This window comes from Ictalurus furcatus, chromosome 1 (genome assembly GCF_023375685.1).
Source record: "Ictalurus furcatus strain D&B chromosome 1, Billie_1.0, whole genome shotgun sequence".
Taxonomy (NCBI): domain Eukaryota; kingdom Metazoa; phylum Chordata; class Actinopteri; order Siluriformes; family Ictaluridae; genus Ictalurus; species Ictalurus furcatus.
Window position 1 is genome coordinate 31448756 of NC_071255.1, and position 144179 is coordinate 31592934.

Here is a 144179-nt window from a genome sequence, read left to right on the forward strand (position 1 = left end):
GAGCGATCGGGGAGAAGGGCCTTAGTCAGGGAGGTGACCAAAAACCCGATGGTCACTCTGACAGAACTCCAGCTTGTCTCTGTGGAGAGAGGAGAACCTTCCAGAAGAACAATCATCTCTGCAGCACTCCACCAATCAGGCCTGTATGGTAGAGTGGCCAGACGGAAGCCACTCCTCAGTAAAAGGCAAATGACAGCCTGCCTGCAGTTTGCCAAAAGGCACCTGAAGGACTCTCAGATGAAGACCAAGACAAAGATTGAACTCTTTGGCCTGAATGGCAAGCGTCATGTCTGGAGGAAACCAGGCACCACTCATCACCTGGCCAATACCATCCCTACAGTGAAGCATGGTGGTGGCAGCATCATGCTGTGGGGATTCTTTCAGCAGCAGGAACTGGGAGACTAGTCAGGATCGAGGGAAAGATGAATGCAGCAATGTACAGAGACATCCTTGATGGAAACCTGCTCCAGAGTGCTCTGGACCTCAGACTGGGGCAAAGGTTCATCTTCCAACAGGACACCGACCCTAAGCACACAGCCAAGATAACAAAGGAGTGGCTACAGGACAACTCTGTGAATGTCCTTGAGTGGCTCAGCTAACAATTCTATTGTTTGTAGAATTTTGAGGAAAATAATGAATTTAATCCATTTTGGAATAAGGCTGTAACATAACAAAATGTGGAAAAAGTTAAGTACTGTGAACACTTTCTGGATGCACTGTATGGTTAAATAATTACATTATTAGTTTTATGACATATGTTTAAGCAACTATACTATTAGATACATGCTATATAGTTAAGAACTGTATTATTAGGTGGCTGCTGCACTGAACAGCATTTGTTGTATCATCTACTTTATGGTGCTTGTGGGTTGCTTTTTACCCTTTTGCTCCGTAATGATTTATACATTATTGTTTCCTGTCCACTTATAAGTATGTCCACTGGCAATAAAGTTGAATTGAATTTAAAGTAAGTCTGAATCCCAAGGTAGGTCACTGAGTCAGAGGTTTGTTTCTGTCTCACCAAACAATGGTTGCATGTCTTAAAACCCCAATAAATCCCACTACTTTGTGCTGCTGTAAACAGTCATCACTAGTAGTGCTCACACAATAATTAGTGATTATTGCCTATTCATGTTCATTTATATGAATAACTATAAAAACTTCTGTAACACTAATCTAATTAGCCAAATTAATGCCCTGTAGGAATTTACTCAGACTGATTACCTCCTGAACAATGGTGAAATTGAAGCAGCTGTGCTTGCTGGCATTGCGGACATGGGGGTAAAATGAATACAGTGAACCAATTACCTGTGATTCAGTCATTGGCCCTCATTAACCTCAGCTGGCTGCATTTTATGGTGATGAATTTCAAACATTACGTTTACCATCTGTTGTGAATGCATTGCCTTTTTTATGTTTTTAATCATGAATGGTGACCATGTCATAGCCAAGGTTCTACTTCAGCCTTTCTGAATGGGTCAATTGGGTTCCACATAGAACCTTAACGGGATCTCCCACTCCCAGAGAACCAACTAAAACCAAAATGAATTCCTAACCCTATATAGTGCATTATATGGGGCTTGAAATAATTGCTGTACACTAGAAATGATTGATAGTTATCCCTGTAAGGGATGCTGCTTGGAACCATCTCAGAAATGCTCATATATTGTAGGGTAATACATAGAACATTTAAGGGTTCCTTCAGAGGGATGAGCTGAATGTATAATAATAATAATAATAATAATAATAATAATAATAATAATAATAACAATAATAATAATAATAAAACAAGTAAAAATCTTTGCTTATAGAGCACTTTTTATTTTAAGTTAAAAAGCACTTTTTATATAAAAGTTAAATGTCAAAATTATTTATGGTAAGGCACATTTAAGAACCAGCATGTTTAATCTAGTTAGACTCAACAAAGCAAATCCGACTTTATTCAGGCTTTATTATTTACAATTTATAACAATAAATTTATTTAAAAAAAAATTCAGATACTATTATTTGTAATAAATATCTGGGTATTAAGAGTCACTCTTAACTGTACTGAGACAAGTTTTCGTGTCATGAATTAAGCATAATTTTCTTTTTTCATTCATTATTAATGATCATTATTAGAATGATTATGCTAGTCTTACAATTCCTTCCTTATATTTTAAAACAATATGGTATGTTTTATATATATGTCCAATAAATGTCCAAGTGGATGTGCACTGGACATCACAAGACTGAGCTCAAATCCGAATTTTCTTTCTAATAAGGGCAAATGTCTTATTCCTGTCATGGCTGATCTTACACACAGCTTTCTTGTGACAGTCCATGCTGGAATATTCTGGAGCATTAAAACTACCATGACATATGTGCAGTGTGATTCATTTATCTTAATTGCTATGTCTGCTCATCATGATTGTGCTTACACAACTGTAAATAGTATATAATAATAATAATAATAATAATAATAATAATAATAATACCCCGACAGAAAATCACATCATATCACATACACTTATTTTAATAATGCTCTTTCTCTATGCAATGGAGTCTAAAGCCATACAATAAATGCAACAACTGAATTGAAACGGAAATTACATTAAAATAATAAACATGCTCATCATAAAAAATAGCTTTACAAATAGTATACATTTCTATACATGTTTTTATTCAATGGATCGTGTCCTTGGGCTGATGGCCAATTTTGATCATAGACTGTATATAATAGCATATTCTCTGAAATGTTATGTTAAAAAAAAAAGAAAAAGAAAAAGAAAAAGAAAGACTTAATATACACACATTGCCCACAATGAGAAATTACATTTTATGATGGTAATCATGTTTTTTTTTTATTATTATTATTTGTTATATCTGTTTCTTTACATTCTCCATTTCTCCATGAGTACATTATACAGAAGTCAGATGCAGGAAAAAAAGTTAGGACATTGAAGAAAAAAAAAGAAGCAGAACTTTCTAAAGCCATCAAATTTTGCCATACAAAAATAGAGTCCAGTATCAGTGTTTTGTAACTGAGACGAATCAATGAGTAACTGAGATGTGGTGTTTATCTGCAGTTTATCATCCATTAAACATGCTGTATGTAAGAATACATGTGTATAAACATATCTGAATTTTAGATATGGACTCTTCTCACACAGACATGTATGCACAAGAACGAAAGCTGCAATGCAATGTAATGGCACATAAACATACATGATAAAACACACGAATCCATATTGGTTCAAAGGATAAACATGAATCAAATACTCGTTAATTTAGTGATAATTCTCAGGACAATGTGGCCGATCTACAGACGTGACATGGCAGTACAGTGCTGAAAGTCTTTGGGCTAGTTTTCTGGACTGACTGAACTGGGATTTGTCATTTAGGCGCAGGTGCAGCACTGGATCGGGAAACCAACCAAATGTTTGGACATCATTGAATTAATGGGGTGTGAACAGTAGAACATTAAAGTAAATATTATCACCATTGCTGAAAGCTTGAGTGGGGATGGCACACCTGAGGCGGTTATTACACAGCACTGTGTGAGGCTGAAGAAAAGAACGAGAATGAGATCAGGGGCTGATGAGAAAGATGGCAAGATAGAGAAATAAAGGGAGGACGAAATGAGAGAAGGACAAAGCGGGAATTCGAGATGGAAAGAGAGAGAGATGAGTATGACTCATGGCAGACACATGGCAGTGCTTGCCGGAGGGAAGCCACAGCAGCTACAGCAGCATCTGCTTTCCTCCACTGCAGAAGGGAAAAATCCAATGAAAGAAATGCATGAGGTGATGAACGACCATAAATCTTCTTCAGTCTTAATAACAGCACTGCGTTCTCTTTAAGACTATACCCCCCCCCCCCACCACACACACACACACACACACACATTGGAGTGCCACTATATTTACATGGATTATCACAGATAAAAAAGTTGAATTCGCTTAGACATTTAATGAAAATAAAACAAGCTGGAATATTCAAGCTGGAAGATTACACATGGAGAACCAAAATTATGCATCGTATAATGCCACGACAAATCATAATACGTGTGTAAAACCACTTTAAAAAAGCATATAATCAGGTCTCAGTAGTTCATTTTTTATTTTCACTCTATACAAGCAATGTTAAGCTCCATCCTCTGAACGAATGAATATTTCAAGGTAATCAAATGAAGGCCAGTGAAATGCTGAGCGGTTGATAATGACTGGCCGTGAGAGATTTGTCCATGAGTGCTGCTTCACCTCTCACCAGGACCAATCACATGCCTGCTCTCATTGTCTCTCTAAAAGTTATCAGTTCAATTTTCCTTTTCCCTTTCTTTGAAGCTTTTCTCACAGTTTCATGTCATCCTTCCTTCCCCCCTGACACTGCAGTGACAAAGCAGCGTTGATTTCCCATTTGGCATGGCCTGGCAAAAGAAAAGATTTTTGCATACAGCATGGTTTTGTGACAAATAGAAATGTCTTGTCCTATAATACATATACTGTAAAAGATTTGATCATAAATGTTGTTACGAAGAAAGAAAAAGGTGGTAGCCTAGGTAATAAGGCAGGCTATTTTTCAACTACAGCAGGTTTTATTGACCAAACAATTAGATCTAATTAGTTTGTAATATATTCATTAAGCGAAATCTAAACTCTCCCCATCTGTCCCCATGATGGAAATTGGCTGATTCTCTTTGCCGTTCAGTATGCTTGGATTGTTTTCAGGATAAAAAACTAATATGCATTTAAATCCCATGTGCTCAGACTGAAAATATATAAATATTCATGGATGCAATCATCTTACCTTTAGTTGTCAATGTCAGACACATGGTTCTCTATCTGTAAAATAAAAAAATAGCGATTACAAAACCATCTCACTCAACATACTCTTCTCTCATGGCAAATACAAGCCGTCTGCCAGACTAAAAGGAAGTTAGACATCTCCCTTCGGTCCATTTGTCGTCTGTGATGACTGTGACCTTGACAAAGGATGATTGTCAGAAGGAACAGTCTGCTTCTGAAAAATATTATCTTCCATTAAAGCGAGAAGTGTTCATACCACTCGTGATTCATTCAGGCTGCCCTTTAAATGGGCTAATAAATATAACAGAATATGTAGCCTCACTGAACCAGAGATGAACCCTAGACGAGACAGTCATTATTCCTCTGAAGTAGGTGAGTGAATATGGGATAGACAGAGTCACGTCTCTGAGTTTCTCCGACTTCACACGGCCTGCAGTAGCTCAATTAGCCCAAATAAAGGAGCCTACGAATAACTCTATTAGTGTTTTCAAAGATAGCATCTTTAAAAGCTGTGAAATATGTGGTATATTAGACACTAAATATGTCTGCATGGCTGCTTTCATGGTTACATTATCTGCGCGTTCGCTTAGCTGCTCCCTCCCTTGCACCCTCCCTGGCTCATTTCCTCCATTTAAAAGCAGCAAATGTCTGCATCTCTGCATCAGAGCCACCCTATCTGTTTCTCCCTCGATGCAGCTGGACTGCACTTTGCACTTGCTTTTAATTACTGTGTGTGCCATGTGGCATTGATAGACGTGACACGTCTCTGACACGGCCCTCAGATCTACGGTCATGAATAATTCCACTGCATTATGTTTAATAGAGGGGAGGGGGCGCACCCTCGCTGCTGTCACCTGTGACAAGGCCTATACTATCTATCTGCCCCCCAAGGAGCTGACCGTACCAGATCAGTGCTGCCCTCTTCGTCGTAGTCATCCTCTCCGCCGTCAGTCATCTCTCCGGCCTCTGCGTCTAGCGTCCCTTCGCCTGCCTCCTCAGCCGAGTTCTCCGCCGTCTCTGACACGGACTCCTCATGTAGTGAGTCACAGTTATCCTCATATTTCCTCTGAGCCTCTGCGAGAGAGAGAATTTCAAAGACTCTTTATTACAAATTCTAAAACATTAACCAGTCAATTAACAAATAGTTAAACAAAAACAAATAGAAAAGACAAAATGATCTTAAGAGGGATGCAAAATACGAGAGAGAGAGAGAGAGAGAGAGAGAGAGAGAGGGGCATAGCATGAGAAAAAGACAAAACGACAAGAGCTGGCAGAGACACAGTGGCATGCTGGCACAAAAAGGAGATATCAATCATTCCTGGGATAAAGGACCCTATCTGCAAAACTGCTAATTAGTCTGTAGGGACACGACACATGAATCTCTGTTTTGTAGAGACTTGATAGAAAAGACCTCTGGGCAACTTTTGAAAAGTCTGATTTCTGGTGCTTGTTCTCTCTGCATCATGTGCCATATTCAGTGTGGGAATCGTAAGTTCAAAAGTTACATCAATCTACATGCACGAAAAGTTCTCCATATTCAGAGTCTACTTAAGCAGGTGCTTAACTTGAATCTCTGGGTAGCGCAATCAGATTATTAAAATGTCCCATATGCATTTCTGAAAATGCCACAAAACTTGTTTCAGGTCATTTTTTTTTCAAGTTTTTCTAAACCTGAAAAAAGGTTACAACAAAAAAAAGAAGAAAGCTAAAAACAAACAAAAAAACAAACAAACAAACAAACAAAAAAAACCAAGATGACACTTTTTCAGTTTGATCAAAGGGTCTGTTTTTTTCCAGTTGTGTCTAGACCACTGCCTTTAAAGACAAGTACATTCATTTCATGGATGGAAAATGTGCACCAATATTTCTAGTCCCCACTGCTGTCAATTGAAATTTCATATCGCATAAAAGCAAAAGGCAATAAAAATACTGTTTAGATTGATATAGCAATACACAAATGAGAAGAACGCAAAGAATAAACATCTAATAGTAGTGGTCTTATATATTAACAAATATCTTAAGGCTGATCAAATCATGATCAAGAGATGAGATGGATTACAACTTAATGTTGATCATGCAATCGCATCAAATTTCTCAATTTAACAATATGGCTTCCACTCACATTTATTAGATGTCAGCCTATAAAATAGCACATTGTATTTTTTCATGATTCTCTACATGAAGGCTATTATTTGACACCTACTGCGACAGAAAGTGTGCCGCTTAGGCAGGAATGAAAAAGCAGAAAAACTGGTCTGCGAAAACAACTATTGTTTGAATTTGTTTATTTCTCATGCTAAAGTACTATATTGAAAGCCCAGCTTAATGTACCGATGAGACACAAAATTGAGGCCATGAAATCAGAATGTGTGCATGGTGTGCTTTAACTCTGATTTGATATTTAGAATGAATAAATTCTCTAAAGGAAATGTGTCCAAGATATAATAACTCATAAATAACTCATCAAATAACTCATCTGCAGCTGAATGTAAGTCTAGGAGGAGTTCTTAATTTTATTTCATTATTAAATTAACATTTACACCAAATAATAATTAAAAAAAATCATGCATGATTAGTACAATTAGTAAATATATTGATATTATATAATGAATTTATTAATGACTTCAGATACAATTCCACAAATGTTGAGTACATGTACATTGTCCAAAATGTGTTTCAGGGTGAAATATTGTGGTTACGTCAAACTGTCAGACACTTCAGCTAGATTTAATACTGCTCCTCACTCGAAAATGGGCTTTTGAACCTTCTGACTGATGGATCTTTAGCCATTTTGCTGTTGCCGCATTTACATTGAATAATCCTTTTTCCTCCACAAGGGTCCTTCTAATAATGGTACCATTTATAGTGAGAATGTTTTTCAGTTCTCTGTGGCATCACCATTCAGAGGATTATTTAGGAAACAAAGAAAGAAGTTTCTTCTAAATTGGAGGTATTGAATGAAAAAAGGTCCAGTTACATAATATTCAGTGCCTACAAAGGTTTGGAAAAGCACCAAACGTGAATAAATGGTGACAACAGCTACCTTTTAATGTGTAATCATTAATGATTTATGAATATAAATTTGAAGTGGCTATGTTTTGTTTTGCACTGGCGCTTCAAATTACCATTAGTGCCATGGACTCTGAACAGATGTGACATTTGTTTTGAATTGGAAGCGAGTTCACTAATTAGTTCACTAATTAGACCACTGAGGGTAAATAAAATGAAGAATTCTGTGAAAACTCTCCCTTACTCACCTAATGTCTAGCTCTGTAGCTAGTCTCTGGTCTGATGAGCTGCCTTCAGCTAAATCATTTACATAAATGCTACAGTAGGTTCTGCTACAGAAACCACACTGGCTCATGTTTAGAAAACTGGAGTCTGTAAATTGTAGGCAATTCAGTGTCAATCTACAGTTTTAATTGGGTCTGCTACAGTATTTAGTATCTGGGTGGCTGTGGATCAGGTGGTAGAGCGGGTTGTCCACTAATCGTAGGGTTGGCGGTTCGATTCCTGGCCCACGTGACTCCACATGCTGAAGTGTCCTTGGGCAAGACACTGAACTCCAAGTTGCTCCCGATGGCAAGTTAGCGCCTTGCATGGCAGCTCTGCTACCATTGGTGTGAGAGTGTGTGTGTCAATGGGTGAATGTGAACCAGTGTAAAGCGCTTTGGAACTGCTAGGGTTAAAAAAAAGCGCTATATAAGTGCAGACCATTTACCATATTTTACTCAGTACTCAGTTTGATCTGCTGAAATAGGTCTGCAACTTGCCCAAAGACCACTATAATGTTTTTGTATTAATGATGTTCTATAAAATCATTTTAAAGAACCATTTCTGGCACATTTATTTTTAAGTGTATAAATCAAATTAAATTTAAGTATTTAAACAGTGTACCTCTGTCCAAGTATCCTTAAACATACCGGCATATTAGCAAAAAATTGTAAACATGCTTGCCCCATAGTGTATTTATTTACATTAACTTACACATACGGTCCACTTTAATAGGAACACCTGTACACCGGCTCATTTATACAGTTTTTTAATCATTTAATAATGTGGCAGCACAATGCATAAAATCACACAGATGCAGGTCAAAAGCTTCAGTTAATATTCACATCAAACATCAGAATGGGTGGAAAAGTGTGATCTCTGCTTTTCTTCTCACCATGGTTGTCAAAAGTAATTATGTGAGTTACTATATCTTTCCTTGCAGCTTGAGCAAATCTGGCCATTTTCCTCTGACCTCTCTCAGCAACAAGGCATTTCCACCCACAGTACTGGTGCTCACTCCACAAATATATATAGATTTTAATGTGGATTAAACTCAATATATATTTAACTAAACTGTTATTCCGTAATAAATATGGTATAAGTGGTAAGATACCTCCAAAGATGCTCTCTCTCTCTCTCTCTCTCTCTCTCTATATATATATATATGTATGTATGTATGTATGTATATGTGTATATAAATCCAGAGCATCTTTGGAAGTATCTCACCACTTATACCATATTTATTACTGAATAACACTTTGGAGGTGATTAAATATTTTTATATAAAATCCACAATTAATCCACATATATATACATGCTAAAGTCCTTTCCCTGTTCTGTCATACACTATATTCTGCTTTTGGCTCTTTATATTTTAAAAAATCCTCTTGTATCACCATGTTGTCACATAAGCACTATTATGACATAGCGCTCGAGCCTGGTACCTTCTGACCTGTCAGAAAGATTGATTGTTTGTATGTGATCTTCATTTATTCCCCTCCTCCCTGAGCAACTCCTGTTTGTCTCTGGCAGGTCCCCACCTCCCCTCCTTACCCGCCTCGGCTCTCTGCTGCTTCTCTATCTTCTCCAGACGGCCCAGGAGAGAGTCGATCTTCAGCTTGATCTGAGTCAGCTCACGCTTGATTGTCTGGAGTTGATCCGTCTTCACTGCACATACAGAGGAAATACAAGCGCCACAAAACGTATCATCTCATATCATGTGGTAGAAATCTAGTCTTATCTTCATGCATCTTTTATATATGTATATTTACTGTATATATTCATAATTTAATCCATGCTTCCTAAACAGCACACATGCAGAATCTCCCTCCACAGTGGTTTTTAATTTAGCCCTTATCTCATTTTCTTTGTAAACTCAATAGTCCTCTAGGAAGAGATTCCTCAAAGAAACAGGTCATATTTGATTAGCACATCGGTTTTTACACAATACAGAATGAGTCTGGTTGACCTTATCGATTCTGAAGAGGTAAAGACTATATAAATGTTGTTCTTGAGATCCCGCAATATTGACTGTGATTTTTATAAATCTACTCCCTGAGTGTGGCCTGAATTGAGGACTATAACCCTTTAGACACCTGGATCGATAAAAAGCCATAATTTAAAAGCGTACTGAAGAGCTAACTAAAGCAAAGAGCTAAAAGATGACTTGGTTTACATTCAGCAGTGGGAAGAAAATTGGCCAGCAGTTTTTTGTCAGTTATTGATTTCTGGGTTATGAAAGAACATGCTATGTTGTTTTATTACAGATCTTTAGACTATATCTACACTCTTAAAACAGATGTGTTAAAAATAAAACATCATGTGTTTATTTTTAACACACCTGCGTGTCTAGATTAGGACAACACATTTTGTGCTACTTTCAGCACAATCAGTGTGTTAGTACATTTAACACATGCTGTGTGTGTTGTACATTTCCACACAAAGATGTGTCAAAAAATAATACAAAATAACACAGAGATGTGTTTATACCTTTCCCCCTACAATTATTCTAAAATGCAATTTGTTTGTATGCTAAAATTCCAAAATGCTCACAAAATAAACAAACAATTACATGAAATTCAGGTGACATTTATTAAAATCATTAAAACATTTGACAGATGTAAGAATTGGAGTTGATGCATCTTCTTACTAATCTCCCTGCCATCTGGGATGACACGAGTCCCACTGCCTTCCATTTGAAAAGCTGTGAAGGAGCAAAAAGGATTTCGGTTGGTTATTAGCTACAAAATATGGACAAATGCCTTTGGGCTTTAACTGAGAAATTGTGTTACAGAATCCCAAACTGTGTCATTTTGGAAATATGACCTCCAGTCTCCTAATGAACAAAATGGCACTGTAGATTTATCAGGAAAATCTAGATAACTTTTCCAGCCTTTAGCACATCACCGCCAATTTTTTTGCACAACCTAATTAAGTCACCAACATTACAGAGATAGTGGAAAGCATTACAACCTACTGTAACCCCCATCCTCAGTGAAGAACTATTGGCCTCGACATTACTGAGCTAGCTAAGTTCCGTTAGCCACTGACTGTCTGCACCTGTTAACCAGCATTAACATTGAATACATGACGAAACACGGCCCTAACCCACCCTCATAATGCTAATTACTACAACTTGTCTTGTCCAAAACAGCTGCTAAATGTAGTTAACATTAACCCACTCTCTGTATTACATCATGGTGAACAGCTGTAATGTTACGTTATCATTAACTTTCAAAAAGGTAATGGGAATGTCTAAAATTACAGCGGCTGTATGCTAAAGTAATGTTATTAACTCAGGTGAGCATCTAGGTTAGCATCACTCATCCCTACTGTGATTGTTGACAGCATCCAACTAGCTAACCCTAACTCAGAGCCTCAGATAAGATACAGACCCAGAGAATTATAGAATAACCTCAGTCTATATTTCACAGCCAACATAAACACATGGCACTAGTAGTCTAGCACCAACACTGAGGAAGCAGCACATGATATTAAAATTAATTATCACTTGCTGAGTTACTGTTTTCCAACGAATACATTTTCGAGAACTCGGCCAGGCATTTTCAGCAGCATGAATGCTAAATAGTGATGAACTCTAACTTACCTGTGGTCATTTGGTTTCCTCGCCTCAGGACTCTAACTCTGCTGTCACAATCAAAAGTTTAAAGCAATGAACATTCACTTTGAGGCGAGTTCAGAGTTGGATGATGACGTCAGCAGAGCAGTCAACAACGTGATTGGACAATAATTTAACACATGCTGTGTTGGTCACTCGTGTGAATTCTTTTTCTTTTTTTAACACATTTTATTGGACAACACAACATGTGTTGAAATAGTAATAACACAAAATGTGTCTAGGATATTAACACATCCATTCTGAGAGTGAAGAGTATATCCTAGATATATAGTATATATAGTATAGTATAATTCTAGACTCTAGATTTTGTTACTGAGGTGATATTTAGGACAATATTGTTGCATTTCTCTGCATTTACTCTGACTTTTGCACTTATTGCCTTTGTAATGGTGCTTGGTTTTTGATCTTCTATACTTATAAGTTTTGTACTACAATAAATTATGTACTTATAATATAGTACTATAGACTCCTCTTGCATTGGTATGATGAGCCCTTATGAATCCTTACAGATTTAGTAGATCACTTCACCTTCAGCTGTTCGCATGTTTTGCAAACTGCTCTGGATAAGAGCCTCTGCCAAATGACTTGATATTAATGTTAAATGTAAATGCAAGGAAGTGTGCCATGTTTCTTCAAAGTGGCACTGTGGTATTCAGCTATAGACATTAATTCTCAAAGACTGAAGATTCATTCATGGGGAGGACTGGGAACAAAAAACAGACAAGGAATTTCAAGTGGCCCAATTTTGTCCAAAAATTCCATAAATGAAAGTGCATCAACTAGTATTAGAGCATATCGTGATACTACTGAAGAGTGTCAGTACTACTGAACTACTGAATAAAGCATTGATGATTGATTGCTAAGCAATTTTTCTGCTGCTATATACACAGGGCTGAAAATCAGATTTCCTCAGGCAGCACTGGTGCTCTCATTTCAGAAAACTACAAGCACCTTCACTAACAAAAATTCAGAAGCACCATCAAAAAGTGTCTGGAACACCAATACACAGTGTGCGTGTACTGCCTGCAATATGTGTAACCAGACACAAAGTGAAGCCATGGAGGTGCAGGGTTACACATGTAGCCTAACTAGCTAATATAAACTTTAGTTGTTCACTGCAGCATAAAAAAAAACAAACAAACAAAAAAAAAACTTGAATTAGAACATAATTTTACTTAAATTTTGTTCTATTTTTCTTTTTTTCTGTACTAATTCCCCTCTAACAGAGCTTTAGCTTAATCCCTGACCTATTTAACTAGCACGAGGATAAGTTTTTGATGGACGACTACAAAGCACATGGAACAAAGCATGGAATAACACACCTTCCCTGGACATTCCTCTATAAATATTCACCCACTGAAGTTCAAGTGGTGGACCAGATTGATATCCTTTGCTCTTATTTCCATTGGTTTCAATGAAACTACTTCATAGCACATCTATAGCAGTTCCTGAATAACTGAACTTTAAGAGGTTAATGTTTACATGGACATCAAACTCAAACCCTGCACTGATCTGATCATTTGATTTCTTAAAAACAGCCACATATCAGTCTGCTTATGCTCCAATGTTTATTTGTCATGCTTTATGGAAATATTCAAATCCTGTGGGGGTGGGGGGTCCATTTTGCATGAAAGCAGACAGTTTGCTCATTCGCTCATGTGCATCACAATTGACAAAACGGTCTAAATGTTGCATTTAAATGTTTTTATTTATTTATTTATTTATTTCATTTTGCCAGTGTAGGCTGATAAGGATTGAAGCAGCTCTCATCAGCTAAAAACAGACCTGTGTATCGGTCCACAGATGTCAGCTTAGTGTCAGTTTATATCCTCTGCAACACAGTGCACATAAGTAGCTTGGAATGAACAGATTAATAAATAGCAAAAAAAATAAATAAATGGTCATGCCTCTGCCTCCGATTACAGCTGGGGGGGATGACAGTGATCATACGTAGGAGTGCAAAGAGTGTCACTGGAACAGAGCAGAAATACGTCTTTGATGCTACATCAGTGTCAGACACGGAAATGGCCTGTGACATCCTTCAGAAGTAGTCAGTGTCATCTGGATGATCTGAGAGAGAGAAGATGCTCTACTATCAACCCAAGTCCTGTGAGACATGAGTCTGCTTGGGGACTTTCTTAGAGAAGCTTGTCACTCATAGTCACTATCCCACAGCTGTCCTACAGATCAGTACAGCATATATATTTAAACTAATCTGGGTATTACAGTTTTACAGTCTGCTCTTCAGTCTGTTCCAAGCCCTTTAATGATTTTTTTTTATCTTGAAAAAAGAGCAAATATCATTTGAGAAATGCTTTTGTCTTGTTCACATGTGAATCCCAAGCTAGTTTGCACGCGCCCCCGTTCACTAAGTACACTGTTTCAGAGGAGCAGCGATGGAGCTGAATGCACAAATAAATCTCTTATAAAATTTGCAAAGCCCAGGAATCTGTGAAGGTCCTTAATGGTTCTAACAGCACTTACTTTGGTTTCATCCATGAACACCTCGTCCTTGTTAATGTCACATGAAATCTGCAATTCATTTAGTGAGTTTTATCCTGAAGAAAGCACATAATACATGTGAAAAAGGCTTTTATTTGCCTGAAAAATAGACCAAAGCACTACACTTAAGCCATATTTAGTATTTGAAGCTTTTTAAATAGAGGAACCAAAGGACTTAATAAATGGAGGAAAGGAAGAAAGGAAAATACCTTTACTATACTTAAGTATTAGTCTGTGGCATCTATATTTTACTTGAGTGTTATTGAAATTGAATACTTGTACTCATACTTAATTGCATTTCCAAGAAAAAAAAACTCATATATTTTCTCTCTACTTTTTTATTTAGACCGTCAAAGTACTCTCTAATCAAATATCCAAGGTCTCTTTTTCTCTCATTTAGTCAGTGACTGTATGTTATACATCAATCAGATAGGCTCCCATGCATTTTATTTATATTTACATTTACATTTATATTTATTCATTTAGCAGACGCTTTTATCCAAAGCGACTTACAAATGAGAAAATACAAGCAAAGCGATATATTGAGCATAGAACAATACAAGTAGTGCTACCATACAAGATCTGTTAATTGAGTTCCAGAAGAAGCAAAGTGTGCAGAGTAGAGGTGTAAGTGCAATTTTATTTATTTATTTATTCAATTAATTTTTTTATGGGTTGGTTAGGTGTTCACGGAAGAGGCGGGTCTTTAGCTGTTTTTTGAAGATGGTGAGACATTCTGCGTTCTGGATTCAGGTTGTAAGTTCATTCTACCACTGAGGAACAGTTAGTTTGAAGGTTCCGGAAAGGGATCTTGAGCCGCGATGAGTAGGTACTACTAAGTGTCGGTCGCTAATTGCGTGAGGGAACGTAAGCCTTCAGGAGAGAGTTGAGGTAGGGGGTGCTGTTCCAGACAAGGTCTTGTAGGTGAGCATCAAGGCCTTGAATTTGATGCGGGCGGCTACAGGAAGCCAGTGGAGGGAGATAAAGAGGGGTGTGACATGGGCTCTCTTGGGCTGATTGAAGACGAGGCATGCTGCTGCATTCTGAATCATCTGAAGGGGTTTGATGGAGCTGGCTGGGAGGCCCGAAAGTAGTGAGTTGCAGTAGTCCAGTTTTGAGATAACAAGAGCCTGGACTAGTATCTGTGTAGCCTGTTCGGTGAGGTACGGTCTGATTTTCTTGATGTTGTACAGGATGAACCTACAGGACCGTGCAGTTGTTGAGATGTGGTCTGTAAAGGTCAAGCTGTCATCAAGAATCACCCCAAGGTTCCTGGCTGTCCTGATTGGCTTGAGTGTGGTTGAGCTGAGCTGAGCTGTACAGTGAGGTTGTGGTTGATTGAGGGACAGGCTGGGATGACGGAAAGCTCACATTTTGCCAGGTACCAAATATTTACCAATATTTCAGTTTACAGCATCCAGTTAAGTCAATGTAGAAAGAACTATCAATAATCATGCCTATTCAACATCTGAGGTGACCTTCTCATACTACACAATGCAGTCAGTACTACAGCTATCTGTGTGTGTTTGAAGATGGATAAGCCACCACACTGCAGTATGAGCCCTGACACCAGTCCATCACACACACACACACACACACACACACACACACACACACACACACAAACAAACAAACCCACACACATACAGACTCTATTAATTCCAGTCATTCCAATATACCAATATGTTTTGGGATTAAAAAAAAAAATAAACAAAGAAAAATATTTCTGTGAAAAGAAGTTTTCCTTAGTAAAAACGGTTAGGGATTGACTCTTTATAGCTGCTATAACATATGTAATAACAGGAAATAACTTGCCTCACAATTCCACAACAATAAAGGTAATTAGAAACATGCTGTGTTGTTCACTCATAATTAAAAGCTGTAATTGTTGCCAAAAAAGACAACCAGGACAGCCAGGAACCTTGGGGTGACTTGATCTTGAGCTTGATCTTTACAGACCACATTTCAACAACTGCACGGTCCTGTAGGTTCATTCTATACAACATCAAGAGAATCAGACTTTATCTGACCATACAGGCTACACAACTACTAGTCCAAGCTCTTGTCATATCAAAACTGGACTACTGCAACACATTATTCTCAGGCCTCCCAACCAGCTACATCAAACTCCTTCAGATGATTCAGAATGCAGCAGCACACCTTGTTTTCAACCAGCTCAAAGGAACTCATGTCACACCCCTCTTCATCTCCCTCCACTGGCTTCCTGTAGCCACAAGTATCAGATTCAAGGCCGTGATGCTCAAGTACAAGACCTTGTCTGGAACAGCACCCCCTTATCTCAGCACTCTCCTGAAGGCTTACGTTCCAGCACGCAATCTGTGATTGATTAGCGACGTTAAGTAGTGCCTACTCATCGTGGCTCAAGGTCCCTTTCCAGAACCTTCACACTATCTGTCCCTCAGTGGTGGAATGAACTTACAACCTCAATCCGGACCACAGAATCAGTCACTATCTTAAAAAAAACATTTAAAGACCCACCTCTTCTGTGAACACCTAACTAACCCCTAAAACGCCAACCCCCACATTATCCTTTGACATATTTTTTAAATAAATAAATAAATAAATAAATAAATAAATAGAAACCTTACTCTGGTTCTTACACCACTACTCTATGCACTTTGCTTTTCTAGAACTCTATTATAAATCTTGTATAGTAGCACTACTTGTATTGTTCTCCGCTTGATATATCGCTTTGCTTGAATTTTCCTCATTTGTAAGTCACTTTTATAAAGCGAATATTTTGTCTGATAAATGAATAAATGTAAGTGTAGATGTAAAATTGCTGTAATAAGCTAAATAACACACATATTTCAGGGTGGTAACAGTAACTCTGCTTCGTGTCAGGTCATATCACACCACCCCGTCATTGATTATTTCAGTAAATATATTATTTTCCCTATACATTATTACATTACCTGAGAATCAACGTGTAGCAGTAACAAACTGTATTTTATGCTACTGAGAACTTTTCCAGAGTTTTGGTGTAGTTTTGCTGAAGCTCAGCAGGCATTCAGACAGAACAGAGGACAGGAGACATCACTCTACTGTCCACACAGCATCAGGCAAGAACACGCATTTCAAATATACTACCTCATAATATGTGTGGATCCATCAAAGAATAGAAAGATGCTTTCAAGGAGATGTACTGGTGAAGGATACTGCTTTCATAAAAGGGGTTTTAGTTTTTTTTTTTTCAAAATGTGAACCTCAAAGGAAGCCACATGAGCCATTTACTACGTCTACAATATCCTTGACGCTGCTAACCAAAAAGCATTTGCCATTTTTAAAAAAATACAAGCTACAGCTTTTTGTAAAAAAACAGGTTTCCTAGTGGGGGCCAGCCAACTGTCTATACAAGCTTGAAACTTGTATTACATGTCCGACTTTTGCATAGTAATGCAGCTACAGAATCAGAAACACCGTAGCCCAAGGCATTGGAGATGCAATGTTGTATGATAAGAAAAAGAATGGTTTCTCCTGTATTCAGGAGAATTATGCCTTCAAAACAAGTGCAGATTTAGTGATAATAAGCACAGCAATCTCCCACTGTTTCTTCTCCATTTCAGTGTGGAATTTATCTCCAGAATAAGAATAATAAAAAAAAGAATCAAATGGTCCCTGCACTTAGAAGAAATTTCAGTGCTAATTTTAGATTTCTTTAATGCCCCCATGCCTACTGGAGAGTATAATCTTCAGTCTGAGACAAACTGTGAGCTCCTCTCATGGACACAGATGTGAGCTCTGGTGTGAGATAAACATAAAAGCAAAACGTGCGTGTTTTGTGCATGTAGCCATGGTTATTTTGCTTCGATACGAGCCCCAGAGAAGTCACTATCACAGAGCTCAGAGTCGAACACAAAAGTAATCTTCAGGCTTAACTTCCAGATGAAGAGAGCGCACTCCCAACCCGCTTAGCTTGTATGGGCTGGAGATGCGAATCTAAAATTGTGCAAGTGAATGTAAATTACAAGAATATGAAATGTGGCATGCTCTGCCTTCCGTGAATCACCGTCGGGAAATGCGGCACAGCCAATTCCGAATCAAAGTGACAATTTCAGCCAAGAGGCGGCTGATGACATCGACAGACATGCGTTTGCACCTTTGAGGGAAATCAATACATAACTCCAATGACATGAATACAAAAATCCATTTTCCTTCTTGGCTATTTGCATAGTAAAAAAGACAGAAAGAGAGGGAGAGAGTGTGAGAGAGAGAGAGAGAGAGAGAAAGCGAGAGAAAGACTCCCTGACCTGGACCTCCTAGCTTGTTCCACTGATAATATACTATGTAACAATAAGGAATAAACTTCACTGACTTCATATGGTGTGCAATAAAGCTGGCAGTGCTAAAGAACAGTAATTAGGTAAGTGCTAATACCGCCACAGATTGAGTCATTGCAGCATCACAAATCTACCTTGCTTTTCCTCAGAATAATAAAAATGCATGGATATTGACTCCTTTCCTCTGGTTTAGATGACCTATTTAGCAAATGTTTTCACATTTTTAATACAACTCTTGGACGTTGTCCAAGATCATGTTATTAAAGCAACGCCCAAAGGTCTTATTTCGAAAGCTGCTACTGCTGCTTAAATGAATGCTGCTTATTATGGTGGAATGGAGGTTCAAAGTCTTGAACTTGGCCTGCAAATTATGATTTTGGTCTCTGCAGCACCGAGGCTCGTTTCTGCCATCTGGACTTACGCTTGAGGCCGGAGGAAAAGGAGGAGGAGGAGGATGAGGGTGGCCTTGAGGATGAAGAAGTGGAGGTTTTGATGGAGAACGAAGTCTTTCCTCTCCGCGTCGACGGCACCACGACGCGCGAGCGTTTCAGAGGGATGACGGCCCTTGGAGGCGGGGCCACGCGTCCGTGGTAGTCAAAGAGCCTGAGCACAAAACAAAAGTGATCTTACAGCACATATGCATGGCATAGTTTAGTCATTTCCCTCTCTGACACACCCTATTCAATTCATTGAATAGTTATGGATGCCTTTATGAGCTGAACTGGCTTTGCTAAAGCTATGCAGGGATTATGCAGGATCGAGATTGGACACAGATTTGATTTTGCAGTGAAACCACATGTAGATGTCACTGAGAACTGTTTTAACCACATAAGCATTAGATGTGTGACTTGACAGTTTCTGAATACATAAGTGCTTTTGTAGATTTCACAATCAATCTTTGATGGTTCAATAGCAGAATTTTCCTGAGCAAGGCTTTTCGACCAATCTCCCGACCAATGTGACTTGAAATAAATCTTTACAGTCTTGAGAAACGTGTAGATCAGGGGTGTCCAATCTTATCCGGAAAGGGGCGGTGTGGGTGTAGGTTTCCATTCCAACCAATCAGGAGCCACACCTGATTCCATCTGTTTAATCAGTTGATCTTGGCTTTCAATAGACTCAGGTGTGGCTTCTGCTTGGTTGGAATGAAAACCTGCACCCACACCGGCCCTTTCCAGATAAGATTGGACACCCCTGGTATAGATGCACTGCGCTGTTCACATATCGTAGGTAGATCTGTATTCATGGCAGTGGTGTAGTTTTCAAGAATCTTCAAACGAAAGAGGAGAGAACAGAGACACAGGGAAATGTCAGACTGAACTATGTGCTCTACACACACACACACACACACACACACACACAGACTCACACTCACTTTTGCTTCCTCTGCACAGTGTTTCTTAGCCTGACTGACATTTAGCAAAATGTCTCCACCGATAAAGGCCGTGATCATAAGCATGGGAATAAAGAAGAAAAAAAGAAAACAACAAACCAAAACATGCCGTCTTTTAGTGTAAGGATATGCTCTATGCAGTCAATTCTAACGGATTTTTAAACAAAATTTGCTCTGATTTGATTTTTCTCCAAGGAAACAACATGTGGCTGAATGAGGCTGAAGCTAGTGGCACACTCTGTAAATGCCAAGACTAAGTGTTGTGCTGTTTTTTTCTCCTTCTTGTTCTTGACCTCAAACCTTTGTTAAAGGCCATAATCATGTAGAGAGCGATTTACATTCTGCACTGACGCATCACATCTATGGTGGAGAACCTATTAGTAGTTTTAGGTGCTAAAAACTTCAAAGTTATTATTTAAGATAAGATAAGATAAGATAAGATAAAAAAAACTTTATTGATCCCAGACTGGGGAAATTTACCAATTTAGAATTGCTTAAAAGCTGGAATGTACTAACAGGAAGGAATAGGAAAAGTGAATACATACCGATTATAGAAATCTTCACGGTAATAGTCATAGTCAAATTCATATCCACTGTAAAGACACACACATACAAAATACATCAAAATACTTCTTGCCTGCTATTTTGAAAAAAAAAAAAAAAATATATATATATATATATATATATATATATATATATATATATATATATATATATATATATATAAATTACTATTTAAAGCTATTTAGCTATATTTAAGCACTATATAACAAACCATGGCATAATACTAGCTTTTTTCCCCTTTTACCTACAGATAAAAATGTTGGTTAAAGAATAAATGGGTGTCATCCTCTGGCCAGTAATCTCATTACACAGCCACAGGATGAGACCCACAACTCCACTTACAACATTTTTACAAATTCACCACTGAGTGTTAATAAACTTTCACAGGGTATTAATCTATACATGAATTAAAAAACAATCATTATGGTATGGTTTCACTATGTAGCCTGCTAAACCAAATATCATAATTAAACAATATGACAATAATATTAATTAGTTCCAATAAACTTGACTTTACTACTTGAAGTAAAGTTTTACATCCTGCCTCCAGTCAAGCCCTGTTAATACCACACCTGTATATACAGAACTGTGGAATTTTGGCTTGCTTAAATTGAACAAATCAGATACAATTATTTTCTCTTTAAACTATGAAAAAATAAACCGCATGGAAGATGTCACACATAGTAAAAATGTATTAAATTGTGTTACTTTTTAGGGCAAAATTAACAATATGAATGTTACATGACAAAACATAGTTAGAAATATTTTAAGAGTTTGGTGGAAAAAAGTTTAAAAAGACCTTAAAATTAGACTTTTTTTTTGCTAGTTACATTTATTTATATGGATATGTACCATATTTGTATGTCCGTCCATTCATCGATCCATCCATAAAGTTTATCCCAGGAAACTATCCCAGGAAACTCGGGGACAAGATGGGGGACACCCTGGACGGGGTGCCAACCCATCACAGGGTACAGTTGCACACACATTCACACACTACGGACAATTTGGAAATGCCAATCAGCCTACAAAACGTGTCTTTTGGACTGGGGGAGGAAACTGGAGTGCCCGGAGGAAACCCCCGAAGCACGAGGAGAACAGACTCACAGGGCGGAGGCGGGGATTCGAACCCCCAACCACGGAGGTGCGAGGAAAAATTACTAAACACTAAGCCATTGTGACTTCCAATATGGTGTACGCACCATGCATATACAAAACCAATTTCATACTCCCTTCTACCAAAAAACTAACAGCTCTGTTATGCTATGAAACATTTCTATCCTGATGGGAGTGGTCTCTTCCAGGATGACTCCGCCCCCGTTCACAGGGCATGAAAACTCACTGACTGGTTTGATGAGGATGAAACTTATGCAAATTTTATGATATGGCCTTCACACTCACCAGAGCTCAATTCCACCTATGGGAGATTTTAGAGCGGTGTGTTAGATAGTGCTGTCTACCACCATCATCAAATATGATCCTGAGCTTGGGTTAATGTCTGTGCGGAGTTCCATGTGTTCCTCCCGTGTCTCTGGTGTCCTCCCATATGCCTGTAGGTGTGCTGGATACTCTAAATTTTTCATAAGTGTGAATGAGTATGTTTATAAAGAGTATTCTAGTGTGCCTGGCATAGGCTCTGAATACCCCTCAACCATGACCATGGCAGCAGTTTCACCCAAAGTAAAGTGAGCCAAGTGTTTAATTATAGTGTTTTTAAGAGAAACATTACTTGACAGAAAGGCAGTGGTGTCTTTGTGGTTAAGGTTCTGCACCAGCAGTCAGAAAGTTGTGAGTTTAAATCCAAGAACTGCCAGAAATGTATTTTCCTTAACCCTCTGTTTAGCTGAATGGCTAAATCTAATTTTGTCTCACAAGTAAGTTCCTTTGGATAAAAGTTTCTATTAAGTAAATCAATATGAATGACAGTCTCAGTGCCCAGGCTCCATGTTTTGTCACAGAGGGTTTTTTTTTTTAGTGTGTACAGATTTAACTTCTACAACATAGAAAGCATTTTCTCTCACTATAGTCTTTGATCGCTTGTACTTGGGAAAGGGCAAGCTATCTACAAAACAATTTTCCTGTGTTTACTTAAAGCTCTGCTTCTCCCCAGATGCATTAAACCATGACAAACCTGAATCCCTGGATGTCGATTGGCTTGCTGGTCATGCTCGGTGGTCAGTGTGAGAGGTGGAGACTAAGGGCTGGAGATTGACATTATATGTGAGCTATGTGGCAGAGTGGAGCTCAGATTGCTTTCCAGCCCGCTAATCCTGGCTAGTCTCTTATAGAACCAGCTCCTCAACACACACACACACACACACACACACACACACACACACTCTCTCTCTCTCTCTCTCTCTCTCTCTCTCTCTCTCTCTCTCTCTCTCCGTCCCTCCCTCTCATGCATGCATCATTATTATTCAGCCAAATTGAACTCTCCATCCTCCAAATGTTTTAATATATTTAATTGAAAAATAAAGCGATTGTGTCTAAAACGGCTCTTTGATGGTTTGTCGTTCTCCTGTTTTACAGTCCTAATTAACAGAACTACGATAATAGATATTTGGAAATGTACTGTTAAAATGCAAATCATGTCTTAATGAATTTGTCATATCAAAAACTAAATGAGAGGGAAAAAATAAATAAGAGCATAATGATAGCTAATGGAAAAGCTACTGCTACAATGAGAAGGAGAGGAAACACAAATCAGTGAAAGGGCGCAGAGAAGAGAAATAATAGCATTGCTGGATATCTGCAAATGCATGCCTCATTACTTCTATGTCCCTTTTATACATAGACAACAAACCTTTCTATCAGCTTTTTGGAAAACAAGAACTTACATTTAATCAGTGGTCTGGGTCATATTTCTGATACTGGGTCATATTTTCTTGCATTGTGACTCACCTTCTATTGTTTGACATCGATACCATACAGATTTGCACTTCCCAAATAAACAAACAAACAAAAACAGGTCATGCCGAAGTCTCACCCATGCTTCAGTGGATAATTTCACCTGGATACTGTAGGTTTGGACCTAAAAACTGTGGGTGCAATCATAAGACTGTCCTGTCCTCATCCTAGGACTCTTATTCACAATATTGTCATACTGAAAATCCTTTAAACACAATTAACCAGTCCCTCCAGGATTTAGCGATTTTGCGATCGCAGAAATTAAAGCTAAATCAAACAACCTCTACAATTTTCGCAGGAGCCTGCAATTTTTCAGAATTACAAATTGCATTTTTTTCTACATTTCTCAGATTTTCGACAGATTTGGGCCAAGACGTGCCATGTGACACCATTACAGCGCACATTCAGCCAAAGCCCTCTTTGATTCATGTGCGTCGAACATGAGTACAGCTAAAAGGTCTCATTTACTAGCAATTGCAATTTTGCCAATTTAAGTAATTTTCCACAAAAAAAAGCACTTAATACTCCTCAAGCAAATTTAGAAAAAAGCCGCAGCAAAATCAAGCATTTTTGGCTGCAACAATCACAAAAAAACTTAGCAAAATCCTGTATGAACTGAATAGCAGTATATCCATACTATCCTTAGTAGTATATAGTTACAGAAGACTAATTATTAATAATCACACTGGTGTGATTAATGTGAATAATTACACTGGTGTCACCTAGAAGAGGATGAGTGTCTTTTGAGCCTAGTTTTTCCTCAAGGTTTCTGCCTCATGTCATCTCAGGAGGTTTTTCTTTGCCATTTAAGCCTCTGGTTTTCCCATTAGGGATCTAAATTGACATATGGATTTCTGTAAACCTGTTTTGTGACAATGGCTATTGTTAAAAGTACTAGATAAATTAAATTTAAATTTAAAAAAATTAAATGAGTTGTTCTATAGAAGAAAAAAATGGTTATTTGCCTTGTACCTGCCTGCCTGAATGTACCACTATCAAAGTTTTCTGGACATCAGTTATACAATAATACAATTCCTTGATTTTCCATGAAGCAAAACAGTCTGTAACTGGCAACCTTTCTGAAGAATCCAAGTATAAGGCTGTCTATTAGTAGTTTGACATAACAACAGTGAATGCATACTGTCTTGCCCTTGTATCTGAACTTGAATCTCTACCTGTCCAACAATTTTCCTCTTCTCACGCTGATCACGGCAAAACGTTAAGCAAACGTGTTTTACGGTAATCTCTACACACAGCACCATGTCAAAATGGTACTCAAATGCAGCTTCAGCAAATGTGAGAATAGATTGCTGTAGATAATCATGCAACAAAGCAAGACAAAGACACACAGCTTCTGTATTATCTGATTCTGATGAGTAACAAAAAGTGCTGACTAGTTTTACTCCGTTAACTCTATCTGCGATGCTAATCTGTCCTTCTCACTCCTCTCACGGAGATAAATCCCAGTTTTCAAAGTTAAACATTACAGATGACATTCTATACTAATGCAGAAGACTGCGCTAGTGGATATTTGCTCAGGTAAATGACAATGGCTATTGTTAAAAATGTTATACAAAGAAAACTGAATTGAATTAATTAATCATAGCGATGTTAAATTAGGCCTAATCATACATCAGAGCTTTTTCAGGACAAATAAAGAAAAAAAAAAAGGATGCTTTAAAGCATTAATAATTGCCTTAGTAATTTCACCCATGCATTACTAAATTGAAAATGAGCTTTCAAAATACGTAGAAAGTAAAAGAAAGAAAAAAAAGGATAAAATGTGATTTATGAGGTGCTTCCAGAAGATGTAACAGCAAAAAAACACAGATAAAATTTGATTTATGAGGAGCCTGTAAAACAGGTAAAAACAAAAAACAACTGATAAAATTTGAGCTATGAGCCATCTATAAGAACAAAGAGTTGCCTTTGTGAATCTGGCTGACTGTTGAGAAATAAGCACTCACCTGTATACGGCAGAGAGGGGTCTTTTAGAGCCAGCTTTAGGCCTGTACGGTTTGGGCTCTCCAGCCATGTTGATATCTGAAGAGAAAGAGACAGAAGAGAGTTACAGCATGATTACACACTTACACCCGTCTCAAACTCGATCACTCCAATCGACAGCTTCTTGCACTGGTGCAGTGATTGCACAGCCTAGCTCTCTGAATGGCCTCTTATCTAGCAGAACTGGTAATGTAGAAAGAAACACTTTTATGATTTTCATGATGAAAACTATGGAGTCAAATTTAGGACTTTAATAGCATCAGAAAAAGTCAATAATGAAAAGACAACGCATCAGTTGCAAACATATTTAAATATCGATAAAATAATCAAGGAATTGAGAGATGTTTTCCCATAGCAGCACTTCGGTGCTCACCATTTATTTGCAATACAACTTTTTTCTTTTCAGTTTTACTTTCTTTTCCAATTCCACCTTTACTTTTGTGATTACGCCATCTTTTGCACTTCTGATTTTTTGTTTGTGTTTCACTTGTGTCCACTCTTTGACATGAGAGCGGGGAAAGAGTAGCAAGGCTCTCACAACAGTGCTGAACTGAGGCACAACACGGCACCACAGGTATGTTTACGTTAATTTGCCAGTCCCTCCAGCGTTTCGCAATTTTGCGATTGCAGAATCAAGAAAACTCCTCAATATTTGGTAGAGTTTGAGATTTCTAAAAATTACCACCGATCTGGTCCAAGGCGCTCCATGTGACATCATCACAACGTGCATTCAGCCAAAGCCCTCTTCACGTGCTTTGAACATGAGTATAGCTAAAAGGACTCATTTACCAGCAAACATCACTGTGAAAGACAATTTCGTGTCATTGCATTTTCTGCATTAAAAAAAAAAAAGCACAAAAAACTGCATCGCACATTTTTAAAAAAGCCGCAGCAAAATCAAGCATTTTTGCCCGCAACAACCACAAAAAAATCCATGAGATCCTGTATGGACTGATTTGCCATGTAGCTTGAGAATCAAACTCATTCGGTTCGTTTAGAATTACAATATTAATAGATTTACAATCTAACATTACTAGATAGTGATTACTGTGATGAGTAACGCTAATGCTAGCATTGTTCGTAACTAAGTTATGCCTTAAAGGGCAAGAGGGCATTTCCATATTACTCATTAATACCCAAGCGGTTAAACTGGGCAAGAGCACATACTGTAGGAATGGAGTTAAAGCATATTTGGTGTATGTGAACAGAAACTGAAGCTTACAAACATGTAGATTATCTCATTAAAGATTATTTATTGGCTATAAAAATTACAATATAAAGTGACTATAATTCGTTCCACACTGGCGTTTCACATTCTCACTCTGAAGTGATGAGTAAAATTAAAGAAGTACTTTCTAATCATCTTTAAACTTTCAGTTTTCACTGGAGAGTTTTTCTTTTGAACAAGCCATGTTGTCGGATTATTAACGAGCTCATATGGGATAACTTAAATGACAAATCTCTGAATATTCGGCCTTTCTCGATCTGCTAGAGAAGTTATTATGCGTCGTGTTTTATAAAAAGGAGTCTTTGTATCAGGGCCATTTTTTCATACATTAATCGGCTCTGCTACAATATATATATTTTTTAAAGTGCTTCATTTGAAATACTTCACTGGGTCCACATACAGCACGCAATCCACCAGCTGATGGGAGAAGACCATGAAGGCATTTTCCATTCCTACAAACCGCACAGTGCGGAGAAATAGGATTATGCTAAGTATGCCTATGTTACACTTTTCTAGTTCTAGTAACATTTTTTTAAATCTGGAACTAAAAAACAAACACACACACACGACATAATTTAAATGACAATAAAAGAGCAAGAGTCCTACTGTTATGTGACATTATGTCTGTTTCCACTAGCGCTGTAATTCTGTCTTAACACACGAAGCTGCTCTAAACAGCTCAGAATAACACTGTAATCCTGTTAGTCATGTTGATCTGTGCCGTGATGATTAATACCACATATTTTCACATCCAGTGAAATGGAATGTGCTGATGTGGGTGTGTAGTACATCCGACTTAATGCGATATGTTGTAAATAAGACCACACAAACAGTCTAACAAAAGTTGTGGCTAAAGTTGCACAGAAAAGTAATGAGTAGAAGTGGAAGAAAGGGTTTAACACACACGACTGCCCAGAGCTGAATCTCTGAGTACTTGTCCACTAGATTCGGTTGGCTGAAGCATCTGACTGAGGTCCAGATTTAAGCAGGTTTGACTGTGCTGTCAGAAGCAGCAGCAGTGTGTATCATGTACTAGGCTCAGCAGAGCAGAGGTATCCATCAAGGCAGAGAGCTGAGAAAGAGACACGGCAAGCGATAGAAAAAGATAGTGTCAGAGTGAGAGAGATAGAAAAAGAAAAAGCAATGAGGGAGAACCAAGACAGACAGACAGACAAGGCTGTGCAAGGCTAGGTGACGTCTCGGCACCTTACTTATACTTTAGCTAGTTCATTGCGATTGCAGTGAGCGAGAAGTTGCGGTTAGTGTGAGGAATATTTATTAATGTGCTTGCCTCGGCTCTGTCGGTTGCCTGGAGACCTGCGGTGCTGAAAGCCGAGCAGCCTGGAAGGCTATGGGCTATGGGAAGGGGAAAAAATGAAAGCTCTCCATTCACATGGGCATGAGCTCTGAGCTTGCCACAGTAAAAAAAAAAAAAAAAGAAAGCGAGAGAGAGAGAGAGAAAGAGAGAGAGAGAGAGAGAGAGAGAAAGAAAAATACACAGACAACACAGGGATAGTGCTTTAATGGATATATTGAATACACACACACACACACACACACACACACACACACACACACGTTCCTGCTCAGACCTTGGGTTGAGCTCTCTGTGGGTGAAACTAAAAAGCAGTGGATATGATTACATGTCATTATTACGACATTGTCAATCATATTTAATTATATGGTGGAACGTATCCCTAATCAAAAAATAAATGTAAGTTAAAAAAAAGGTAGACAAGTAAGCCTGTTTGTAGGAATTGTAGGAGGCAGGTTGCATTGCATAACTAATCATTATCAACTCCAGTAGCAGGTGCTTGACAGACGAATGTGGATCTGTGACTCTCCTGTGAGCTCGAAGCAGGACTGTTGCTATTCACATATCTTTTTCTGCCTGTCTTTCTTTGTGCAGAGGAAAATGGATTCCACCTCTCTTTCAACCCCTGCCAGCTTCATGTACAGCACTGGAAGGACGAGTTGTTCCGTTTTGCTAATGTCATCTAAGTCCAGCTTGTCCTGATATTAATGTTAAACTTTGCAGGAAAAAACAAAGACAAAAAAAAAAACAAATTTAAATACAACATTTCAGACACATCCATTTCAATCAGCTCCCTTTCTCTACGTGACAGGATGCACACTGATTAAACAGCGGAGGAGTAAAATATGCATACACGGCATGCATGCATAAATCGAAAGCCACCATGCTAACAAGAAACAGGCAATGAGCTCTTTTTCTGCACTGAATTTGCTATCCTTAAGAATGGAATATATAACAAGCTGTCCTTAGACACAACAAGCCAAGTGCCAGATGAATTATTAAACTGGAAGAAAGAGAAAAGTGATGAAGATTGTATTAGACAGGGAGAAAGAGTTGGCAAGAAAAGTGACAGTCTGGGGCAGGGAGCGAGAATGAGAATGAGAGAGAGGAGAGAGTGTGAGAGAGAGTACAAAGAGTGATAGAATTGAGAGCAAAAGCCTTGAGGAGATATAAGGAATCGTGTGAATGAGTGGACATAAAAGCCAGCATCACTTCAGTATGAAGTTGATGGCTGGTCAGAATGGGCGATTCTCAAGGAGTTCTCTTATCTTTCTACATTTCTCTATCTGCAATCAGACAAGGCCATATGCTCTCTCTCTCTCTCTCTCTCTCTCTCTCTCTCTCTCTCTCTCACTGTGCCACTGCTAGATCGCCATCTCCATGAATCCAATCAAAGCTGTCAGTCCACGTCTGGTGTAACACTGCTGGGCTGGAGCACTGAGATAAACCAGAACCAGAATCATTGCATCATTACAAAGCCCAAGATATGCATTGGTGATAATAGAAAGCAAAAGAGACACATGCTTACTCCTGTTTGTCTCCCTTTTTGCAGTAAAAATGTTCCTTAAAAATTCGAACAATTTGCTGATGTCATACTGTGTGTTCACTGGGCTACATACAGTAACACCTACCTAAGCCGTTCATGATAACTGACATAAACCTGCATGAACATTTATAAAGGCTTTCCTAAAAAACTGTTTATATTAATGATGATGCCAAGTTAAAATGATATCTGTGACAGTTTTCATTGAGGTACAGTTGCATCATGAAGATGCAAACATCATGTCTGCATACGTCATATCTCTACTACCCAACTAAAGAGTAGGCGAAAAGCAGTACACCAAAAGTGTTACATGTCCGAATTCTTAGTATTCGAGCGAGAAATACTCGGATGACCTACTGCTTCTGCTGAGATTCTGCAGTGTGGAGCCAATGGATACTACACTATCCCATAATGCAACGGGACTGGCACGGAAGAGCTGTCAGAATAAAAAATGTCAGAAGGCAGCATCAGCTCTTTTTAAGTTGTAGGTTTAAGTTCACGTTCAAGTGGTTTTATTGCCATTTCAACCATATACAGCTGGTACAGTAGACAGTGAAACGAAACAACGTTCCTCCAGGACCACGGTGCTACATAAAGCAATACACTAACCACATGAGACACAGAACTAAATAAGATCTACACATTTCTACATAAAGTGCATGTGCAGATGTGTGCTAACAACACAGGACAGTACAGTACTACTAAAACAGGACAATAGGCACAGTAAGTGACAGTGTAGCGCCGAACAGTACACAGTTCTAGTGTGGAAGTGTCTGATATAACAGGTAGTGCAAAAGATAGGTGCCAAGGAGTGACAATATAATTTAAAAATGGCATAAATGTAAACATAACATGCAATGACTGAGTATTCAGCAGATTAGCTTATAGCAAATATGGACACAGCAGTTATTGTGGTAGCAGCTAGGTAACGTGTAGAATAGTGACAATAAATTAAATACTATATTTTTAGTACAGTAGCAGCGAAAGTGCAACAGAGTAAAAGCAGGAATGTGCAAATATTTCAATGGGATTGGGATGGTGTTCAGTTCAGAGTGTGTGTGTGTGTGTGTGTGTGTGTGTGTGTGTGTGTGTGTGTGTGTCAGTCCAGTCTCTGAGTATTGAGGAGTCTGATGACTTGGGGGAAAAAGCTGTTACACAGTCTGGGCGTGACGGCCCGAATGCTTCGGTACCTTTTTCCAGACGGCAGGAGGGTGAAGAGGGTGAAGAGTGTGTGTGAGGGGTGTGTGGGGTCATCTACAATGCTGGTGGCTTTACGGATGCAGCATGTGGTGTAATTGACCATGATGGAGGGAAGAGAGACCCCAATAATCTTCTCAGCTGTCCTCACTATCTGCTGCAGGGTCTTGCGATCCGATAACGTGCAATTTCCGAACCAGGCAGTGATGCAGCTGCTCAGGATGCTCTCAATAGTTCCTCAGTAGAATGCTGTCAGGATGAGGGGTGTGAGATGAGCTTTTTTCAGCCTTCTCAGAAAGTAGAGATGCGGCTGGGCTTTCTTGGCTATGGAGCTGGTGTTGAGGGACCGGGTGAGGTTCTCTGTCAGGTGAACACCAAGGAATTTGGTATTCTTGACGATCTCCACGGAGGAGCCGTCGATGTTCAGCAGAGAGTGGTCGCTCCGTGCTCTCCGGAAGTCAACAACCATCTCTTTTGTTTTGTCCACGTTCTGAGACAGGTTGTTGGCTTTGCACCAGTCTGTTAGCCGCTGCACATCCTTTCTGTATGCTGACTCGTCATTCTTGCTGATGAGACCCACCATGGTCGTGTCACCGGTCATGTCAACTTGATGATGTGATTCGAGCTGTACATTGCTGCACAGTCGTGAGTCAGCAAAGTGAACAGCAGCGGACTGAGCACACAGCCCTGGGGGGCCCCCGTGCTCAGTGTAGTAGTGCTGGAGATGCTATTCCCGATCTGGACTGACTGAGGTCTCTACTTAAGGATCAGATAACCCTGTTGTTACTATGTCATGGGTAAGATTTATCATACGTTAAAAATATAATAAGTCATAGTACATATGTATATAAGTAAAGGTATATGTCAAAGATGGCACCAAATAACTGTCACACAGATGTTTGAGCTGATTTATACTTATTGTTAACTGTGTAAATACCTACACAAGATGGCCACCGTATGTATCCTGCAGTCATTTGGTGCGTTGCTTGTGCATATCCTCATAAATGAATGTGATGCGTCTGTGTGGTGCATTTTCAGCGTACATAGTGGAGGCAGTATGGCGCAATGTGACGCTGTGTCCCCAACTGGTTTTTATAAAGCTCTTAAATCTACCCAAAGGTCTGTTTTGAGTACCAGTCTTCTGGATTTTCTAGATTAATAAATATTTTTGAACATGAGGGTAAGGTGAGGTACGAGAAACGAGATGCAGATTTTTTGATACGAGATGCAGATCATGACAACAATCTCGATGAGGGCAGAAAGTCTGAAAGACAAACTGAGCTTGTCAGTGTGCTTAAAATTGCTGTGCATAAACTCAGTAAACGTTACAGCTCGACTTGGAAACCAGACAGAGATGTTTTGGTTTTGACTTTGGCACATCTATTGGACATTGCTTTTAATCCACCAGATGTACATAATAAATGCAAGCAAATATGTGAACAATGGCGCTCACTTAGCAGCTGCATGCACTCACCACATGAAGTATATTTGCAGCTTAAGAACTAGCATGATACACATAACACATCAGGACAGTTTTTGAATGCACAGAAGTCAACAAACATTTCACATTGAAAATAAAACCGCTTTGTGTTAGTCTTCCGAAAGGTCTTTCATGACAAGACAAAAAAAATCACCAAGCACAAATCACGTTTTGACAACCGTCACCCGAAACGTAGGCTACCGAAGGAAATGCAGGCCCCTTACGCATTACAGTCACATCGCATCTCAGTCACTCATCACAGAAGTGCAGCCTGACGGAATGCCATTTTAACACTCAGCCGTGTTCCTCACAAGAAGGCAGGAGAGCCGACATTCAGTTAGCCTTTTCTAACAGCCGCATGTCACTTCAACTAGTTAACACCTCAATGCATTTCAAAGGCTAAGAAAAAAAATAAAATCACCTTGGACTGCATGAGCAATATGATGAACTATAAATCTGTCTTCCTCTCTCCTCACAGCAACCTTCAGAGAGACAGGAACATGTCCTGTACACACTCACAACGCTGCCAATATGCACCCTTGCCTTGCTGATATACATCACTGTCACACTGGCCATACATCAACATAACACACTCTAACGTTCTTCCAGCGCTCACATCATGAGAAATCAGAGCGCCTGTCTAGGATTCCCTTTTGCCTTAATTAATACAACTGCACAATTAATTATGCAAACAGGAGGCAGAGGGGAGGAAAGATAGAAGCCGACCATGGAGATGTGATAGAAACAGACATACAGAAAGAGAGATAAACAGAAAGACGGATAAAATTTCTAATCCGGTTACATGAATTTCCTTGGTCTGGATAAGAACGTAACGTAACTAAATAGTAACGACAGTTATCTTTTAATGTCTAACCATTAATGACGTTTATGGCTATAAATAAAACAATATGAAGGGGTTGTTTTGTTTCTTAAGTGGTTTTCCACACTGGGCACGTTTGCTGCGGTCCGAATCTGAGTGTTCAGGCGTTGGTCTGGTTTCAGACTCAATTGATTCTATCGAACCCCGGGGCATTTGCATTCATCTTCATCATCAAAAACACAACAATAACTCGTAAACTAATAACTTGTCGTCATCGGCTAAAACACACGCGCAAGTTAGTTTATGAGTATGAGATGCGTTCACATTCTTGGGAATGGTGACACAGTTCCAGTGCAAACAAACTCAGATCACCTCCTACAGGCAGTCTTGGGTTCTCCGTGCTCTGTTTTGGAATAAACTGCCAGCGTGAAAGCCCCCATAGTAGCACGTCATGTTGCATCACTGAGGAAAGTGCTAACTACGCCTTTTCTGCATACATGAGCTCACAGACTCCCATGATTCCCATGATCCCATGAGTTTCACTCATGGCCACTGATGGCTGTGTCATCGCCGAGATTCAAACATACGAGAATGACTCTAGACAAAAGAGTGAACACGTTTCTGTTGGACCAATTGTGATCCTCTTCTACAGAATTATCTGTAAATACTTGGTTCAGTCTGCTGAAATACTTTGTCCACAGTTGATAAATCCAGCTTTGGACATGTTTACATGGCTTTTTGAAGAACCGCAAGCCAGCAGCCCACACACTGTGCTCAAGGCTGTCTGTGAAATGGCATCGTTATGCTTACTCAGTTTGACTTATTAATACATGGGTGACAATAATGAAAAAAAAAAAGATTAGCCGTAACTGTTGTCCTAACAAGCAGTGTTTTTCCCACATTCCTCAGAGACACTCTGCAGCAAATCTCAGAGGTCTGTGGATCTGGTTGAACATCCTTTCGATCCAGCAGCATCCAGAGCAGAGGACTAGGCAGACTATTCGATTACTAACATGATCTCTCACTTGAAAATTTCTAACAGTTTGTTTGGCATTTGGGGTTAGGTGTAAGGATCATGTTTGTACCTTTTCTTATGACTTTATTTGCATGCAATCAAAGGAAACCCAACACCATCGACTTGCTTGTTCACATTTGTTTGAATTTCCTAGGAGATCCGGTTGCCCATTACACTCTCCAAATATCTCTTACAAAGCTGTAAGCCATGTCCGGGCTCAATGCAATTCATAGCATATTCCAAAAATGTCAGAAAAAGGCAAGGTGTCCAAAGAAAGCACTAAACTTTTGAGTGGCATTATGATTTAAAGACCATGATATAGACAACCTAGTACAGACACTTCAGGGTAAAGAAAAGGTTATGTGTCAGTTTCCTTATGACAGATCTACACATTAATGGCAGTGTTGGCAAGTACTCATTTACATTTCTGTGTAGTATTACTGTGCATTCTGAAACACAAGCCTATCTTACACTAAACTGACACAGAGCCAAGGATCTGCAATCAGTAGTCATTTTAAAAGTCTGTATTTATGTGTAGACTACACAGAAAATGTTTTAATTTCAAATCAAGACCTTAAGGTGTTCGATGTCTAAACACTTTTAACATCCTTGTATTACACTATCAAAAAAACAAAAAGGAGATCCAACACTATTAGCGTTTGAGTAAATTTCCAATATAAACAGACCCTTCGTCCTGTCTCTGAGGAGCTCAAAAACAGCCATTTTATTCATGAACAGCTGCAAAAGAAACTACCTGTTTACTGACGTGCACGCACTGAATACAAACAAAAGCAGAGTGGCATGGGCTGGCGACTGCCTAGGGTTCGAATGGCATTTAATCACACCAAGAAATGCAGGAAGAGACGGGTAGATACGGGCAGGAATAGGCAGACACGGGCAGATACAGGCAGGTGCTAGCAAACAGAGACAAATACAAAAAGGCAAACACCAGCACTAACGGGTTCATACAGGTCAACATGGGTTTAAACATGGGTTTTACACACATAGATCAGATACAAGGAAACAGACAGTGGAATAAACCTGAGCATGAACATACAGAAGAATGAAAGGTATAAAAGGACACTAATAAAGTCCTTGAAAATACATTCACACACAAGCAAACCTGGAAAAAAATACACACACACTGAGGCTTTTACAAGGCTGTGTATTTTTAAAAAGGTTCTTTTGATCATTTTATAACGCAACACACCCATAGATAGAGATGTGAAACAAAAATCCTCCCCGTGGACATTGTTAATGCTCATTCCAATGCCTTTTGATTGCTTTGTTGTATTATGTGGTTTGAATTTTAAATACGCTGGTAACACTGACTTGAGTCTTTTAGCTGTGATATTTTTGCATGATGGTGCAGCAGGGCTAAAACGATAATTATTACAAAATTCTTGATATTGAAATTAACATTATATTATAATAGGTTACATTACATTCGGCCAATTTAGATATCAACCTCTCCCACCTTTAACTCAGAATAAAATGCTCCTCAGCCATACTAAGATGATTAATTGTTCATATTTTGAATGCTATAAATATGCTAAGCAAATAAATAAAGCATGAAATTAGTAGGATTCATAGGATTGCATTTTGTGCAGTCTTGCCATTTGAGAAGCAGAAATGAGCATGGTAATTGGTCAGACCTTATTAGGGTATAATAAGGGTTTACCTCATCCTTCCAAAATTATGGACATCATTTAATGCTTCAGAGTCAAACAAAACTGATATCTAACACCAGCCAATTAGCCAACATTACATAGCCTCACAAATATGGAGACCAATTTTATGTTCAACCCATTAACCTTCCTGATTATTACTGACTTATTCATCGTCCAGCACGTTACTCATAAATGACAGTGAAACTAACAGGAAAAGGTTTGTGTTTACGAGAGTAAAGAATTTATGTTTGAACCCAAACTCTAACTTGTCACTGTGATTAAAATGTTAAAATGCGCAGCCTGTTTTGTTTTGTCCTCTTTTTTCCTCCACTTTAGAGAGACACAGATAGACAGTTCTGCTGCAAAATCCCTGGATAGCCATGAAACCCTGCTGGATAATCCATGATCTCAGAAGCACAACTACCAAATCCTGCTGGATAAACCAGCAATCCAAAAGCCCTGTGGTCCGAGACATGGTTCACGATGCCTCACACAAAGAGATGCAATAAGTACAAAAAAAAAAGCGCTGAAAAACAGACCACAGAACAGATGAAAGGAATTGAATTGATTTAAAGCTGTACACACCTGGATTATGGATAGGCTTTGATATTTACAATTTAGCTAATGTTCGATCTGGGTATAAAAAAAAAAATCTGCTGAGAAGTGTCAGAAATGGCTCTGTGCACATGCTAAAAATAAGATGTTGCTTTCCTTATACCAAGACGGCAGAATTAGAGTGCTCTGAATACCTGGCATGAGAGATTTCCCATTCTCCCATTCTCCAAGCAATATAAGCATTTCAGAGTCTGAGTATGGCATAACAATGAGGTTATGCTCATTCATAAGAGCTGAGCTCGCTCGCTCGCTCGTTCTCTCTCTGTCTCTCTCTCTCTCTCTCTCTCTCTCTCTCACACACACACACACACACACACCTTAATCAAGAACAATGGATGCATAATCTCACTAAAAGTATTGGTCACAGGGATTCCCAGCCAGAACATTATTTCATTTTAATCAAGATTTATAATCACATGTAGCAATTTGTCCTCATTTGGGCTTATAAACTGAAAAGATTTAGGGCTTTGCAAGATTAGTCTAAATGTGCTGCTCTATATCTAAGAGGCAGAGCAACACAGGAGGAAAGCGGTGAAAAGAAAAAAACAAAACTTGTTGCTCCAAATAGGCTGCTGATCTCCACCGGGAATAGAAGAGTGCCATTTCAGAACCCTGTCCTCATTAGAGACATGAAGCAGACGAAAGTCTGGAGTCTGCATTCATTTTTTATATTTTTGGTCTCATCAATACATATGTATGAATGTGTCTTTGGTGTGTCTTGATTGGATGCAGACTTGATGATTTGCGACCTACACACACAGTGTCCCACTGATGAGCCCCAGCGAGACCTGGGAAGCCCAGGGAAAAACATTTGCTCTGACTGGATTGTTCATAAAGCATCACCACTCTTTAGAGTGCCATCCTGCAGCGATGAAGGGTGCCAGGCTAATGTAGAACCACAGACAGCTCCGAGGCCATAGCACTAAATGGGACGTGGAAGATAATATGACAGCACCTGGCACAATACAGACAACTCTGTGGGAATGAATATTAAGTTTTTATTTTTGCCAAACCAAGTCTCTCTGTGTTACTCATTTGTATTCAGAGTCTTATCTGTAAGATCTGCAATGTTAAACCTGCCTCTGGATTACATTATATTAGAAATGCATTTAAACTACCAAAAGGTACAGATTAAAACATCATGATTTATTATTCTATAAATAAATATGTAGATTAAAATGAATTTAGACCTCATTTTAATCCAAACAATGTAGTCCTTTCCAGCATTGTAATATAGTGTGGTGCAGATAGGATAAAAAAAAAAAATCCTGGTGCTAAAAAGAAAAGAAAAAAAACCTTTATTTGAAACCAGGTCAGCAACGATGGTTTTTGTTAAGATAATAAATTTAATACTCTTTTTTTAAACATACTGAAAAGTCTTCCAGCAAGCACGAGCAAGCTATGAATGATGAATTCAAGCAGGATATCTGTACAATGCATATAATCAGAAGACTATTGCTGCAAAAGAACAAATACCAACGAAATAATGCAGTTCCCTGTCTGCAAAATACTAGCACGCATCTCTGTTGGAGGTAACCCTTCATTTAAATATTTCTAACAATGCACATATTTAAACCTGACAGAATTTTTTTTTTTTTTTTTTTTTTTTTTTTTTTTTTTTTTTTTTACTCAGCAAAAAACATATGCAATAGAAGAAATAAATAGATGCACCAAACAAATAGTTTGTACCCATTTTAATATTAGAAGATTTATTTTAAAAATTATTTTTTTTAGTCTCCGTCTGGAACATATACACAAAAGGATGCTCCGTTCCTCGCACCAAATGAAAGAAGAAAGCACTGTGCATTTAGGAGTGACCTCCATTACCTCTGGTGCTGCAGATCATAAAAGTAATTTGCATGCAAATCCACACAACAACAACAACAACAACAACTTAAAATCAGATTTACGTCTCTTTCCGCCGTAAATATATTTTCTTCAGGGCATCCAGGATGATCTCGATAATGATCTATGACAGTGTTCGTAAATAGATGCATGTGTGAGAAAACTTCTTCTATGTGTGCAGAATTTCACACAGCAGCACTAAATCAAGGATCACAGAGGAGCCGAAGAGCTACACTGGTACAGGTAGAGTCAAGAATGATTTGCACTGATTTATGTGACTGATTGATCATTTGAGGACAAATAAACTTAATGATGATCACTAGGTGAGCAAGCATTTTACTGTGCAGGGATGCATGCAAGTCAGCTCAAAAATGACACCATGCATATCAGTATTAATCAATATTTTAATCTGTCATGCACTGATTCAAAATGTTGCATGCTGTCCAATCACGTGAAGAGGTAAAGCAAGGATTAGTACATTTTAATCTGAAACTGCATAACAGAAAAATCTGAGAGTTGAATGCACTCCTACAGTGTTGCATTAACACCTACGCTGTTCATACAGGTAGAAACACTATAGAGGTTTATTCCACCCTAAGTATTTCTCTCCCTATATTTATAAAAGTTCCCGGTCGCTGAATAACTTACATCGCTGATGGCGGCGCTTGCCTTTGTACATGGTCATTGTAAACGGATCCAGACTGACGGCTCGCGACTCCTCCCTCACGCGCTGTAAGTAAGTAACGGAGATTTCCAGCAGCTCAGTCTCCCCTCGAACAGATCCGCTCTTCCGAAGCCGAGACGAGACGAGCCATCTCGCCTCTGCGGACCGTACCATTGTCCCCGTCCGAATGGGGGGGGGGAGGTTTCACTGATGTGGTTTTGACTACCTCCCAAACCTCAACAACCACAACGCAGGGTGTGACAAAACATTGGATTAATCCACTAGCAATGATACTCAACTGTGAACGTCCATGAACATCCACTGATGAAGGAACAACGACGTGGTGCTGGTGTACATAGTCCCCTACGTATGGAGACTTTTGGGACACTCTGTAGAATAACAGTAAATTGTTATCTCTTCTTCTTCTTCTTCCTCTTCTTCCACTTCTTATTATTATTACTAATACTCACTCACTTTCAGCAACCACAGGTTAACATAGATACCACAGGTGTGCTATTTTGATACACTAGTTATATACTAGCCTATATAACCACCCTGCTGACAAAATAATATATAAACCATCACAGACATTCTAATGGGTTCCACTACATATACCATTACAAACCATCAGCTAACCATTGAAACCATTACCATTACTGGTCTTTAATGGTATCCGCTAGATATAATATTCCAAGATATAGAAGGGAACAAATTACCCACAGATACCATTACAGTTTCCATTAAAACCAATACAATTCCTATTATAACTATTAAAACGCCGGATAAGGGCGTTTGCCAAATGCTGGAAAGTAAAACCATTACAAATTCTGTGAGGGTTTCTATTGTTTGTTGGGTTTTTTTTCCCCCAGCAGGGTATAGTGACTAACATAGCCATGATAGAATTATAGTAAATACAAGGTGTCCCAAAAGTCTCCATAGATAGGCGAAATGAACACTTTTCACTACATCAGTGAGACGTTAGCAGTAGTCTAACGATATGATGTCACAGCATGATATTTCTCACACAGTTATAATGGTGTTTAATTTCAACCATAATGGCAAATTATATTACATTACAGATGTTGCTGTTAGCTCCTAAAAACAAAAGAGCCAGCCTTTCCCCACTCAATTGTTCAATGTCATATTAACGTGAAATCCAATGGAGAATGCTAACAAATGTGAAAAGCGGCAGGTAGTGTCACCACCTCACAGCTCCAGGGTCTGGGGTTCGATCCTGAGCTAAGATGCTAAGGTTACTGTCTCTGTGTTTCACATGTTCCCGTATTGTTCACACAGGGTTTTCTGGTTTCCTCCCACATCTCCGAAACATGCCAGTAGGTGGATTGATTACTCTAATTTGCCCCTAGGTGTAAATGAGTGTGTGTGCATGCTGCTCTGTGCTGGACTCTCATTCAGGGTGTATTCCCACCTCATGCCCAGTGTTCCAGGGATAGGCAACCCTGTTCCAGATCCACTGCAACCCTGACCATGATAAAGCAGTTATATTTTAAATTATTAATAATTTGCATGCAAATTCAAATGCAGAAACTTCTGCTGTGATCTGGGTTTCAAGGTCACATTGAGTAAAAATCCTATAAGATCCTTATCACAGAGACCGGTAAAGATAAATCTCTTATTTTGCATTCACTTCCACTGGGAGATGTGTTGCTAAGGAGACATGGGAAAGGAGGATGTGTGCTTATATGAATTGCGCTTTTGGCATCTCTTTAGGTTTGGATGACTTTCTTTTGACCAGAATTAAGAGTGAAAGCCAAGTGAATAATATTCAGTAGCACTTTGTAGGATAAGTGAATTAATTTTCTCTAAATCATACAGCTTCCTGGAAGCTCCGCTTAAAAAACACGAAATGTTTAGGGCTGCACCAGAGGTTTTTACTGGAGTGATTCTATATAGTACAAAAACTGTGAGCTAAATGATTTCTTGGAATGATAAACCACTAATTTAATGTTTGGAGTTAAAGCTCAAGCTCAAGGTTCGAGCCATGTTTTAGTGAAACCAAGGCTTTTAGTATATAATACTGCAACATCGCTTTGACAACAAATTATTATTTTCTGATAAACTGAGATGTCTACACTAAGACGGATAAATGTAAAAGGTTTTTTCCACTCTTGGTCTTCGGTCCACCATGAAAGAGCAATTTTGAAAAACTCAGCAGAAAAAGTCAGCAGAATTTGTTCATGTGTTGGTGTGGATGAGGAAACCACAGATGCTTATCATCCTGTGATAGGCTGCTGTTGACACATGATCCCAGCCCCATCACATCCAGCATACAATTAACATGGCTATGTACAATAGAAACAGATAACTTCTACATAAAAGATAAAGCAGTGGTGGACCAAATAACCAAACCCATAAAAATATATTAATATCAATATTCTTTTTTTTTTGATTGATGAAGGATGTGGATATCTGTCTGCATTGAAGTGTGAGATCCAGAACTTCCCATAACTGTTCAGTGATGTTAAATCTGAAGAACTGACTTCATCAACCTGCTTTTGAATCATTGTAGCAATATATATGAGAGTATTATCATCCTATCTATGGGAACATTATCAAGAAAGAGTGCTTACACAATAGGGTGTACCTTGTCCTGTAAAATTGCCTAATAATTTTTAGCAAAGCAATCAATGTACATAATGATTTCCACCAGATGGCTGCCAAAAACATTATGGACTGCCAACTGTAACTAACAGACATTGTGGGTTAAAAGCATCCATTGGCTTTCTCCAACATACTGCAAATCCATGTAGATGTTGACTCATCAGACTCATCATACTGCTTTATACCACAACCCAGGGTCCAGCTTTTGTACTTCTTCATGCATTGACCTTTGATACAAAAGGTCTCCAAATGGCAGCCCTGCTTTGAATTCCAGCTGTATAGGTTTTGTTGAGACTGGGTCTTACTGGTGCACATTCAATTCTATTGTTATCGTCAAGGCTGTACTTTTAAGGCATTCAGCAGCTATTATGTAAAGTGCCCATCTCTCTCTCTGTTACGGAGCTTCAACTTGTGACAGCTATTCCTCTTTGTTGATGTTGTTTGTCCTTGTTTCACATACGCTACCATTACTTTGGAGACAGTTCCCCTTGTAACATTAAATAAGTGTCCAGTTTTTGTGACTGCACTTTCGGAATCTCAAGCTCCTTTAGTTTCCTTTAAAATCTCACATGTCAAAATGCTAATTGTCAAACTGACACATGTAGTTTGTTGCCAATCAACGTAATATAATTGACTCTATGCATGGTCACTGCCGCGTTTTTTCTCCGGAAGCCATTGTTCTTTACCTAGAGCTGTCACAATCACTGGAGAAAAGATGACTTTTTACACTTGCTGTTTACAAGAACTTCCCCGGATTAACGTTATCGATGTCCGTCATATTGTGAGGCTGTCAGCTGTCACGCCGTCTGGTAAAATGGAGAAGGGCTTACAAGTTACATCAACAACTTTGATGGTGAGTTTTATAATGCTATTGTCTACTAGCAAATCTAGGTCAAAAGGATGAATAATGCTGCATGATTTTTATGCTGATTTTTAGCAATAATATACATATATATATATATATATATATATATATATATATATATATATATATATATATATATATATATAAATTTATTTTTATCTATATAAGATATATTATTTTATACTATTGCAACAGCAATAGAGCTCTTGGTGATCTACGTTTGTTTACATCTGTCATGTGGCTGTGATAGGATTGACTTCACATGATAGTCAGAATGTAAGTGATCTTTAGTCGTTTGGTGTATGATTCCCTTGTCATGTAGCATAATCCACCTTAAAACTCTGTTTCAAACAGTTCAGACTCTATTGTCAGGAGTTATGTTAAAATCCTAACGTCAAATACTGTGAATCCACTTATTGTTTCTTTATCCAGGGGAAAAGTGTGAAAAATCAGCACAGAGTTAAACCTCTGGGAAGCCTCATAATATGGGACAAAGCAAACACCCACACGTCGGATGTATTTAAACTTTCTGGAACTCATCACTAATTAAATTTTGTATTATATTAGTGTGATATATTTAATATGTGATATTATAACAATAAAATGTGTAAATATTATTTTATATGAATCGTTAATTGACAAAAGATGGCGGCTGGTTCAGATTCAGCCACTTACGCTGTGGCTGAATACAGACCGGAAGCTTCTTTGCACCCTCAGATTTCACCGGAAATATGTAGGCTACGTGCCGTAGCTGTGTTTGTAATTGTGATTTAGTCTCTTCCAACTTAGGGTCCTTTTTGTGGTGTTTCTGTTGTCTTGTCCACTCCTTGTACTTCGTATTTGCCAATTTATGCCTGATTTCTGCATGCTTAATACAGTGTCCAACTGTATAACGATATACTTTAAAGCTTACTGGCATAAACTTCACTGCCATGCACTACATCAAACTGATTGGTGTAAATTTCTCGTTTCAACTGAGACATTTCACAAGGTCCTGAATGATTATTAATGTTAGTATATATTTTAGTATGTACTAGGGGTATAACACAATAACACTATCATTGGCTGATTAGTACTCTAAATATCCATATCTGTAACTGTCTCTGTATATCTAACTCTGTAATCTGTATAGATTTAAACACTGGAAGACACTGGAAATAAAAACAGAGGTAGCATTGTCCTGTCAGCACGCGGTGTGATTTGTGGCTCTCACAGATTAGTTCCTCAACCTCAGCTACATCACTCCAGTTCTCAATTAAAAATGTGCACAGGACTGTTCTACTCACACAATTATTATTTTCATTTGTACCTGCTCTTGATATTTTCTAATTAATTTAATTGGTATATTTTGGTTATTTCCCAAAATATTAACAACGATTAGCCTAATTCAAACTAAGAATGAATGAATGAGTAGCACTGCTCATTCATAATTTACATTTACAGCATTTGGTAGATGTACTTATCCAGAGCAATTTACATTCATCTCAGTTATACAACTCAGCAGTTGAGGGTTAAGGGCCCAGCAGTGGCTGTGAGGGGATTTGAACTCATGACCACCCAATTAGAAGTCTAACATTTTAGCCACTAAGCTCCACTGCCCATATAACAAAGAAAATCATAATAATGAACATGGCTTTTTTTTTGTCCCCCGTGCTTCATATCTGCCCGCTCACTCATGCCTGCATGAAAGTAAAACCTACCACATTTTGTTGCATTGCATAGGATCCCAATTACACACCTTTAATCTCAACCAGATGTCCTGTGAACCTTTCCAGCAAGTTACATCTCTACTACTGTATGCACAGATTGTTTCACGACTATTGAAGTACGCTACATAAAATAAAGTTGTGTTATCTATCGCAAAAAATGAATTGCGATGAAATGATTACAAAAAAGCCCTCTTCTCCATCCACATAATATGAAATAGCTTTTATTAGCTTTACATCCACCTGCACTATGGTGAAGAGCAATACTGCGCTCTTAGTGCTTCTTTTTATAGCTAAATCACTGTAATAGGACATTTAATAACCAATTTACATTTCAACTGCAAGCGTTTCACATCAATTTCAGCACAGAGAGGCATATTAATCCACAGAACAAGACCTAAAAGACAGATAGTCTGTTTCACCATAAGTGGATATGCTACACTTACTTGCTATTTTTTGAGTAATGAATTTTGTAAACACATTCATCAGTGTTTTATCTTCTAAAGCAAAAGTCGTTGTGTGAAACAGAATACATATTGAGATTCTCTGGCACAGACTTTGTTTACACACAAACTAGAGCTGCAATGAACAGCTGGGACTATCACAAAGATTTAGCATCTGTCCCAAATGTTATAATTGATGACTAGGTTGCGTTCTTGCTAAAACGTCAGCCATTTCAAACAGTGTCTTAAATGCTAGAACGCGCAGACTAACAATCGGAGCTGTGATTTTTGGAGAGTGCATGTAAAATAGCCTTTAAAATACATTTAAATAACCTTTAAAATGCATAGACTGTTGTTTCTGTGTTTTAGAGCAGTGAACAGGGGCGCAGCTAGGGTTTCTGGGCCCCGAGACTAATTTGTACTCCGGGCCCCAAGCCAACACCACCCAATTATCTTTTCTTATTGCCACGTGTAAAAACAATCATTATCAATAAGCATAACAATTATTGCATATTCAATAAGAGACTATAAATAACTATATTTGAACAGTTTATTAAATTAACAGAAATTATGTATTTATAACTATAAATAAATAACTATATATACAGTACAAGTAATTAACACCATTGTACTCTCTCTCTCTCATAAACTGACACTATAGAAACTATAAGCTGTCGACTTGTAATTTCTTATTCTACACGTACCAAGAACAATGAACTTTACTATTATTATTATTATTATTCATTGAATGAATGATACGTTTCACACACAAGCAGCTCCAGAACGAAATGTGGAAATTAGCTAAAACAGTGTCAGGATCACTGAATCAGTGTGTTGAACTCGAAAATCAAATCGGTTCTATTCGTGAATGAATCATTCAGACTCGTTTTATCAAAGGGATTCTCCAACTCATTGAAATGAACTGACTCAAACAAACAATTCAGTCATCATTACAACAACACTTCTCTCAAAAAATTACAAGGGACAATCAAAGCGGATTTATTTGATTACACTGAATTTCGATTCCTCACAGAAAGCTGATGCAAGGCTTCAGAAAGCTTGAATATATACAACACTGGACTAGTTTTATTGTCGCTTGGTGCTTTTCCGTCCTTTTTGAAGCTCAGTGCTCCATTGCTCAGTTGCGTGGAAAAACATACATTCTTGGAAATATTGTGTTCCAACTTCCAAGGATAAACATCAGGTGGAGTAAATGATAGAATTTCTATTTGATGATAATTATAACAGCTTCAAACGGCCTAGCTTCAGAATCATAGCACAAGACTGGGAACATAAATCACCTTTAAAAAAACAACTGGGTGACTAGCTGTCTTCCCCATCTTGCTCTCTCCTCTTTTTCATGTTTTTCTTTCTTCTTTTGGTATCCCAATTTTGTCTGCTCCATCTCCTGCCATCTACCTGATGTGTGTAACGACTCACAACTGTGAAGCACCGTGTTTCTGAATAATCCACAAACATCTTAAGGGGACACACACCTGCACTTGGCACAGTCTGAGGGGATTCATTATAGCGTGCTTCTTAATAGATTATTGTGCAAAGAGGCCATTTAAACACCAATATCATACATTAAAGTATGGGGTTCTGCTGGGCCCCCTGTCTGACCAGGGCTCTTAGAATCATCCTAATCTTTCCCCCCGTTATGGCACCCCTGGGTTGCCCTATTTTCCCATACTATTTTTTATTAGTAGCTAGTAAATCTTTACACTGTACATTGCTCCCAAATTAAAGGTATTGAGATAGGAGATCTCACTTTAACTATTAGACAACTTGCCGATGAGACTTGTTTATTTCTGAAGAACAAAGCTCAAGTCCCCGTTATTCTGGAGGCACTTAAACTGTTCTCTGATGCCTCCGGTCTATCAGTGAATCAATCTAAGAATGCAATTATGGCGGTTCAAAAATTAGATGATTCATGTATATCTGGAATACAGGTTAAACAGGTAGTTAGATACTTGGGTATAGTAATTAGCAAATCAGCTTCAGAGAGAATTATAAAAATAAAATTACAAAAAAAAAGAAAAGAAATATTTTAACTGTTGGCTCCAAAGAAATTGATCTATTCAAGGTCATGTATTGTATTATTATGATTATCCCTTTATGTAGACTCTAATACGTGTAGCCACAATTGACAAAATTTTTAAATTTTTTCTGGAGAGGCAAGACAGAGCATGCTTTAGTTTTTAACACTATTAATAATATCTTTAAAATGAACTGGATCAAGCACTGTCTTTATGAGAATAATTTCCTATGGTTCTTTATTCCCAATCTAATCTTTTAAAATATGTGATGGTCTTAGGGTTAAGTTGTTAAGTTGTCTAACTTTCACAAACAAGCTTTAGATGTGTGGAAATTAGACTACAAACACAATTTTTCTCCCCACTCCTGTGTTATTTGGAGTAATCTATCTATCTATCTATCTATCTATCTATCTATATATATATATTTTTTAAGGGAGCGATTGGTTTAACAAAGGTTCCATTTTTTGTTACAGATTTAATAAATCATTCAGGTGACCTATATAATTACACTGAATTTGTTAATAATTCTGGGATAAATGTATCTGCAAAAGAATAAGAAAACTGCTTCGTTGTATTTCCGCCGAAACTACTTCACCTTGTTAAAAATGAAAAGATGTATAATCTTGTAATTGGTTCTCTACCAGATCTCACTGTTGGGGGCCTTTCAATCAGGCATAAAAAAAAAATTAATAACCTTTATATTAGAAAAATCTTAACCAAAGAAAAAAGCGTTTCACCTAAGGCAGTGGTGAAGTGGAAACAGGATTATCCTTCCTTTTTATTCAGAATCTGTGGTCTGATATAAATAAATATGTAATTCCTAATAAAGTCAAAGAAACTCACTTTAAAATAATAAATAGGTATTATCCATGTAATTATTTTATTAGTAAGTTTAAAGAAGGGTTTTTGCCATTATGCTGTTTTTGTAAAGATGTATCAGAAACAATCTTACATTTATTTTTTATTTGTTATTATACCAAACTATTCTGGTCCCAAGTTTCTTTTGTTCACTATAACTGATATAATGGTTTTGTTTACAGAGTGTGATACCGGTTAATCGGAAACGAACAATATCATTAAAATCCTTATTTTATTTGGGAAATATCATATACATAAATCAAAATATATGTTAACTGTACCAAATGGCAGACTAACGACTCTCTAATTTCAATACAGAACAATCGCAAAGCTGTTAAAAAGGATATTTGATGTATTAAGATGTATGATTGATTTTTGATATAATATGAAGAATTTTGATTTTTTTTTTTTACTGTCTTACAGATTCAAGTGTTTTTATAGGACTTTGTATTTCCCTACTGTTATTTCATAAAAAAAATATAAATACACTATGCGTGCCACTTGGAAAAGATTCGTTGTGTAAGACTGCCCCCTAGTGGACTGATCTGAGCAATACAGACAACTATCCAAGAACTGTGAATGTGTAATCGGTCTGCTCATCATGGCCACAAGCTTTTTATAATCAAGCTGAGAACATTAATACAGTCTCCGTTCAAGACAAAGTGATATGAACATTCCAAATCCTGACTCATCCAGAGCTTTTGCAAATAACACACTCGCCAAGGCACTTAAGCATGGCGTGTGGTTTAATGCTGTTTCATTATCTTTATTGATTTGCTAACAGCAGGCTGTCTTTGCAGGCTTTATTGTACACAGTCATCAGGCATCACTGGTTTGGATCAATATGAAGAAGGTCAGTGGATGACAATGCAATGCAGATAACTCTTCAGGATCTCCAATTGCTATTCTACATGTCCAGTTCCAAAAAAGTTGGGACGCTGTGGAAAATGTAAATAGAACATATTTACAATAGAACATAGAAAACACATCAAATGTTTAAACTGAGTAAATGTACCATTTTATGAAAAAGATAAGGTCATTTTGAATTTGATGGCTGCAACATGTATCAAAAAAGTTGGGACGGGGGCAACAAAAGGCTGGAAAAGTACTTGTTACTAAAAAGAAATAGCTGGAGGTTAATTGGTAACAGGTCAGTAACATGATTGGGTATAAAAAGAGTATCTTAGAGAGGCAGAGTCTTTCAGAAGTAAAGATGGGCAGAGATTCACCAATCTGCGAAAACTGCATCTACAATTTGTGGAACAATTTCAGAATAATGTTCCTCAACATAAAATTGCAAAGACTATGAATATCATCATCTACAGTACATATTATCATCAAAAGATTCAGAGAATCTGGAGAAATATCTGTGTGTGCAAGGGACAAGGGTGAAAATCAATATTGCATGTCCGTGATCTTCGAGCCCTCAGGCAGCACTGCATTAAAAACAGGCGTGGTTCTGTAATGGAAATCACTGCATGGGCTCAGAAACACCTCCAGAACCTGCTGTCTGTGAACACAGTTCGCTGTGCCATCCACAAATACTGGTTAAAGCTCTGTCATGCAAAGAAGAAGCTATATGTGAACATGATCCGAAACGCCGCTGTGTTCTCTGGGCCAAAGCTCATTTAAAATGGACTGAGGCAAAGTGGAAAGTGGTCAGACGAATCGGCACCATCAATGCTAAAAGGTATAAACAGGTTTTAGAGCAACATATGCTTCCATCCAGATTCCATCCCATCTTTACTTCTGAGAAACTCTGCCTCTCCATGGCTGCATTTACACTACATGGTTTGAGTGACCCAATTCAGATTTTTTCCTCCCATGTGGCACAAATCGGATATGACCCATGAATGTGTAAGCAGGAAAAAAGCACATGGATTCCAATATTCTCAGATCTGTTTCAGGCCTCATTCCTATGTGGAAATAAATCTGATATGAATCGGATATGTGCATTTGCGTCTGCAGTGTAAGCGGAGGGATCGGATATTCCCCTGTCAATGCGAGTCGTACATCATTGAAAAAGCGACGTTGGCAAATGACATCAACTCAGGTGGACTGGACACCAACAACTCTCAACAAAGGGTCTCTTCTGTTTAGCTCTGCCTTAAGAGGCCGGTGTTTTGCTTACCTTGAAATATGGTGCGGAAAGCAAAAGATTGTATTATAATTTCGTCTGCGTCCATTGCAAATTTCTCTGTTTTTACTTCCTTTTCGGCCTAAGCTTCCAGACACGTCTACCTCTACACGTCACAAAGTGTATAGTGTAAAAGCAGACATCGGATATGGGTCACTTTTAAAAGAAGATGTAAACGGGTCGTCAAAAAACCTGGATACAGTCAACAAATCGGAATTGGGCATCAAAACCTGCAGTGTAAATGCAGCCTAAGATACTATTTTCATACCCAATCCTGTTGCCAATTAACCTCCAGCGGTTTCTTTTTAGTAACACATACTTTTCCAGCCTTTTGTTGCCCCTGTCCCAACTTTTTTGAGACGTGTTGCGGCTATCAAATTTAAAATTACTTAATTTTCTACTTAAAATGGTACATTTTCTCAGTTTAAACATTTGATATGTTTTCCATGTTCTACTGTGAATAACCTATGGGTTTATGAGATTTACAAATCATTGTGTTCTGTTTTTATTTACATTTATTTACATTTTTTATCATTTCTATGCTGATGACACCCATCTCTATTTGACCTTCTAGCCTGATGACCCTTCTGTCTCTACACAAATCACTGCTTGCCTGTCTGACACCTCAAACTGGACGAGGGAACGCTACCTTATGCTCAACTTGGCAAAAACTGATCTTCTCATCATCCCTGCCTGCCCCTCAATAAACCACAACCTCACCGTACAGCTCGGCTCAACTACACTCAAGCCAACCAGGACAGCCAGGAACCTTGGGGTACTTTTGATAACAGCTTGACTTTCACAGACCACATTTCAACAACTACACAATCCTGTAGTTTCATTCTGTACAACATCAAGAATATCAAACCCTATCTCACTGAACAGGCTACACAACTACTAGTCCAGGCTCTTGCCATCTCAAAACTGGACTACTGCTACTCACTACTCTCGGACCTCCCAGCCAGCTCCATCAAAGCTCTCCAGTTGATTCAGAATGCAGCAGCATGCCTCGTCTTCAACCAGCTGAAAAGAACGAATGTCACACCCCTCTTCATCTCACTCCACTGGCTTCCTGTAGCCGCCTGTATCAAATTCAAGGCCTTGATGCTCACCTACAAGACTTTGTCTGGAACAGCACCCCCTTATCTCAACACTCTCCTTGAGGCTTACATTCCCTCACACAATCTGCGATCGATTAGCGACCGACGCTTAGTAGTGATTACTCTGTGTGGCTCAAGGTCCCTTTACAGAACCTTCACACTAACTGTCCCTCAGTGGTGGAATGAACTTCCAACCTCAATCCAGACCGCAGAATCTGTCACTATTTTCAAAAAACAGCTAAAGACCCACCTCTTCTGTGAGCATTTAACTAACCCCTAACCTGCCACCCCCACATTATTAATAAATAAATAAATAAATAAATAAATAATTACACTCTACTCCTTACACCTCGACTCTTCACACTTTGCTTCACTAGAACTCAGTTATAAATCTCGTACAGTAGCACTACTTGTATCGTTTTCCGCTTGACATATCGCTTTGCTTGTATTTCTTCATTTGTAAGTCGCTTTGGATAAAAGTGTTTATATATAAAAATACATAAATGTTATTGACATTTTACACAGCATTGCAGCTTTTTTGGAATTGGGTTTGTATATTATCTTCAATTCAGTTCAAATGTATCTGGATGTAGATTTCTGTCCCTGAGCAAGCCAGAGGTCACAGAGGCAAGAAAAAAACTCTCTGAGATGACCCGAGGAAGAAACCTTAAGAAGAACCATACTCAAAAGGAACCCATCCTCTTCTCTGTGACACTGGAGAGTGCGATTATAAATAAATTAGGTTCCGTATAAGCACCATGGACTTCCATTTTCTGTACTGCTTATCCTGGACAGGGTCGTGGGGTGTCTGGAGCCTATCCCATGGAACTCAGGACACCGGGCAGGGGACACCCTGGATGGGATGCCAACCCCTCACAGAGCACAGTCACACACACACCCACACACCTACTCACACACAACAAATGATTTGGAAATACCAAATCAGCCTACAGTGCATATCTTTGGACTGGGGGAGGAAACCTGGGTACCTCGAAGAAACCCCTGAAGCACGTGGAGAACATGCAAACTTCGTGAACACAGCGGGGAGGTGGGAATCGAATCCCCAACCCCAAATGTACTAACAACTAAGCTACTGTGCCCCCCATGTTCTTACATACTGTGTTACATACTGTATACAGTATGCTCTTACATTATAACAGTTCTTAGGTCCACTACACTACACTATCCAGGTAAGATCATCCACTCAAGAAAAAGTGCACTGCTTTTTGGAATATCCAAGTGGGGCCGTCCACAACAGCAGTGATGCTATCTTATCTTTTAAACTTGCTCAAACGTTTTACTTTATACGCAAATAAAGAAAATACAAAAAGTGATTTAAAAAATGAATGTAGCATCCAGATTACATTCAGTGCATGCAGATCCTCTAAATTTCTCCTTTTCACTCCCTGTAGTTACACACACATGCGTGCACACACACGCACACACACGCACGCACGCACACACACACACTCACACACGCACGCACGCACGCACACACAAACACACTCATTCTCACACAAGGGCAGCAGAGTGAAATGGAAAAACACTATAAAAATATTCACATTTTTGCAGAATGCTATTCAAATAGTCATTAGAGTCTGACTAATCTAATTCAGCGGCGGCTCCATCGCTCTCACACTCGCTCACCCACACACCCAGCAGTAATACAGATGAACCGTCCCCCTCCCTCCCAAAACACACACTGCATGGCTCCAAATAATAATGGGACTTCAAATGGCAAAAGCATGGCCCATGCAATCCTATTTTGAGAGGCGGAGACATTTTTTTTTATTTCTCTACTCATCTGTTGAGGAAGTAAATTGCCTTCAGCTCTCCTCTCAAACACCCCCCTACTATTAGTTCTTCACCCCCACCAAGATGTGCTTTCATCAAGTAATATGACTCATAATGAAGAGACTATTATCCTCGAGTGCTTGGCGCGGGTTTGATGATATCCGGCGTGCTGGCAGCGGGACTGGGATCAATACAGCGTGCCTGATGGATGGCGTAGAGTGGCACTGAGACTGGCAGCCTCTTGTCTGTATGAGGAGATTGGCATAAGACTTGTAATATTCTGCAATAAAAATAACCCTGAACACAAGCAGGAAAATGAAACATTGTGTACGTATTTAGCTATCACCTAGAATGTAATAGTTTTCAAACAGATTAAGAATCTTATGAGGATTACGGTTACTCTGTATGGATTGTACGGATTAATGCTGTGCTATTAATGGGCTACTGCAGAGTTCAAATCGGGTTTGGATGATAGAACAAAAGCTCAGTATGTCATTTGTGGTACATTAATCACAGCATCCATCCATCTTAGTGGCTTAATTACACCTAATTATGAGAAGAGTGCAAAAGCGTATGCACTACAGAAGTAACCCGAATATAAATGCATTATTTGGAATGAACAGATAGTGTCTTCTCAAATACAGATAGAAATAGGAGATGCGCTTTTCTACTTTTTCTATTTTTTTTTTTTTTGAAAGTTGCCAGTATTCAGAAATCCATGGAACAAAGCAAGACAATGTTCATTAATATGAACGCGAATGATGCATTTACAAGGTCCACTCATCCTTACTGCCTGGTCAGGGTCGTGGTGGTTTAGATTAGGCTACTGGATTTATATTTATTTATTTATTTAAATGTTTTTTTAAAGACCTATGTAAAATAATAAGGTTATAAAACAGTCTTGGACACTTCTACACTCCTGGGCAAAAAAAAAAGGGGGGGGGGGGGTTGGGGGGTAAGCAGAAAATGGCAAAATATTAAGCTTTTAAAGGTCTTAACAACAAATCATTAGTCAGAAAATTAGCGTGACTTAAATAAATGTACTCCTGAGACCTCCTGTGCCATCTACATTAGCTGCAATGAACTGTTCGGGGAAACGCCAGAAACAGGGAGGTTCGCATATATAGTCTTCTTGTATACAAAGTTGAAATCATGATAATGATTAAAATATTAGATGTAAAATTCAAACACATGTATGGGTGTACAAAAATGAAAATAAAGCAAAGAAGAAAAGAAAATTCAAAAATAAATAAATAAATAAATAAATAAATAAATAAATAAATAAATAAACTGCCCACAAGTTTACCCACAAGACTTGAACATTTACAGAAATCAAAGGGAAAAGCTGTAACATTCCAAATTACTATTGCTAATTTTCTGACCAATGATTCGTTGTTAAGACTATTAAAAGCTTGATATTTGCCTTTTTTTTTTTTTTTTTGGCCCAGGAGTGTATATTTAAGAAAGAAAAGAAAAAAAGGGGGGGGGGGGGCTTCCAGGTTAGACCATGCCCATTTCAGATTTTAAATCCAAATACAGCTAAAAATATATAAAGCACTGCGCAAATACAAATACAAGCATTGTGTTACAATCCTAGTATTCACAGTGGTGCATATTATAGAACCAAGCAAAACCAAACCTGATCAGATGGTGCACAAATGTACATGCTATAAATGTGCATGCCTGTACAAAGGGGTGAAAAACAGTAAAAGAATACAGGGAATGCAAGAAAATCAAGATTGAAAGAGAGAGTGGGCGCTATATAAAAAAAAGTCCTGATAATAACACAGACAGAGAAACATTCACACAAAAGACATGCAGTAAAAGCTCGTTTCACTCGGCTGAGCTTAGCAGGGCCTCGGTCCTAATGCATTTCAAGCCTGTATGAGTCACATGCTGAGGCGATGCGTGTCAGAGCTAATGGAGAGCGGCTCGGAGGTCAGCTCAAAGAATGCAGCAGGTGTTTGTGGTGGCAGGTGAAAGCTGGCTCCTGTCTTTTGATGGGAACCTCCACAGAGCTGCTCCAGGTCACCATGGCCTGAGTGGACTAATTGAAAAAGATGTCATAAATTCAGAGGGTCTACGCCTGAACACCTTCTCAAAGCCTGGAGAAAAGGCGATGCTAGCTGTGTAGTGATTTGCGTTATAGAATTCTCTGGAAGATAATTCCAAGGAGAAAACCTGTCTTTAATCTAGATGGTTATTTCACTTAGTATCAAAAGCTTCACATATCGATATGTCCAAAACGATCACGCCAAACACAGTGCCAAATCCTGTCCAGGTTGTTAACTTAGTATTTTGTCATACTAGTTTTACATTTTGTATGTAGTCATTATCTATATGTACACTATTAGAAATAAAGGTACCAAATTGTACTTTTCCTTGCTCCTGGAGTGGTACGATCAAGGGTACATCTTTTGTGGCTTTCAGTATGTATGTAATGTACACAGTAAATTCCCTAGTGTTGAATTAATACCCAGAGTGTTCATTTCTCACCATAGAAACACTTTAGAGTGTAAATTCAACACTCTTAGTGTCAAATCAACACTATGGATTTTACTGTGTGCATAATAGGGCCTTAAGGACCATAGATGTATCTTTAAAGCTTAATCAACGTTAATCTTTCAAAATATCGAATGATTTAAATGACTTCTTCCAGCTTATGAGATTTACAAGTGCCTACTGACTAGTCTTAGTTATCTAATCGGTATGTTTTGGGAAAGTTTCCGGCTCGACCAAATCGACCAACCTTGAAGAGCTGTGTGTGTGTGTGTGTGTGGGCACTCTTTGGGCACAGGATGTTCGGAGGTGAACAGAGGAGGTGAACAGAGGCCCTCTGATGAGACAACTGGACGTCCAGATAATCGATGACGAAATTCTTCTGACTCACAGCCCATATGTGGAAATTTCCAAAGTTTATCTATGCCTTAACCAATCAGAATCATTCAACCTGACGTAATGTCTAGCTTAGTGATTGTGTGAAAGTATAATTGTGGCTGTAATGAGTGTGTACACAGAGTGGCCTACGAATTCCTTGCTGAGTGTTGAAGCTGACTTCTGCTGATGAGACTCCAAACTATTCTTCAGTAAGATTTTCTTCAATTGATGCATCTCTTGACTCCTGGTCTTCATTCATCCTATCTAGTCCTTGGGTCTTTAACTATAAAATTCCCCTACAGTACATTCCCAGATTAAAGATACATATTAAAGCAAGGGTGTCCAAACTTTCTTCAAAGGAGGCCAGATTAGACCACATCAAAATACCAGAGGGCTGCTCACCAAAATCCAATTTAAGAATTATGCAAAATACTAAATATTTACACACATCTCTGCCCTCTCATCCTCTCATGCATTTTTTTGCAATGCCCATGAATTGTTTCATAATGTCTTCTGATATTAAATTCCTTAATTACCACAACAGTCTCTTGACATACGCATTTGTTATGGCTCATGATGAAAAAGCATTCTTGTTTCCAGGTCTTTTGAAATTGCCCCCTCACTGTAAACTTTGCTCTTTTTGTCTGCAGCCATGACTAAAAATCATTCAGTATACTGATTTGCTGGTAGTCAGAGAAATAAAGGAGAAAAAAAATCTCATCACTCTCGAATCCTAATCAAGTTCTAAATTGGTGTCCTAAAATACTTTATAACTGACAAGTTAATATTAGTGTCAGTTTGCCCATGGGTGAAAATAGAACTGTCCACACACATAACAGCTTATTAGCACCCCAACACACACACACAAAAAAAAACATACATGTGGAAAGTTAGTCAAGGAAAGCTAACAGTAAACAGGCTCAGATGACATCAGCACTATCATTTATTTTAAATTCTTTATCTCAATGTACTGCTTAGCAAAATAAGTATGACACAATTCGGTAGTTTAACAACATTAACTCTGATAATGTTAGCTAGCTAACTAGTTATTTCAACTAATATGTATCTAACCTCTCCAACAGAAGCTAACATAGACCAAGTTTAAACCAGTAGCCAGGTTTGCTAGCAAGCTAGCTAAAAGTAGACCAATTATTAGACTGGTAATTAAAACCAGCTTATTGCGTCTTGCCACAACAGCTAAAAAAGGTATCCTACTGGTGCAGATAAATTCAGTTCCCAAACAATAAACATTTTTATTCCCTGCTGAAACAACAACAACAACAACAACAACAGATACCCTCATAGGATTTGTAATGGCTTTAATGGTTAATGGGAGCTGTAATGGTCCCTGGGGGTCTCTACTAGTAATTTGGTGCCTTCTGTTGGTGGCATGTTATGTCTAGTGGATACCATGAAGGACCAATATTGGTAGTGGTTTCATTGGATAGCTGATGGTTTATAATGGTATTTGGAGTGGAAACCATGAGAACTTCTGTGATGGTTTTTAAGCAAGGTTGTCAACCTGGTGAAAATAACTTCTCTTTTGAATTTATTGTAGTAGGCTGTATGAGTTTGGTTGGCATGGTTATGAGAGAGGTGGTTTTGCTGGCTCACAGCTCCAGTGTCCGCAGTTCAATCCTGAGTTTGGGTTACCATGTATGAGGAGTTCTCCATGTTCTTCGTGTGTCCAAATTCTCCTGTTTCCGCAAACCTCCAAAAAAACATACCAGTTGGTATATTGGCTCTCGTTGTGAATGAGAGTGTGAATGTGTGTGCATGATGCCCTGCAATGGACCAGTGATGGTCCAGGGTGTATTCCCGCTCACGCCTAGTGTTCCCAGGATAGACTCCGGATCCAAAGTAGCCGTGATCAAGATAAAGCAGTTAATGTGAATGAAGCAACGAATTAATAAATCAGTTTGAGGAAAGATATTTATGTAGCCTATTTACATATATCAGAGCAAAATTCAGTAAAGTTATTCAGGTCCTAGTCACAAATGTCTCAAAAAAAGCCTCAGGTCATAGATAATGGGTCTAATCAAGTTACAGCACAATCATTTAATAATCTGTTTGTTAGGTTTGTGTTTATCTAAACAGAGACTAATGTGATGTCATACTCATAATATTCCAGATTTCAACCAAATCTCATAACATCGGTGTACAAAACTGAGCTGTTGTATCGTCAACAACCACAGGATGGCACTCAAAGCCAACATAAAATTACAGGCTGTTTCTTGATCCGCACATTGATGTTAATGCCACTGATAATATCAGCGAAGACATTCAGAAATGGCCACATCACAATTTCACAATGCAATTAATATTTATTACACCACTACTTTAGGTTATAACAAGAGGCCATCATCCTATTTGGAGCCTAAATTCCAGCTGACAGCAGTTTTCAAACTGCTCCGAATGCAGACGGCCTCATTTTCTCCGGGGATATGAGGTGCATAAATACAGCAGGAGCCCATTAATAACACTGTCACACAGGTGGCCAGTGAGACAAGGCGAAGCACAGACAGCCTTTGTGTGTGTGAGAGCACTCACGCCTCACCCATTTCACTACATTTCAGCTTTGTAACAGAATAATGAAAAGATTATGATGGTTCTCTGTTTGCTGATACACACAGGGTGTGCCGACATGACAGCAGAAAGCAGCAGAGTTCACCAAGGTGAAAGCGGTCACTACTAAGTGTGGCTTTTCACTTTACAAGTCGGGTGAGCTGAGCTCCATTTTCAGCAAATCATTCCTCCACTAGTGACTGTCAGCTCACTTTCACCTCTCAGCCTCCACTCTTTTTCAGAAGGATGGCTGGTCTCGGCGCCAGATGGAGGTGAGGGAGGTTGATGGCCTGGTTGTGCCAGCTTTAGGTGGAATTCCCACACAGTCAATGTGTGAGTGAGCAGTCGTGGAGAGATGAACTGCTAATGCTCCACATTTCCTTTCATCTGCTCCTGTTGACCTTTAGAAGCCCAAGAGCCTACAGGCTTATACACAACCCAGCTCTGAAATCTGCCATCAGGGCTCAGTGCTTTCTCCAAACAAAAGCAAAAACTATGATGAGAGCAACATTATCCAAAAATGAATGAAGCAAAAGTAACAATAAAACAAACTTAATCTAACGATTAAAAGCATCGCGTAAAACTCAACATTTATGCATATTGAATCTTATTTTGCTAAGACTTTACTTACCAGCAGTGTTCCTAGGGCTGCAGGAGACCTACTGTAAATATGTCCTGACAACTGACAAACATATAATAACATTTATAAAAGACTATTATAACAGACATCAGCTGTCATGATGACTTCTTTACTCGCTTTTTTTTTTTTGTCAAATACTGAGTGAACTGACAGACTTTTGGTGTCATACAGTTGTGTTAGATTTTCCCAGTCTGACATTATATCATGACGACTATCTTTGTACCTCAATGTACTTCTGGCATGTCGGTGAAAAATAAAAAAAATAAATAAAAAAAAAGTTAATGGAACGAACTTTCAAACGTCAGAAACAAACTGACTCGAATTTTGGGTCTGAGAAAATACATCAAGTACAATAATATACAGCACTTGTGCCAGATTCCATTAAAAAAAAAATCCTATATCAGGAAATCATGATTGGCTCCAGATCCACAGCAATCCTGACCAAGATGAGGCGGTTACTGAAGATGAATGAATTTTAGAAAAAGCAAAATAGGGATCCTGAGTGGTGCAACAGAAAATAGTTCCCCCTATCTTCAGTTCACAAGTTCCAATCCGGACAAAACAAAAATGAAACTCATTTTATTTAAAAATATACATAGCTCTGTCATTACGGTGTCTTGGCTTTTCCATAAGCATACATAAAAGTATAAGTTTAAATATAAAATGCACTTGTGTCAGAGAAAATATGTTCTGTTGTTACAGTATAATGATTGTAATTGTCAAAACCTTCACTACAGGTTAAGACATATTTTGAAGAAATAAGAGATCCAGTGAGAGCTCCATTTGTTGTATCGTCTTCTTAGTTCTCTCAGTTCTCCTCCAACAGTCTGTATGTCTGTGAAAATGTAACTCCTGAATGAGGTCAATTATCCTAGATTGTGACTTGTATGAGAATTAACACCAAAAGGTTACCAAAAGACAACACCTATAAGAGACCAAAATTCTTTGAAGACTTTAATTTTCTGTTCCTTTATTGTTCTTCAATTTTACTCTTACTGAGTAATGGTTATGCGTATAATACCTACAAAGCACAGATTTCTGTACTGTACCTTGGCAAAGCAATGTTCTTAAAGCCTGGTTTAAATTTGATTTATGACTTTGTGTGAATATGAAGAAGCAGCTGCATTGTTTACATGCTCACCTGCATACTTTATGCACATCTGGGCAATTAAAAGCAACATCCACTAGATGGCATGTCAGAGCCAAAACATCCCTGCCCATCAGGTTTCCAGGTTGAACATTATAACGCTTAGTGATTTCATACAGACTGACATACGCACAGCGGCGTTACACACATTGACAAGATGTCTCTCTTAAAACTTTCTGGCGTCATTGTGATTGTATTGTCATGATTTAAAATTTTTAATTATACTATACGGACAAAGGTATGCAGACACCTGATCAGTCAATCACATATGTGCTTGATGAACATCTCATGTAAGATTTAGGTCCCCCTTTGCTGCTATAAGAACAGCCTCCACTCTTCTGGGAAGGTTGTCCTCTAGATTTTGTGGCTGTCGGGACTTGTGTTCATTCCAAATGTGTTCAGTGGGGATGAGGTCAGTACAGTACACTCAAGTTCTTCCAGTCCAACCTTGGCAAACCATGTCTTCATGGAGCTCGCTTTTTGCACAGTGACACTGTCATGCTGAAACAGGTTTGGGCCTCTTAGTTCCTCTTAGGGAAATTGTAATGCTACAGCATACAAAGACGTTCTATACAATTGTCTGCTTCCAACTTTGTTTGAGAAATATCACGAGTATGGGTGTGATGGTCAATCTTTGGCCATATTGTGTATTTACTAACCTGAAAGATCTAGAAGACGTAAATTTTTGAGTCAGATGTGGTCACATGGTGCTAAACCGCCCCTACTATTTACATTAGTAATGCACCATGTGGATGCATAGCGTTAATTTCTGAGGACATGCACGAGCATGTGTATACATATAAGTAGTTAAAAACAAGTATAATCCAGGCTTTACCAATTAGTATGTCTCCTATGTGCACAATTTCACTGTAGGTGTATGAACTGTGTTATAAAGGGTGCATATTTTTGTTGGTAAATCCATTCAGGAGATACTGCAGAGCATCTTTTGGAAATGCTCACCAGAAATTCACTGACCTACAAAGTCAAACTTTTCATGTCATGTAAGTCAGTCAGGAAAGTTTCACAGCATGATCGTATGCCAACAAAAGTCAATGTCTTATGTTGATTTGATGAAAGTAGTCTATTGCGCAGCTGATGCCTGTCAAAACATGCCTTTGTACATGTTAACATATATTAATGTCAGCTGTCATAAAGGACTTCTGTACGTGTCATGTAGCCCTATAAACACCACCCTAAAGTAATGTGTCACCCAATATATTTAAGGGTGCTGATTTCCAATTCATGGTTACTTAATTTGCAGGAGGCACATTATTGCCCCTAATTAATGGGATGTCGTTGGAGTAGTGTGTAGGAGGCAACATTTTTCCACCACACTGAGAATCAGAGTGGCGTGCCGAGACTTCCACGGGTCAGGATAATTACAGCTGCCACACAGATGCAAATCATGTCCAGTTGTGTAACGCTGAATGGCGTGTTTGTCTTGCAGCAGAGGATTAAACAGGCAACAGGGCACAAGCATGGCATGAATAAGAGCGTGTCGATCAGGAGAGCTAAAGGTCAGGCTTTCCATCAAGGACACCTGAATCCACTCCATAAAGTTGTGTGTGCATGCGGGACCTGTGAAAAGGTCATGCAGCATTCCTTTCCCGCAGCTTTATGTGTGGTGCTGTCACTGCTCACTGATTCAGTGACTTCTCCATCAAATTTCAGTGTAAACACTAGCTTCTGTTCCAGACTACCTCTACCCTGAACCAGGTACCATCACCTCACCAGTGTTTGGCCTTAAATCCGTATAAATAACAATATTGGCTTTAATGCGCTTCAGTCTTCCTTTACTTGTCTGCTCTAAGGAACCACCCAGGTGTTTTATATTAACCCCACATGTCTTAAAGATACACACAGAGACTTTTAAACCCACAGTGCAAGCCCTTTAAACAGTTCGTGGACCACCAGAGTGTGCTGGACTCTGGCTGAATAGAATTCTAATGAGCACTTTATAAAAGCAGATTGGCTTGTTTCTGCTGCGTGGACACACTCCTCACTGCATGGGTCTCCAGTGCACGCTGTTTTTATGAGCTGCTCAGAATAAACGCCAGGTGCAATCACAGCTACACTCAGCCACATCTCTGATATGGGAGATAAAGATTCAGCAGTGATAAAGAGGAGCTCAAACCTGCTGAAAGTAGGTGGAGGTGCAGGCAGATAAGCACATCAGTTCCATTAAATTATGATGAGACCAAACCTCATTTCAACAACCTCTTCTCATGCTTACAAGAAAGATAACAGTAACAGAGGTGTAATATCATGAGTGGTGGTTTAAAGGGCTCACACTAGGTAAGTGAAGGGCCACATTAATAAGACCTCATTTAGATTCACCAGAGGCAGGAAGTAATGTGCTATATATATTCTGTTATATTAAATTGCGCTGGTTAATGGTCATCTGATCAAATGCACCACTAAAATAAACATGCTCATGTAGAAATTTGTGTTATGTAACTTAATTACAGTAATAATAACTATTAATGACAATAGTGTGCTTTATTTATATAGCAGTTTGAGGCCAAAATCTCAGTTTGCTTCAAATGGTATCTTTGAATCAAGGTACAACAATTAGATAAGTGACTCTAAGTCTATGCTAATTTCTTGTAGAGCGGGTTTTACACTAATCGTAGGGTTGGCGGTTCAATTCCTGGTCCCCGTGACTCCAGATGCAGAAGTGTCCTTGGGCAAGACACTGAACACCAAGCTGCTCCTGATGGCAAGTTAGTGCCTTGCATTGCAGCTCTGCTACCATTGGTGTGTGAGTGAATGGGTGAATAAGAACCAGTGTAAAGCGCTTTGAAGAACTGCTAAGGATAAAACAATAAAATAAAATTCACAAATTTTCCCCTGTCAGCATGTGGCGTGGTTCTGGCTGTGACTTTCATGTCATTTTATTTCCAGTGCTTTTGTTTACATTACCATGTACTTTTGTTTCTGTTCTAGTCATCTCCACACTTGGATGTGTTATCATATTGTGACCACCTGTTCTGTGTTTGGACCTTATTTAGTTTGTCTATTTATACCTAGCTGTTTCTTTGTCTCATTGCGAAGGCTTATCATGTATTTATTATCCAATTCTTGTTCCGAGATTGTATATCATTGTTCCTCCTGTTTTGACCCTCACCTGCTTTCCCTGTTTTACGATATATATATATATATAGATAGATAGATAGATAGATAGATAGATAGATAAACTTCTGAGCTGTGTAGCATTTTCTCTGTTTTCTGGAACACGATTTCAGATTTCCATTTTGCATTAGCTGAGCTACGACTGATCCTCAGGACTAACAGTAGGCCTGTCTCAGATGAGCAAATTTTTTGTGATGGGCTGTGCTGCTTCCAGAGATCAGCAAGATATGCCAGAGTTAAATCATTAAACATAATGAGCAGGGCTTTGCAGAACTTAATAGCTAGCCAGTAGTTTGTATAAGAGTAGTATAATGTGCTGACATATTTCCTGTCCAGAAAAGAGCTGAAGCTGAGCCAACAGAGCAGCGGGCCAGCAACACATCGCAGCAGAAGTTACGGAAGCAGGTATAAGTTCGTCAGCATCATGCACAGTTTGCATATTTCTTATGCTACAAATTGCACATTTCTTAAGTGATAATTTGTTTGCTTTATTTATCAATTGATAAATAAAACAATTTATGGTCACACCAACATCCTTAGTGTGTTTAATATGTATACTGACAGCTTCCCTATCATCTTCATCCTCAACTTCAGTAGCCAAAGTACAAATCTTTGAGAAAACTAAACTGTAAATCTTACTTCCCAGACAGCCCCCCCCCCAGATGCACCGTGTTTGCAATTGGAACGTTTAGCATTCGCTCGCTGTAACGGACAATGACATTTAGAAAAATGCCAATTATACTGGACTTTTTACTTCACAAGCCATCATTTGAAACTATAACCCACAGGGCTCAATGGTTACAGCTCCGGGTTACTGATCAGAAGGTCGGAGATTCAAGCCCCAGCACAGCCAAGCTGCCACTGTTGGGCTAAGATAAGATTGGACACCCTCTAGGATAAACCCTCTTTGCTCAAGGGGTGCTGTATCATGGCTGACCCTGTGCTCTGACCCCAGCTTCCTAACAAACTGGGATATGCGAAGAAAAGAATTTCACTGTGTTGTAATGTACAGTATACAGTATGTGACAAAAATAAAGGCTGCTTCTTCTTTAGCTGGAGTGCTGCCTTGTCTTACTTCTTTTATTCATTCATCTTCAGTAACCACTTTACGGTCAGGGTCATATTGGATCCGAAGTCTATCCTGGGAACAGTGGGTGTGACGTGGAAATACACCCTGGATGGGACATTACATTGCAGGGCTGCCTTACTTTAGTGAAATATATTTTTCTACAAATGCACTGTCTATGTTGCTGGTAAATGGTTCTCAAATGGTGATATATTGCAAAACACATAATGTCTACTGTAATGGATGCAGGGTCTGAAAGAATCAGGCCAAACACAGTTAGATAGCTTAGCTATTAACTTGGGTCTAGATTTGGCACTAGTCATTTTAGCAGTTACTACAGCATGTTTTTCCCTGCAGTTAGCCAGAGGATGTCATTGTAGCCAAAGCACCAGGTCAGTGACTAAATATAAAGAGAGCCCAATACAAGTAGATGACTTTTAGAATAAACAACCATTCTTCTTTAATATCTTTATTTTTATAATACCATAAAGAGAGCCCAATACAGCGCATGACTTTTACAATAAACAACCATTCTTCTTTTATATCTTTATTTTTATAATACCATATTGAGAGGTACAATGTCTGTTGCATTCGGCTGCTCGCCTTAAAAGAAAGAAATCATTTTATTAATTCACATTTTCTTATAATAGCAAGTTCTGTTGTCAGCAGATAACTGGCTGCATTGTAGCTGCCACAAATGCCTGCTTTTATCTGGACACTGAGCTGCTGCGGCTGTTCGGATTAAAACCATCACCTTTCTCCGGATTCACTTTATTCCATGCACACTCACATGTATATGTATGTACACACACACACACACACACACACATACACGCACACACACACACACACACACAAAGAGAAATGTTTACTCAAGACTTCTCTGGCTCAAGACCTCTCAGGCATGTCTAGGCAGCACTACAAATGGAGAAAATACACAGAACAAAACAAATGCTGAGTTCCTGCCACCTCATTTTAATTGAAATAAGGAACGCTGTGCCTCGTAACAAATGTGCTCTGTTGTGACTAACATCCTCGCAGTGTTTGCACACCTTACTGAGCGATGCCTGGTCTCAAATACACACACAGCTCAGAGTATTAAAGCCTCAGTAACAATATCATCTCTTAATATAACATAGATCCTGAGGATTACATCCCAACCGTCCCCCAATGTCCCCAACACACAAACATACTATTGTTGTAGCATAATGATGACAAAAGAAATAAAACGAGTACATTTCTAGCAAGTTATCCCATTCAAGTTATTACGGCCTGTCAGTATTTCACACGTTTACAGCAATCTTTGTCATAACTAGCCAAGTACATTAAGATGGATGGAAAGTTAGCTATCTAGCTAGCATCTGAACTCCAGTGGCAACTGAAGATGCAGGGCTTGGTGCACATGGTCATAGTCAAGGAGCAAATAAATCATTCCAATATTTTTGTACTTTGTATCCAAAATCTAACCTTATTAACTGTAATCTCACTAATACTAATCCTACCATCCTACCACAAAAACTTATACCCACAGGGCGGCTGTGGTTCAGTTGGTAGAGCGGGTTGTCCAATAATCGTAGGGTTGGTGGTTTGATTCCCGGCCCACATGACTCCACATGCTGAAGTGTCCTTGGGCAAGACACTGAACCCCAAGGTGCTCCCAATGGCAAGTTAGTGCCTTGCATGGCAGCTCTGCTACCATTGGTGTGTGAGTGTGTGTGTGTGAATGGTTGAATGAGACACAGTGTAAAGCGCTTTGGATACAAGCTCTATATAAGTGCAGACCTTAGTACCCCTTTGTGTCTTCACTACACCCAAACATAACCCCAATTCTAACCTCTGACATCTGACACTACACCTAACTTTAACCCTGACCCTAACCGTAACCACAGTGCACCTCATCCTAACCCCTAACTTTTACCTCAACTCAACCTTGGCCCACCTACCTCTAACTCCTCACCCAGTACACCTAACCCAAGTACTAACCCAGGTTAGTACTCACTAACCTGAACAAGACATAACCTTAACACTAACCCCTAAACTTCACCTCACTACACTGCAACATAACCCTATCTGTAGCCTCAGTACTTAAAGTAGTCACTGTCTTCATGATGTTGGAACTGTAAGGTATTCCACTCACCAGTTGATTCCCACAAAGGGTTAAATAAACCCAGTATATGCATCCAAACATTTTCCTAAGAGGAGAGGAGGGGCTGTGTTTCAGACCACATTGTGTTAGAATTGAGCTGGAATTGGATAAAACCCAAAATCATCCCTACGCTCACAGTAGATGCTAATTCATTCAATCACTGTGTAGGTAAGGGTGATTCAAAGGCTGTTGCCAACCAACAGAGGCCTGGGAGTAAACAGCTGATGGCTTGTGTGTGCCAAGCTCGTCTCTCCGGCACCCCTCACATCGGCAGCACCGCCTGGGCAAAGTGAGATGGATTATCCACACGCTTTCTGGCAGGACAAACACACTAATTCTGTGATTAGATATTTGAGTCTATTCAGTGGGAAATGCTAAGCAGTAAATCAGCCTCCCAGCCAGGGACAGAGTTAACATTTGCACGCCTGCCTCAAAAAAGCTGTTGTGTGTAGTGTGATGTCCAGCACTTTAATACTCTGAAATCTGCATAGAAATGTGATTGGAGCTTTGTCATGATTAACCGAGTGAATTTAGCACTGGCATGTGAGCGTGTTTGTCTTTATTACAGGATTGGGATGTGGAACCAGACAGCACTAGTGAAATGTGTGATGCATTTGGTGTGTGGATGTGAATGCTGGGCATGTCCTGATTATTATACTATTTACTATGATATACAACACACACTTCAGTGTATTCTCAATAGCCCTGCTTTTGGCAGGCAGCTTTTTTTTCAGAAATATTTCTCATACTCCTCAGAGACTGTCCCATTTGGAAGGACAGCTGTCTTCCAAGGTATTGTATTTCAGCCAACTTTGCTGCCAGGATTGTCTGTATTGCTCTTGACAATCATATAAATTTGTTATGGGAAAGTTATCAGACAAAAGTTCAATGAAAGTTTGAAGAACTTGGCTGTTGTCATGTCACCCAAAATGTGTGGCGGATTGTATTAATCTTTCTCATGGTGCAATTATAACAATTTCTCAAGATGTATAAAAAATGTATAGTTTTGCTAAATTCAGAGTGTTACTGAAGATACATTTCTCTTTTGCATGCATCTTAATCATGAAGTAAAGTAGCATTTTAAACTCTGGTTACCCACAAAAGTGATAAGGGAGAAAATTGCATTTGAAGATTGTGCTCTGACTGTGGCACAGGAGCATCACAGACATTTGGACAGCCGGCATCTAATTACAAACTGAATTTTCTTGACTTTCAACTTGTGATGAAATCACACCGTGTTCCGGTTGAAGCGACACAATCCGATTTTCCGAGATCTGTTTTTTTCAGTACTGTGTGGACACAAAAGTTCAAACCTTTCAATTTTAACTTGAGCCACTTGTGTATGTGGTCTTAGATCGGATACTGTACATATCTGATACGTGGCCAGGGTTCGAATCCCGCCTCTGCCCTGTATGTGTGGAGCTTGCATGTTCTTCCTGTGCTTCGGCGGTTTCTTCCGGGTACTCCGGTTTCCTCCCCCAGTCCAAAAACATGCATTGTAGGCTGACTGGCATTTCCAAATTGTCCGTAGTGTGTGAATGGGTATGAGAATTTGAGTGTGACTGTGCCGTGAGATGGGTTGGTACCCCATCCAGGGAGTTCCCCGAGTTCCCTGGGATAGGCACCAGGCTCCTCACGACCCTGTGTAAGATAACTGGTATGGAAAATACATGGAGGGACTGTCAAAGTCTTCATTTGGTGTCATCAGCTTGGAAAAAAAACAATGCAGGACAGCAACAGCAGTGACTATATCCAGTTGAAGGATGGGGAAATTGGTGATTTACTTGATATTTGGGGAATGGATTCAAATAAAAACTGAAAGGAACCAACCCGAAACAGAGCAATTGCACAAGAAATGGTTGTGCGCATGCGGGGTGTTTTGCCACTTGTGGTTACAAATGTGAACCATCGAGACAGTCGCATCACTCTAGCTATCTAAACATAAGCACATAAGCCTTACTGTAGGTCTACATTTCACCGTCATTACGTTACAGCACAAAAAATGGACCACAAATCGAAATATGGCACATCAGTTCTGTAGGCATGAGCACCATAATCCCATAATAAACATAACTACCATCATATCAAATGCAGTGACAAAGCTCATCACACAAAGATAACTTCATTAAATTATTACTCAGACAACATATCAACAAATGCCCAAAATATGCAAATGAACAAAAAGGTACAACACAAACAGTTGTATTGCTATAAACATGTTTGATCTTGGTCATTGTATATTTTATGATATAACTGACGAGCAGTCATTAGAATCATTAGATATGAAAATTCAGATTTTAATTATACTAAACATGGATATGAATCATGTTTTCATGAATTTGAATAAAATTCAAATCTGAAACACTTAACGTTTTCATCCCAGTAGTACTGTATGTGGTGAAAATGTATCCATTACACCGCTTATAAATCTGCCTATGAGTATTATTATTGATTTTATTCACATACCAGTAAAAAAAAAAAAAAACAAGTTTACAAACACTCTTAAGAACACTTATAGATCAAAACACTGCAAAACAGATTAAAATACAGTGAGCACAAAAGCAAAGCAAAAAAAAAAAAACTTGCATTGTTTTATAAATGTGTTTTCAGAGTGCATAGTTCTCAGGACACCAAGGCACTGGTGACTCCACCCCCTTCAACTGGATTTTAGGGACCACCAACAATTGATATAACACCACAGAGGGAAAAAAAAAGGATGAATAAAAGCATGTTAAAATCAATTCAAAAAGGTATGTGTAGCCAGTGAAGGGATTTAAGTGCCTGTGTGATGTGATGCTTCATTCCTGTGCCTGTCAGGACTCTGGCAGCTGCATTGTGAACGTGTTGTAAATTAGTAATAGAGCTCTTGTGTAGTCCTGATAAGAGAGCGTTGGGGTAATCCAGTCTACAAGTTTCTCACTATCTGAAGCCGAGAGAATGTCATGGACCTTACAGATACTGAGGCACTGACAGGAGTTCTGGAAAACCAAACTGAAAAATGTAATGAACAATATTTAAATTAAGATATCTATTTAAATGAACGGATATCACCTTCTGAGAAATAGGTGTTAGAAAAACGGTCTGTAATTACTGAGCACTGAGAAGTCGTGATTTCTTTTCCTCAGGAGACGCCGACAATATTGAGACTAAGTGGAGAAATAGTGTAATGATAGATTATATATTCAGGATATCACCTGATAATGAGCTGGAAATGTGCTTTAAGATAGAGGGTCAAAAGGACAGCCGGAACTTTTCTGGTCTGATATGACTTCCGCAAGTATTTTAAAAGTTGATATAGTGGCTAGTAATAATTACTAATAAAGCCATGGTGACACTTGGAGAGGTGATTCTATGGATATTAGGGACCCCAGGCAGGAAAACGCAGGGGGTCTTCAAGCATACTACATACATAATTAGACAAACCATCGCAAAGGCTCCAACAAAACACATCTGGTACACACATGTTGACTTTTATTCTCTGTATATACTTTAAGCGATAAAACTATTAAGATAATCTGAGATGACAAATTCTGCTTGCTTGTCAAAATGATGTTACTTAGCCAATACTGCACAAGCAATAGTGCTGTTATACCGAATATGCACCACAGGCACGAGGCCACAGGGTGCGCACCGTAGCTAATCACAGCTATGCTGATATTCAGTATAACCGCAAGATAGAGTATGATATTTCTTTTATACAGTTCATAAAACAAGAAATTAATATCAAGTAAGTGACATTTTGGACAGAATACAGCCAAATGTTCTGTCTATTTTTGCTCCATTAGCAGAAATAGATCCCGAAGAAGCCACTCTCACGTTATAGCACGTCAGTTAGCTCGCTAGCTAACTCGCATTGATTTGTACATCCCCGTTAAAGGTGCTTCCAGTAAAATTGGCGTCCCTTCTTCCTTTTTATCTCCAACTGACGAGCTTTCATATTTTAAGCTAAAAGTTATACTACTGAAAACTATAGTTTGCCATGTCCTCTGATGATGTTGCTACTCTGTAACAGGTTTGAACTAGGAAGTGGACTTGCAGTGAACACAGGCGAGCAGAGTGATATGCACAGTGAAACGTCCCAGAGCGGTTATAGGAATTATAGGCACTCTTGGAGCAAATTAGTGGACCAGAACGAACTGTTGTATAAATTACTTAATGGCTTAGCCTACAGTTGTCATCCTTAATTATTTCATAATTGGATTATTTTCACCACTTATCACAGTTCTGCTTTCTCTGTTCCTCTTTTTCTTGTTTTCTCTCTCTTTATTAGCTTCCAAACTCTCTTCATTTTGAAAAAGCATACCAAGTCAAAATAAAATTGCACAAGTCCCACATGCTTGCCTGATGGGGCTAGTGAGATGAAATTTGACATTTTGATGGACTTAATGTCAGCCTCAACTTGGGCCCCCAAGCAATTGCCTGCCTTGCCTATCCTGTAGCTATGCCTCCGGACACTTTTGTACTTTTTTTTCCAAACTGCTGAGTACATACAAGAGGTATCTATTCTCTCACAGACTCAGAGTTTCTAAGGTGGTGGTTTATACCTACAACATAGACTAACAAATTAATCAACTCAGAAGAGAAGCAAGGAAACCCAGTGAAAAATGTTGGGGTTATGCATGTAACCCTGTTCCCTGAGAAGGGAACGAGACGTTGCATTTAGCATAACAGTATGGGAAGTGCCTTGCCCGCGTGACCGGTATCTGAAGCTTGTGTAAAATCATGTCTCTACTTATAGGCCTGCCATGATCAGGTGACGTGGCAATTAAGCACGTCACATGATATATATATGGCACCTGTGAACCAGGCCGCCAGCCTCTATTATCTGAAGTGAAGACACAATTCACAGGCCTGCCCTGGTATGACAGAGCTATGCAACGTCTCATTCCCTTCTCAGGGAACAGGGTTACATAACAGTATGGGAACGGGAATACCCACTCCGTCATACTGAGGGTACAGCCTGTTCAAAAAAACACAAGCCTGAGGGTCACTGCAAGACACTCGTGCCTGGGGTGGAATGAATATCCAGGCTGTATTAACGAATGAATATGTGTGGCATAGACCATCCTGCAGCAGCACACACATCCTGCAAGGATACCCCTTTGGACAAAGCCTTCGAGGAGGCGACCGTCCTAGTGGAATGAGCTCTTATGCCCAGAGGCGTGGCGAGACCGTGCGCCTCGTAAGCCATAGAGATTGCTTCCACTATCCAATTAGAGATGCACTGCTTTGACACAGCATCACCTTTACTGTCGCCGCCAAAGCAGACCAGCAGCTGCTCCGACTTACGCCAATGGCCAGAGCAGTGGACGTAAGTACAGAGAGCCCTTACTGGACACAGCAGGTGCATCCTCTCTTGTTCCAGTGTGAGGAACAGAGGAGGGCAGAAAGCCTATAACACCACAGGGTGGGCAGCCGATGTAGGCACTTTAGGAATATAATCTGGCCTAGGATACAGGAAGGCCTTGGCTAATCCAGGGGCAAAGTCAAGGCAGGAAGGGGCAACAGAGAGAGCTTGTAGATCTCCCACTCGCTTGAGAGATGTCAGGGCCAGTAGAAGAGCTACTCTTAGACTCAGAAGCTTCTCAGAGGCTGACTCTAATGGCTCAAATGGGGCCCCTGACAGACCTTCCAAGACCACAGAAAGGTCCCAGGAAGGTATGTGCGACCTGCAGATGGGCCTCAGCCATCTGACACCACACATGAACCTCGAAGTTAGAGGATGTTGCCCCACAGATGCTCCATCAACCGGGGCGTGACAGGCCGAAACAGCGGCCACGTAACCTTGAGTGTAGAAGGAGCCAACCCTGCTGAGAAATGTTCTTGTAAGAACTCCAGGACTGTAGCTATTGCGCAGTTCACTGGGTCTAGCTGACGTTCCTCACACCACAAGACAAAAAGCCTCCACTTGAGCGCATATAATTTCCTTGTGGATGGTGCTCTAGCATTTAACATGGTCTCTACAACCTCAGTTGTGAGACCAGAATCTATGAGCTGGTTCCCCTCAGGGGCCAGAACCAAAGTTTCCATAGTTCTGGCCGAGGGTGATAAATCAGCCCTCCGGCTTGAGACAGTAGATCCCTACGGATGGGAATCTCCCGAGGAGTACCGTCGAGCAGGGAAATTATCTCCGAGAACCATATTCGAGCTGGCCAATAAGATGCTACTAGCAGCAGACGTAGACGGTCTTGGTGAACTCTCGCTAGAACTTTTGGGAGCAGAGCAATCGGGGGAAAAGCACATAGACGTGACCTTGGCCACGTGTGCACCATGGCGTCCAGCTCCAATGGTGCGGGAGGAGTGAGGGCGAACCACAGCAGGCAGTGTGTTGTCTCCTCGGAGGCGAACACATCCACTTCCGCTTGTCCGAACCTCCGCCATATGGACTCCACCACTTGTGGATGGAGCCTCCAACCCCTGGGCCTTAGCCCCTGCCTCGACAGGATGTCTGCCCTTACATTCCGGCTGCCCGGAATGTACATTGCACTCGCTCACAAGAACGTTCCCTCTGCCCAGAGAAGGATTAGTTGCGCCTGCCTGAACGGGGGCATGAACGTAACCCTCCCTGGTGGTTGATATATGAGACGTCCGCTGTGTTGCCTTACACAACTAGCACATGGTGATCTCTCAACTGAGGAAGAAAGAATTTCAGTGCTAGGAATACGGCCCGCATCTCTAGGTGATTTATATGCCACTCCAGATGAGGGCCGCTCCAAAGACCGTGAGCTGGACAGCCATTTAATACTGCACCCCAGCCCGTGAGGGACGCGTCTGTCATTACCGTCTTGCGGTAAGGAGACACCCCTAGAGTGTAACCCGAGGCTAGAAACTGCGGGCACCTCCAAATACTCAGAGCACGTAGGCATTGCCACGTGACACTGACTACTCTCAGATGAAAGTCACTCCTCGGATGAAACCCCCGACTTTTCAGCCACCACTGAAACGGTCTCATGTGCAATAGGCCCAACGGTATGACCTTGGCTGCTGCTGCCATAAGGCCCAACAGTCTCTCGTAGAGACTGGAGGGGATGCCCAGACCTAGCTTTATCTTGCTCAAAGTTGATAAGATCGATCCTACGCGTGTTGGGAATAGAAACGCCCTCATCGTAGTAGAATCCCATATAACCCCTAGAAAAGTTGTCCTCTGCACTGGAGAAAGCATACTTTTCTTGAGGTTCAACCAGAGCCCCAAGCTCCTCATGTGGGCGAGAACAACATCTTGATGTTGAACCGCCTGTTCCCTGGATCGTGCTAGAATTAACTAGTCGTCTGGGTAGTTTAGTACACGGATGCCCTGGAGTCGCAAGGAAGCCAGAACAGCATCCATGCACTTTGTGAAGGTGCGAGGGGATAAAGCTAGCCCGGAGGGAAGAACCCGAAATTGGTATGTGTTGTCTCCAAACGCAAACCTCAGGAACTTCCTGTGGCTGGGCGATATTCCTATGTGGAAATATGCATCTTTCAGATCTATCGTCACAAACCAGTCCTCGAACTGAATCTGTGGCACGATAAGTTTGAGTGTCAGCATCTTGAACCTGTATGTCCGAAGAGTATGGTTAAGATGAAGCAGATCTAAAATTGGCCGCATACTCCATCTTTTTTGCGGACCAGGAAATAACGGCTGTAAAAACCTCCCTCCCTTAGGGAACGGGGTACATGTTCTTTGGACCCTTTGTCCAAAAGGGAACTTACTTCCTGCGCTAACGTCGGGCTTTGTTCTGTGCTGACAAGTGTGGTGAGCACACCTCTGAACCGGGGGGGGGGGGGTCGGTCGAGCTATAAACTGGACACGGGAACCCTTTTCTACGATAGACAGAACCCATGGAGCCACATTTGGCAGTAGTTTCCACGCTGCCCAATGGTCTTTTAGTGACGTTAACTATTCCACATTCTATTGGAGGGAAAGCATCAGATTTTCGTTGTCCTGTGACAGCTCGCTGACCAGAGAACACTGAAAACTTGGGGACCGCCTTGGCTAGGGGAGGCCCTACAGTAGCACTGGGGGCTACCTGCCCTAACAACCGCATGTCCCCTGATACGTCCCTCCGCGGCCCCTCAGGACCGCACTTCTTTGCCTGCTTGGCCTTAATGACCATTCTCAGATCAGGCCTAGTAGCAGACCGCGACTGTGGCTGCCCGGTTATCCTGGCTGTCTGCGGGGCTTGGCGGGCTGCCATACTCACCTTCTGGGTCTCCCTCGCACTAGTGCTGGCTCGAGCTCGAGACAACAGGGAAGGAACTGGCTTTTTTGAATGCCGCCATATGTCAAGCTCACTCAGCAGGTTTGCTTGGTAGGCCTGCAACACTGTCGTCTGCAGTGACCCACAAGCAAGACTACTACTGCACAGGCTTGCCCACCAATGCCACGGTGGCCTTACACGGTGGTTTGGATGGCAAAGCCGGCCCCCCTAATTACCTGCCATCGATGGAGAGAGGCAGCTCACAAGCGCCTCCTCCACCTTCAGCATAGCTAAATAGCCATGCCATTCATTCCCCACAATGGCCGAATAATCCAACATCGTGGGGTTATAAATATGGTTTATGCATGGTTTTCCCCCCAGAAGCCTGATATTTTGTCATGCACTTCTGGAAGAAAGGGGAGTTTCTGGGGTGTGAGGGATTTACTTTCACTGGGGAGAAAAAGGCTCAACCAGCCTTAGTAATCACTTCAAGCAGCTCTTTATATGCTGCTATCAGTTTTTAGCACATCCTTCTGGCTCCTCGGAGTCAGAGAGGAATTATTACTATTATTTTTGTGTGTGTGTTTTCTTTTTTTCCCCTTTTTGCTTTCCATAGCGGAAGGAAGAGTCGCGACGTGAGCTCCAAAATCCAGCGGAGAGCTGAACCCGGAAGACAGAGCGAGAGATAGAGCAGCGCTCGTCTCCGGCTACTCTGCCGGATCCATAAGAGATCCCACGAACCTGAGATGGCTAGCTGCCTCGGCAGCAGCCGACCCAGATCCGCAAGGCTCTGAAACCCAACTCGCTTCGGCTTCCGAGAAGAGTGTGAGTCGTGAGCCGAGCTACTTAATGTAGGCATTACCATGCGCAGCCTCTCGAGGCTGCCATTGAGTGCTACACTCCTAAACACTTCCCACAGAAGTGTGTGATGTAACGGGAGCAAGGCGTAACACACTTTCTCAATTGTTTCTCGCTCATTACTTCCCTCTCTTTTCTTTTTTTCTAAAAAAAGGATAGAAAAGTTTAGAGATTTTGAGAAAATATTGAGTAGAACTGAAGCGTTTTTTTGTCACACAAACAACAGACATGCAGTCTCGCTGAAGATAATAAGGCTGGCGGCGCGGTTCACAGGTGCCATATATATATATCATGCGATGTGCTTAATTGCCACGTCACCTGATCGTGGCAGGCATGATTTTACACAAGCTTCAGGTACCAGTCACGCACGCAAGGCGCTTCCCATACTGTTATGCTAAATGCAACGTCAAAGTTCCCTTTGAAAGTGAACCGTTATTTCTTCCCCATTCATACTTAATGAAACTCCATCTCTTGCACTCTTATAGTTCCTTATGGGGGTAGTGGTGGCTGAATGGTTAAGGCTCTGGGTTATTGATCAGAAGGTTGGGGGTTCAAGCTGCCAAAGTTGGGCCCTTGAGCAAGACTCATAACCCTTTCTGCTTCACGGATGCTGTATCATAGCTGACCCTGAGCTCTTACCAGATAAAAAAAAGCTTCTTCTTAGTGGCTTACTTCCAGACAAACATGTTTGGATGCTATTGGCATTGATCATGCACAATTATGGAAAATGGTGAATGCAGAACCAACTTTACCACAGTAACACTAGGTCACAATTAAGGAATAAAACACTTGTGTGTGCTGTTATAGGAAAATAATCAACAGTGTGGTGGTGTGATGAAGCCTGACGCAACCCAGAGTATTTTCCTACGACAGCACATCCTGAAGTGTTTCATTCCTTTTATATTGCTAGCTAATCATTACATTTTTTATTCATTAAAGAATGTCATGGTGTACTCTTTATGCTTATAGTTAAGGTTGATGTTGTGGAATGTCTGTGAAAAAAGTTAGTTCCTGTGCTCACTTACTGTACGTTAAAGGAAAACTTAAAGCTACAGGAAAACTTTATCTCTGACAACACTGTAACTCTGACAATACACTGACACTGGAGACTCCTTCCATAAACAATGATAAACAAATGTCTCCTTATAGAAACACTAACCATCTCAACATCTCCATGTTTTTAAATCTGTTTATTATTAGGCTTAGATCATGTGCCGCATCAATCATACAAGTCCCTATAAATGAGTTGTTACTATAGAAACAATATCATATTAGAACAAGCGCATTATTATAAACCTGTGGTTTCACTTGCACCCGGCACTACCATCAGAGCTGCTGTAATAGACAATTTATTAGCACTTTTTGATTAATAGGGAATTCAACAGCGCTGTGGTATCATTTCAAATAAATAACTTTTTATAACATTTTGAGTCATTTAGTAATTATTTCTAAAATCATTCATGTCATGATTTTGAGTCAGAGTGTCATTATTTTGATATAGTAGGTCATCATTTTTGATGAACTTTCTTTTTTTTAAATTATGGCTGATAGTAAAATTAAATAATAATATTATGATTATAGTGGACAATTATATTTTTCTCCAAGTGTCAGAAATGGGCTTGGAGAAGCCAGATTGTGGAAAATGGAGGTAAAAAAAAAGATCTGTCTGAATATACTGTGTGTTGGGGAATTAATTGTATCTCAACTGCAGTCCAGGAAATCTAGGCTTGCTAAGTCTTGTTTCTTTTATTGCAACACTTTTCTCACTACTCCTGATCTTTAGAAGTTAAATCAAATTAACATGGACAGTCGAAGGAGCGGTTTATTAAAAAAATAAAAGAACTTTAGGTAATCTCTGTACTTCTTAACAAGGGTTTTTTTTTTTTTTTTTTTTTTTTTTTTAATATAATGGTGATCTATTATGTTATATATCTCCACTGCCTTTCAACTCTTCTGCAGTCTTTTAAAGCTTTATAATAGTGGGTGTATATCTCCAAGGAGCTTATACAGCCTAAGCTGGTCTGGGATTTCAGAGGAGCAACACTATGAATACATTTAATAAGTCTAGCATTATGGTTCTCATGTAGGACATCACAAGTAGAGGGTATGAAAAGGAGGAAAGGAAATAATAAGATCTAGGAGTGTCACAGCAGAATCAGCAGAAGCACATGATAGCACTTAGCAGCTGTTCCCTAATCACTCTTTGTGTTGGTACAAACTGACAATTCAAAGAGGACACAATATTGGTCAGATATGTAATATCATGGAGGAGACTTGACATCGAAGCTGCAGGGAAATGACCCGGTCTAGATTGTGGCCATGTTTATACCAGACCACAGGGGTTCAAAAGCCTTGTAAAAGCATTAGATACGAGGTGTTTGGGCTTATCTATGTGGATATTAACATCTACAATCAAGAAGAGCCAAAAGTAATAAATATCCTCAAAAGCATTCCCCCAGGCCACTGAGAAAACCTTGCTCTCCTTGCTGAATATAGAAAAATGATGTATATGATGTATAACCAGCACCGAAGCAGACTGAAGGAAATTTACCAGGTGAAATCTGCTCCAATATAGACCATCACAGCTCTTCTTATTTACTCTAAATATACCAGTGTTATTTTTTAAGTCTTTTTTAAGTCTTTAAGTTATGTGTCTTTTAGAAAACACGGCCAACATTCAGTTAACTATAAAATTATAAAGGGTTTTTGGTCAAAACCTTGACATGTGGTACAGCAGATTTAAAGATTCACACAATGTCATACATTTCACAGTGAGAAAATTGTGCTAATCAAATGTTTTCTTCCATTTTTTTTTTCATATAACCATGCTGCAATATATTGCTAATAACTTGGCATATTTTTAGAAGTGTCATGGTTCCTCACATATCAAATGTGACCACTCACAGTGCTCACTCTGTGCATGGGAATAGAGGAAGTATGGGATCCTGAGATGTGTTGATTGCTGATCCTGGCCAGACGCTCACTAATTTCCTCTATCTTATTTCTCAATGTTTGAATAAATCCTCTAAGAGTCTAAAGTTAATGGAGGATGTGACATTGCAAAGCAGATTTATGGTAGGTTTCATTTTAACACTGAGAATTTGGTGAATTTGCATTTCAACACTGTTGGGATGTATACAAGCCTTTTTAAAGAGACTTTTGTATTCCCAAAACAGATGGAAATTGTCTGTAAAATTCGCATTAGACATGGCACATGTAGAGGGGTGCCAAGCAACGTGTCGAAGCCTGCTAAAAAAGCTAATGCTCTTGGACCACTGTGCACTCTCAAAAGGGTTCCTCAAGGGTTCTTTGGAAAGTTAAGTGTTCTTATTGCCCCAGCTTATCTTCAGTGAACACTGCTTGTGAGACAGGAATACACCTTGGACTGGATGCCAGTCCATCGCAGGGCACCATGCACACACAATCACACACTTGTTCACACCTAGGGGCAATTTGGAGTAGGCAATTCACCTACTGTCATGTTTTTGGGAGGTGGAAGTAAACTGATGAACTGATGAAGAAACCCATGTGCACGTTGCGAGAACATGCAAAACTCCACGCAGACAGTAACTTGAGCTGAGGATTGAACTTAGGACCCTGGAGCTTCCTAAAGAGAAAATTCCAGAAATTTTGTGCAACTTGAAGAACTTTTTAGGGTTCTAGATTTATTTTTTCATTAAGTTGATTAGGTAAATATATATATTTAAAAAAGTTGAACAATCAAATTAATCCCTGCTTCAAAATGCCTGATTTCTGTTTACCTTCATCCTATGTTCACAATTATTAATATTAAGTCATAGCCATTCATCAACAAGTGAACTGTACTGTAAGTCGTATTTCAGGATACATAATGAGCATATGCATTTCAATATTTCAATATACATAAAAATGAATTAAAAATATTCGATTTTCTCAGGGGTAGCATTGTCCAACTGAATGTGGCAGTATCGAGACTGAGGCAGGTACTTAAGTGGATGGCATAAACCTCAAAGTCAGAAACTTTTCATTATTCTTAATTTGGTAGAGGATGGAAATCCTTCCTTCCAGTTCAGAGAGTTTCTGGATAAGCCTAAAGCTGTCACTGGAGGAGGGCGATGTTGCTGAGGGCATGTAGGCTTCGTTAAAAAAAAAAAAAAAAAAAGAGTTAAATCTAGCACAGGTTTCTGAAGTTCTTATGGTTCCAAGAGACTTTGCATATCTGTCCTACCCCCTCTGGCTCACATTGGTTCCAAACCATTTTGATCTTAAAATGCTTTGATACTCAGACTGCTCAAAGACGGTCTGGTCCCTGCTAAATTTATTGTGTCACTGCTCACGTTTGATGTTTATACATGCAACTTCTGTGGGAAAGTTTGAAATTGAACGTACGCTGCAACGAAAAAAAAACCCCCAAAACAACAAAAGAATAAAATTCAGGTTGAGTCACAAGACTGTGTGGTGTGCTTATGCTATTAAGCTTGATTGAAACGTCTCCTTTAGCCTACTCATTCTGATTGCATTTGAATTCAAGCAAATCATAAAATATGTTTTGTTTTTTGTTCCCCCCCACTGTAGACTATATCACTTAAATGCGTAGTTTGTTAGGTGATGATTTGCAGTCCGTCATGTCTTTGGGATTGTAATAGACTGTAATATATAAGCTATTCAAATGCAGGCCAACATATTTAGGCTTACATAAAGCTTCAGACAGATTGTGCCTTGATTATAAGGAGCTTTCCCTGGCATCGGTTCTGTCGTGTGTTTAAATGAAACTGTGAAAATCCCGGTGAAGGCTTTCCTCCAGCGCAGGGCGGCCCAAGGGGAACGGGTGATGAGGATGGTGTTTATTCAATAGCCACCTCAGTGATCGCACACTGATTAATGAGCACACAGACACAGGCATTCGGGATGCATCCTAATCATTCACAAGGACAATGAGTGGCACAGACAGACACAGATGAGGAGAATGAGGAATTAAACACAGCACTACCATCTAGGCAAAAGACGGTGTGCTGCGTATGTGTATAGCAGTGGAATATGGTTCAGAACTTGTGATGCAGGGCTTCAGGATTGAAAAAGTGATAGTATATAGATTATCAATGGAAGTTGATAAATTACAAATGGTTAAAGCTACTATTTAGGAATAGTAAAGGTTAGAAAAGTTGATAGAGCAAAGCAATATGGAATATGGATGATCTCTGATTTATAACTAATGCAACAGCATATGTAACTGGTTGTAGTCTGCGTTGTGTGTTTTATTTTATCCCCCCCAAAAAATAGGTGGACAGCAACTGGGTGGACTCTTCATTTATTCTGATGACACAAACAATCAGTCTCCCTGAGTGAATCGCCCTTAAACTGTGCTCTACAAAATAAACACGATGCGCAATGGTCACCATGTGCTCTCAACACATTTTAAAACAAAATACAAAAAAAATTACTCAAAAAGAAGGGTAAAACAGCAAAAATAATCACACATATAAATAAAATAACATTATACACACAAATTAAAATGGGTATATAAGTATATAAATAATGATTTAAATAAAGATGAAACAAGATTACTGAGAACTCAAAATTAAACCTACCTCTCCCATTCAATCATAATGCGAAAGGGAAAAGGAGGAGCCAAAACAGGAAAATACACAGACCAATGACATCATGATAATTAAAAGGGAAAGTACTCACACAAGTATACATTTCCTTTTGTGATTATACCCATTAAATGTATGGAATATTTTCCATACCCATTACACATAGTTATAAATAGTTATTTAATACATACATAGTTAATACTAAAAATGTGCACATTGGTATTCAGACCTCAGACATAACTTCAGACTGCTTGCAGAGTTGGGAGTTATCTTTCAGTTACATGCGATTCAGCCCTTCAACTTAAGTTGCGCAATATTGACTTAAGTGATGAGGAGTCCAGCTCCACTGTCTGACAGTTTGATGTAACCACAGAATTTTATGCTGAAACTTGTTTTGAACTCTTGATCCACACAAAAAACTATGGAATGCCATTTGTGGCCAATATAAAATACAGGGGTTTGAATCCCGCTCTGTGTGTGCGCGGAGTTTGCATGTTCTCCCTTCGGGGGTTTCCTCTGGGTACTCTGGTTTCCTCCCCCAGTCCAAAGACATGCATTGTAGGATGATTGGCATTTCCAAATTGTCCATGGTGTGTGTGAGTGTGTGTACATTTGTGCCCTGCAATGGACTGGCACTCCATCCAGGGTTTCCCCTGCCTTGTGCCTCGAGTTCCCTGGGATAGGCTACAGGCTCCCCGTGACCCTTTTGTAGGATAAGCGGTATGGAACATTGATGGATGGATAGACACTAATAATGATTTTGTAGTATTGTTCCTTTAAATAACCAATTTTATTGTGGATAAAATTATGAACAAGACTAAAAGTGAGTCATAGATGTAAAAGATGAGTGCTTGGTCAGCTTATTCATCAAACCATGGGCATGTTTTAATTACAGGAAAACACATCAACTTAACTGAAATCTTGCCATTATTTTATGAATTTGACAATTCAAAACAGGGAATGATAGGGAATAGGGAAAGCTAGACAAAAATAGCTTACATCCCACACACAGTCATTCGGAATGAACTCGGAATATAGCGCCATAATGTTAACTGAATGTTTCTATGTGCTCATATCAGATTTTTATTATTATTATTTTTTTAACAACATAATTGATTATGTTGTACTTCAGTGTTGAGAGTATCAACATTCAGGTGGTTCAGGTACTGTAATTTGAACTACAGCCAAGCAGAGGGCTTATTCAGAAGTGTGAAAATAGCAAGGCTCTAGCAGAGGAGGAACAGTGAGTCAGTGTTTTCTGACTGACAGGAGAAATTTACTTTAGTTGCTTCTTTAACTGAAACACAATGTACAAAGCAGTTATTATTGCCTTAAAGGGTTAATCTATGCTTACAATTCATTCAAAACTTACATAGTCTAAAAGAATAAGCAAAACATAAATAGCGCTAATGCAGGGTGTAATATACTGACTGTATAACAGGATATGGCAGTACATTATAGATTACTAAAGGCATTGCTTTCTAATTTATAGCAGAGTTGCTGCCTCTTCAGGCCAGCTTTGACTGCACGACATGCCGGTGATGATAGTAAATTGTGTCATAACTCAACCTACTTTCATTCATTCCTCTGTGAGTATGCATGCGTTTTCTCCACAGCATTCTAGTCGTGCCTTTAAATATAATGCAGTCTGAATTTTTCAGACCCATCCACTTAATAAAGTTTAGAAATTACAAATTTGATTTACAAAATGTGCTAGAGCAAAGGAACACTGGTTATGGAAAATCTTTGAAAGTATAAGTGATAGAAACATTACTTGAAGGATATTATATTCTTCACGCTCACTTTAGTTACTGCAAAGGCACAAAAAACCCATTGAGACATGCTAGTGTTAATTCTTGGGTGATTTAGGTGCAGAAGTCTGAAAAGGGTCTTTTTGGAGTCTTTATCACTTACACAATATGAAAAAAAAATGTTTGTGTGTTCCAGATATTGTAACAAAAAAAAAAAAGACTTTATACAGTGACACAAAAATTGGCCTCATTAATACAACTTTTATTGTTTATTAAAAAAAAAACAAAGATTCATTCATTCATTTTAAGTAACTGCAGGGGTACAGTGGATCCAGATCTTATCCCAGGAATACTGCACACAAGGTGGGAATATACTTAGTAATATAATATAGAATATGTATGGGATGCCAGTACATCTCAGGGCACCACATTCATGGACAATTGTAATAGCCAGTACAGCTAGAGTGGAAGGACACAAGAGAACCCAGAGGAAATCCAAGCAGACAGAGGGAGAACATGCAGCGGTGTTGGGGGCAGTGGTGACTTGGCGGTTAAGGCTCTGGGTTACTGATCATGAGGATAGGGGTTCAAGCCCCAGCACTGCTAAGCTACCACTGTTGGGATCTTGAGAAAGCCCCTTAACTCTCTCTGCTCCAGGGGTGCTACATCATGGCTGACCCCATGCTCCAACCCCAACCTCCTGACATGCTGGGGTATGTGAAGAAAAGAGTTTTACTGTGCATAAGTATATGTGATCAATAAAGACTCATTATCATTATGCACAATTCTGCACAGAGAAAATCTTGAGACCAGGATCAGGAACCTTGGAGCAGTGAGGCAACAACTGTACCCATTGCACCAATTAGATAAGTAAGTCATAAAATTTTATTCAATTACATTACATTTCATTTCATTCTGTGTATTCTGTTTGTCATGAAAGACATTGTCACAAAGCATCTTTAAGGAAACCAAATTTAGATTTTATGCCCAGGCCAGAGGTGATGAGTAAGAAGACATGAGGAAGAAATCTTGAGAGGAACCAGATTCAAAATGGAACCCATCCTCTTCTCTAAACAGACATTCTGGATCACATGGGACTGATGTTTATCCCAAGGCTGTATAGCAAAATGGAAGAATGACGTGACCTTAGAGCATTGAACAGGAGGTCAAACCTTCTTCCACGATTTGAATAGAAGTAGGCTGTGCAATATGAGCTTTTCAAATATGTCATTTGTTAGGTGATGATTTGCTCTCCTCGAAATGATTACAGACTAATCCAGTGGCATTATGGCCTTGGTTGAAGGTACGTGGAGCATTTCTCTACTGAGAGAGCAGATTAATGACCTGACCTTTCATTTCTGTGGAACACAACGTGAGTGGAGGAAATGGAGGGGAAACAGAGAGTTGATAGTAGAAAAGAGTAGGATCAAATGAAGAAAAAAAAAGGAAATACAGAATTGTTTGGAACAGGATGGGGAGTGCAAAGAGTCAGGTCACCTTATATTTGAGAGAGAAAAGAGCAAGGAAGAACCATGCGGAGGAGGCAGTGATTAATCCCTCTACTGGCTCCTCTGGTCTGATGTTAGTGTAGCTGTTTTCAGGGCTGTGATTGTTTTTTGATCTGTGATTACACCAACCATGCATCACATTCCTCCAAAATGATGATTGATTGCCGCATTGCAACCAGAGTAATCCACTTAGCATGGGATTTTAATCTAAATCACTATTATTTATGCACCTAATTTCACTCCACATCATTCAGAGAAAGCCATGGGTAATCCATCTATTCTTTTTTTTATGCTAATGCAACAGACTCTGGCCAGATATTGCATTCTTCATAAATAACTCGTGGATATGTGTAAATGTTCTAACCACGCATGCAGACACAACTCTAAGCAGAACATGAATTGGAATAATCTAGCTGGTACTGCAGGTGAAGCATGTGAGAGAAAGCCCCCGACATACAGTTCAATGCAGTGCTTCATTATGTCACTGGGTTACTGTAGCTTCATTGACTCTAGTGACCTATTAGCAACACGAAACATCCATTCTAATTACAGCAGGGCTGCAGAAACAGGCTGGGATGTGGCTTGGGTATATATAATGTTAGCCCTGATGATCCTCTGCAGAGGCTTTGTATCCTGGAGCCACGCTAACAGCCTCCTAGCAGTATGTCTCTCTGGAGATGTCGTTAGCACTCAGAGCTTGACTGTAGCTGCAGGCGTACGGCTCTTTGTAGTTAGCTAGCCAGCATAGCACGGCATGTTATCCCACTCCTATCTTCACCATTAGTCCCCAGGAAATGTGTACTCAGTCTTTTTCTGTCAATCAAACTCTTGCGCTGGCCCCTGGGCACAGATGAAGGTCTTCAACACCTCATCCATCAGCATGCAGTTCAGCCAGATTTCAAAGCTAAGAGTCAGACAAGACGCACTCCTCTGCCACAGACAACACCGGGGCAATCGCTTGGGCATAAAGAAATTGTTAAACTTCTAGAACAAATGATTTGCTGGTATATTCTCACATGACGCGAAGCCAAGTGGAAAAATACAAACAACTGTAAGTCATGATGTAATAACTTAAATGTGTTAAAAAAAAACAGGCTAATTTCTTTGTTTTTAATCATATTTCATAGCAGCAGTGCATGTTATCATCCATCCATCCATTTTCTGTACCGCTTATCCTACACATCTCAGGGGACTCAGGGCCCAAGGCATGGGACACCCAGGACAGAGTGCCAACCCATCACAGGACACAATCGCACACTACAGATGCCAATCAGCCTACAACGCATGTCTCTGGACTTGGGGAGGAAACTGGAGTACCTGGAGGAAGCCCCTGAAGCACAGGGAGAACATGCAAACTCCGCACATGCAGGGTGGAGGTGGCAATCAAACCCCCAACCCTGGAGGTGAGAGGCAAACATGCTAACCAGTAAGTAACTGTGCCACCTGTCCTCATTCATTCATTCATTCATTTATTTAGTAATTGTTTCATCCTGGTCAGAGTTATGGTGGTCCTAGAGCCAATCTCTGTAACACTGGGCACCAGTATAGGATGCCAATCCTTTGCAGGACACCATGCACATATACGTTCTCACACTGGTTCAACTGAGCATAGCCAATCCACGTAGCAGCAAGGAGGACGTCTGTATAGTCAGTAACCCGAGCTCAGGATTGAACCAGGGACCCTGGAGCTGTGAGACTGCACCACTACTTTAAATTCAGCACTCTGAAAATTTCAAGTAATCCAAAACAAACTCTTGTTTGCTGCAAGAAGCAGCATTTATTGTCAAACTTTCCATAAAGACAAGACACTCTTGAGTCTTATGAGAGGGAAGCAAGTAGATAATGTTGGTTTGGCATTAGAGTTACATTTGCTTTGATACTTTCTTGAAGGTTAAGGGGCAAGATTGCAATCCATTGCAGCTTAGAAGTGCTGGGATCTGAACTTAGAACCTTATGCTCTATAGTACAAAGCCTTAACCACTGAGCCACCACTTCCCTCATGATACACCACCTCTGGAGCAAAGAGGTGATAAGGGCCTTGCTCAAGGGTGTAACAGTAGTAGCTTGGACGTGCCAACTCTCAACTTTCTGACCAGTAGCGTTTAACAACTGAGCCCTCATACTGTACAGACGGACACAATTTTAATATTTGGATGCTGATAATAGGGAAATTTGGCCAAAAGCACAAACCTCACTGAATTATTCAGTGATTATTTCTGCACTGAAGCAAGAGTGGACAATGATCTGTCGCGGAAAGAGCAATGATGAGGCTCGTGTTCGTCAACTGAGATGACTCACATTTACCTCAGGAGTCAGAAGGTAAAGGAGTCTGAGACAGAAGAGACTGATTGTGGATGATGTTGTGACCGTGTTTTTCAATATAAACTTAGAATATTTTATTACGTGTCACTGCTGTTGAGGTTCCATAAGTAGATTAGGAGGTAGGATGTGCGTTCGCTTGATATAGCCTGTCATCACAGGATAATATTAAATCAGGTTAAGGTAATTCCAACTGAGATAATATTATGATGACAACAGAGTAGTTTAGACTCCAAATCTATTTTATAATGTAAATAGGATGAATTATAATGACGTATAAAGGACACTTGCCGTTTTTGTAGGCTCTTATTATTAAACACAGAATGATTTGCTGAATAAAGTCTTAGACATAGTATTAATGGTCATATTTATTATATTTTATATCTTGTTTATTACATATTAAAGTAAAATGTAAGTTAAATAAAACAAAGCAGTTGCTTTTAGACATTCAGTGTATTGGTGTCTTTTAATAAACCTTTAAATGCAATTTTCTCCCTTTTCACTTTAAAGGTGTAGTAGTCATTTTTTGGTACTTGTAATTGTGTGTGTGTGTGTGTGTGTTGGTTGTGGGGGGGGGGGTTAATTGTTTAAGCCATGGCCTTAGCACAAGTGTATTATGTAGCTGAGAAATCTGTGTGCTCTAACAGCCTGGTTGCTTGTGTTTACATGGGCCTCTTTTTACACACTAAAAAAAGTTAATTCCATTTACATAATTCAAATGTGTACATTGGTTCCAAGTGACTTAAGTGAGTAACATTAACACACATTGTTGAAGTACATCCAACATGAATTGATCATGTATTTCCAAAGCCCAAATTATAACCAAACTCCATGCTCTCATGCAAACCGTGGTTTAAACATAAGACACTGGTGTTCTGCAACAGTTATGCTATTCTACCGCATATGTTTTAATCATTAATTTAATACTACAGTTATAGTTCTCATCAGTGGCAACATGCTAGCAAGAATTCATAATGTAATGGGTTTACATTAATACTACATGAATACATGATCATGCTCATGTGACATAATTCAATCTAGTATTTAGAAACTTGTATAAGTTATGTTTAAATTGACAGAATATTACGATAAACGTTTTTATGTATAATGTTTTTTTCTTACATCTGACTGACCACATTAAATTTTTTTTTGGCAGTGACATGCACTACTGTGGCTCAGGTGGTAGAGCGGGTTGTCCACTAATCATAGGGTTGGCAGTTCGATCCCTGGCCCATGTGACTCCACGTGCCGAAGTGTCCTTGGGCAAGACACTGAACCCCAAGTTGCTCCTGATCTACTACCATTGGTGTGTGAGTGTGTGTGTGAATGTGTGAATGGGTGAATGAGACACAGTGTCAAGTGCTTTGGATAAAAGCGCTATATAAGTACGCCATTTTACAATTTACTGCCCCTTTACCCTACCCCATCTCAGTCTGTTCAGAGAGAGAGAGAGAGAAAAAACATGGCCCAAACAGGTAAAACAGTCATTAGAAATCAGTAAAACCCAGTAAAACATTGGCAGCATTTTTCCACGATGGAGTAAATTATAATACTGGTGAAGGGGATGATGCTGGATGTTGCTCCTGCACATGTATGTACACGCTATCTGCATAAAGCTTTGAACCGTTTGAATGGCAGCTTTACATAATGAATCAATTAGATATGTTTTCATCACTTAACTAACTAGCTAACAAAAGATGATACAGCTTATAAACTCATGTGAGCTCGTTACACTGAAAAACAGGACAGTGAATGCTCTCTTGACCATTCTCATTAACCAGTATTATAGTCAAATTGTGCATGTGTCTGATTAGCTCAGTCAGTAGAGCATGAGGGCAGTGGTAGCTCGTGGTTAAGAGTTTGGACTTCTGATCAGAAGTTCAAATCCCAGCTGCCACTGTTGGACTGTTTGAGCAAGGCCCTTAACCCTCAACTATTCAGATATATAAATGAGATAAATGTAAGTCGCTCTGGATAAGGGCGTCTGCCAAATGACGTACATGTAAATGAGCCTCTTAATCCTGACTAATCTTGCCTAGTGCACCTTTAAGGAATACCCAGACTTGCGAAAAAATGCTATAACTTTACTTGTGGTTGAGATACATTTAAAAAACAAACAAATTTCAGTCCAGGAAAGTCTGTAGCTGTTACAAGAACTATTTACATTATATAAATAAACAGTATATACAGTACACTCTGAAACTATTGGAAAAGCAAGGCCAATTCATTTGTTTTTGCTGAAGACTGGAGACATTTGGGTTTGAGATCAAAAAATGGATATGAGATGAGAGTTGTCATGATGTTTTGCGTCATGAGCAGATCTTTTCTTTCTCTACACTTTGGCCTTTCGATTACATTGGTAGAGGTTAATCTTGGGTCCAGAACTTTTGTGGCTCATCTCTGTAGTTATTTGTGAATTCCAATCTGGCTATCTGATTCTTACTACTGTTAACTGATTTGCATCTTGTGGTATGGCCTCTATATTTCTACTCTCAAAGTCTTCTTTGAACAGTGGATTGTGATACCTTCACTCCTTCACGGTGGAGGTTTTTGGTGATGTCACGGACTGTTGATTTTTGTTTTTTCTTCACAGATCTCACAATGTTTCTGTCATCAGCTGTTGTTGTTTTCCTTGGCTGACCCAGTCGGTGTCTGTTGCTCCACTGGTTTCTTTCTTTTTCAGGACATTGCAATTTGTTGTAGTGGTGATTGTATTTAGGCTTTTATTAACATAAAAGTTGTGTTAATTTGTGAAAATGATCTTGATGGACAAAACATGTTAGTATTGCAAACTTTTGTTGATCACGGAGCTTATTTTTTGCAACAATCCAAAAGCCTATGGGAAAAATCCCATTGGGTTTTTGTCGAGGGAACCGGTGTGATGCTAACTTCCGAGTTCCGGTACAAAATGACGTCATCCCTGCGTATCTCTATTGGGTGATTTGGCTGCGTCTCTCCTCCTCTAAACACTGTTATTGCCTTTTCTGCATACGCCTGAATTGTTTTCATTTGGTTACATATTGTTGTATTGGATTGCATATTTTCATTTGGTTGATGGCATTTTTATTTTTACTTATTTTTTATTTATATTTTGCTTCTACAAGATGATGCACATTAAGGACCAGTCTAATTTTGATGAAAATATTTGTACATTAGCAGGAATCTAGCACAACATGGAGGTGGTCTTTTTATTTAAATGTGAAAGTACAATAAAGATATGTTGTCCTTAATATCAATAAATAATCATGATCTCAATATTGATCAAAATAATCATGATTATCATGTAGGCCATAATCGTGCAGCACTAACATAGACACACATCTTCTTCCAGGTTGATTCATAACATTTCATAACAGACTGGAACTTCTTAATTATTGACCTGATGGTGGAAATGGGGATTTTCAATGCTTGTGCTATTTTCTTATAGCTACTTCCCATTTTGTGAAGATCAACAACCTTTTGCCACAGCAAGGGTACCAATATTAGTGGAGGGCACTGTATTTATTATTTAAACAACCAATGTAACAGGACACAACTGGGTAAAAAGAAACACCTCTCAGTCCTATATTTTTGCTCTCCTACAAATTGAGTGATCTGATACAAAATGTGCCATATTCTGTCATTTAAACCATTTACATATAAATCACAGGAAATAAAAGCTGAAATTCTAATGATCTCATATTCATCTTTTCATCTCAAACCCAACTGTTTTCAGACTACAGTAAAAAGACAAACAGAGAATCAATGTTGATTTTTGGACAGCTTCATTTCCACACTGCTGGGGCTTAGATTTAATGTCAGTCCATCCATCCCCTCAAAACTTCCGTGAAGTTTTGTAAGCATATTCATGCTCCTCAGAGGATGAATCCTGTTCATTTTGTAATCTCATGACCCTTCTCTACAGTTTGATTTATTTATCATCATTGAATTAACATTATTTGAGGGTGCAAACCTGATGAAAAATCACTGTTACATTTCAAATTTCAACATTGATTCAGTGATAGTTTCGTTGATGCATTAACATCGATTCAGTGTTGGTCTGCTACAGTATCTTGCCATTCCAAAAGTTTTGGAGGGGACTGTATATACACTAATCCCGTAATATTTATATCCACTAAACCATATGAATTTGTCACAACACTTTGCAAATTAGTAGGCCAATTATCTATGAGTGCAACTTTGTCACAACTAATCAGTGTTAGAACAGACCAATATGCAAAGTATGCATGAAATGGAAATTAGGTCGCAGTGTTTGATGAATAATAGATGCTATCTAACAAATATTCATTTGCTGACTTTGGCCAGCTGTCAAGTCCACTCCCAAGGATGAGGCTAGTCTTCCTGTCTTTATACATTCCTCTAAGGGATGGGAATGAGGAGGATGACCGTGTCTCTGCCCCGTCCTTGCACAGTTACACTATACATACAGTATATGTGTAGGGCACTGGCACTGGTGAGGGTCTCAGTGGTATCCTCCATACAGTAAGGGGTTCTAGTTGTGACTGTCTTTAATAAATGTATTTAAATTTACTTCATTGTATATTAAGAATCAAAACTCAGGGTTTAAACTGGAGCTTAAGATCAGATACTAGATGAGTAAATTTGCACACCATGAACAAATTAGACAGGTGTTTTATATTTTGTGGTCTCCTGTGAGAAATATGATGTGATCTCCATGTTCCCAAAATAAAAATAAAACCTCCATTGCTCTTGAATGCAGATATCGTAAAATTTTCTGTCAGCAAATTTGTGATTATAACATGGCTCAGAGGAATAAGCAAAGTTCACTATTTAAAATAACAAACATGCTGTCTCAGGCTGCATATGCTTGCGTATTATATTTTTATGCTGATTTAGAAAGTTTATAGAGAAGATCACTGCATTAGATCACATTTATTAATTATACAGCTCTTACAAATCATCCGTCTTGATCCTTCTCTCAGTGGAAACAGCTCGTGTGGTGTAAGGCCCCTCATTTATGGCATGGCATAAACAAATGAATCTTTGGTGTCATACTGGGCCATTTATGAATAAATGAGTGGACGTTGCATATCTATTCCACAGTTATAATAGACAAACTTGCAAAGTCCACATAAGTTGGAAATTAGGTCTCTGTTTGATTAATAATAGATGCTTTGTAATGAGTTTTGCTTGGTGCTGACTCCAGAGGAGGAATCTGGTCTTCCTTCATCTCTACACTCCTCTGAAGTGAGGTCTGGAGGAAGATGGCCACGTACCAGCCCAGTCCTGGCACTCTCGTACTGGACATATGTGTGTAAAGGCACGGCACTGGGGTAACACATGGAGAGGTGCAGCTCAGGGCACGGCTCCTAGTGAAAGCATATTCATACACACTGAGGAGCCAAGGGAAGGTGTCCTTTGTCCATATCATCAAGCTTCAAAGGCAGAATGTAAACAGTAGGGAGTCTGTATAACCAGAGGCTAAAATAGCCCCATACTGGGACGCAATCCTACATGCACATGGTGGCCAAGGACAAGGAAATGCTGCAAAACCACTTATTATGCTTAATAATGTCTTAAATTTTCCTCATTAAAATATTAGATTAAAAATATGTGCTATGATTGTACTCAAAACCTTAGCTATTTGTTTTTATATTTTTAAAAAATGGTATAATAATACAGCTTCATTACAGTACTATACCTGGAATTCATACTTGTAAGTCAGTTCACCACTGTCATAAGATAAACCATCATTTATCTCATTCTTCGTCACATAAGATTTGAATACACCAGCTACTCATGACACGGAGTGTGTTTCCCTGAGCAAAGTAATCTGTTAATTGTAAATTTTGGCATTGAAGTTACATGCATTTAAGTAATATGGTAAGCTGTTAAAGCAGCACTGGTTATTAAATAGGTGAAAAAAGCGCAGCAGGTAGTGTTACTGCCTCACAGCTCTAGAGTCCCTAGTTATATCCTGATAGAGTGTGTGAAGTTTCACAAGCTCTCCCCGTGCCTGTGTTGGTTTCCTTAGAACTTGCGAAAACATGTCAGGTTTTTGATTAGGATTGCTACAAGTAGTGAAGCTGAAGTGAAGATCCTTTGCAAATAACTTGGTAATAGCATGCTTCTTAAATTATTTTATATAATATACTGTATAACAACTAACCACTAACTCCTTCAAACAGAATTTTTTAATAACCAATAATTTAAAGAGAGGATTCTATTAACTTTTTTAGAACCTCTTTTCAGCTGGAAACTGGTACATGGATGTTTATATACAGAAAGTTGCAGAGAACCAGATTCAAGACTCTGAAGCTTGTGGACAGAAGAGTACAAAAAAGATATTGATGCCGGATATCTGATATCTAATTATGTTTAATGGCATACATCTACTGGTCTAAAATCCTGGCATCTTTATGAGTATTCTTTATTTCTTGATCATCATTGTATGTTGGAATGACCAATCTGAAATCTGATAATAATTGCATATAAACACATTTACTGTATGAACATTTCTGAAAAATGGAACCAATAGAAATGGTCAACTTTATGTGAATTTTCACAGTCTTAAATGTAGAAAAAGAGAACCCTATTAAACAAATCAGTCAAAAATATTATACTTGGTCATTTATTTTTTTGAAGAAAATGATCCAATATTACATATCTGTAAGTAGCAAAAGTATGTGAACCTTTCCTTTCAGTATCTGGTGTGACCCCCTTTTGTAGCAGTAACTGCAACTAAACGTTTCCGGTAACTGTTGATCGGTACTGAGCAATAGGCTAAAATTCCTCCAAGCTGATGTGCAGGACTGAACAGCTTCAACTCTGGGATGTTGGTGGGTTTCCTTACATGAACTGCTTGTTTCAGGTCTTTCCACAACATTTTTGTTGAATTAAGGTCAGGACTTTGACTTGACCATTCCAAAACATTAACTTTATTCTTCTTTAACAATTCTTTGGTAATGTAGAACTTGTGTGCTTAAGGTCATTGTCTTGCTGCATGACTTGCTGAATCTCTTGAGATTCAGATCACGAACAGATTTCCTGACATTTTCCTTCAGAATTCGCTGGCGTAATTCAGAATTCATTGTTCCATCAGTGATGGCAAGCCGTCCCGGCCCAGACGCAGGCCCAAACCAAAATTCTACCACCACCATATTTCACAGATGGGTTAAAGTTCTTATGCTGGAATGCAGTATTTCCTTTCTCCAAACTAACCCTCCTTATTTAAACCAAAAATTCTGTTTTGGTCTCATCCATCCATAAAACATTTTTCCAATAGCCTTCTGGTTTATCCACATGATTTTTAGCAAACTACAGATGGGGAGCAATGTTCTTTTTGGAAAGCAGTGGCTTTCTCCTTGCAAGCCTGCCATGCATACCATTGCTGTTTAGTGATCTCCTGATGGTGGAACATTAACATTAGCCAATGTGAGAGGAGCCTTTAGTTGCTTAGAAGTTACCCTGGGTTCCTTTGTGACCTCATGGACTATTACACATCTTGCTCTTGGAGAGATCTTTATTGGTCAATCACTCCTGGGGAGGGTAACAATGGTCTTGAATTTCCTCAATTTGTACACAATGTCTTACTTTGGATTGATGGACACCAAACTCTTTAGAGGTTTTGTAACCTTTTCCAGCCTGATGAGCATCAACAACTCTTTTTTTGAGGTCCTCAGAAATCTCCTTTGTTTGTGCCATGATACACTTCCACAAACGTGTTGTGATGATCAGACTCTGATAGAGCCCTGATCTTTAAATAAAAAAGGGCACTCACTCACACCTGATTGTCATCCCATCGTTTGAAAACACCTGACTCTAATTTCACCTTCAAATTAACTGCTAATCCTAGAGGTTCACATACTTTTGCCACTCACAGAAATGTAATGTCGGAGCATTTATCGTAATAAATAAATGACCAAGTATAATATTTTTGTCTCATTTATTTAACTGGGTTCTCTTTTTCTACAACCCTGATTCCAAAAAGTTGGAAAATTTTCCATACAAACAGTATGGAAAATGCAAAAAAACAAAAAAAACAAAACAAAAAAAAAAACAGACAAATAGAGACATTTGAAAATTCAGTATAGTACACGGTGAACTGAAAACACATTATTACCACATTATTTGAAGTTTTACTTTGTGAATGTAATTTATTTTTGAAAATATACACTCATTTAAAAACCTGATGACTGCAACACACTCCAAAAAAATTGGAACAGTCGACTGTTTAGCACTGTGTGACATCACCTTTTCTTTTAGTAACACTTATTAAATGTTTTGGCACTGAAGTCACCAGTTGGTTAAGTTTAGCAAGCAGAAATTTCAGAAACTAGTTTGGCAGAATATGGTTTGGCATTGTCCTGCTCTGGATGGCAGCATATGTTGCTCCAAAATGAATACATATCCTTCAGCATTAATGATGCCCTCACAGATGTGCAAGTTACCCATGCCATGGGCACTGACACGCCCCCATACCATGACAGACACTGGCTTTTGGACCTGATGCTAATAACAGCAGAATTGGGGTTGTACTTTTAGGACTTCTGTGAAAATCTGATGATGTCTTAGGTCATATTTATGCAGATATATAGAAAATTCACAAACTTTCAAGCACCACTGTACTTGTCAAACCTGCTATATCCAAGAGTCCTACTCAAACATCAACAGTGCAGTTGCATGTAATACATTCACCCGAGGAGAGCTGAAATGACTTTGATAATACAATCTAATCTAAGGGAAAGAGGAAAGTAAAGCCATTTAGCATCTCTGCCTATTTTGTTGACAGTAGTCTTCCCTGGTGCTTAATTACAAAATTCAATATCACAGTAAAGTAGTTTTAGGATGAGCGGCTTCTCTTCTCTCTCTCTCTCTCTCTCTCTCTCTCTCTCTCTCTCTCATTCTCTCTCTCTCTCTCTCTCTCTCTCTCTCTCTCATTGGTGTAACAGAGGTGAGATTATACACCATTACCTTGAGTGAAACAGGGGAACTTTAATACCCGTGTGCATCTCCTGCCAGCGCCTCTAGCTTTACAGATGTAATGAGATTTGGCATTGAGCTGTGAGAGTCATTAAAAAAATCCATCTGATTCCAGTGCTCACTGCATATAGTCATCGCCCCTCTGCCCAGTCGAAAGTGTAAGCTCCTTAACTTTTACACACTTTCTGTTTACACTGTGCTCCTCCTTTTTTGGCTGACTTAGTTACATAAACAGCTGGAGAGACCTACTCACCAAATGATCATTCCCCTAATGGATTTAAACTGTTGAGTGGTTGCCATTAAACATTTCTATCAACATATGAAGAGCTTTTCAGCGTTGCTCTTTAGCACTTGTACTCTTTGGATGTTGCAAACCTAGGTCAAAAGGTATATCGGCACATCGAAATTCCCAAAATTCACAAAAAGTTGTTTCAATCAACAATTCAGCATTACAGTACAAATGTTACTTTGTGTTACATACTTTGTAAACTGTAAACAAACACTCACCAAAAAACATGGAAACTACTTGTTTTTGACTGGGGAAATGTAAAAAAAAAATTACGTGTCACTAATACCATGTGACAGGATTTTTTTTTCATTTGCCTGTCTTACAACAAAACAAAACAAAACAAATCAGCAGAACAAGAAAGAAGGTAGCAGAGTTTCATTCTGAAAATACCATGATATCTGTATTTAACAGGAAACAATGGCACTTTAAAAGGGCAGGTTTCACATGATCGAATACTAAATTTTTTCCCCTTAACTGTGAATATAACCTCGGGGGTTCTTTAGTTGTCCCTCAGGGGGATCAGTTGAAGGTTGTATATAGAATCCAACAATAAAATGTTTCCCTATCAGATATGGTTCTAATAGATCAAGAAGGCAAGAGGTTTTCCAAGAGTGTATCAGGAATCAGAAGAAGTTGGCCAACATTAATTAATCACCTGTCGATTCTCTCCACTGTGTTTTAGTTATCTTTATCAGTAGGAGAAAACTCTGGGAAGCCAAAGAAAAGAAAACTTTCTCACAGTTTTTCGAAATACATTCTAGAGTGAAGCGGGTAACATTACTGACTCACACTTACAGGGTTCTTGATTCGATTCTGAGTAAGTTCTACGCATGCCTGTGTGGGTTTCCTCTGGGTTCTCTGGTTTCCTCCGACCTACATGCATGTAGGTGGATTGGCTCTGCTATATTGCCCCTAGGTGTTAATAAGTGAGAGAATGTGTATGTGTGTGTGTGTGTGTGTGTGTGTGTGTGTGGCCCTACAATGAACTGGCATCTCCTCACGGGTGTATTCCCACCTCACTCCCAGCATTCCTGACATTCATCACAACCCTGACTAGGATGACTGAAAGATGAGTAAAATTCTATATGGAAGCATATACAACACCATATAGTTCAAGTGTTAAATATTCAAACTGAATATTTAACTCCTTGTAGCTTGCATCATGCATGCAAAATGGAAAAAAAAAAAAGATGATGGAAGGTGATGATTTCTGATGGTTTTTACATCCTGCCTGTATTTAAATCTGTGCCAGGGATAATTCTGGAAAGGTCTCCCTCAGTGAGATGCAGACAAATGCCACAGCCTTTTCTCTTTCCTGTCTGACACGGCAGATCTGACAATGGTAGAGATTTCTGTCTCGCTTCATGGAAAGCAGGGTGACACACTAAGCCTCCAGTGTTTCACCATGCTGCCAGAAATTTGCACCGCGGACCTCAAAGTCCAAACTCATTATGTGCAGTGTTGCCTCTCACCTGGGGCGATGAGGGGCCCGTCTGCTGTACACGAGCTCCAACTCCCCAAAGCTTTCAGCCAAACACTCCCAAAAGTGCACGCACGCACGCACACATGCACGCATGCATACACGCACACACACACACACACACACACTTAATAGGGCATGGATTTCAGACAGATCTAATAAACTCACTATGGAGACAAGAGATGTATTTTATATAAGGGAAATGTGTTTAAATCTTAATGACCATGATACTGGAATCTTTCGTTTATCATGTTGCATTACTCTTGGGCTACAGCTAATAATTATTTTGATAATTAATTAATCTATAAATTATTAATTCATTAGTTGGAATTTTCTAGAAATATCACCAAACACCGAAACTATTTATTTGAAAACATTTCTATATTAATGCAGCATTTTAATTAACTAACACTACTGGAGAACTCAATTAAATATCAGGTCACTAACATCAATACATTCATGACATTTATCAGCTAATCTATCATAGCATAAGAATATTATCAAGTGCAATCAAATCAGACACCCAAACTAATGCAAGGTCACAGTATTACATTCCCCCCCCCCCCCCAGTTCTTTTTTCTTTCTTTTTTTGGTGTAACTATTGTAAGTAATAGACTTGAATTTCAAACCCTGATTTGTTCAATTATGACCATTCAAATTTAAAATGAAGTCCGACATCCACTGGCTACCTCATTAATTGAAACACTTCTGCTGCTTGCTGTCTTTGCATATGATTGCACTTGATCATATATGTTATTGTTTCTATAGCAACAGCTCATACAGCTCATACATGGAACTTCTATGATGGATGCGACACATAATGTACAGTGAGAGTATTAATAAACTGATTTTTTATTAATAAACTGATGTGTTGTTTAACAAAGAAAACTATATAATTGGTGACCTGGTCACGTTTTTGTCACTTTAGGACATGTTGAAGCAACTTAAGGAGTCTCTGTTGTCAGCAGTTTATAACAGTCATGGTGCTTTGCGCACACACACAGAGACAGAGACAGAGAGAGAGAGAGAGAGAGAGAGAGAGAGGCTGATGTGGGAATAATTGTTTATTGTTGCGTTAATGTAAGTGAAAAAATGAACTAACTTGTCTTATGGACATTATATCGAACTATAAACTGTTAAAATGTGTGATATACAGTATTGTGCAAAAGTTTTAGCCACTCTTGTTTTTTTTAGTACAAACTTTATTATAGATTTTTATTTTATGACTTCTACATTACTGAGTCAGTACAAAAACATTTTAGATTCCCAAACAGTTTTCCAAATGTTACAGAAAATTGTCTGTATGTCAGTAAAGAATGTAGCATATTACATAAAACACCACTTTTCAGACAAAAACACAATGAAGGCTGCTGGATATTGCTGCAAAAATAAGAAGCGAGTGCGACAGTCAAACTTTCCAGAAGAACCGTGTCTGGTTCTGCAAGATGCTCAATAACACTTACAGCTCATTTCTTATAAAACTGCACAAACTGTACCCGAGAGTACTAATTTCCTTTTTATAAAGCAAAGGGTCGTCATACCAAATATTGACTTTGTTTCATTTATTACTGTTTCTGCTCTTTACAGTATTTTGAAGGCATCTTTGCTTTAAAGCAGTTCTCTTGAACAGTACTGTATCATTCTTTAATAAATTATTAAACATTGTAATCATTGGCAAATTACTGCAGTATAACCAGAATAGCACACCACCCCGGTGGTGTGTGTTACTCCTAACTTATTAAATTAAATTGTTGTAGCCGTAGTATACTCATAAAAGAACTGAATTCTTTCATGTGAGATACAATCCCAATTCTGAAAAAGTTGGGATTGTATGGAAAATGCAAAAAAAACAAACAAAAAGAGTCATTTGAACATTCAATTCACCCTGTACTGTATTGAAAACATATTATTAACACGTTATTTGATGTTTTACTTTGTGAATTTAATTTATTTTGGAAAATATACACTCATTTCAAATCTGATGACTGCAACACACTCCAAAAAAGTTTGACAGTTGACTGTTTACCACTGTGTAACATCAGCTTTTCTTTTAATAACACTTATTAAGCGTTTGGACGCTGAGTGAAGACACCAGTTGGTTAAGTTTAGCAAGCGTAATTTTTCCCCATTCATCCATTACGCATTTCTTCAGCTGTGCAACTGTACATGGTCTTCGTTGCCTTATTTTGCGCTTCATAATCCGCCACACATTCTCAATCGGAGACAGGTCAGGACTGCAGGAAGGCCATGCTCACACCCGCACTTTCTGCTTACACACCCATGTGCTTGTAATCCGGGCAGAATGTGGTTTGGCGTTGTCCTGCTCTGGATGGCAGCATATGTTGCTCCAAAATGTGTACATGTCTTTCTGTATTAATGATGCCCTCACAGATGTGCAAGTTATCCATGCCATGGGCACTAACACGCCTTCATACCATGACAGACGCTGGCTTTTGGACCTGACGCTGATAACAGCTTGGTTCTTTTCCTCTTTGGCCCGGAGAAAATGACGGTTGTTTTCTCCAAAAACTATTTGAAATGTTGACTCGTTAGACCACAAAACACGATTCCACTGTGTTACTGTCCATCTCAGTTGAGACAGAGCCCAGAGAAGTCGGGGACACTTCTGGACATTGTTGATGTATGGCTTCTGCTTTGCATAGTAAAGCCTTAACTTACATCTGTGGATGCAGCAGCGAATGGTGTTGACTAACAAAGTTTTACCAAAGTATTCCCGAGCCCATGTCAGGATATCCATTACAGATACACGCACATTCAGAAGTGGTTTTCGGCCTGGCCCTTTATGCACCGAGATTTGAATCTTTTAATTATATTGTGCACTGTAGAAGGTGAAATGCCCAAAATCCTACCGATTTGTCTTTGCAGAATGTTGTTCTCAAAGTGTTGGATTATTCGCTGACGCATCTGTTGGCAGATTGGCGAGCCTCGACCCATCCTTGTTCTTGAAGGACTAGGGCTTTTTTGGAGGCTCCTTATATACTATGATTAGACGATTGCCTCACCTGTTTCACATCACCTTCTCATTTCAACTTGCCACATCACTATTAGTCCTAAATTGCTCCTGTCCCAACTTTTTTTGGAAAGTGTTGCATGCATCAATTTCAGAATAAACGTTTACCTTCAAAAAACTATGCCACTGATTAGTGATTGACATCAAATATCTTGTCTTTATACTTTTTTTTTTTTCAAAGAACATTTACAAATCACTCCTCTTTGTTTTTATTAGCATTTTCCATACTGTCCCAACTTTTTCGGAATTGGGGTTGTATTTTTTTTTTTTTTGGAGTGTTTGAATACATTTGCATGACAAATATGCGTCATCTCTTTATTCTCATCATCATCTTCTATGTCTATAAATCATACTGTACACTGTACAATTTGCACTGTTGAGCTGGTATGTGCAACATTCTAACCACTAACACAGCCAGCTTTAAGATACTAGACTTATCCCTCAGCTCATCAAGGTCAGACAACAAGGCTATAAACTTTTATTTATATTTAATCAGGTAATAGAACGTGAACTTGTGTAGGAAAGCCAATGTTGTAATAATGTTGAGGAGCCACAGGTACTGTCAGGCTGTGAGTGCAAATTCTCTTAATTGATTCGGGTTCACAAATCACGGCCCTATCTTATAGCACGTTGGTTAGACAGGGTCATCTTAGCGAGGGCTATACTTATTATGCACAAAGACAGGTTACGGTCAAAACCTGAAAACTACAACTATGACTTGTACAGGACATAGAACTAGGAGGAAAAAGGCAAGGAGGTAGAAGAAGGAACCTACAGACACATGTACAGAAAAGCCAAGCAAACTTCTTATGTGAATTTTAAATGTGTGTTATACACGTGTCACTCATTTTTACATGTAGTACATGTTTCTCCCCCCATGATTTTAAACACATAATTCATTCATTGTGATTTTTTTTAAACGATTTTTTTCTTTTTTTCCCACAAATTTGCATGTGATATTGTCTTATAATTCATTGATGATTCATTGTTCATTGATTGATTTTCACGTAATTTTTCAAAGGATGAATTTATTTTCACGGAATTGTTTTTTTTACATGATTCATTTATTTTCTTAACATTTTCTTTTTGATTGTTTCATATGACATCTATTTTCACGCGATTTGTTTCAAATGATTTTTTCCCCCAGGATTCATTTTCCATGTGATTTTCATATGATTCGTCATTTGAACATTTTTTCAACATACAATTTTTTTTTCCAAATGATTCATGTATTGATTTATCGATTCATTTATTGTCACAAATTTTTCTTCTTTATCACACATTATTCGCACGGTGTCAGACGGTGTTCACTTGCCTTCACAGGTGCAGTTACAGTGCAATGTTTTGCCTAACACTGAACTGCACATGATCTTATGTGAAAAACATATGATTATGTGTGACATTTTCCCAGAAGTGCATGGAAACTAGGAGACTTAATTATTAGGCAGTGAGAAATGTTTGAAATTCAACTTGCAATGACAACACATGCATGCAAGATACAGAATCTCTCTCTCTCTCACACACACACACACACACACATCCTCAGGGCTGAAGGGGAACGAGGCTCGGCAAAGCGTCAAGTGTCTATCAAATGTGGCATCTGCTGCACCAGATTTCAAGCACCACATCCCTGATGCATTTAGAGCAGCTATGTGCATGTTTTATTAATTTGAAGGAATGGTAATAACAACAGCACAAAGCAAACATGTTTATCATTCACACTGGAAGAAGAACATATTTTTTCCAGGATATGAATAGTGTCAGAAATCCAAGTAATTAGGGAGTTCAGTGTATTTGGTGCTCTCCATATCACATCAGGGGACATGCAGCCACAGCCATCCGTGACCAGGAATTGGAGAGAGAATAATTGGCCGTGCTCTTCAGATGGCAGTGCTTTCTCCTCGACCTCAGTGACAATCACGCAACAGTAAGCTCATATATACAGAATAGGGAAGTTCGCACTCTTCTCCACTGTGCAATCTTCATATGAAATCACTTCACAGAGATATAGTGGCTTCACAGGCGGTAGCATGTGGCCCTTTCATACTCATAGCTACTGTATTACAGGAGACGTAACTAATAGGTGGGAATCAAACCAAAGTGTCAGACCGAAGACAAAATTCAACAAAATTCATGAAACTCAATTCACTGGAAAGGAGGAAAAGGAGTTTGCAGACAGTAGTCCTTAATTTAGTTTCACATCATGTTCATCTAGGTCAGTGGTCACCAACCCTCTTCCTTGATCTACCTCCTTGCAGGTTCATCTCCAACCCAAATCTAAACACACTTGTTTAAGGTGATCAAGAACTTCTTAAGGCTTCTAATGAATAGATGTTCATGTGGGCATGATTATGGTTGGAGCTAAAGTCTTCAGGAAGGTAGATCTCCCGGAACAGGGTTGGTGACCATTGATCTAGATGAACTTTGTCTTGTGAATTTCCAAATTCCCCAGTGCATGAGCTAAGAGAAAACAAGGTGTCGGTCTGCCTCCATTTTCTAAAATAAATAAATAAAAACGCAAAAAAATAAATAAAAGCACTGCTAATTTATGAGTATCGCCAGTGGTCAAAGTCCCCAGATTATTAATTCAAGTAAAAATATAATTAATAATCTAAATAAATCCTTTGGAGGAAAAAGGTACAGCTTCAAATTTTTCACTCAAGCTGAAGTAGAAAAGTAAAAAAAATCATTTATACATTTATACCTAAACTTACTTAAAGTATGAAAGAAAAAGTACAAGAAAGATTCACAAAAGAAAAAGATACGCCAAATCACACACTGATTTTAGTCACTGATGGTAAATTAGTGGCTCCACCAAGGATCCAAGAAATGCAGGAAAACATTAGCTAGGGCTAACTAACAACATCTTTATTACTAATCTCTCAAATGTTAGCTAGCATGATGATAACTCTGACCATAAAACTAGCTGAATGCTAATAACAACCATACTTGCGACGGTTCAGAAATGGTCCATGGCTATGTCTTTAGGATATCTTGCTTTCAGACTTGACTCAAGTCTCTACCCATTTGTACAAGTCCATCATCATGGCAAGTTTGTTTTCACATGGATGAATTCCCTCTGAACCATGGATCAGCTTGACAACTTTATACTTCTCTTCTCCTGCATGTGAAATCCTTGCTCAATGATTCTCATTAATGTTTATTTAGTTGATATTCATTTAATTAGTGTTTCTTTACTTTTGTTTGACACTGATTAACAGCTTGAGTAAAGCTGTTTGTTCAAATATACTTTGTGTGTATAGATAAAATTACATTTTTTAATTATCATCGCTTGTGTTTGTAATTATTTCTTCACTCAAATTCATCTAGAAGGTTTTCTATTTCCTCTGAAGATCAAAACAAATGTCTCCCTCTCACTTTCAGTAAGCTCTTTTATCCTGGTCAGGGTCGCGGTAGATCCAGAGCCTAGCCCAGTAACACGGGGTGTGAGGTGGGAAATACACCCTGGATAGGATGCCAGTCTATTGCAGGACAGCACTCAAATACATTCACAAACTCACTTAGACTTAGGGGGATTTACGCCGCCACGTCGGAATTACCGTAATTACTAAATGACAACCCGGATGTTCTACTCTGAGCTGTTCAGGTTCTCGGACTCGGGATTATGTGTTTTATATGCCAAAATGAATCCGTGTGAGATGTTGTTGTTGACAAAAGCGAAGTACATAATTACAGCAATAAATCACATTTTATCATCCAGAGAGAGCTGCATGTGTGAGTCTAGGAATACTGACGAGCACAATAACAAACCTACTGTCAGATTTAATGACAAGAACACAGCCTAATTTGAGTAATCAGTAGACAAAACCACAATACAACAATTAACAGTCGTTAGGCAATTCCTTATTATTAAACGTATAGTTTATTTAGCGGGAACCTTGGGGTGACTTCTGATGACAGCTTGACCTTCACAGACCACATTTCAACAACTACACAATCCTGTAGGTTCATTCTGTACAACGTCAAGAGAATCAGACCCTATCTCACTGAACAGGCTACACAACTCCTAGTCCAGGCTCTTGTCATCTCAAAACTGGACTACTGCAATGCACAACTCCTGAGTCACCCAGCCAGCTCCATCAAACCCCTCCAAATGATTCAGAATTCAGCCCAAAAGAACCCATGTCACACCCCTCTTCATCTCACGCCACTGGCATCCTGTAGCCTCCCGTATCAAATTCAAGGCCTTGATGCTCACCTACAAGACCTTGTCTGGATCAGCACTGCCTACCTCAACACTCTCCTTGAGGTTTACGTTCCCTCACGCAATCTGCGATCAGTTAATGACCGACGCTTAGTAGTGCCTACTCAGCGTGGCTCAAGGTCCCTTTCCAGAACCTTCACACTAACTGTGCCTCAATGGTGGAATGAATTTACAACCTCAATCCGGACCAAAAAATCTGTCACTATCATCAAAAAACAGCTAAACACCTAACTGACCCCTAAAATACTAACCCCCACATTATTTTAAAAATAAATAAATAAATAAATAACGTACTCTGGCTCTTGCACCTCGACTCTGCGCACTTTGCTTCTCTAGAACTCAGTTATAAATCTTGTATAGTAGCACTACTTGTATTGTTCTCTGCTTGATATATCGCTTTGCTTGTATTTCCTCATTTGTAAGTTGCTTTGGATAAAAGCGTCCGTTAAATGAATAAATGTAAATGTAGATGGTTATCCAACTCTGTGCTAGCAACATTAAACTGTATTGTACATCTTTCATTTATTTTCAGATTAATCTTGCATTATTAAGACATTAATAATAGTCAATTATATGAATTATTATGCAGAAATATTATGAGATAACTACTTGACTACGTTTTACTTCTGAAGGCGCTGCCATTTTGAGTGTTTCCACATGATGTTGCAGCAGCCAGGTGGTACAAGCTGGAGCTCTCAGAAAATTCCTAGTTTACAAGTTGCAATTAAGAGTTCTATGAGGATGTGAACGCTTTTTACAAGTTGGAATCTCGTAATTACGACGTGGCGTGAACGCAGCTTTATTTAGTCAATCTACCTACTGCTATGTTGGGGGGAGGGGGGGGGGGTGTTTGGGACAAAACTAGATAACATGCATGGACAGTAACCTGAGCTCAGGATTGAACCTGGGGTGCTGGAGCTACAGCTGTGAGGTGCCAATGCTACCTGCTGTACCACCATCCAGACAACATGCTTCTCTGCTCCTAAATGCCTGGCCTCGAGAGTGTTTGCTTTCACACAAGATTGGTTCAATCTGTATCCAAATTCACTTTTAAGTGAACCCTACTTTTAAGTGGACCAGAGATCAGACCCAGATTGGAAAATAGCTTCCCTGCTCAAACAAGTCAAACAGGCTCTCTGTAAAAATAGACTTGGATGTGGGAAAAAATTGTGTAAGAAAATGCAGGAGTATTGAATGTTGTTTAATTTAAAAAAAAAATGATCCTATCCACGTGAACACCTTTCATTGACATTATTATTAATATAGATAATTAATGCTATGCCTGTAATAGATCTAAGCTAAATCTCACACACTGACACACACACACACACACACACACACACACACACACACACACACACAGAATAAAAAGAAACCACCCATAATGCTAATGAAATTCAGTGTAATTCAGCCAACCTTTCACTCGTATCTCCCCTCATACAACAGAGGAAGGCATAATACCTGAGTCACACACAGGTTTTTTCTTTTTCTTTTTTCATGACAGAAAGACACACACACACACACACACACACACACACACACACACACACACACAAAAGTCTCTCTCTTGTATCAGCAGATGTGACTATAGAAACTGACTAGGTTGTTTGACTTTGATGGAAATGGATTCAAAAGATAAATACTTGGTACAGGCATAACAAATGAATGGACGGATAAATAAATAAATAAATAAATAAACAAATTGCGTTTTACCTTATCGTTGAGAAATGTCAGAACGTATTAATATGTAGCATCGTGCACAGTTCTCGGAGACGATTCTGGGTGACTCCAAAAGGAGAGCGCTGCACTTTATCATGCCAGTGCAGAGCCGCTGGTGATGCTATCTGCACCGCCTGACTAGATTCCATTAAACACGGCTCTGCTCTGTACATACTGGGAAGTGGGCCGATCCATGAGTATGTGCAGAGACAGAGAAAGAGACACAGGCACAGGTACATGCCTGCAGTACTGAGAGTATCCGAATCCACAATATCATTGTTCTCAGAGTAGCCTGCAGGCTCTAGGCTCGTGTTATGGGGAGATTAAGAGACGAGCCACAATCATACATCGGCCTGTGTGTGCACTTACTCTCACAGCCCTGAGACCGAGACGTGCCGAGGGCCAAACAGACTTATATCTCCTGCAGTCTTGTCTGATTACAGGAAAATTTACCATTATACCCTCCATCTGCCATCTGCCACAAGCTATCTACTGTCTGCTTCATATCTGTACATAATAGTTCACTTAGTTCTGCGTTTGGATTAGACCTTAAGTGCATACCTTGGGTCCAGAGTGACCTGTGATTTCATTTCCTTCCATCTACCTTGACTTTTTTTCCAGTTACCTCAGCTTTGCGGTTTTCCTCAACTTTGTTTTTAAAATGTGCTTATATACTGCCCAAAAATGAACCAAAAAAGTAATCTGATTATAATTCCTTGAGCATGTGAAATACATTTGAGCATGTGAAATAAGTGATGTATGACTATGTATGATTAGTAGACATTCAATTCAATTTCAATAAAATTTTATTTGCATAGCGCGTTTAACAATGGACATTGTCTCAGAACAGCTTTTCAGAAATATATAAACACAGGATACAGATTTTAAGTGTGTGAATTTATCCCTATATACATACATACATACATACATACATACATACATAAAGTGCATCCGGAAAGTATTCCCAGCGGTTCACTTTTTCCACATTTTGTTATGTTACAGCCTTATTCCAAAATGGATTCAATTCATTATTTTGCTCAAAATTCTACAAACAATACCCCATAATGACAATGTGAAAGAAGTTTGTTTGAAATCTTTGCAAGTTTATTAAAAATAAAAAAACAAAAAAGCACATGTACATAAGTATTCACAACCTTTGCCATGACACTCAAAATTGAGCTCAGGTGCATCCTTTTTCCACTGATCATCCTTGAGATGTATCTATAACTTGATTGGAGTCCACCTGTGGTAAATTCAGTTGATTGGACATGATTTGGAAAGGCACACACCTGTCTATGTAAGGTCCCACAGTTAACAATGCATGTCAGAGCACAAACCAAGCCATGAAGTCCAAGGAATTGTCTGTAGACCTCCGAGACAGGATCGTATCGAGGCTTAAATCTGGGGAAGGGTACAGAAACACTTATGCAGCATTGAATGTCCCAATGAGCACAGTGGCCTCAATCATCTGTAAATGGAAGAAGTTTGGAACCACCTGGACTCTTCCTAGAGCTGGCCGTCCGGCCAAACTGAGCGATCGGGTGAGAAGGGCCTTAGTCAGGGAGGTGACCAAAAACCCGATGGTCACTCTGACAGAGCTCCAGCGTGTCTCTGTGGAGAGAGGAGAACCTTTCAGAAGAACAACCATCTCTGCAGAACTCCACCAATCAGGCCTGTATGGTAGAGTGGCCAGACGGAAGCCACAGCCCGCCTGGAGTTTGCCAAAAGGCACCTGAAGGACTCTCAGACCATGAGAAACTAAATTCTCTAGCCTGATGAAACAAAGATTGAACTCTTTGGCCTGAATGGCAAGCGTCATGTCTGGAGGAAACCAGGCACCACTCATCACCTGGCCAATACCATCCCTACACTGAAGCATGGTGGTGGCAGCATCATGCTGTGGGGCACAGACATCCTTGATGAAATCCTTCTCCTGAGCGCTCTGGACCTCAGACTGGGGCGAAGGTTCATCTTCCAACAGGACAACGACCCTAAGCACACAGCCAAGATAACAAAGGAGTGGCTACAGGACAACTCTGTGAATGTCCTTGAGTGGCCCAGCCAGAGCCCAGACTTGAACCCGATTGAACATCTCTGGAGAGATCTGAAAATGGCTGTGCACCGACGCTCCCCATCCAACCTGATGGAGCTTGAAAGGTCCTGCAAAGAAGAATGGGAGAAACTGCACAAAAATAGGTGTGCCAAGCTTGTACCATCATTCTCAAAAAGACGTGAGGCTGTAATTGGTGCCAAAGGTGCTTCAACAAAGTATTGAGCAAAGGCTGTGAATACTTATGTACATGTGCTTTTTCAGTTTGAACTTCCTTCATGTTGTCATTATGGGGTATTGTTTGCAGAATTTTGAGGAAAATAATGAATTTAATCCATTTTGGAATAAGGCTGTAACATAACAAAATGTGGAAAAAGTGAAGCGCTATGAATACTTTCCGGATGCACTGTGTGTATATATATATATATATATATATATATATATATATATATATATATATATATATATATATATATATATATACACACATACATATATATATTAGATATGCAACGATGTATCTGATAATCGGTACTGACCGATAAAGGCTATTTTTCCCCGCTATTGGCCGGTAGTTTAAAAACATCCGATGATCAGGGCCGATTGTATCCTGTCAATCAAAAGAGGGCGGGAAAACACATTGATTTCGTGCTGTGTGTAAAGATGATGTCTTTTTTGTGGAACGATGATAAAACTGCAGTTTGTAAGCTCTGTAAGTTCTGCACTGCTAAAACTTTACACCAGACGTTAGCAGCAGCAAAATCGAGTCTACTAACCCACCCCTCCAACCCCCTCATTTAGATTTACATCAATTAGATGTAAATCTAATTGATTTAAAACAATCAATTAGAGACAGAGTTCTTTAAGCTTTAATTCACTATATCAGAATTCCAGAGGGTTGTTAAATTATTACATTCTACAACTTGACGGTCTCGTTATGCACCAAGTTGATGGTTACTTTAAAATCCAAGCTGACGGTCTAGTTAAACACCAAGTTGCCTGTTTCTTTAAAACACTACTTGACTGTCTCGTTAAACGCCACGTTGAATGTCTCTTTAAAACCCAAGTTGATTGTCTAGTTAAACACCAAGTTGCCTGTCTCTTCAAAACCCAAGCTGATTGTCTCAATAAATACCAAGTTGCCTGTCTCTTCAAACAGTCTGGAAGATTCCCGAATTTATGTGATGATATTAGAGGCTTCTGATTGGCCAATTCATAAATATGGCCAGTCATAATTAGGAGTTAATGAGAACGGTATTTAAGGGCCTATCTTTAGAGCCAGTGTCTTTTTGCCCTTGATACCATGAAACGAATCCAAGCAACTCAGCTACGAACTCAGAAAAAAAAATGTCTACCACAATTTCCAAACAACTGAAGGTACAAAGAGAAATCTGCACAAACATTTGTAATCAAATATAAAAACCATGGGACTACACATGGGATGACACTGCATCATTCAGGAAGGAGACATAAATGAACTTAGAGTAAAACAACAAACTTTGGTCTGAAAGGTTCAACTAAACCTCAAGACAACAACAAAGGAACTGGTGAAGGAGTCAGAGGCATCAGATACAAAAAATATGTACTTAAATAGCTAACTAGCTGTGAAATGAAAACGTGTCTGGACAGCAGATTGGAGCTTTTACTTGCCTGGTGGACTAGCCAATATTTTCCTTCATCACCTCTTAACTCCTCCAACTAAGGATGTAAGGAAAAGAATGCAAATAAAAAAAAGACATAGTTAAACTGTGACTGTTAGTTTATGTATTCTCTGTATTCTACATCTATTTCCTCCTCTATTTTTGTCCTATTGTAATTCTATTTCTTTCATGTTGCCCACTTCCTGGTGCATTGTGCTGTTTTACATAGTCACCATTGCTCATTTTACATGGGGACAAAATGGTGGGAGTGTATTTAGTGCATGCGACCATGGTTTCTTCTTTTTGTCGATTTCCTTTTATTTTTCTTTGCTCTTATTTGTTCTTCAAAATGGAATAAAAGCCTATACACTGATTAAATCCATTATTCAACTAACAATCTACTGGAAACAAAAGCAGCTTGTTTCACACCGAGTGTGCTATGCTATTGGGATTACAGTATTTATCATAAGTGTTGTGCAATTTCACAAACATCTGGCATGCACTGGGTTGAAATTTGGGACAATTCTCAGTGTACAATGGGGTTGCATTAATCATTGTACTGCAGTTTAAAGCCCATCATTCTTTTGTGAGATCAACACTGAAAAGATTCATCTTCAATACATTGTATGCATGTATCAAATAATAAATATAAGCCCCTTTTAATATCTATATTAGTGGCTGTCTGTTTGGTTTAGTTAAAACTTTTTTGTGCAAATCTCCAGGAAGTATCTATTAGGTTTCGCCGATCACTGACTATAGCTTAGGAGTGACAAAGGAAGTGACTGGCTATTATACACTGTAAAACCGGATAGTTCATTTAACTCAAAAAATTTGAGGAAACTAATTGCCTCAAAATTTTTTACGTTGATAAATCAATTTCGTTAAGCCAAATACAGTTAAATATAACAAAACTTTAACTTAAACTTTGTAATTTAAATTTAATTGTTGTTATATTTAAGTGTACTTGGCTTAAAGACATTTATTTATCAACTTAAAAATTTTGAGGTAATTACTTTCCTCAATTTTTTCGAGTTAAATGAATTTATCCGGATAAATAAATGCTAGACAAGAGATAAATGCTAAACTACTCCCTCTTTTTTTTAGCCCTTCTATTATCTTTGGGGTCAGTTTGACCCATTTAACATTTCTAAATACATGATTGAATTTTTTTTTTCTTCTTATTTACTGACCTTTCCTAATTTAATGGGGGCAACTGGGTAAACATAAAATCAACATGATGACATGTTTTCAATGTCCTGTATACATTTTGTAGCACCAGTGTTCTTTGGAGTCCTTTTCACCCCAGGCTGTTCTAGCTGTATAAAACATATAAGAAATATAATTTTTTTTACACACATTTGTTTTGGTTGTTTTGGATGATACTGAGGTCACTATAATATACAATTTTACAATCTGCAAACAACTAACATAACATAACATATCCTAACATAACCATATCTGTAATATTGCGAGAACCACTGATTCACAGGACATGAGGGAGGGAAAACATATCCTACTAGAATTTTGATAGAGGAGGGTGAAATATAATTCTCTCAAGGACGTTGATAGTTCACCCAACATAGGAGAGGAGCTTGCACAGCAGCCTTCTAAACCATTTCTCTTGCTGCTCTGTGGGCCCTCTCTTTATGCTCTCTCTCTCAGTTGAAAATGACCTCTAATAAAGGTTTAGTCTCTATGAAGTTTTCTTTGACAGTGAAAAGGACATAGAGGAGAATGTGTCTGAGACAGAGGATAATGTTGAGGAGGACCCTAATTATGAGGCATCCTCCTCTGATGAGAATGAGACTCCTCCTGTTGTCTCTCAACAACAGCAGACACATTACCTTCTAAAAATGGAAATATTTATGTTCCCTCTCCCCACTTAAACGACAGAGTAGGCTCAATGCTGCTAATGTCATAACAATGGTTCCAAGCCCCACCAGATGCACTGTCAGCCATGTCCAAGACATAAAATCAGCATTTGAGCTCTTCAAAACACCATCAATCGATGGAATACTCAAGATGACAAACTTAAAGGAGAGGCACGTGTATGGGGACAACTGGAAAGATTTGGATGTGACCCACCTCATTTTGGAAGGAGTGTACAAGACAAAAGGAGAAGCAAGAGCATGCCTTTGGAATGCTGACAGTAGAAGGGCAATATTTCCAGCCACCATGTCTCTAAAGACTTTCCACATTTTCTCCCGTGTCATACACTTTGATGACAGAGAAACAAGGCAGGGCCGATGAGAGCATGGGATAAGTTGGTTCAGCGATTACACTTTCTTTACAACCCAGGCCCCCACGTCACTGTGGATGAATATCTGATTGCATTTCATTTATTGGACAATACATACCAAGCAAACCGGCCAAATACAGTATCAAAATATGGGCAGTATGTGATGCACAGTCCAGCTATGCTAGGTGTACACTGGTAAATCCCCTGGGGAAGCACCTGAAAATGATCAGGGCATGAGGGTGGTATAAGACATGGCTGAAGGACTGAATGTCCATAACATTACATGTGATCATTTTTTTCACATTGTACACTGACTTAATACCTATCCTTGATAACCGAAATTGTTCTTTGTTTCAAATGTTATAAATAACAAAAATCTGTAGTTAGAAATAATAATACAAAATCACTAAAACCCCAAAAAGATATTTCTTTCCAATTTTAGGTCAATTAGGGAGATTTTATGGTGATTTGCATATTTTTCCATAGTCGTACAAAAGGTATTCTGGATGTACTGTATATGGGGTGGGGAGTTATGTTTTATTTAAAGGGTAATTTAGGTAGTGAAAAAAGAAACAATGTACCTGACCCAAACTTGGGTAAAAATCATATTCTGGAGATTTAAATTGCTGGGGTGAAATTGACCCCAAGGATAAAAGATGTAAAATAGGAGCAAAACAGGAGGGTTAACAGCACACCTCTCTCAAGGTCACAGCTATAACATTATTGTATGAAGGACAGGCAGCTATAGCAAATGCAGATATTTGTCCAAATAGATATTCACTGACAGTCTGCCATTGACAGTCTAGATGCTCAGAGTAAACATGTCTACACAGCAAATAGTAGTGACAGATTTCAACAAAAAATTGTCGAGAACTCTGCCATGGTTCAATTGCAGTAAGAAAGTGATTTGACCCTGAATTGATCCGACTGCAGGACGTGAACAAACGTGCCAAGTATTTTGAATTATTGCAAGGAGATGCACAACTAACCAATGAGCAGAACTGTAGAGCTACAGAAACGTTCTGGATATTTGAATTGATGAACAAACCACAGGTTTGTTTAACTTCCATTTTGCTTTGTTAAACATTAAACGGGGAGTAATTGTAGGTAGGCACTAAAAGTTGTGAGTGGGGAACTTAAGCAATGTCGGAGCACGCATGCCATATGATTTGTAAGAGGAATTATTCAAGCTAATTATTTGGATTTGTCACTTTAACCTGCCATGCTTTTTTTGCATTGTATGGAGAAAAAAATAAATGTCATCCAATGAGACAATCCCATGACAGCAGCACAATGCATAAAGTTATGCAGATACAAGTCAAGAGCTTCCGTTAATGTTCACATTAAACATCAGAATGGGGGAAAAAGTGATCCCTGTAACTTTGAGTGTGGCATGGTTGTTGGTCCCAGATGGGCTTGTTTGAGTATTTATGAATCTGCTGGCTGATGTCCTCCCAAAATCTCTAGATTTTACATAGAATGCAGCAAAAAACAAAACAACAACAAAAAACATCTAGTAAACGGCAGTTCTGTGGTTGGAAATGGATTGTTGATGAGAGAAGTAAAAGAAGAATGGGCAAACTATTTAAATCTGACAGGATGTCTACATTAAATCAAATAACCACTCTTTACAACCATGGTGAGCAGAAAAGCATCTCAGAGTGCACAACATAAACCTGTGCCAAATGTAATCTTGGATTCCTTTCCTTGGCTGACAGGAGTGGAATCCTTCTTAAGGTTTGTCCTGCCATATGATTGGCTGATTGGATAATTGCATGAATGAGCAGTTTTCTAATAAAGTAGATGGTGAGTGTATATGGCTACTGTAAGATGTTGTATCTTTGTATTCTTATTTGTGTTTTAACTCATTGTGGGCTTTAAGATAAGTTCAGGTTCAGAGGTGGCGGTGGCAGTGGCTGTGGCTCAGGTGGTAGAGCGGGTTGTCCACTAATCGTAGGGTTGGCGATTCGATCCTTGGCCCACATGCCTCTACATGCCAAAGTGTCCTTGGGCAAGACACTGAACCCCAAGTTGCTCCCAATGGCAGGCTAGTGCCTTGCATGTGAGTATGGAAATTCAAGTTATTCAACTGCTATGCAAAAAAAGAACATGATTTCCTTTCCCTGTTCATGGTTTGCTGTATCTTGATTCAGATAGTAATGTTGCACAGATGGACATGACGGTCTCAGAGTCTAGCATAACAAATTAGACTAGCAGGTCTCTCAATGCCGTTTTCAAGTACAAGACACTTTCCAAAGCTGTCCTCACAGTATTCCCCAAATGTTCTTGCAGTGACAGATAACTCAACATCACACCTTTTTCAGGTCCTCATCAGAAAAAAAAACACACCACTTTTTTCCCTTTTGTAGCAAACACAAAAGTACTATCCATGCCTACAAAACACAATCAAAATCAAACGTGGCCTGCATCAAAAGCAAGCTGCAGGCTGTGAGAAACCTCTAAAAGAATTATCTGAATAAAGCACCTGGCTGAGTTGATACACACATGGTAGACACACTCACCCAGCGGTTGTCCTGCTATGATCCGGGCATTCTCGCCAGCGACGGCGGCCCGGGCGTTCCTCTCACTCATGTACTGGACGAAGGCGTAGCCCTTGTGAACGGAGCAGCCCACGATTTTGCCGTACTTGGCAAAGATGACTTCTATGTCGGCCTTCTTAACGATGGCTGTGTTGAGGTTGCCAATAAAGACTCTGGAGTTGAGGGAACGTGGGTCATTCTTGTTGGTCACGTTGCTTGTCTGACTCTTACCAGTCATCCTTTTCTGATGGCTCTTCTAAAGTGCAAACACACACACACAAACACACACACACAGAAAGGCAAATATGAAGAAAGCCAGTATTGCATGCCCAGTGTGGCCTACACTTTTGCTGTGGACAACAAAGCACAATAATTTACACAACCTTTAAATGACCTATGAATGAATTAATGAATGAATACTCCTGCAACTGCTTCTAAAAATGTGAAACCCTGTTGAAACCTTATCAGTACTGTTATAAGCTATTATAATACAATAACTAAAGATGAATGACTGCATGAATGCATGGATGAATTAATGATAACAGATACCACTTAATGATTATGTCAGCTTGCCAGATAAACCAATGATTCTGTTTAAACAACCTTAATAGGTTGTAAGTAATGACCACTAACTGTGGAAAGAAGTGCTTGTATGGTAGTTCGCTGGCTAGGTAACTCCTGTAACTCCAAAAGTTAACAAAGCCATTTTTGTTAGCTAACAAGCTAAAGCCCTTACAGTAGAAGTGACTAGTGCCTCACTTATGCCGTAGTGCTGTTGGATATATATGTGCAGGACTGGTTTCAATCCCACTCCACATGCTCACAAATGAATTATAACAAATATGTCCCACTTCAGCACAAGGTTTGACCAATCCTTCCTGCTCCCAGACATATTTTTGATTAGTTGAGCTAACTTGGTTCTGTTTCCCAAAATATAAAGATACAGTTGCAATCAAAATTATTCAACCCCCATTGCAAATCAGGTTCACTGTCAAAATATACAGACTTTCAGCTGTTTACAATGAACAAATCAAACAAAAGCAATTTAAATAGTTCACCATAACGAATGCTTCAGGTGGTTTCCCCAAATTCAACTGAAAATGCAACTTATAATGACTTCTCCAGTTTCAATATTATTCAATATAATGAATAGAATCCCTCACAACAGCACAAATATGCACAACAGGTGTTGTTTCAAGCAGACCTGAAGCAACTAATCAAGGGCTTCATTAGTTGCAAAAGGTGTGCTTCAGCTGGAAAACGTGAAATAATTGAACTGGCTAGGGGTAGAAAATTAATGACATACCTGGATGGGGCAGAAAGGGGAAGCGATCAATGGCTGCAGCCAGATTTCTGAGAAGGCAGGTTGTGAAAAACCCTCAAGTGACTGCAAAAGACTTGGTGGCAACAGGTGCTGAGGTTTCAGTGAGCACAGTATGGCACGTACTAAACGCAGAAGGTTTCCATGCTAGAATTCCAAGATGTACACCACTACTGACCCAAAAACATAAGAAAATTCGGCTCAAAATCATATAAATAAGCCACAGAAGTTTTGGGATTCTGTTCTGTGGAGCAATGAAACAAAACTGGGACTTTTCGGCACGATGGATCAGCTGTATTTCTGGAGGAAGAAGGATGAAGAAAGAACACTCTGTCCACAGTCAAGCATGGTGGTGGCTCGGTGATGCTCTGGGGCTGCTTTGCATTCCCTGGCACTGGAAACCTGCAGCGTGTGGAACGCAAGATGGATTCATTGAAGTATCAGGAAATCCTAGGAGAAAACTTCATGCCGTCTGTGAGGAAGCTGAAGCTTGGGAGTCATTGGACCTTCCAACAGGATATTGATCCCAAGCATACCTCAAATTCCACCAAGGCTTGGTTACAGAAGAATTCCTGGAAGATTCTACAGGGCCATCACAGTCACCTAACTTGAACCCCATAGAAAATCTCTGGTGGGATTTGAAGAAGGCGGTTGCAGCACACAAACCCAAGAATATTACTGAACTGGAGGCCATTGCTCATGAGGAATGGGCTAAGATTCCTCAGGAACGCTGCCAGAAACTCTGCATCTCGTTTGCAGCAGGTCATAACAGCAAAAAAGTACTCTACTAAGTACTAAAAATGCTTCCCATGAGGGGGTTGAATAATTTTGAAACTGGAGAAATCATTTTAAGTTGTATTTTCAGTTGAATTTGGGGAAACCACTTGAAGCATTCATTGTGTTGAACTATTTCAATTGCTTTTGTTTGATTTGTTTATTGCAAACAGCTGAAAGTCTGTCAATTTTGACAATAAACCTGATTTGCAATGGGGGTTGAATAATTTTGATTGCAACTGTAGAAGTAATTCAAACCACAGCAACTCTGACCCGAATAGACCAGGTGCTGAAGATGAATAAATAAAAGTTAATAAATATATAGGTTAATAAATATGAGTTAAGCCCAATTTATACAACAGGTAGTTCTGGTCCACTAATTTGTTGGTCGAGCAATATTGCACTTGCAATTGTGTGGTTTATACTGAACATTGGTACGGCTGTGATCAGCCAGAGGCCTTGTGCCTATGGCCAAATCACAGCCATGCCAATATTCAGTATAACTGCATTTTTGCTCATATGATACTGCTTAAGTACTCCAGATGCTGCAAGGTATCCAATATGCTCCCATGTTAACCCTTTCTCACAATACACTGGGATTCCATTGCACCGGCAAAATGGTAATCAACTTATCTGATATTTTCAATCAGTATAAACAAATTAACTATTTTAATCGCTGCAAGTCTGTTATAAGATTTGTCAGGACACTGCTGGGTTTCTGTGCATAGAGTAGCATGACTCTGGTTTAGCTGCTGGTGAGCAGGGCGATGGGAAATGTGAAGGGATGAGCCCCCTGCTGGGCAAACAATTCACAACTCTCCACAATAACATTGGTACAGAGATAAAACAGACAGCACAACTAAAGCTTTTTTGATCGTAAAACACTGTATACAACTGCCATAATAAAATTATAACATTTAAAGTAGGCTAGATAAAAAAAATTTGAAAAAAAGATTAAAGCCCTGAGTGTCTACTTTCATATGAGCCATTAACCACTATGGTGGAGTGTGACATCAGAAATAAATTCAATGCTGAACACAGGCTCCCCAAAACAGGTGCAAATTCCATTATTTGGCCTCTGGTAAAAAAGAGTTAAGTGTTTTTTTCTTCTTTTCACAAGCTTCATGTTTGACCACCTTCTCCTGCATGTATTAGAGTAAATAACACCTATTCCCATGAAATCACTAGTTCCCATGCTCATTCCCATATGTTCCCAGACCCCACGACCATTCCCATGGGATCCGAGTCCCAATGCACACTTCTTCCATGGGTAAAAGTGATATTTCAGCCTCAAAATAATTAAAAAATAAAACATGCATTACTGCTACTGTACATAATTAAATAAAGTTGATTATCCCTGTCTGGTAGTGGCAGACAGAGTTTATTACTCACTATGAGGATGACTGCTGATGCAGGACTATAAATTGAAATACTGTATGTGTATACTGTATGTGGTGATTATGATCATTTAATGCAGACTATTAATATTAGCATATATATATATATATTAGATTATCAACATGGGAAAAGTTATCTGCACACACAATGGCTCCCAGTGAGTAGGGGTTATTTGTTATTTTAAATGACTCATATTCACCTCCTATTGTACATGTCTTATGTTGTAGCACTTCCATGCATATTTTCCAAGTCACTAAGTTCACAATAATGATAGCCTTTCACTTCCTGAGTTAAATGGTGGCTTTCACAACCCACTGAGCATCCTTGTTCCTCAATTATTTTTGAAATATGAAGTCACGTGGAAAATAATTTCACCGATTATGTCAAATTTGCATTGGTTTATAGTGTATACTTTTATTTCTGAAGTCCATGGAGATTATAATCACCAAAAGTGTTTTATTTTAAATCGGGTGGTATGTTTTTCCATCAGGTGATATTTATCTCAAGTTCATTCTTATCAAATGCCAATTGCATGTTTGGCCTCATTCATATTCTCTCATATATCACTGCCACCTTTTATAGCAAAGTCACCTCATTTTAAATCAACTCTACTGCTGTCCATGACATCTGAATAACAGACAGAGACCGGTTAAAAGTCCTCAACGGAGGACAATGGAAACAGAGAGAGGGAGATACAGCGAGAGAGAGGGTGGGAGAGAGAGAGAGAGAGAGATAGAGAGAGAGAGAGAGAGAAGGCAGGAAGAAAAACTGAAAACCAGGAATAAACATAAACTCGAGTACTTTATACCTGACGGTCCTGAAGCTCAATTCTGATATTAACTGCACATTAGCTACTAGGTTTAACATTAACCAAAACCAGGAAGACACAGTTCAGTGATAAATTTAAATGAAACTTTCATATGTGGATTGTTAAAATCTCTAAACAAATAAAATTTAATTGGACTGAGTGTTATATGGTTCTAAACCTGAATACACATGAAAACAGCTGCCTCACTCCAGGAAACTTGCCCTGACAATGTACAGATTAAATAAGTACAGCCTGGAAAGAGAACCAGGTCCAGAGAGGACCGGCTGTGCACTTACTGTCAGCTGAGTGATGGAAACACTATCTAACACAAAGAAATACAGTCTACCAGAAAATAAAGTACCCTCTGAAAGTATTGGAACAGCTAGGCCACTTCTATTGTTTTCGCTATGCATTGAAGACATTTGGGTTTGAGATCAATAGATGAATATGAGACAAGAGATCAGAATTTCAGCTTTCATTTCCTCAGATTTACATCTAGATGTGTTAAACAACTTTGAACATGGCACCTTTGGTTTGAACCCACCCATTTTTTCAAGTGATCAAAAATATTGGAACACGATAGGTGTTGCCAAGGTGTGCCCTGCGGTCTGTGATCAGAGAGTTGTCTATGGGAGAATAGCCATTTTGAAGCTGAGAACAGAGGGGAAATCATTCAGAGCTGTTGTGCAAGCATCGGGTATAGCCAATACAGCAACTTGGAATGACCTGAAAAAGAAAGAAACAACTGGTGTACTAACAACCAGACATTGAACTGGTTAAACAAGGAAAACAACAGTAGATGATGACAAAAACATTGTGAGTGCTGTGAAGAAAAAATCCAAATCAGCAGTTAGTGACATCACCAACAACCTTCACAGGGCAGGGGTGAAAGTATCTCAATCCACCATTCAAAGAAGACTTCCAGTGCAGAAATATAGAGGCCATACCACAAGATGCAAACCACTCATCAGCAGTAAGATTCCGAAAGACAGACTGGAATTTGCTAAGAAACACAGAGAAATACAGAGCACAAAAGTTCTGGAACCAAGAGTAACCTGCACCAAAGTCATGTAAAGGCCAAAATGTGGAGAAAGAAAGGATCTGCTCATGATCCTAAACATACAAGCTCATCAGTTAAGGATGGTGGCGGTAGTGTCATGGCTTTGGCTTGCATGGCTGCATGGAACAGGCTCACTAATCTTTATTGTTGATGTCACTCATGATAGTACCAGCAGAATGAATTCAGTTTACAGGAACATTCTGTCTTCTAATTTACAGAGAAATGCATTCAATCTAATTGGGAGGAACTTCATAAGACCATGACCCAAAATGCACTGCCAGCACAACAAAGGACTTCATCAGGGGGAAAAAGTGGAAGGTTTTAGACTGGTCAAGTCTACTGATCACCAGACCTTAACCCAGTTGAACATGCATTTCACATCCTGAAGAGGAGACTGAAGGAAGAAATGCCTCAAAAACAAACAAAAAATGAAAGAAGCTTGAAAAAGCAACAGAAAAGAAAAATGCAACAGTTGGTGATATCAGTGGGTCACTGGCTTGATGTAGTTTTTCCAAGCAAGGGATATGCAACCAAATATTAAGTGTTCCTCTACTACCTATATTGCTCAGCTAAGGGTGGTCTGTTAACAAAGGTGCCTTGTTTTAAGTTGTTTAACACATCTAGAAGTACATCCGAGGAAACGAAAGTTGAAATTCTCATCTGTTGTTTCATATTCATCTTTTGATCTCAAACACAAACGTCTTCAAATGTATAGTGAAAACAATAACACTGACCTTGTTGTTCCAATACTTTTGAAAGCGGCTGTATGTAGCATCATACTTACATTTGGGCACAGATAAACTTCCATATATGCTGGGGAAAAACAGTGAAATCATCCTACCAGCAGGACAATGTGTGTCATCCTGTGATCTTAGGGATAACTTATTTTAAGGTGCATCTGCTGCTCTTTGCTATCATTTGCTACTTCCTGTTTACAATCTATAACTTTTAACTGGACCAAAATGGAAAAAAAAAATTCTATGTTGAAACTGAACTTTTTTTAACCCGAATACTAGTTCTACTGCTATGATACTGTATTTGACACAGTTCCAGTTTCAGGTGAAGAAGTACATAGCGGTGGAGAGCGAACTATAGAGGTGTGTGTCAAACTGTAAGCTTTCCTTTTCTGCTTTCTTACCGAGTGTTCTCAGTATGCACATACATGGCACTGTACCGAGCACAGCTGAGTGTGTAGAAACCCCTGCTACGAGCTGACAGCTAACCTTCCATTGGGTGTCATCCAAACCCACAAACACGCTCGCTAAATGAGGCTGACAGCCCGCCTGCTATTGTGGAAGAGAGGAATGCATTATATTCCTTCTCTCACAGTGTCAACGACCTGCTCTCATAAATAAATAGATAAATAAATAAATAAATAAATAAATCTCGCACTCACAGGTATACAAATACTACCCCAAACGCTAGAATATGAAAACCTGAGCATAGGTGTGAAATTATCATACATTTATGGAATTTTTGCTGTTGATCTAATGTCATTTATGTTGAAAATGCAAAACTCATTATGTCTCGAGGACATATTAAATCATTCTGGCCAGAGAGAGAAAAGATGCTTCTTATTTCCATCGCTTTCAAATGCATTAAGCTTCTTGGTGAGAATTTTAAAGTTTCCCATTTAATTTGCCTGCAAATTTAACATTTGCATCATCTAATAAAGCATGCTGTAAGTCTTTTAATGCTGGCCTGTTGCTGCAATGTCCCTGAAACGTGGAGATGACATCTATTTAGCTTTGTCACTTAATGCCTGAATAATGGATCCAATACCCAGTAAATAGGATTAGTTGCCAAGGTAACACACATTCTGTTATTGGCTGCACGCTTGCACACTCACTCACTCACAGAGACAGAAATTGAAAAATGAAATTTGCTCTGTTGTCCGTGATCTGTCCGCTCTCTCGCACTCTCTCTCTCCCTCTTTCTCTCTCTGTCTGTCTGTATGTCTGTCTGTCTCTCTCTCTCTGTTTCCATCTTTCTTTCTTCCTTTCTCTCTTTATAAGCCTTTCTATATCTCTTGACCATGTGTGAACTGCGGGGATTAATGTCTTCGGCACAAATTACTCTCATATGCTTATTACATTACAAATAACAAACACACACACACACACACACACGTTTAGCTCTGTTAGTCTTTTACTGAAGGAGGAACTGGATGTGAATTCATTAAAAATTCATTATTTTCACACTTTACTGGAATTTGCACCCAAGGCATCATTATCTCAGGGTGTGTTTTTTTTTTAAACATTAAAAAGATTTCTTTCAAACCATAGATTTCAGAATGTTATGCCACACCAACTATGCATAATTTTTTCAAAAATTGAGATGTAAGGGTACACACTGCAAAAAAAAAAGAAAGAAAAAAAAAAATAGGAAGTGAAAATATCTTCAATATTGTCAAATGTATCTAGCATTTCCGATAATATTTACTACAGTAAACCAAATATATTAATTATTAAACCTATTTCTAGACATTTTATTTACTAATTTCAAGCTTGTTATAGTCTCTACAACAAGTCGCTATAGTTGTTATAGCTCTATTGGAAGATAATTTTTCTAATTAAATGTTTACTTCTTAAAAGAAGCAACATTATTGTATCTACCAACAGAATAAGAAAATGTATGGCTGGAAATAAATAAAGGCATCCAAAACAAGAAGTATAAGCTTATATTTGATTTATTATGAGTAATCTCATTATGAGTAATCCTATAATAAAAATCATTTGATAAATTTGTCCAGAGCATGCACATCCCTTTGTTTCTTAATCCTGAAACAGGAAGTAGCACAAGTTCATCCAATCATGTTATGTAACATCCTGACACCAAGAGCAGATCACTTTCATATAATGAAAACCCCACTTGAAGCAAACCCCAGACTAATGTTCAAGTGAACCAGAGTGTCTTGTGATTAGAAAACAGCTTAAGTACTTGGGGAAATGTGCAGAACACTCAACACAAGGTCTGGAAAAAATAAGTGTGAAATCACCCTTAAAGTGATTTCTATGCATTCCTCTTTGGTAACTTCCAAGTGAACGTGTCTATAGAACACCTCACACAGAATTCTTCACTCTCACGACTCTGGTAAACTGAGAACAGCACGGTGACAGACTTGTGAGAAAGAGAGAGAGAGAGAGAGAGAAAAGAAGATGAGTATGGGAATAGAGGAGGAGTGAGAAAATGTCGTGAAAGCCGAGACTGTAATTATTACAGCTGCTCAAAAGCGTAGGCAAGACAGGAAGCAGAAAAACTCCACTGTGTTGTCTTTGTGTTCCTAAATGCATCACAATTAAGTCGCTCGATACTTAAATCGTTTTTGACATCTCTGTCATTTTAAACAGATAGTAGGCTTTTCGTTTACATTTCATTATAAACCAACATTCCTTAAAATTTATGCATTATCTTGGTCAGGGTCAAGGTGCATCCGGGAACACTGGGTGAGAGGCGGGAACATACCCTGAATGGGAAGCCAGGACATCACAGGGCATCATGCACACACTCACTGACACAGGAGGAAACCAGTGAACCCAAAGCAAACACACACAGACACAAAGAGAACACTGATAGCCGATTCTCCTCAAGCTCAGGATGGAATCGCGGACCCGGGAGGTGTGAAGTGGCAAAATCATCTTTTAATTGCTAAACAAATGTTGACAATAAATACATAAAAATACCACTACAAAATCTGTAACTAAACAAAGCCAAAACATATAAATAGGGAGCTAGTGCACCAGAGTCATTAAAACCTGATCATTGAAAATGCTATTGAATTACCTAACTTTGACACAGTCAATTATGCTTAATTAATTAAGGAAGATAAAAACGTGAATGTGAAATTAATAAAAGTTGGGACAGTATGGAAAATGCTAATAAAAACAAAGAGGAGTGATTTGTAAATGTACTTTGACTTGTTTAAGTCAAAGTACATTTACAAATCACTCCTCTTTGTTTTTATTAGCATTTTCCATACTGTCCCAACTTTTATAGAATTGGGGTTGTAGCTAAAAAAAATGTATAAAGACAAGACATTTGATGTTGTACCTAATCAACTGCATAGTTTTTTGAAGGTAAACGTTTATTTTGAAATTGATGCATGCAACACGTTCCAAAAAAGTTGGGACAGGGGCAATTTAGGACTAATAGCGATGTGACAAGTTGAAATGAGAAGGTGTTGTGAAACAAGTGAGGCAATCGTCTAATCATAGCCTCCAAAAAAGGCCTAGTCCTTCAAGGGCAAGGATGGGTCGAGACTCGCCAATCTGCGTCAGTGAATAATGCAACACTTTGAGAACAACATTCGGTAAGATTTTGGGCATTTCACCTTCTACAGTGCACAATATAATTAAAAGATTCAAGGAATCAAATCTCGGTGCATAAAGGGCAAGGCCGAAAACCACTTCTGAATGCACGCGATCTCCGATCCCTCAGACATCACTGTCTTAAAACCTGTCATAAGTCTGTAATGGAGATCCTGACATGGGCTCGGGAATACTTTGGTAAGTCAACACCATTCGCTGCTGCATCCACAGATGCAAGTTAAGGCTTTACTATGCAAAGCAGAAGCCATACATCAACACTGTCCAGAAGCGTCGCCAACTTCTCTGGGCTCGGTCTCATCTGAGATGGACAGTGGAATCGTGTTTTGTGGTCCGATGAGTCATTTCAAATAGTTTTTGGACAAAAATGCCGTTGTGTTCTCCGGGCCAACGAGGAGAAGGACCATCCAAGCTGTTATCAGCGTCAGGTCCAAAAGCCAGCGTCTGTCATGGTATGGGGGTGTGTCAGTGCCCATGGCATGGGTAACTTGCACATCTGTGAGGGCATCATTAATGCAGAAAGATATGTAAACATTTTGGAGCAACATATGCTGCCATCCAGAGCAGGACAACGCCAAACCACATTCTGCCCGGATTACAAGCGCATGGTTGTGTAAGCAGAGAGTGCGGGTGTGAGCATGGCCTTCCTGCAGTCCTGACCTGTCTCCGATTGAGAATGTGTGGTGGATTATGAAGCGCAAAATAAGGCAACGAAGACCATGTACAGTTGCACAGCTGAAGAAATGCGTAATGGATGAATGGGGAAAAATTACGCTTGCTAAACTTAACCAACTGGTGTCTTCACTCAGCGTCCAAACACTTAGTCAGTGTTATTAAAAGAAAAGGTGATGATACACAGCGGTAAACAGTCGACTGTCAAACTTTTTTGGAGTGTGTTGAAAAGAGTGTATATTTTCAAAAATAAATTAAATTCACATAATAAAACATCAAATAATATGTCAAAATATTACAGTGTGAATAGACTTTTCAAATGACTCTTTTTGTTCATTTTTTTGCATTTTCCATACTGTCCCAACTTTTTCAGAATTGGGGTTGTATTTAACTACAACTTCTACCCACAAACACACCCAGAAGGTGATCAAGGGCAAAATGGGTCTAGTTGTGGGAAAGAAAAGTCAGACCCCTTTCCACAGAATAATGACCAAACTAGATTAATCCATTGCAGGGCCTCAATATTTATACCAGTGTGCTCATTTAGGAGTACATGGGTCAACCAGCGCCTCCTCCTCCTCTCAGCTCTACCCCCGATTCGATCGAGTTTAGCAGTGTAATAAGCGGCCCGCTGTTATTTAGAGCCTCTCACTGACACACGTATTGATGGCGGTGGACACAGAGGCGAGAACATTCGCAAATCAGCGGAGATGTGTTAAATTGCCTCTCTGGTCAGATAAATCACTTTTGTCGAGAGCTCATGTGAGAGCTCCCTCGCCCTCCCTTCCTCACTCTCATCCTCCTCCTTTTCCTGGCTCAGAGCCGACTCCCTGGCACCTTGGTGTTCCACGTTAGTGTGTGTGGGGGTTGTTCTTTTTTCTTTCAAAGGAGGTGCTGAAGTTAATTGATTTCATTGCCAATGTTCCTGCTGTTGCTGCTTATTCACTTTACAGCTCTGTGTATTGAGAACAAAGTCAGCTCCCTGCTCTGTGGAGAAAAGATGATCATTCATACATTTATCCATCCATCCATCCATCCATCTTCAGTGCTTTATCCTGGTCAGGGATGGGGGAATGCTCCCTGGATGGGAGTCCACTCCAGGGCACCATTCGCACATTAATTCCCTCCTAGGGGCCAGTTAGAGTTGCCAATCCACCTATTGGGAGGTGGGAGGAAACTGGAGAACCCAGAGGAAACCGCACTGATATATTAGCTTGCATGAGAATTTCATCAATTTATGTAGTTAGGAAACTTTATTTTCTAATGATGATGTGGAAAAGTAATCTAAAAGATTTGGGGACTGATCTGATCTAAGAAGCTCATCATCTATATTCACAGAGAGGTTTGGAAGGCATTTATGAGGTTTGTTTTATTGAGATTTTTTGATGAGATATCCATCCAAGACGAGATAGGCAGGTCAAAATCTTCCACGGAAAAGAAAACCATTGTGTGTCATTAGTGATAAAAAAAAGCAATCTGATATGATCTGATCATTGAGCAAAGTAATATCTAAGAGAAACAAGAGGGGGCCAAGAATTTTAACCCTGGAGAAGTCATGTAGTAGATTGTTAGGTGATGAAACATAACATGCTACAGGGTTAGATTGACAGCTGTAAATATGATGAAAACCTGGTCAAGCATAGATTCAGTTCCAGATGATGTATTTCCACACGGGAAGAGATGTCAGAAAGGCAGTCAGAGATCTTCTGTGTATCTTCTGTGAGACTTGGGACATAGGTGGAGGAAAAGAGAAGTAAAGTGTCATCAGCATAGCAGCAGTATAGCGCCATCAGCATAGCAGTAGCAGCAGCAAAGTGTCATCAGCATAGCAGCAGTAAAATAATCCACATGAACACATGAGTGAGCTCATTGTATGTGTATATTCGGAAAACAAGACTGGGCTAAGACCCCAACCCTCTGGAACTCCTGTAGTGAGGCTGTGAGGTGATGAAACAGAACCACTACATACTACATGGTCTTGTAGATATGATGAAAACCAGATCAGAGTATAGCTCCTGATGCCCACGTCAACACGAGTGGGGATAAGGATCTTGTATTTCTCAGGATCAGTGGTGATATACAGTATCAATATGACTCTACAGTGACAGGATAATCGAATTGCACGGTCTCTCCTCTCTGCTCTACAGAACACTGCAATCCCTTACGTACCGTTTCATCTTTCTATGTGTAACACTTTGCCTTTCACAACTACTTTTTCTCCAATGACTACAACAAATCCTTGACAGGCAGCTTTCACCTAAACTGACAAGTAGATATACAGAATATTCCAGCCATAGCCAAGCTCTGAGTAAATGCTAAAACAGTGAGAGGAAGGCATGCATTTGGTGCTCTAGCATATAGCAGCACAAGGGAGATGGTTTATTTTAAATATAAAGCTCTGCAGTATTGGCAGAGTAGGTATACATCTCTAAGTATGTGTGACTTTAATGAATAGGGCCATGCTAGAGAAGAGCTTAAAAAGGCAGACATTTGGGAATTTAAAGAGCTGTGCCCACAGCTTCATTAACATAGTCTCGCCAACCCCTTCAATGCATTTCTTGCACAATTTTCACCTTTGTGAGTGTACATAGAGGCGGCGTCTGCCAGTCGAGGTGGCAATCAGCTTGTAAAGCTGTTAAATCACAACAAAGCGAGGAAGGCATGACCTTCCTACCCTCCCAGTGTCAGATGGAGAATTTTGCCTTATTAGATTACTGCTTTTAAGATGACCTTCTGGACTTTGCCCCTGCCATAAGGCATTGGCGGTCTGAAAGAATTTTTGGTTCACAACTGATAAAATGGCAGGTTTATAAATTATATTTCTAAAATATAACATTTGAATTACCCTGTCAGTCAAATTTTAAATAAAAACCACTCAAAAAATGGAGTGTGCACTAGATATGTCTTAAAATTGATATTAGACAGTATATATATATATATATATATATATATATATATAGAGAGAGAGAGAGAGAGAGAGAGAGAGAGAGAGAGAGTATTTAGTATTTAACTTGAATCCATTTCTTGAAGTTTAACCCAAAATGTTATAACTTTCTCTGGAAGTTATTGCGACCTACTACTTCATCTACATATAACAAATGGAGTAGGTTTACTTAGCAAGCTATTGTTTGTCTACTAGATTTTCTATCTATTTTATTATTTGATTTTGTTTTGTGTACTCTGGGAGCATTCAAAGTCAGGACGGCATCCAGTTATGTCTGAATTGAATGTTTGCATATCATGCCACCTCTTGAGATACCTCTATCTGGCTGATTTTGAACACCTGGTTGAGTAACAGCTAACGTATCTCAGCTGTCAGCGTCTTGGCAATGTCATGACATATTGCTGCTTTTGAAACCTGTTTCCAACCTTTACAGGAGCTTCGCTATTAAATCACTGTCTTCTAAGGGCTTCTAAGGATTTATACTCCTGTGAAGATCTGTTTTGAGATCTAGAGAAAGGGTTTATGGGTTTAACATAGCTCACAGAGGCGCACAATACATTGTGTGAATCTGTGGTGCTGTGAGCTAAGCAAATTCTGGCTAAGTAAGAAAATATATTGAAAAGGGTTATGTTGGAACAAGGTGCAAACTGGAGTTAGCACAAGAGTTAAACAGGACTGGTTGAGGACTAGTTGGTAGAAAAGGTGCATTGTCCATCCATTTCCTCTACCGCTTATCCTACAAAGGGTCACGGGGAGCCTATCCCAGGGAACTTAGGACACAAGGCGGGGGACACCCTGGATGGGGTGCCAACCCATAACAGGGCACAATCACGCACACATACAACAGACAATTTAAAGATGCCAATCAGCCTACAGTGCTTGTTTTTCGACTGGGGAGGATACTGGAGAACCTGGAGGAAACCACTGAAGCACAGGGAGAACATAACTCCAGAGGCAGGAATCGAACATGCTAACCACTAAGCCACCATAAGGTGCATTATTATATCCATTAAATACTTAAGAATATAACATTTTTAATTTAAAAAAAAAAGGCCAAAATTAACTGACAATGAGTCTTTGCACACAGATAAGGAAAACCTTTGGCAAAATCCCAAAAGTATGCAAGTAAATCTTGAAGGCAGTGTGAGATACATTTCTTTAAATTTAACTAAATAATTCACACTGAACACCTTTGGCATAAACCGGAATGCTGACTGCACCCCAGGCCTCCTCACCCAACATCAGTGCCTGGCCTTACTAATGCACTTTTCGATGAATGAACAAATCCCCACAGTCACGCTCCATAATCTAGTGGAAAGCCTTCCCAGAAGAGTGGAGGTTATTATAACAGCAAAAGGGGACTAAATCTGGAACGGGATGTTCAATAAGCACATATGGGCATGATGGTCAGGTGTCCAGATACTTTTGGCCATAGAGTGTGTGTATACATATATAAATTTGAGTCTGCACATTTGCAGAAGGCATTCATAAGTAAGGCATAAAGCATAACAGGGCATGCTGTTACAGAAAAACAATCAACTGATCAGATTTGAGAATTCAGTTGGTATAAAATGTGAAAAATGCATACATAAGACATCATTTATGAACATGCACTACACTTTATAGCAAACTTTACTATGCATTATGAATTTTTAATTGCAATGCATTATGAAGTACATCAGTGATTGTAATACAATATGCGTATTTACCACATACACATACACATATATACTAACCCTAACCACAGCACTGTTGAATTCTCAATTGTGATTGGTTGATTTTTTTTTTTTCTATAACCACATGCCCTGGTGTGTTTTATGCCTTGACAGCATGGGCATCAAGAAATAAAGGCAACTGCTTTCTGTCTTGGACAACCTACTAAATAATTAGAAATGTTCATTAGGAGCTGTTCGATGGTTACGGTCAAGAACAAGTGATTTCCTGTTGAAATACGTGCCTCCTTTTTTGTACTGCACTCATATGATGTGCGATAAGTGATACACACTTAGTGTTGATACTGAAGTGAAGAAAATGGGTCTCTGGGACTGCATATTGTGTTGAAAAATGATGCCTAAAGCATTGTTAAACGCAAGAGGCCCTAGTGGACAGCACTCTTAGCCTACCAATTCCTGATTAATGATCATGATATCCTGGGAAAGTTCCAATAATGAGAAAATTTACACTGCTGTTGAATGTGCAGAGCCTTGTGTATTCATTTAATTGCCTGTGTGTGTGTGTGTACCCTGCAAAACAGCCTTTCAGAAACAACGTTGCCTTATCTAAGATCCTCATTCGCCACCCTGGTGTATATGAACTTAGTCTCTGCCAAAAGTGGACTCCCACATCACCTAAAGCAAATTTCATTTTAGTAGAAAATTGCTTCCTCTTCATGACCACCCTCCTCTTCCAACGTCCCCATTTGTTGGCCTGCAGTAAATTGTGCACCTATTGCACTGCCTCTAGCAGTAATCCAATTAACTAGGAAGCAAATGAAGCTGTCTCTTTTGGGGGAAATCACCTGGGTTGGGGAGATGGAAACGAGGATGATAATGCCACACTTGTTGCAAAGGCACCTTTAATTTGTGAGAAAAGAAATCCCCCTTGTCCAAGGAAGACAGGAAGACACATTTGGGGTGACAGGATTTAATTGCCTGATCCAGCACCATTGTGTTTTTGTACGTTAATCTCTGTAAAACACCAATGTTGAAGACAATGACTCTCTTTCTGTGAGTAGGAAAGGATTCTGCTTCTGCTAAACGAGACACGGATCTTCACACAGCAGTGCTCCTCTAGAACATACCACGGCGAGGTGAAAAGTAGCCGAGGTTTCCACCAAGCTGAAGTGGAAAGCTAAGAACCATGGCTTGCCCCACATGGAAGATTGCCTTGGTAGGGTCCAGAGCACATCACTGAGCAGCTCTTTGACCTTAATATCTCTCCTTGCCTCTGACTTTTGTGGCCGCAGGTGCACTGACAAGTCTCCCTGGCTTTGTTCCAGTCCATTATTCAGCTCCAACATGGGAGCAGCATCACCTCTTTGCCCTTGAAAAGCCTAGATATCCTATACTGGTTATAACTCTGGTGACACACAACAGTGCATGCCAGCTGCTCCTTGCTCTATAGCAAACATACACCCAGTATCAACTAGTGTAATCTTTTCAAGGACATCATAGTTAAAAATACAATCAGCACATCCAGTGTCTAATTTTATACTACAGTACTTGAATAAAGATTGGTCAGAAAGTTGTGATTAACTTTCAGCACAGCTCTGACAGTAGGTCTGCTGTACAGTAATTCCACTAAGCGGTTTATAATATTGGGCTCATTCTAATACTTTACTGTTTCTATAGTAACAACTCATTCACAGAGTTTTGTATGGCAGTGCTCCATATAATCATGCTTAATCCTGACTGGATGTTAAAATAAACCATGTTGGCATTTTACAGATAAGAACAATAAAAAGAAAAATCATCGATATGTGAAGCTTTCTAAAAGGAGACGTTTACTTAGTATTTATGGAAGGAGGCTCCAGTGTCATTATATTTACTTAATGAAAGGGCAAAATAGAGGCTGGTGATTGAATGACTGTTCATAGCTGCTATAACATAAGTGATAAAAATGAATTAACCTGTTTTGTAGATGTTCTGCAACATTAAATGCAGCTCTCAATGGATAAAAAAGTATATGCTGTTTATTAAACAGCTGTGGTATACGAGGAATAAAACACTTCGTGATGTACTGTTTTCATTGGGCTGCAACACACCACCCCATCATTGATTATTTTCCTATAACAACACAACCCTGTCATGTTTTATTCCTTACATAACCACCACAATGGGCATGGACCACTACCACTCTTTGGCAGCACTCCCTTATTCCTGAATGGCAAGTGTGAATCCATGCTTTTATTCTGATTCAGATAATTAAAAGGCCTGACCAAAGACAATAATTACTTGAGCAGCTGAGTCAGTTCTGCTAGCCTTTGATGAATCCCTATCCCCAAATTGGCTCTTCATAAATACATCATAAACAGACCTGCTGGCCACGGCTTTATAGGTTTTTAGTGTATGGTGTCAGAGTCTGGCCCTAATAAGACACCTGACTGTGCCATGTTCCTCTCATTAAAGCAGCATCTTAAGCAAAAAGCCAATTAGGATTTTAATAGCAGGTGTATGGTGGAAAGAAAACCACTGCAAGACATTTAATGGGTTCAAATTAGAATTTGTAAACATTCACTCCCTTTGACAAAGTAAAACACAACCAGTGCCCTTCATTAACACGTATAATCCTCACTGGGGAGAAAAAAAAATGCATGTAAATAAGATTCAAACTGTGAATGGTAAAATGCACAGTAGGCTATACATGTTATTTAAAAACGTTGACCCGTTAGCAATCTTTAAAAGTGCAAAGTCAAAAAGGCTCTTTGGAAATAATTACAGATTAAGGCAAATTACTTGATCTATTTACAATTAGTAGTTAGTGGGCGTGTGCTCAGTTTGAAGGCTGAATGCAGGCCATAAACAACCAGTCACTTTACCACAACAAAACAAAAAAAAACAAACAAAAAATAGGATCGGAGTTTCTCTGTGGCAATAGTAAAGAAACGGAAAAAAAAGTAGCTTTATGTTTGAAATATCTAAATCCTAAAAAGTAAGTAAATAAGTAAGTAAGTAAGTAAATAAATAAATAAACACGTCATAAAAAGCACACGTGCAGCTGAACCGTTATGACAGCCCACTCGCCGCCTCTTAAAGCCTGCCAGCAGCCCAGGCTGACTGAGGAAAGGAACATGAATGTAATGCTCTGGTAATTGGGCAAACTGCTTTGGCAAAGGCAAATGACACACACACACAGTAATGATGGCTGTGGAAATGTAAAAATTTTTTTTAATATAAAATAAATAAATAAAGAAACAGTTGAAAGAGCTCTGAAGTGGTATATAATGCGCTCTCTTAATAAGCAGTGGCATGCACTCTCGGATTTATTTATGATTTTTTTTTTTCTTCCAATTTCTGAGGAAATGTACTCTATTTTAAACAAAATGTGCATATGTGCAGTGTATAATGGTCCAGCTCTAGGTTAAAGGAAGTGATCGTCAAAGGATTACCAGAGGACGTGCAAATAAATCACTTAAAATATGAACACGATGATAACATCCTATTAAAAATATGTTTAATATGTTTGTCTATCAAGTGCAACATGTCTGTGCTTCAGTATTCCCCTGACTCTGGATTGTGTGTGTGTGTGTGTGTTGCCAGTGCAAGGCCTTGATGAGTGTGTGACAGGAAACATGCTATGTATGGCCTACTGACTTTCCCCTGGGTGTTCAGAAACTCGTTGACCTTGAGTTACATGCTGTATTCAGAGATTAGCTCTGCAGCCTTCCTTTTCTCTCTCTCTCTCTCTCTCGGTGTGTTTTTCTACTGTGCACTTTTGCTTCAGCAGGTTTTACTGAGCAATCAGCCGAGAGCAGTGTGATTGCAGGTGATTTGTTACTGAAAATAAATCTGTGATGGTCCACAGAAGCAGTGCGAACTTAGTTTTTGTCTCCATGTGAAACTACATATTCCTATATGTACTGTTTGTGTGTATCCATATGTGTTTAGAGGGCTAGAGTGAGGCTGTAGCTCATACTGACACACTTTTCAGATGCACACACACACACCAAAGCAGCAGGATGAACTGAACACAGTGGTGGCTTTGAGTGTGCCTTTGAACTTTCCTTGAGTCTTTTCTGAGCTGGGTCATACCACTTGGTGGTTGGATGAAAGGGGAAGGTGAACCTGTATATAACATCCACATCACAGCTGCTCGCATATAAGTAGCACATGTTATATAAGGTCTAATATGAATTTAACATACAGATGTATGGGACTTTCAAATAAGCAACAAGAAGCAAAAAATATTTCTTCGTCAATTTGCAGACTTCCTTTTATATGCAGTTTGGGGAGATTTTACCTACAAGTGCAAATACAGGACAGTGTCTATGTGAATGGAATAATTCAGCACCTGCAATGTGATTTTAGCCTGAAAGTTACTTTGGGAACAGCATTTGTGTGCACAAAATAATATGAATGAAAGGTAGTAAGGAAGACCACTGATGCCATTTAAATGTAAAGAATCTGGCCACACCTCTGCTGAACCTCTGTTTGATTATCGAAAAGGTTTATGCTAATACGTTCATTACACAGGGACTTGTATGGTAGCGTGCCACATAAACAAATTAAAAGCATATGTAATTGTTGACACGATGACATATATATATATATATATATATATATATATATATATATATATATATATATATATATATAAGGGGTAAAAAACACACATCAGTCTTTTAAAAAAAAATATTATAAGCATCTCAAAATAAGAATTCTCTCATAAGACCGAATATCTCTATAAAAAAAACCCTCTAAATTATGATTAATATTAATGTGAAAGTCATAATAGTTGTTTTCACCACACATTCAGACTTCCAAAGCCAACAGCATTTAAAATGATTCTGTAAAAGATTTGCATTTACATATACCTTATCAAGAGAACACACATACACACACACGCATGCACACACTTATGTTTTCAGATTCCTATCTTGGATTAATGCACTTCTTGGTAAAGTTCAATTCAATTCAAATTTATTTGTATAGTGCTTTTTACACTGGACATTGTCTCAAAGCAGCTTTACAGAAGCATATAGACACGGTATACAGATTTTAAATGTGTGAATTTATCTCAATTGAGCGAGACGGTGGTGACGGTGGTGAGGAAAAACTCCCTAAGATGTTAAGAGGAAGAAACCTTGAGAGGAACCAGACTCAGAAAGGAACCCGTCCTCATCTGGGTAACAACGGATAGTGTGAAAGTAAAGGAAAGTTCATTATGGTTTAATATGAAGTCTGTTTGGCCTTAGAAGCAACTGTACTCCCAGCAATCTGGAATTGGAGTAGATGAGAGCTCCATCAAAGGAGGCTTCTGGGTGTTTTATTGAGTATGGTCTTAGTGTTTCTGCTGATAAAGTGCTTTATTTCATTTTCCTAAAGCTGTGAACTGTTGGGAGGACTTACTCATATATATTGAGAGTGTATCTACTATTAGCATATTCAAGTTAGCCATTACATCTTAAACATGCTCAAACTACAGTATTGTTGCTTCAGTACAGACTGGGCTTCCTGAATAAGTATCACCATCATACTTCTCCTCATGTCTATGTGGCATGTGGCTATGTATTACCTTACTCATTCACTTTGTTACTGTTGCTGTTTTTTTTGTTTGTTTGTTTTACCCCAAACACGTGCCTTACTTCAACCTCATGGATCCAATAGACATCTTACACAATGCCAAGGCTGTACTACCAGCAACCTCAACTACTCTATACTGGCTCTCTCAAAATGCCAAATAGTGGTGGCAGGTGGGCTTTGGAACTGCCAGTCTGCCATCCAAAAAGCATCTTCATCTCAGCTTTAGCTTCCCTATCGCTCTTTCCACCTCCTGGCACTGACTGAGGCCTGGAGCACTCCAGACAATTCAGTGACCATGGCTGCTTCTTCCTCTGCACATATTTTCTGTCACACTCCATGAGAAACTGGCAAGGGTGGTAGCACAGGCTTGCTTCTATCCCAGAAATGGTGCTTCACACATCTTGCACTGTCTTATGTCCTCATTTGTGAACCTCATGGTGCTTATTACCTCCTGCATTACTCTTCTTATTGTTATTAGTATTTATCATCTGCCCCTAGGATACTTCATAGAAGAGCTGGTTATCTTTTTGAGTCTTCCTTTCTGACTGACTTTTCTGACCTTTTCTGCCCACTCCTGCTTTCTCCTTCTCTATTGACCTGACCTCTGACACACAAGGGAAGAAATGATCTCTATCTGACCGTCAGCTGACCCTCCCAACTCTAAATATTAACTTAATTCTGCTCCACTTTTCTTTTATTCTCCCTGCCAGTTAACGATTCCTCATATCTCTTCCCCTCTTGCTGTACCCACCACTCCATCTCTCCTTTCTCTAGGGCAGTGGTGGTGGAACAGTTAAGGCTCCCAGCTACTGATCAGGTTGAAAGTTCAAGCCCCAGCACCACCAGGCTGCCAATGTTGGGACCTTTGCTCCAGGGTTGTTCTATCAACACCTGATAAGCTGGGATACGAAAAGAATTTCACTGTAATGTATATGTGACAAATAAAGGTTTCTACTAGCATCCTACCATATCATGACTCCTTTTCTCCTACCACTTGAATCAATCACCAGTACAGTTCTCTTTTCCCTTTCTTCCATTTACCTTCTCTGCCCTGACATTTTTCAGAGCAAGAAAATCTTCTTGTCCTGTTCCTTGGCTGTTGGGTGTACTCTGCAGCAATTGTAGAGATTTAATGGCAGCCAAGAGAAAGTGGGGGAAGTCACAACTTGCTGCTCTTCTCCTCTCATACCTCTCGTTTCTAACTGCCAAGTTACTTGTCAGTAACTACTGCCAAGAATTCCTTTTATAAGGAAAAACTGGAAACACCTGAATCTGATCCACAGAAGCTCCATAACATATTTTTGTCTTCAATTCTGAACCTAAATTACACGTACTGTAATATATCCTGATGGCACTCAGTGATCAGTCTTTCAACCCCCAAACAGTCACGTTTCAGGTCTTCTCTCAGAATGTCTGGTCGACTTCTCATCATGGATGGCAGCTCATCACCTGAAACGAAATCCCAGCAACACTGAGCTGCTGTAAATCCCTTGAGGTGCATCCCCATGGTGTTGTGATCTCTCTGGAGAGCTCTCGGAAATCACACCATCTGACAATGCACACAACCTTGGTGCGGTTCATACTGGAGGCTTAGGAGGATCTTACCATTTTTCTTCACAGAGGTCACTAAGGTGCTGGTTCAGTACATTTTCACCTCAAATATTGGACCACTGCAACTTGCTCCTGACATGTCTTCCATGTGTACCATCAGACCTCTGAAAAGGCTCCAGAATTCAGCTGCACAACTTGCTTTCAATCTTCATGTTTTCAAAGTTCTCTCACACTGCCCCATTGCTGGGTTCTCACGAGATTTAAAACCTGGATGCTTGTCTACAAACCCAAAAATGGGCCAGCCCTGACTTATCTGAAGGCACTTATCAAACCCCACAATGTACTATGCTCCCACTAGCACAACTCAACCACACCAATCATCCCTAAAAATACAAGATAGTCTGTAAAGCTGAGTTACAGTCTCTCTTTTCCAATCTCTTTTCCAAGCACTTAACTCATCAACAAATCCAGAAATAAATCCAGAAATAAATCCAGTAAGAAAGAAGCAAATACCATGTACTCTGACCTAATTGTATTAGCATGAGGATAAAAAAGCAGTTCTGTAAGTTATTTTGTATAAGGTCATCTGCTAATTGCTGTATTTACATAAACATTTTTTTAATGTTTTAAATACTATCTGACAGATCTGGTTAGTCTGTAGGTTGCTTCACCGTGTAGTTTGTAGTTTCTTGTCATATGGAACAAATAGGCAATTCATTTGAAGTTTGTTTAGCATTTGCATAGCATGTCCACTTTATAATGCACATTTTAAAATAGTTCACAGCCAGAGCAATAGCTGCATACTTTACATATACAGTCTATGAACCAGAGCCACTTGAGACAGGAAAATGCATTAGAAAAGCTGTTCAAAACAGGATTTTATCTGTAATCAACATCTTACATTCTGCTTCTGCTTTTCTGTTTATTGTTCTTGCTATTCAGAACAGACATGTCATGATTATAGGCTTGAAATACTCGACTTGAAAAATAACAGCCATGAATAAAGTTTGTCTGTCTTTCAACGAGTGAATGCATAACACTTATGCCTCCTGAGACCTTGTGCTAGAACACTCTAGTTATCTTAATGATGGATTCATAATAGTAACACAGATTTACTGATAGGTAGTAGAATTTCATTAGCCCTCTCAGGCAATCACATGCCCAGCTCCTACTGCCATAAGCTATTTACTGTAAGAATACTGTTTTTGTATTTATCTGAACTGCATCTAAATATCCTGATTGCATATCATTTTCTTTTCATTTTTCCAAAAAAAAAAGATGCAAAATTTTATCCAAATAACAACACATACACTCCTAACTGTTGTCTCTTAATGACTGACACCTGGTGTTGACTTGCTGAATTTGTACAATCCTCTACGAGTTATGCACTTTTATCCCTACTGCTTTTCATCCCTACTACACTCACAAACCATTTCAGTATAGCCATGCATTTAGGCTGCATCGATTTCTTTTCAATGCACACAAACAGACCTCTGTAAATAAATCAAAACACAGAATCCTGGAAGAGACCTCCTGTTCTGATATGCCTTTTGAATACATGCTGAGATCTCGGCTTCAAACAACAACAGGGCCTCGGGAGATGAGTGCCACTGTTTCGAAGGATTCGACACTGCTTCGGGTCCTGCAGCGTACGCCGCCCGCATCCCCTGTCCTTCACAGAGCCACTAAAGTGTTTTTTTGTTTTTTGTTTTTTTGGAGTGAAGGGACAAATGAATAGGGGGACGATCAAAGGGAGAAGACTAATTGAGATGGAGTCTGCTCCCTGCCTGCAAGGATTCTTGTGCCTCACTGAAGATATCGGGATAATTACAATTGTCAGGTTGCGGCAATCAGTCAAGCTAATGTGCAATCACAGGTTGAGACCTGACATTAAAAGTGAACTCAGGGATATTTTGTTGTCGTTAGCTCGTCCTGTAAATTCCACTGGCTTGATTTACCACTTTGTCCTCGCCGTGTCTCCTCGGCTGATTGTAATGCAGCAGTCAGTGGGTGCATTAGGCCATGTGATGGCTTGGAGTACTTTTTATCTGAAGTGTGGTCGCCAACTCCTTTGCCTCCCTGTTGCTTTCTTTTCCAGCTCTGATCTTTTGCCAGCTTATTTAATATTTATCAAAAGTTGAAAATACTCAATGCGCTAGCCCCCAATTCCCAAATCCTCAAACTGCTTTTTTGTGTAGCTCTGAGAATGCTTTTTTTTTTTTTTTCAAACGAACAGCGTTCTGATATTTCCTTGATGTTTTCTAAGCCTGCTGAGAGCTGATTGATGTCTGACTGGCTCTTGCAGAGTTTTACAGAGACAAATAATAAGCAAATCTGACAACTAGATCCAGCAAAATGCCTGCTGGAGAAACAATATATCCCCCTGTTTTAATTGGATTATCACGGGCAATATTAATGTGTACACCAAATAAAACAGGCATTGATTTACTTAGACTTGGTCTCGAATCTGATCTAAAGCTGAGTCAGCCAGCGTGATGTTGAAAATCAATTCACTGACCAGCAATAAATCTACATAATGTACCTGTTTAAAACAGGTGGGGCTCTGAAACTCAAACGGCACCTTATTCTGCAGTGCTACATAAATATACTGCAGCTGACAGATACTGTACCTGAGAACTGTGACTAAGCAGAGTGAAGCTGATTATTTCAGCAGGATGAATGGGAAAAGTTTAAGTTCAGGGAAGACCTGTGAGCCCTGGAGCTAAGGAAAGGTGAGAACTCTCAAATATGCTGCAGGAAACACCATTCTAATGCTGTATCTCTCTCACACACCCACACATACAAATAAGCTGCATCTCCAACCCCATACTAGAATACTTTTATGTAGTTCTGCATGAGACTTTTTTTGTAATACAAATAAGGTGTATGATAGTAGTGTTAATGTATACACCAATCCCTCCATGAGTTCATGATTTTGCGATCGCAGAAATGAATGCAAAATCAAGCAAACTCTGCAATATTCGCAGGAGCTTGCAATTATTCAAAATTACAGCAGATTTTCCACAGATTTGGGACAAGACGCATCATGTAACGTCATCACATTTACATTTACATTTATTTATTTAGCGGATGCTTCTATCCAAAGCGACTTAAAAATGAGGAAATACAAGCAAAGCGATATATCAAGCGGAGAACAATACAAGTAGTGCTACTGTACAAGATTTATAACAGAGTTCTAGAGAAGCAAAGTGCACAGAGTCGAGGTGGAAGAGCCAGATTAAGTTTTTGGTTTTTTTTGAATAATGTGGGGGTTGGAGTTTTAGAGGTTAGTTAAGTGCTCACGGAAGTGGTGGGTCTTTAGATGTATTTTGAAGATAGTAACAGATTCTTTGGTCTGGATTGAGGTTGGAAGTTCATTCCACCACTGACGGACAGTTAGTGTGAAAGTTCTGGAAAGGGACCTTGAGCCACACAGAGTAATCACTACTAAGCGTTGGTCGTTAACCGATCTACAGATTGCGTGAGGGAACGTAAACCTCAAGGAGAGTGTTGAAGTAGGAGGGTGCTGTTCCAGACAAGGTCTTGTATGTGAGCATCAAGGGCTTGAATTTGATGCTGGCAGCTGCAGGAAGCCAGTGAAGGGAGAAGAAGAGGGGTGTGACATGGGTTCTTTTGGGAACACATATCACAACGCATCACAACTCACATTCAGCCAAAGCCCTCTTCAATTCAAATCAGTACAGCTAAAAGGTCTCATTTACCAACAAACATCACTGCGAAAGACCGTGCAAAACAATTCCATGCAATTGTAATTTCACCAATTAAACTAGTTATCTGAAAAAAAAAAAAGAAAGCACAAAAAACTCCGCAAGATGCATCGGAAATTTTGAAAAAAGCCGAAGCACAATCGACCATTTTTGGCTGCTACAATCACACAAGAACCTCCACAAAACCCTATAGGGACTGCTATATCAATGGCACAAAACATGGTGTGAAAAATAGTGTGGCTATGCATGCTGTTCCAATATCCAAACAAATCAACGTTCATTTCTTTAAAGAACCAAGTGTGTCTCATAATAAAATACACTGACAGTCTCATAATAAAATACAATTAGATTTTGCCTAGAGATTTCCTATGTACAATTAGTGTCTTTTGTCACTTATAGAATTTATAAATATATCTTCCAGGTTTAGTGCCACAAGCACAGAGACTTTTGGATACAGCCATCATTCCAAAATCCTCAAATGAGTTTTTAAGATAAATGATTTCAAGGATTCAAGGCCAGTTCACAGGATCAAAAGCATAAATGAGAAAAAAGGCATGTAAAGAATGACATACAGTCATAAAGTTTTGAATTCAGTAACCTCAACTGTCATTGTCATTCTTATTTGTTATGGATCAAATAAGTCATACTGTATTTAGTTATTTCTTGAAGTATCCTATTTATCATGAAGTGGAGTAGCATAAATAGTCTGCATCCACAAAACCAGGTTGTAAGAAATGGGACAAGGCATTTAAGGCTGGAAAGCAAAATATTATCATGGCATTTCATTTGTGCCAAGAGGGAACACAAGTGCAATTTAGGACTGAAGAGGGTTTGCAAAATCCTGCTGAATGATTTCAAATGCAACACTCCATGATGTGTCACTCTATCGATATCCGAGCAGATGCTTTCATTTCTGACCAAGAAAATAGCAACTGAGTGCAAATGGAAAATAACTGGCCTACACCCAGTGGAATTAGCAACACACTGGCATTATATTAGCAAACGATGCTTGTACTAGCATGCAAGTAGACTCCTTGTTGTGTTGTATTTGAGGAAAATGTTGTTAAAATGCTTTTAATATAAATAATACTACAATAGTGCTGCTCAGTTCCAGTTACAGACTAGATAATGGTATCTATGATGGTTCTGTTATTCTGTACAAGCCCCGCCCCTTATGCTCCGTTCTAGGATGCATGATAGGAAATGTTAGTGCAAAAAGTCTCCATTATTCAGGTTTTTTTTTTTATTTTACTGAACTGTACGATTTTGTATTTCTCAGTTACGCATTCTCAAATCCGTCTAAAATAATACAAATATAAAGATGTCATTAGATACGCTCTTTGATACAACATTTGATGCAACACTCACTCGTCCCTTTCTCTGTCTTCTCGCTTCTGTCAGACACACATTCAGACTCTCACCTCTTTTTTTTTTCCTCTCTATTCAAGTGTTCTTTTCTATTATTTCTCAATTTTCCTCACACATGTATTTGGCCCGGAGCTGCAGCCTCTCTCCAAGGCTATTAGAGCCTGTGGATAAAGAGAGGCCGAAAGAAATGGACCTACAGTCCAGGGATCAAACACTGCTGATGTCCCAGTCAGCCATCAGGACAATGCCGTTTAGACCCAATTTTAGGCTGAGGGGGAAATTACAGGTTGTGGCAAGGTAAATTACATGTTTGACTACGTTACTTAATTGGGATAACAGCGCATGGTGACTATATCTAGTGCTGCAGTCTCAACCTGAACTGTCATCTTTCGCTAGCACAGAACACGCTCATTACTCTTATTTATTTCTTTTGCCTTTAATTGCGTTTTGCTTCCCTGGATGAAGTACAAATAGCCCTCAATATTTCATGGCAGCCTGGGAGCCGGCAGTGAGGACTATGAATCTTTCAGCAGAGGTGCATACCATGTCTGCTGCATGGTGAATTATTCAAGGCTGCTGATGAACTGTGAAGAGAGCAAGAGAGAGGTAGAGAAGGAGAGCACCACAGAGAGCAATAGTGCGAGGGACTGATAGTTAAAAGATAGAGTGAGAGGGAGATAATGATGGGATCTAGAGAGAAAAAAAAATTATAAATGGAAGAACACATCGTGCAAAAGGGTATCACTTCGGTGCATTACTGCTTTACATGTTCCATCCCTTTCTCTCTATACTTTTACTGCATACAGTCAGTCTGTTCCATGCTTCCTTCTCCTTCATTTGCAATCATAAATTACTCAGTTAATTACCCGCTTTTATAGCAGTTGATCAGAGGTTAATCGTTCACAGGCAGTAGCTAGCCAACATAAAAAAAGGCAGAGAAAGTGAATATATGACAGAGAGACAGAGAGAGAGAGAGAGAGAGAGAGAGAGAGAATCTAGAATTTTTTCGATCAAGGCTGTTGTTGAAGGCCTCTACTGTCTCATTGGGCCTCATTTATCAAGCTGTATGCGAATGAATTTATTCATAAATCATTCATAGGAGCATTTACACAGCAAATGTGATATTCCTGAAAATTCAGTAAGTTTGTATCCTACAAGAGCTCCTGAGATACAAGTATATGCAAACTTCAATTTATAGGCTTTAAATTATAAAATTTCTTTTTTAGTTGCTATAATTGTATAAACAATGTCAAGTTTAAAGGGGTCATATGATGCATTTTAATGCTTTCCTTTTACATTAGTGTGTAATGTATCTATTTGCGCATGTGTATGATCTGCAAAGTTACAAAGCTCATAGTCTCCCACCAAGGGATTTATTCTGTCTAACAGAGTGCACTGCTCCAGACCTGCCTAAACCACCTCGATCGTAGTCCAGATATTACTAAGAGAGTTACAAAATAAAAACACCGCTGTGAAACGTTCCACTCGAGTCGTGCTTGCAAAGTTGGTTCCGACCGATCTGCTCGATCATCCGCGTTTTCAGAATCTGACTCGGGCTCGAACCGATAGGGTAACACCGATGACATTATTAACTGTGTTTATAATTGCTCTAGAAGCCTTCGAAGCTGAAGCTCACGATTATGGTAAGGGGCCTTACATTTCCGACACACACTTGAGGTTTTTGGCCAATCACAATGCAGTGGGTCAGCTGGCCAATCAGAGCACTCTGGGCTTTTCGGAAGGAGGGGCTTTGGAGAAAGCAGAAATCAATCAGAGCGTTTCAGACAGACTGGGAATAGAGGTACTGCAATAATGTACAGAATGTGAAAAATAGTGTGTTTTTTGAACATTAAAGCATGTTAACCTATTCTGCTACACCCAATAAGCAACATAATGAACTTTTAAAATCACCATATGACCCCTTTAATTCACTTATTTATTCAAATTAAACACACAAATTTAGCAAAATGTTTGTGAAAGAAAGTCATTTAAAACAAATGCATCAATTAGACTAGCTTTTCAATTAGGACAAAAGAATTGGCACCATTTAAAAGAAGGAAGAGTTAGTGTCTGTCCATAGTTACAGTATGTTTCCATCGACTAGATGCGAATAAAATCTCCAAAACGTGCATTAAAAAAACGTATGTGCTCAATTGAGGTGGATCTTTTGTTTATTCGATAAGAGCACATGCGCATAAACTATGCTGGAAAGACATTTAACGAATAAATTCCTCAATGCACATCAAAAAATCATGTGACTTTGCCTCAACAAATCATATGATTTGATAAATGGCTCCGAAAAATAAAAACGGCAAAAGAGCAAGTTGTGCCAGTTTCCTTTGAAGTAACGATTTTGTTGTCTTGAACACATGAGATGGAAACAGTGCTTTATTTGCAAATGTTTTAAGCGATATTCCAATTTTTAAATTTTTCCAAAGTTTAATTCTCAACTTAGATGGAAACGTAGCTGATGGCAGCTGATGCTCTATCGCATTAATGGAAGATTTAGCACACACTGCATTTAGAAGGCAATCTTTCACTGTTTAGTAGTCATTTACAGATCTGTAAGCTTTTCCTTTATGGACTTTCTTTGTGTCACTAAATATAAACCAGCTGTGCTTCGTCATTTACTGCTCATTTAGTTGGGTCTGGGCTATAGAAACGCGCACAGCTTTATTAGAAGACTGACAAATGAGGACAAATACAGTATGTCTATTCACCTGCTCCAAACACAGATACAT

The 144179-nt window shown here is 39.2% G+C and overlaps 1 protein-coding gene across 1 annotated transcript; it reads right to left on the reverse strand.

The window, feature by feature from the left end:
• Window positions 1–3896: 3896 nt before the first annotated feature.
• On the reverse strand, window positions 3897–114581 carry LOC128614662 (RNA-binding Raly-like protein). The gene is made up of 8 exons (XM_053636198.1): window positions 114231–114581; window positions 25338–25413; window positions 20442–20489; window positions 18925–19106; window positions 9615–9728; window positions 5692–5861; window positions 4789–4823; window positions 3897–4408 (listed from the first exon to the last, which is right to left on the reverse strand). The coding sequence occupies exons 1-7, from the start codon at window positions 114484–114486 to the stop codon at window positions 4791–4793; spliced, it is 879 nt and encodes a 292-aa protein (XP_053492173.1). The 5' UTR covers window positions 114487–114581; the 3' UTR covers window positions 3897–4408; window positions 4789–4790.
• Between the last annotated feature and the right edge of the window lie 29598 nt (window positions 114582–144179).

Coding starts and splice junctions, on each gene's coding strand:
- LOC128614662 (XM_053636198.1), bottom strand. CDS start 114,486: ATGACTGGTAAGAGTCAGACAAGCAACGTGACCAACAAGAATGACCCA. Junction 25,414..114,230: donor CATAGCAGGACAACCGCTGG/GTGAGTGTGTCT, acceptor CTTTCTCTTCAG/ATATCAACATGGCTGGAGAG. Junction 5,862..9,614: donor GCAGCAGAGAGCCGAGGCGG/GTAAGGAGGGGA, acceptor TCTCTCTCGCAG/AGGCTCAGAGGAAATATGAG.